Source organism: Jaculus jaculus, chromosome 12 (assembly GCF_020740685.1).
Source record: "Jaculus jaculus isolate mJacJac1 chromosome 12, mJacJac1.mat.Y.cur, whole genome shotgun sequence".
NCBI lineage: Eukaryota > Metazoa > Chordata > Mammalia > Rodentia > Dipodidae > Jaculus > Jaculus jaculus.
The window spans coordinates 107,308,314-107,440,372 of NC_059113.1; the positions used below are offsets into that span (position 1 = coordinate 107,308,314).

At 45.5% G+C, this 132,059-nt stretch overlaps 2 protein-coding genes and 1 long non-coding RNA gene across 6 annotated transcripts; 1 reads left to right on the top strand and 2 right to left on the bottom strand.

Annotated features, from left to right (window-relative positions):
• Nucleotides 1–10,125: 10,125 nt before the first annotated feature.
• On the bottom strand, nt 10,126–21,334 carry LOC123453530. The gene is made up of 4 exons (XR_006632877.1): nt 21,191–21,334; nt 20,901–21,096; nt 20,708–20,818; nt 10,126–10,375 (listed from the first exon to the last, which is right to left on the bottom strand). It is a non-coding gene; the product is annotated as an uncharacterized LOC123453530 (long non-coding RNA).
• A 1,102-nt stretch (nt 21,335–22,436) lies between these two features.
• Nucleotides 22,437–64,162, top strand: Gyg1 (glycogenin 1). 2 transcript variants are annotated; one of them, XM_045131837.1, is made up of 8 exons: nt 22,437–22,492; nt 25,381–25,516; nt 28,207–28,381; nt 28,622–28,784; nt 42,513–42,639; nt 60,322–60,541; nt 63,009–63,059; nt 63,398–64,162. In XM_045131837.1, the coding sequence occupies exons 1-8, from the start codon at nt 22,486–22,488 to the stop codon at nt 63,569–63,571; spliced, it is 1,053 nt and encodes a 350-aa protein (XP_044987772.1). In that variant the 5' UTR covers nt 22,437–22,485; the 3' UTR covers nt 63,572–64,162. The 2 variants fall into 2 exon arrangements, with proteins under 2 accessions (XP_044987772.1, XP_044987773.1); XM_045131838.1 differs by lacking the exon at nt 63,009–63,059.
• Nucleotides 64,163–67,881: 3,719 nt separating this feature from the next.
• On the bottom strand, nt 67,882–118,078 carry Hltf (helicase like transcription factor). Of its 3 annotated transcripts, none has more exons than XM_045130928.1 (25): nt 117,952–118,078; nt 115,962–116,169; nt 114,390–114,556; nt 111,752–111,885; nt 110,911–111,008; nt 109,362–109,436; nt 108,210–108,401; nt 104,774–104,869; nt 101,849–101,873; nt 99,622–99,709; nt 94,085–94,164; nt 93,909–93,998; nt 92,758–92,844; nt 90,932–91,029; nt 88,071–88,214; nt 84,836–84,974; nt 83,525–83,660; nt 81,303–81,482; nt 79,151–79,275; nt 78,128–78,306; nt 76,323–76,448; nt 75,594–75,706; nt 75,028–75,208; nt 73,433–73,513; nt 67,882–69,786 (listed from the first exon to the last, which is right to left on the bottom strand). In XM_045130928.1, the coding sequence occupies exons 1-25, from the start codon at nt 117,969–117,971 to the stop codon at nt 69,634–69,636; spliced, it is 3,015 nt and encodes a 1,004-aa protein (XP_044986863.1). In that variant the 5' UTR covers nt 117,972–118,078; the 3' UTR covers nt 67,882–69,633. The 3 variants fall into 3 exon arrangements, with proteins under 3 accessions (XP_044986863.1, XP_044986862.1, XP_044986861.1); XM_045130927.1 differs by having other exon boundaries at nt 93,954–93,998; nt 101,789–101,873; XM_045130926.1 differs by having other exon boundaries at nt 101,789–101,873.
• Nucleotides 118,079–132,059: the final 13,981 nt, after the last annotated feature.

Below are 132,059 nucleotides of genomic sequence, written 5' to 3' on the forward strand. Positions count from 1 at the left end.
ACAGGCTGTCACAAGTGAATCTCAGTGCTAGAACTGGGCCGGGGGCCCGTGAGGACCTCAACACTGCAGACTATGTCCAGTGAACTCGACCCTGTGACTGAAGACGCCGCACGCTGTGGTTGCAGGACGCTGCGGAAGCAAGCTGGGACTGAGTTGGATGCCTGCTGGTTAGCAGCCAGAGTGCTAGGAAGTGCTACGCAGGCTGCTGTGGGGGGCGGGGGGGCATCCGTCTTAACCAGCAGCGGGCTTTTGTTCACACGTGCTCAATTGTTGCATGTCTCCAGCGTTGGGAATGTCTCCAGCCTTTTGGCTGCCATCACCTCCTTTAAGACATTCAGCTTGATGTCACCCACTCCAAGTTCCTACTCTCTGGACACAGAATATAGATAATCACTACACCACTAAAGTTAGGTAATATGGCAATAAAAAATGTCGGACTATGTTCAGCACAAACGCAATTATTTTTTCTGAGTATTGTTTTTATCTAAGGCTGTTTTGAATCCACATATATTGAACACATGGATATGAAATGCTGCCTCTATCGTCAAAAGCCTTAAAACTGTGCTTGTGGGCTGGAGAGATGGCTCAGTAGTTAAAGGCACTTGTTCGCAAAGCCTGACAGCCCAGCTCTGATGGCCCAGTATCCACATGAAGCCGTACGCACAAAGTGGCGCGTGCATCTGGAGTTCATTTGCAGTGGCTGGAGGGCCTGGTGTGCCCATTCTCTTCTCTCTTTCGTTCTCTCTCCTTGCAAATAATAAAAATTTTGAAAAGGAAAATGAGGTGCATGTATATGATGGAATTTTATTCAGCTGTAAAGAAAAATGAAATATTGAATTCTTCAGGAAAATGATGGAACTGGAAAATATTATATGAAAAGAGGCAACTTTGGCCCAGAATGGCAAATTTTGCATGCTCTCTCTCAGATGTAGATCCTAATTTTTTTTGTTTGTTTGTTTTGGTTTTTTTGTTGTTTGTTTTTTCGAGGTAGGGTCTCACTCTAGCTCAGGTTGACCTGGAATTCACTTGGTAGTCTCAGGCTGGCCTTGAACTCATGGCAATCCTCCTACCTCTGTCCCAGTGCTGGGATTAAAGGTGTGCGCCACCACACCCAGCCACATCCTAATTTTTAATGCTTGTATGCCTGTAAATAAGGAGATGTGAAAGACGCTACAGGCTATGAAACTAATCTAGCAGACAGCTTCAGGTTGCTGAGATGAAACTTCCAGACCAGGCAGTTATGGAGGAAGGGATATTTATTGAAGTTTACAGATCCAGGGGAAGTTCCATAATGGCAGAAGAAGTTGGCTCCCTCTTAAAGGGCCAAGCTGAGAAAAAGCCAGAAGCCAAAATCCAAAGGCCACACTGCACAGTGCGCATCAGGATCCACAGTTCAGGAACTTCAGGTGCAACTCAGGCACTTTCCCTACTTTAGATGAGAATTGTTTCGGTTTTGCTTTGTTTTTTTTTATTTTTCCAAGGAAGGGCTTCACTCTAGCCCAGGCTGACCTGGAATTCACTATGTAATTTCAGGGTGGCCTATAACTCAGGGCAATCCTCCTACTTCTGCCTCCCGACTGCTGGGATTAAAGGTCTGTAGCACCACACCCGGTTTAGATTGGAATTTTAAATCCACCACGGCATCTTAGGGCTGGATCCTATGTACCGCCCGCCCAGTGACCCCTCTGCCGCCCAGGTGGCTGCAGACCCAAACTACAAACTAATAAAACACTGAATATATTGGGGGCATCTCTTCAGACCACCACAACTAAGTAGGATACCATGAGAGAGGAACAAGTTGAGAAAATGGGGAGCCAAAAGGACACATGAAAAGCAGAAAGGAGGTTATAGTGGAAGAGGCACAAGCAGAGATGAGGAGAAGAAGGGAAGAATGGAAATTTGTTTGAAATATGACATAATAAAACATGATTGTGTGGCCATAAACATTAATAAAAAGGAAAATAATAGAAATCAAAGAGGAGACAAATAACTCCTAAGTGAACAGAAGAATAGGGGTATTACAAACTAAACAAAACCCAGTAATGAATCTCCAAATCCTGCCATCCGGGATGGGCTCCCTATGGTCTTCTGTCCACAGAGCGCCTGCCGGCTTCACGGCAGTCAAACGTCGCGCGATGCAGCAAGACACTTGAAGCAGGTGAAAACACGGCCTTTAGAGAACTTCATAGCAGACCCAAGGAGCCAGTCTTTTCAGTTGTACTAAAATAATTATCAACACTGACCTTGATAATGACCCATTGAATTTTAGTGCTAAAAAGAGCCTCTTGGGACACGTAGTTCCTGATGAAAGGAAGCCAGAGGAATTCGGTGGTTTCCACAAAGTCACCCTGACCAAGCTGAGATTCCTGTCTCTCTCTGTACAAGCCACACTGCCATCATTTTTGTTAAGCTGTTGGACCAAATCCACATGACCCAAGCTGGAATTGTTCAGACAAAAAAGGAAAGAAACGGTGATGGACTTTTGTGTGGATTTCAACATCAAAACCAAAGTAGGAAAAGAAAATGAGCAAAAGTTCTAGAAGTCTTCATTTCATTGCACGGTTTGCAACGCTGGGGAAGAAAGTGGGGAGAGGCACCCACACATTAAGCTTTTCACATACATTCAGTGCCCGGGGTTCATTATCTGGTTTGTGCATTGAAAGGCAAGAAGCATTTTAATTTTGAGATGTTACAGTGATTAAGTGCTGCTTGATTTCAAAAAACTTGATGAAGAAACATCCAAAGTCATAATTTTATGGCTCCTGAAGACAAGAACGAGGGAAGCCCAGAGGAATGGCTGGCTAAGCTGATGCTGTACATGAAATGCTTTTAACTGCTCAAAACTGAAAGAAGGGCCTAGAGGGATAGCTTAGTGGTTAAGTGCTTGCCTGTGAAGCCTAAGAACCCTGGTTCAAGGCTCAGTTCCCCAGGACCCACGTTAGACAGATGCGCAAAGGGGCGCACACGTCTGGAGTTCGTTTGCAGTGGCTGGAGGCCCTGGTGCACCCATTCTCTCTCTTCTCTCCCTATCTGCTTCTCTTTCTGTCACTATCAAATAAATAAATAAAAATAAACAAAAAAATTTTTTTTTAATACTGAAAGGGGCTTGAGAGATGGCTTAGTGATTAAGGCACTTGGCTGCAAAGCCTGTGGACCCAGGTTCAATTCCCCAGTCCCCACGTAAACCAGATGCACATGGTGGCACATACACCTGGAGTTTATTTGCAGTAGCTAAGGGCCTTGGTGCTCCCATTCTGCCACTTCCTCTCTCTCTTTCTCTCTAATAAAAACAAAATTTAAAAACAACTGAAGGGGAGAAAAGAATGAAATTTATCTGATCAGGAGGAAACAGCAGACATTTAAGTCTCTTGTGTTTTTCAAAACACAAAAAGTAAAAGTGGTAGCTGGAGAAATAGCTCAGTGGTTAAGGTGTTTATCTACAAAGCCCAATGACCCTTGTTTGATCCCCTAGTGCCCATGTAAAACCAGATTCACAAAGTGGTGCATGCACCTGGAGCTTGTTTGCAGTGGTTGGAAGCCCTGGCATACCCAGTCTCTCTCTCTCTCTCTCTCTCTCTCTGTCTCTCTCTGCTTGCAAATAAATAGAATAAAAGTAAAGTAAAAATTATGCATATGTATATATGTGTGTGTATGTGTGTGTGTCTGTGTGTGTGCACACAAAATTCTCTTTTCTCTTTCTATAAAATCACTAATTGTTCCCAATTTTTTTTTTTTTTTTTTGAGGTAGGGTTTCACTCTAGCCCAGGCTGACCTGGAATTCACTTGGTAGACTCAGGGTGGCCTTGAACTCATGGCAATCCTCCTACCTCAGCCTCCCAAGTGCTGGGATTAAAGGCATGCACCACCATGCCTAGCTCCCTAATTACTTTTTTATCTTACTTTTGTAAAGGTGATAGAGAAAGAGACATTCTAGAATCTTACATAACCCAAGTTCTATTCTGTTGTTGAGGCCTGTGAGACCTTCTTTGGTTAAAAAAATTAAAAATATTTTTATTCATTTATGTGTAGGCAGAGAAAGTGTGAATGTGTATGGGTATGCCAGGGCCAATGCAAACAAACTGCAGGTGCATGAGCCACTTTGTGCATCTGGCTGTATGTGAGTACTATGGAATTGAACCCAGGACAGCAGGGTCTGCAAGCAAATACCTTTAACCTTTAAGCCATGCCCCCGCCCCTGGCTGCATACTTAATGGCCAGAGAGACATCTGAATCTTTCTTGAGCCAAAATGTACCAATTACATGCGCCAGAAATGGTTGGTTTGTTAAAAATTAATGTATAATTTATAACAGCCATAACTTATGACCATTTTGGTAAATGTATGTATCATTTGATGACTGAAAAAGAAGTCCTGGGCTGGAGAGATGGCTTCATGGTTAGGGTGCTTGCCTGCTAAGCCCAAGGCCCCAGTTTCAGCTCGCCAGCTTCCATGTAAGCCAGATGCATGTGGTGGCACAAGTGTTTGGAGTTCGTTTGGAGTAGCTAGGGGCCCTGTGGTGCCCATTCTTACTCTCTCTATCTCTAATAAATAATTTTTTTAAAAAAAAGAAGCCCTGGCTGGAGAGATGGCTTAGTGACTAAGGCATTTGCCTGCAAAGCCAAAGAATCCTGGTTCGACTCTCCAGGACCCACATAAGCCAGATGCACAAGGGGCGCATGTGTCTGGAGTCGGTTTGCAGTGGCTAGAAGCCCTGGTATACCCATTCTCTCCCCGTCCTCTCTTTCTCTCTCTCTCAAATAAATAAATATATATTTTTAAAAAATAAGTCCTATTTTTAAAATATTTTATTTAAGCTGGGCATGGTGGCACACACCTTTAATCCCAGCACTCGAGAGGAAGAGGTAGGAGAATCGCCATGAGTCTGAGGCCACCCTGAGACTACATAGTGGATTCCAGGTCAGCCTGGACTAGAGCAAGACCTACCTTGAAAAAGCAAGCCAAACCAAAACAAACAATATATATATATATATATATATATATATATATATATATATATATATATATATATATATATATTTATATATATATATAATTTTATTTATTTTGAGAGAAAAAGAGAGAATGGCCTCCAGCCACTGCAAACGAACTCCAGACGCGTGCGCCCCTTGTGCACCTGGCCGCGTGGGACCTGGGAGTCGAAGCAGGTTCTTCAGCTTCTTGAGCAAGCGCTTTAACTGTCAAGCCATCTCCCCAAGAAGTACCCTTTTTTTTTTTTTTTTTTTTTTTTTTTGGTTTTTCGAGGTAGGGCCTCTCTCTAGCCCAGGCTGACCTGGAATTCATTATGTAGTCTCAGGGCAGACTTGAACTCTTGGTGATCCTCCTCCCTCTGCCTCCTGAGTGCTGGGATTAAAGGCGTGCACCACCAGCTAGCCTTCAGAATTTTTTTTTTTTTGTCATTATTTTGTCCTTGGAAAGAAGATGCTTAAAGTCTAAGTTTAGTTCTGCTCAAATTAGTCTAAGAATTTTCCAAGGTAGTTTCTCAACACAAGTTCATTTCTTACCTCAGAATCCACTCTCCTCCATCACCTCAGAGTTGCAGTCAACATGTTATTTTCATACGCACAAGCTAAATTTTTTGGGTGTGTGTGTGTGTGTTTGATGGATGTGTGTGTGTGTTCATGTGTGTGAGCTCAAGCATGTACTTGCCACGGTGCATGTGCACAGGTCAGAGGACATCTTCTGGGGTCAGCCCTTGCCTTTAGAAGTAAGAGAATCACCATGAGTTCAAGGCTACCCTTAGACTAGAGTGAATTCCAGGTCAGCCTGAGCTAGAGTGAGACCCTTCCTCAAAAAAACCAAAAACAAACAAACAAACAAACAAAAAGCCTGTGGCAGGGGAGGTCATGAGCCTTAGGGGTATAAAGCCTGCTCTTATCTGGATAAATGCATATATTACTCGCACCAAACTGCCCTGGAAGCACTACACTTAATGTTCATGCTCATATATCAATGCTGCTCTCACTTCTGGTTAGAGAAGCTTCTTTTTTCAGATGGCGATGACCTCTGAGATGACCCAAAAGGCAACATAGCGCTGAGAAGAAGGGACGGAGGAGTGCCCAGCACTGAAACATCTCCATCACACCCTCCAAGGCTCAGGGTCCATTGTGGAAGAGGTGGCAGAAAGAATGTGGGAGCCAAAGGAAGGGGACCACTCCTGACATACAAGTGTCTCAACAGAAATTGGCCCTATATCTAAGACTTCGCAGTGCCTAGCAATACCTTCACAAGACCCTCATAATAGGAGAAAAAGACAATGACATCAAATTAAAAGAGAGAATAATGGAGAGAGGGAGGGGATATGATGGAGAGCAGAGCTGTGAAGGGGAAAGTGAGGGAGGGGAGGGAAATATGGTTTATTGTCTGTAAGTAGAGAAGTTGTCGATTAAAAATAAAAATTAAAAACAAAAGCAGTCTAGTTGTGCACTGATACATTTGCCAAACTAGTTGGCCCGTGACCTTGGAGGGGTCCCCCTGTCTCTCTGCAGCTATGCTGGGATTACAGGTGCCCCGCTACAGCTCAGGGAGAAGGCCCCCACTCCTGGGGACTGTATGGTTAACTCTGAATGGCCACAGTTGACTGAGAACGGCCCGGTAGGTTCTGAGAGTCCAGGATTCTGGGAGATCAGCCAGAAACATTGCGGTCAGCTAGCAGGAGTTCCGAATGATTCCTCCACAATAGCCTACTGGGAAGCTCGGCTTGTTCCCTAACTCGATGAAGCTCTCGGTTGCTGAGAAACGTTCGGCAGACAAGCAGCCTGGAACATTCCTTATCTTAGAGTCAGTCCCACCGTGCAGCGCTGCCCCAAATCCAGCACTCCCTCGGGTTTCCCTCTTTCCAGGGCTTCTACCCACGTTCCCACCTGGACCCCATTCTTTTTTTTTTTTTTTTTTTTTAATTTTTTTTTTTTTGGTTCATTTTTTATTTATTTATTTGAGAGCGACAGACATAGAGAGAAAGACACATAGAGGGAAAGAGAGAGAATGGGCGAGCCAGGCCTTCCAGCCACTGCAAACGAACTCCAGACGCGTGTGCCCCCTTGTGCATCTGGCTAACGTGGGACCTGGGGAACCGAGCCTCGAACCGGGGTCCTTAGGCTTCACAGGCAAGCGCTTAACCACTAAGCCATCTCTCCAGCCCTGGACCCCATTCTTGCTTAGCCTGCCCAGTTGTTCCTGTCTGTGCTCTAGTTCTGGTTCCCAGATAAGAGAGATGGCTGCACTCATGCACTCCTGCTCTCCTAGGAGCTTTTTGATTGTCTTGGCTCAGCTTGGAGTCAGCCATTCTCTGTGGTTCTCTAAGGAAGAATTCAGTTCAAGCCAGGCGTGGCGGTGCACGCCTTGAATCCCAGCCCTCAGGAGGCAGAGGTAGGAGGATCGCCATGAGTTTGAGGCCACCCTGAAACTACATAGTGAATTCCAGGTCAGCCTGAGCTAGAGTGAGACCCTAGCTAGAAAAAAAAAAAAAAAACTAATAATAAAATAAAATACCTCATGCCTACCATAAACAGTATCATTATAACCAGTCAGCTTTAAGAAACAAAACTCCAGGCTGTGCATGGTGCCGCACGCCTTTAATCCTAGCGTTTGGGAGGCAGAAGGAGGAGGCTCGCCGTGAGTTTGAGGGCAGCCTGACAATACAGAGTGAGTTCCAGGTCAGCCTGGGCCAGAGTGAGATGCTACCTGGGGGGGGGGGGGCGGGGGGGCAGGGGGAGAACCCAGTGCAGCAGCAGAGAGGAGTGCTCTCTCCCGCTTCATAACATCCAGCTTTACATGAGGACTGGGGACTCAAACTCAGGTAGTCATAAAGTGGCAAGTTCTTAATCCATTGGGCCATCTCTTCCGCTCCAAGTATAACTGTATTTTGTTTCCTTTTGTTTTTTGAGGTAGGGTCTCACTGTAGCCCAGGCTGACCTGGAATTCACTATGTAGTCTCAGGGTGACCTCGAACTCTCGGAGATTCTCCTATCTCTACCTCACAAGTGCTGGGATTAAAGGTGTGAGCGACCACACCTGGCTTCCAAGCATAATTTTTTAATGCCATTAGTGAAATATAATCCTTTGAACTATCTCTCTCTAACATTGTTGGATCTAACCAAAAGGTCGTGTGATCTTCATGAGAGAAGACTGTTCTTTGTTCCACCGCCTTCTCTTTGTCTTCCTTATTGTTTTTATTTCTTCTTTAAGGGCATTTTTAAATTTAATTTAATTTTATTTATTTGAGAGAGAGACAGAGAAAAGAAGCAGATAGAGAAAGGGAGAGAATGGGCACACCAGGGCCTCTAGCCACTACAGACTCCAGACGTATGTGCCACCTTGTGCATCTGGTTTATGTGGGTCCTGGGGAATTGAACCTGGGTCCTTTGGCTTTGCAGGCAAGCCCCTTAATTGCTGAGCCATCTCTCCAGTCTTTTGAGGGCATTTTTCTTTATACACCTCTGCTTCCCCTGTTTCCTCTCCTTCTCCCACTCTCTCCTTCTCCAGTTGATTTTTTAGTTAACAATGAAGAGCGACAGTTTCTGCTTTGTACATATCAGGTCAGTTGCCATTGGTGTTCTGTTCCTTGATGTAGCTGTAGTGGGGCATCCAGAGCATGGCCTGTGTATAGTAAGTACCCCCAAACGTCAACACTATCCACGCCTCTATGGACTCCTCGGGCTATCTGCTCATCACATGAGTGTGTGCAGGAGCCGAGTTTGCCCCACGCTTTCGTGACGCCACTTCCAAATTGGGGGCTGGGGTCGAAATTGAGTGTTTGCTGTAGGTGACACCGTTCTACTTCCAGAATTTGTCTTTCTTGAGCCATATTGGTGGTCTGTGTACATAAAGATGTGTCCTAAAGGCAAGAAGATGAAATAAAAGAGAAGGAAGGAGCTGGAGAGAGAATCTATTCCTTTGACTATGCCTGCTGAAGACAGAAAATAGCAGAATTGAAAGTGCAAAATCAGGATCACAAAGCTAATCAAGAAAGAATTGAGAGGGCTGGAGAAATAAATGGCTTAGTAGTTAAGGCACTTGCCTGCAAAGCCAAAGGACCCACATAAGCCAGATGCACAAAATGGCACATGCGTCTGGAGTTTGTTTGCAGTGGCTGTAGATCCTGGTGCGCCCTTTCTCTCTCTCTGTCTCTGACTCACTTACTTTCCCTCTCCCTCTTTCTCTCCAATAAATAAATAAAAATAAAAAGATATTTTTTAAAAAGAAAGAACTGAGAAAAAACATTTAAAGGAGACATAAATTGATGCACTTCAAAGACGTTTCTTTCTCTTTAAGTACAGTCCCGCCTTGCCTGGCATGGTTGCGCAGGTCATTAACCCCAGCACTGGGAAAGCGGAGGTTAGAAGATCACTGTGAGTTGTGGCCATCCTGAGCTACAGAGTGAGTTGCAGGTCAGCCTGGGCTAGAATGAGCTTCTACCTCAAAAAAAAAAAAAAAGAAAGAAAGAAAGAAAGAGAGGGAGAGAGGGAGGGAGAGAAGGAGGGAGGGAAGGAGGGAAGGAGAGAGGGAGAGAGGGAGGGAGAGAAGGAGGGAGGGAGGGAGGGAGAGAGGGAGGGAGGGAGGGAGGGAGGAAGGAAGGAAGGAAGGAAGGAAGGAAGGAAGGAAGGAAGGAAGGAAGGAAGGAAGGAAGGAAGAAAGGAAAGGAAGGAAGGAAGAGCGAGCCGGGCATGGTGGTACACGCCTTTAATCCCAGCACTCAGGAGGCAGAGGTAGGAGGATCGCCATGAATTCGAGGACACCCTGAGACTCCATAGTAAATTCCAGGTCAGCCTGGACTACATTGAATCCCTATTGGGGGGGAAGGAAGGAGGAAGGAAGGAAGGAAGGAAGGAAAGGTTCTGCCTCTAAGTGTTTTATTATAAAGTCTTACTCTTAAAATTAATATTTTGTTTTATTTATTTATTTATTGACAGAGAAAGAGGGGAAGAGAGAGAGAGAATGGGCATGCCATGCCACTGCAAATGAACTCCAGACATGTGCGCCCACTTGTGCATCTGGCTAACATGGGTCCTGGGGAATTGGACCTGGGTCCTTTGGCTTTGTAGGCAAACACCTTAACCTCTAAACCATCCCTCCAGCCCCAAATTAAAAAGTTACAACAAAAGCCTCAACAGAAGTGCCCAGCTGCTGCCATTCTGTTCTCGTCCTGTGCTTCGTCAAGCAGCCACATACCGTCTGGCGACCCGTCCAGAGGAGCAAACGAGGCCTTGCTGATCTCAAACAGCTGGTGGCAACGTGAGACACATACGGAACCGTCTTCTAAGGGTTCACAGAATCCAAACTCTTCCTGCCTTTCCATCCCCAGGAGGCAAGTATCAAGGGTTTTCATCTTGCCAGTGTGCAAAATGTCTTCAGGCTGCCTATAAAAAGAGCGGTGTGAATGATTTGGCCCAAATATCAAACATCCTTATCCTCCTTCCAGGCGCTGCCCTGAGCATTGGCCCCTCCGCTCTGAAGGCTGTGCAGAGACCGCTGCTCCAGCCGTTCCACGGCGGCCTGAATGTCACCCACCTTTCATATTCCTGGTCCCCCTTCTCCACTTCGCCGTCTTTCTCCCCATCAGCTCACCACCACCGCAAAGGTCAAGCTGCGCAGCTTCCATGGGCACAGATCAACCCCAAAATGGGTGGCACTACATCAGGACCAAAGGGAAGGTTTGCCAGTGTCTTAATACAAAATCCAAGTCCTCAAGAGTCCTTGACAGAGAACCGCACTGTCCCCTACAGAAGACAGTGCAGACAAGATGATCAGAAGAAAAGAACCGGTGGATACAGGAATTAGGGCTCCTGACCAGTGAGTGCGCCAGGGTGACACGGGAATTTTGAGGTGTCCTGAGAGCAGCAGGCCTTATCTCAGCCCTTGTGTGGGGCGTCTTGGTGCCAACGGTCACAGCCACATAGCGCGTGCAGAGAGTCAGGGGTCTTTCGGGGTACTTGCACTATGAAGGCAGCGACTGCATCCACAGAGTACAGGGCAAGGTTCACCAAGATTTCACTAGCTTTAGGATAGAACCTGAAATGCTTAGGAGGAGGAAAGAAAAGCGTACAGAGAGCTTCTGCCCAGGAGAAGGCAGGAGGGGATAAAACCCACCTAGAAACCCAGATTGGAGCCTTTTTTTTCTCTAAATTCTGGATGGGGGCTGAGCTACCCAACCACAGTGCCAGGTTCGGGTTTAATCCTTCCAGGAATCTGAATATTAGGGAATGGAAACTTCTTCCTAGGGAGGGGCTCCGGTTCTGTTTAAGGGAAAAGAGATCTCGGGAAGCCCTTCAGACAGCAAGAGGAGAGAGGAAGCTGGATCCTCCTCTGGTCTCCAGCAAAGTGGACCCTTGGCTCTTTGCTTCGGGCTGGGGGCTGTTACTCCTGCATGGCCACAGCATCATGCAGTAAGTTCCAGAAAGCCACCACTGGGTGCCTCCTGCTCACACAACGGCCAACACGGGCCAGACGGCGGAGGCCAGAAAGGCTCGGTGACAGAAGCCTCGGGGCTGAGGAAGAAGTGCGGAGGGCAGGCAGGCACCCACGCACACTGAGATGGACGCCACGAACGCAACCCTTCCCCAAGACCGTGATGCCCAAGCCCGGCGTGGTGGCGTGCACCTTGAACCCCAGCGCTCAGGAGGCAGAGGTAGGAGGGTCGCCGTGAGTTCGAGGCCAGCCTGAGACTACAGAGTGAGTTCCAGGTCAGCCTGAGCTTGAGTGAGACTCTACCTCAAAAAAAAAAAAAAAGACTGTGATGCTTGGGAATGTTTTCTATACTGACCTGGAAAATGATCCAGGGCTGGAGAGATGGCTTATCAGTTAAGACGCTTGCCTGCAAAGCCTGAGGACCCAGGTTCAATTCCCCAGGACCCACGTTAGCCAGATGCACAAGGGGGCGCACGCGTCTGGAGTTCATTTGCAGTGGCTGGAGGCCCTGGGGTGCCCATTCTCTCTGTTTACATGTCTGCCTCTTTCTCTCTGTCTCTCAAATAAATAAATAAAAATGAAATCATTTTTTAAATTTCTAATAAAATAAAATAAAACCCCATCTCTCCAGGTGTGGTAGTGCACACCTGTCATCTCAGCACCCAGAAAGCTGAGGTGGGAGGATCGCCGGGTGTTTGAGGCCAGCCTGGGCTAAAGAGTGAATTCCAGGTCAGCCTGGGCTAGAGTGAGACCCTGACTCAAGAAAAAGGGTAGGGGCAAACTGCCCTCTATGCACTTGCTTATGCCTACATATGAACACTGCTCTCACTTCTCATTAGAGAAGCTTCTCTTCTCAGACGGTGGTGACCACTGGGATGACCCAAAATTCCCGAAAGTGCTAAGAAGAGGCGGCGGAGTGTTCAGCCCTGAGACATGTCTGTCACACCCTCCACAGCGCCAGAGGCGGCTCACGTTGGTGCTGGCAGGTTAGGCACACAGACCCTTCACACCAGTGGCTGCCTCGGCCCACGTGAGCTGCTCCGCTCTCACAGCTTGGGCACATCCAGAGGGCCCCAGGCACTTCTTCTTCAATGGGGGAAAAGTGCCAGACAAGGCTACTGAGACTTTAAGTCAGGATTAACAGCATTTTACCAGATGGATTTATTTGTTTGTTTGTTTTTCAAGGTTGGGTCTCGCTCTAGCCCAGGCTGACCTGGAATTCACTCTGCAGTCTCAGCCTGGCCTTGAACGCATGGCAATCCAACTCCCTCTGTCTCCAGAGTGCTGGGATTAAAGGCGTGCACCACCATGCCCAGCCACCAGATGCACAAGGAGGCACATGCATCTGGAGTTCGTTTGCAGTGGCTGGAGGCCCTGGTGCACCCATTCTCTCTCTCCCTCTCTCTCTTAAATAAATAAATAAATAAATAAATAAATAAATAAATAAATAAATAAATAAATATATTTTAGCCAGGCGTGGTAATGCACGCCTTTAATCCCAGCACTCTGGAGGCAGAGGTAGGAGGATTGCTGTAAGTTTGAGGCCACCCTGAGACTACATAATGAATTTCAGGTCAGCCTGGGCCAGAGTGAGACCCTACCTCGAAAAACAACACAACAAGTATATATATATATATATATATATACTTGAATTTATATATATATATACTTGAATATATATATACTTGAATTTAGGGTTGGTGAAATGGCTTAGCAGTTAAGGTGCTTGCCTGTGAAGCCTAAGGACCCAGGTTCAATTCTCTAGGACCCACGTAAGCCAGATGCAAAAGGGGGCCCATGCATATGGAGTTTGTTTGCAGGGGCAAAGGCCTTGGCACATCCATTCTCTTTCTCTCTATGTGCCTCTCTTTCTCTCTCAAATAAATAAATTAATTAAATATTTTTAAAAACAGAACTTAGTTGATATTCATGGTAAACTGAATTATGAAAAGGGTACAAAGACACTTGAACGGGAACACAGTAGTCTTTTCTGTAAGTAGTGCTGGATCACCTAACATTCATTTGCAAGAGACAAGTCCCCCTCCACCCGCTTCAGGCAATATAAAAATAGCGCAGGATGATCAGATGGGCTATAGAACTCAACTTTCAGGCTATAACTTTAAAGCTTCCAGGGTGACACACGGGGGCAAATGTCTATGACCTGTGGTTAAAGTCTCTCAGCTATGACACCAAATATATCAGCAACACAGGAAGAACAGATTAAACTATGTCGAAATGTAAAACTTCTGTGCTTCAAACAACACCCTACAATATCCCTACTACCAACCTACAGTACAACAGAATAGATTTGCAAGTTATCTATCTGGTATAAATTTATTTTTTTCCTTTTAGAATCTAGAAGGAAGCCTCACAACTCAATAGCCAAAAAGACAATACAACCCAATGTTGGAGAGATGGCTCAGTGGATAAGGCACATGCCTGCAAAGCCTAAGTGCCCAGGTTTGATTCTCCAGCATCCACATAAAGCCAGACGCACAAGGTAGCTCTTGTGTCTGGAGTTTGTTTGCTGTGGCCAAAGGCTCGAGTGTGCTCATTCTCTCCCTCTCTTTCTCTATCTGCCTCTTTCTTGCTCAAAAAAAAAACTTAAATAAAAATAAGTGCAGGGCTTGAGTGGGTATTTCTCAAAGAAGAAATACACATGGCCAATAGACACATTAAAAGATGCACTATGTTATGTCATTAAGGAAATGCAAGTAAAAAACACAATGAGATATCACTTAGGACTCCTATAATCAAGCAGATAACCATATATCAGCTAAGAAACGAATAAATTAGGACCCTGATACCTTGTTGGTTGGAATGAAAAATAATGCAGCATTTTGGGCTGTGGCCTTGCAACTGTTGATGTGTTAAACATAGTGTCACCATCTGAGCACAGTTTTACTATTGTTCTGTCTTCAGGGGAAAGAGAAAAACTTATCCTCATAAAAGCTGGGTCAGAGCTGTTCATACCGACATCACACACACAGCCAAATTACGGAGACTACCCGGATGTCCGTCACCATGCTTGCTTGCGAAAACAAAATATACGGTCTCCATAATGGAATATTATTTGACAAATGAAAGGACTGTGCCAGGCATGGAATAACCTTGAAGACATTACGCCATGAGAAAGGAGCCTGTCCTAAAATACCACATATACATAAAGTTCAATAGACAAGTGTAGGAAAAGACTGGATAAGAAGTTGTTTAGGACTAAGGAGGGCAGAAGGAGTGACTGCTAACAGGCAGACACTGAAAATGTTAACTTAGGTTTGGGGAATAGAACCTAGTCTTGTGAGTACTTAGAAATGACTAACCTACACACTTAACTTAAATTTAGCATAAGCAACCAAATTCCACGGTAAGTGAATTACATCTCAGTAAGGAATTTTAAAGGCCGTGTAGGTAGGTAGGAAGTAGGCTATTCCAAGTTTGTAGAGTTGGAGACTCTAGCTGTCAAGTGAAGAATGGGCTACTCTGAGTCTCTGAGGATAGTATTTGCTGAATTAAACGTTTGATTGGAATTAGTGTTGTGATCACTGTTGACATTTCTGGACATAGAGAATAAAGGACAGGATATTAAATGTTTAACCAGTTAACTCCTGTGTCCGCACAGATACACATCTAGACTGTGGACAGCCCATGAGAACTGTATGACTCTCTGGCCAGTAGGTTGCTTCCTGTTTTGTAATACATTTCCAGGTCAGTTGCCCCACTAATAATTAGTTCAAGGGGCTGCAAGCCGATTTCAACATTAACTTAACCAAAACATAATTGAGAAGTTAAGTATCCTGCCAAAAATTACATAATGCATTCCAAAGCCAATTAAAAATGAACTCTAGACCAAACATGCCTAACATTTGCATTTAGCATAGTTTTAAATAGTTAAGTGATGTATACCCAGGCAGAATACAACCTGTCTTTCTTGCAGCATTCAGTCATTCTACTAGCCCACAAGAAAATTAACAAGCTGTATTCTCAAAAGCCAGATGTACCAAAAAAAAGCCAGCTGTACAAGAGCTGTACAATGCATCTAGAGTTCATTTGTACTGGCTGGTGGCCCTGGCATTCCCATTTCATTTTTTTTCTCTGTCTCTCTGCCTCTTTCTGTCTGTCGTTCTCAAATAAATAAATAACACACTTACTGTTTCCACAGCCTTACAACCCAAAATAGTCAATCACCTCACCCTTGAAGGTTGGCCCACAGCCAGCCACAGTCATTGGGGAGACCTGCCTTAAACTACTGAGTCAGAATGTCCTTTTATAGGATTTTTTAAAATTATTATTTATTGATTTGGTTTTTCAAGGTAGGGTCTGATCTCCAGGCAATTCATGTGCACACTGCAGTTTCAAAGGTCCTTGCTATCACATCCAATGTAGAGAAGCCTCAGGGAAACAAATGAAACAAAGTGTCACTTACTTGTAATTTCACTTGAGTACAATCTCAAGACTCCCCTATTTAACCCAAAGTGGCCATGTCTTCAGCAGTGGGGTAGGGACACTTCCACTCCTGAGCCCATAGCAGGCTAAGGGATTCTTCTCCAGAGATCTCCAATCAAGTAAAACTGGACTCTGGGTTTTGCCATAGGAAAAAATTGCAGGGTGAGCCAGTCTAGAGAAGAGTTACAGTTTATTAAAAGACATTTTAAAACTATCTGTAGCCTGGCGTGGTGGTGCACGCCTTCAATCCCAGCACTAGGGAGGCAGAGATAGGAGGATCACTGTGAGTTTGAGGCCACCCTGAAACTACATAGTGAGTTCCAGGTTAACCTGGGCTACAGCAAGACCTTACCCGGGAAAAAAACAAAACCAAAAACAAAAAATGTATTTATTTATTTGAGAGAGAGGAAAAAGAAAAACACAAAAGAGGAAGGGAGGAGGATGAGCATGCCAGAGCCTCTCCTCACTGCAAATAAACTCCAGTTGCACCCGCCAATCACTTTGTGCTTCTGGCTTGTGGCTATTACTAAGGCACTGAACCTGAACCACTGAGCCATCTCTCTAGGCCTTAAAAGACATTAAGCAGAGAGAGACAGAGAGAAGAGAAACAGGCTGAGACAGAAATAATGGGCATGCTAGGGTCTCTAGTCACTACCAACGAACTCCAGATGTATATGCCACTTTGTGTGTGTTTAAGACATGTTTAGGGCTGGAGAGATGGCTTAGCGATTAAGGTGCTTGCCTACAAAGCTTAGAGACTCAGGTTCGATTCTCCAGGACCCACATAAGCCAGATGCACACGGTGGCACATGCATGTGGAGTTCGTTTGCAGTGGCTGGGAGGCCTGGCGCACCCTTCCTCTCTCTCTCTCTCTCTCTCTCTCTCTCTCTCTCTCTCTCTGTCTTTCTCACTCTGCCTCTTTCTCTCTCTCAAATAAATAAAAATATTTTAAGCATTTTAAAAAATATTTTTAACATAGTTCTTAAGCACATGAGGTTAACAGAAAGAGAGGTGTGCAAGGAAAGAAAAAGACATGCCCAGGTGTGGGTAGAGATTTCTCAAGGGAGAATTGTCCCTGATTATCTTTACAATGGCTCTACATAAGATCCTGTGGCTCTCTAAGTTACATTGTTTCGCGAGTGTAATCTACAACAAGGTTTAAAGATTAAGTAAAGCTTAAAACTTAAGAAAAAAAAATTTTTTAACCCAGTGTGGTGGTGCAGCCTCGGGAGGGCCGGGACTGAGGGCGTACGCCCCCACACCCGGCTTGTGAGCTGTCTTTAGGAAAACGGTGTTGCTCGGCGGGCAATTTGGGCTTTATCGTGGGTGCTGAAGTTTCTTGACTGTGACCAGAAGAGACAGGCTAGATAGTAGGAACAAGGGCTTCTTCCTGCACGCTCTCTCAGTCTTCTCTTTCCATCCTGCGCAACGTTGCCACGACTGTGGACTGAAACCCCCAGAGAAGGAGGACAGGGAAGGGCGTGTTCCTAAGGGAAGCTTTTGCACGTCCAGCTGCGTCCCGTCCTGCCTCCCGTCACCCCTTAGCCCCAGGAAGCCCAGCCGGACACTAGATGAGGGCAGCAGGGGCTGAGTGTCACCCCGACTGGCCGATGCAGGGGCGGGTGGACGACGGTCTGCCTGACTTACTGCACAAGAGCAGTTCGCGCTGTGAAGCGCTTCCGGGAGAAGTTAGGAAGGATTCATGACAGGCTCATGAAGGGTAACATTTAAAATGCTGATTTGGGGCTGGAGAGATGGCTTAGCGGTTAAGCACTTGCCTGTGAAGCCTAAGGACCCCGGTTCGAGGCTCGGTTGCCCAGGACCCACGTTAGCCAGATGCACAAGGGGCGCACGCGTCTGGAGTTCATTTGCAGAGGCTGGAAGCCCTGGCGCGCCCATTCTCTCTCTCTCCCTCTATCTGTCTTTCTCTCTGTGTCTGTCGCTCTCAAATAAATAAATAAAAATTTTAAAAAAATAAATAAATAATAAAAATAAAATGCTGATTTGGGGGCTGGAGAGGTGCCTTAGCAGTTAAGCGCTTGCCCGTGAAGCCTAAGGACCCCGGTTCAAGGCTCAATTCTCCAGGACCCACCTTAGCCAGATGTACAAAGGGGCATATGCATCTAGAGTTCGTTTGTAGTGGCTGGTGGCCCTGGCATGCCCGTTTTTTTTTTCTCTCTCTCTCTCTGCCTCTTTCTGTCTGTCGCTCTCAAATAAATAAATAAAAATAAACAACAAAATTTTTAAAAAATAAAATAAAATGTTGATTTGGGCCAGGCGTGGTGGTGCATGCCTTTAATCCCAGCACTCCGGAGGCAGAGGAAGGAGGATCTCCATGAGTTCGAGGCCACCTTGAGACTATATAGTTAATTCGAGGTTGGCCTGGACCAGAGAGAGACTCTACCTCAAAAAAACCAAATAAACAAATAAGAAAATAAAATTAAAAATAAAAATAAAATGCTGATTTGGGGCTGGAGAGATGGCTCGGTGGTTAAAGGCACTTGCCTGTAAAGCCTGATGACCGAGGTTTGATTACCCAGTACCCATGTAAACCTGGTACACCAAGAGTCCATTTGTAGCAGCAGGAGGCCCTAGAATGCCCATGCTTCCTCTTTCTTTCTCTCCATCTCTCTCTCCAATAAAAATAAGTCATTTTTTTACATTTTAAAAATATATTTTTTTACTTGTTTGAGAGAGAGAGAGAGACATAAGGACAGAGTGACATTGTGCAAGCCAGGGCCCCCTCCACTACAAGTGACCTCCAGACACATGAGCTTCTTCCTTTGTCTGGCTTTTCGTGGGTACAACAGTGGCCTGTCTGCTATGGGGGAAACCAACCACTCTCTGATTGGGCTGGAGGCCCAACTCCACCGGAGGGAATACATGCCTGATACTGAAAACCTATGACAGAGGAGGTCATGAGCCCTTGTACTGTAACGCCTGCTGGTTAAATCCATATGTTATGCCCACCAAACTGCCCAGTAAGCACGTCTCTTAATGTTCACACCCATATGTTAATGCCACTTTCACTCTTGGTTAGAGAAGCTTCTCTTTTCAGATGGTGGCGACCACTCGGATGACTCAAAAGACACAGCAGTGCTGAGAAGAAGCGACAGAGGAGTGCTCACACTGAAACATCTCGATCACACCTTCCAAGGCTCGGGGTCCATTGAGGAAGAGGTGGTGGGAAGAATGTAAGAGCCAAAGGAAGGGTAGGACTTCTTGCAACGCAGTCTTCCAGACACAAAATGGCCTGACTGTCCATGACCTCACAGTGCCTGACACTACCTACACAAGACCATCATTATGGGAGGAAAAGATCATGACATCAAAATAAGAGACCGATTGAGAGGGGGAGCGGATATGACGGAGAGTGGACCTTCAAAGGGGAAAGCGGGGGAAGGGAATCATCATGGTTTATTGTCTATAACTATAGAAGGTGTCAATTTAAAAATTTTAAGAAAGGACGTAAGAGCAGGAGGTTGGGGAGGAGGGGCCGTGGGATGCCACCGTACTCACGAGCTCACGGCAGCTGTGGGTTTCGTGGCAGGTGGGGGAGGCGTCATAAACCTCCACGCTCCCGAAGCAGCTACTAGCAGCTGATAGTGGCAGAGGAAGGAAAGAAACGCTGGTCAGCGACGCGGCCTCTGGTAGATTGCTTGTGTGCCCGGCCGTAACCGCCCACCGGATCACGCAAGCAACCCTGCTAAACTCAGCGGAGAGAAGGGGGTTAGCGGGAAGAGGTGGATAAGATGGCAATGGAGGGCTGGAGAGATGGCGTAAGTGGCTAAGGCACTTGTCTGCGAAGCCTAAGGACCCAGACTCAATTCCTCAGGACCCACGTAAGTGAGTAGGCCAGATGTATAAGGTAGCCCATGTGTCTGGAGTCCATTTGCTGTGGCTGGAGGCCCTGACATGCCCATTCTCTCTCTCTCTTTCTCTCTCTCTCTCTCTGTGTGTCTCAAAATAAACAAATAAAATATATTTTTAAAACCAAAGTAATGGGCCAGGCATGGTGGCACACACCTTTAATCCCAGCACTTGGATGGCAGAGGTAGGAGGATCGCTGTGAGTTTGAGGCCACCCTGAGACTACATAGTGAATTCCAGGTCAGCCTGGGCTAGAGTGAGACCCTACCTTGAAACCAAAAACCAAAAAAAATCCCATGAAAGTAATGGAGGAAAGATAAGACTAAAATACATTTACACTTACATTACAAAACACATATATTTAAATACATGAACATGTTAAAAATAAAAATTAAACATTTCATATTGTCATGTCAGTTACCTAATCTGATGTTTACACATTGTATACATTTACTGAAATGCCACAATATCTCCTATTAGTGTATAAAATTGCTATATATTGCTGGGCATGGTGGCACACACCTTTAATCCCAAGTAGAGGTAGGAGGACTGCCATGAATTCAAGGCCACCCTGAGATTACATAGTGAATTTCAGGTCAGCCTGGGCTAGAGTGAGACCCTACTTCGGGGGAAAAAAAAAAAAAGAAAGAAAGAAAGAAAGGAAAAGAAATGCTATATATCCATTAAAATAAAAACAGTTTAAGAGATCTCACTCAAACAGGTCTCAATTTAGGCCCAGAAATACATAACTTCACAAGCATCTCCAAGTCATTCTGATGCAGGAAGCCAAGGTTCGCACATGAAGTCACAATGTTATAGAGGTGATCTTTGATTTATGATGAGAATGGGTTACATCCCTGTAAATCCACTGTGTAATTTGAAAATGTCATGCTATACCTAAACTATCAAACATCACAGCTTAGCATCATCAGTACCACTATTTATTTAATTACTCATTCTTCTATTGTTTACCTTCATGATCCTGTGGCTGACTGGGAAATGGGGTCACTGCTGCTGCCCAGCGTCATGAAAGACACTGCACGTCAAAATTCAAAGAACGGCTTCTAGTGATGCGTATCGCTTCTGTAGAACCACACGATTCAAAATGCAACACCTATTGTAATCTGGGGACTTAGCACAATTGTTTTGAGGACGGAAATATCACCTTTGCACACAAATCACCCATCCTTATCCATGTGTCTCACACTTTGAAGGGATGTTGACTTGCCAACAGCCGCACACATTATTCGCGAGCGCCGTAGGACCTGAGGCGGTCTTTCCTGCGGTGGGGAGCTGGGCTGGGTGGGAGGCAAGCAGAGCAGAGCAGGTGGGGCCACATTTGAGGACTATTTCTCAACTTCCTAGAAAAAAAATGACACGTTGTCCATTTAGAGACTTGTGAAACAGATTAACCAAAAATAACTATATTAGGTAACCAGAAGTACTATAATTTACTGCTTGTTATCCAGAGCTAGTATGCCAAAGGTGCCAAGGCCTGGGAAGCCTGATTCTGCCACTGTTAGAGCGCAAGTCCAACCTTCTCCACTGGCGTCCTAGTGCCACAGACGCGTGATTTCACCTTTCTGTGTGTTGGCTTCCTCATCTGCAAAAGGACAGATATATATGACAGTGCGTAATACCCGCCCCACAGACTAAGGACAGAATGAAATGTTTAATATCTAGTTGATACATTGTTAAGAATATAAATAGTTAGTGAATAATAATTATGTTTACTAATGTAAATATATGGTGTTTAATATGAATCTATAGCTATATTATGCAAAGATTGCTATATAAGCTTAAAATGCTTTAAAAATACCCATTCTGGAATTTCAAAGCGGAAAGTGTGGGGGGTGGGGAGGGAGGGAATTACCATGGGATTTTTTTAATAATCATGGAAAATGCTAATAAAAACATTAAAAAAAATACCCATTCTATTTAGTAAATTACTATATTTATTTTAGATTAAGTGCACAAAAAGACTGGGGATACCCTGAGGGATGGTTCTAGAGACTGACTTGAACTTCTGGGTTTAAAAGTGGGATTTGGGGCCTGGAGAGATGGCTTAGCGGTTAAGGCATTTGCCTGCAAAGCCAAAGGACCCCGGTTCCACTCTGTAGGACCCACGTAAACCAGATGCACAAGGTGGCGCACGCATCTGGAGTTCATTCGCAGAGGCTGGAGGCCCTGGTGTGTCCATTCTCTCTCTCTGCCTGTCTCTCTCTCTCTCTCTCAAATAAATAATTTTTTTAAGTGGAATTTCGGGGGAGAGGAGATGCTTCAGTAGTCAAAGGCACTTGTTTGCCAAGCTTGATGGCCTGGGTTCGATTCCCCAGTACCAGTGTAAAGCCAGCTGCAAAAAGGGGGTGCACGTCTGCTCTGCTACAGCAAGAGGCCCTGCTGCAGCCACATAGACACACTCACACACGAAAGTAAATAAATTAAAAAAAAAATAATAATAAAACAACAGGAATTGAATTGCCATTCACTTAAGCACTTCCAGGGCATTCCCACAACTAGAACGCACTGGGGTGTGACTGAGGTTCCTTAACCTGCCTTCATGCAGCGCCGCGGGCCCGTCTCCCGCCCGTCCGCTCGGCTGGGGGTCGGAGGCCGCGCCCCGCCCGCCGGGAGGATGCGGTGTGCGGGGGGGGGGGTCACGTGACGGCCGCTATAAGAGCGCGCGCGGGCGGCTCCCGCCTCCCCGCCGCCCCGGACCCCGCGCTCCGCCCGCGACCGCCCGGCGCACGATGACAGGTACGCGCGGCCGCCCCTCCGGGGACTCGAACCCGCGGCTCCTCCGGGCGGAGGGGACGCTGCGAGGGAACCGAGCCGCCTGCGGGTCTCCGCCGAGCCAGCCTCGCTCGGCCGCCCGGGAGCGGTTCCTGCTTCCGCGTCCTCCTCCCGGTGCCCGTGCCCGTGCCGGTCCTCCGCCTCTCCCGGGCTCCGCGAAGGGCGGGCGCGCTGGGGGCGGGGAGCCGCCGGGCTCCCGGGGCCGCCGCCGCGGGGCCTCCCTGCGCCCGGGACCCCGGGGAAGGCGCGGTCACCCGGCCTGCGGGGACAGCCGCGCTCCGGGGCTGCGGCCCTGGCCTCCGCTCCCAGCCTATTTTTAGGCCTCGGGGCCGGGTTGCAGGGAGCGCGGAGCGCGGCGAGCGTCCCCGCGGCGCCTCGGGCCCCACTTGCTGCGAGGTGTCCAGGCCGCCTTGGGGGGGGGGGGGTCGGGGCCCTGCCCAGGACCGGAGCGCCCCCGCGGTGACCGGCCCTCCCTGGCCTTGAGGCCAACCTTCTGCCCGAGGTCCTGGACACCGCGACGTCGCAGGTGTCCGGGCCGGGTGCAGCGCCCACCCGGCTGTCACTGACCGCTGTCCCTGTCCAGAGCCTGTGTGCCCACACCCGTGTCCTCGCCCCCTGTTCGTTTAACCCGAGGAATCACGTCCGCGCTTTCCTGCCGTTCTTCGAGACTTGTGCACAGTAAACTTTTCTCTATAATCGCCTGGAACCTGAGCGCTCTGGGGCTTCGAACATCATTCCATTCCGCCCAGATGGACGGCCTCTGCGCGCAGTGTGTTTGAACGACTGCGGCTCGCTCGTGACAGGCTGCGGATGGCAGAAGCCGGAGCGAGAGTCACTGTCCCGAGCTGTCCTGGGTTATGATTGACAGGCCAGGGGATACCTGTTTTTCTTCCACTTAGTGGCCTGTCCTGAAAGAGGACCCAGCATATATGTGAACATGGCCCCCAGGTCAGCTCCTGGGGAGGGGGGAGGGTGTACATGGTCCCCCCCGGACAACCTACAGCTTCCTCTCACCCCTAGATGAGATTTTTCACTACTTTCAGCCTCCACATTGGAAAAATGGGTAAAGGAGAATGAGAAAGCCCAAAGCAGAGGGTGACTTCATGACAAATGTCCTAATCCTCTGGTTGGGCAACACAGTAACCCCTGCCAGGGTTTGATCCTAGAGTGTCTTGTGCATGTGGATGATAAAAAATCCTCTTGGAGATGGCGTCCAGAATCATATGATGTGGAAAAGAAGGGAACCGTCTTAAGGGTGGAAGGAAATACCATTAACTGCTTTCTGTTCTCATGAGGGGCTTGGGGAGATTGGGGGGTAGGGGGACCTTGGTAAGGGGAACCGGGGCGCGTTGGGTGGGCAGTTGTTACTGTTTGCTCTTCCAAAGAGGCAGAGAAACCTGGCCGTGGTGCACACCCATAGCCGCAGTACTGGGAAGGTGGATGCAGTCGGATAGCTGGGTTAGCCTGGTCTACACAACCAGGCTCTCCCAAAACAGCGAGAGGTGGGCTGGAGACGTGGCTTAGCAAAGGTGCTTGCCTCCAAAGCCAAAGGGCCCAGGTTCAATTCCCCAGGACCCACATAAGCCAGATGCACAAGATGGCACATTAAAAAAAAAAAAAAAAAGCAACAGGTGGCCAGGCATGGTGGTGCACGCCTTTAATCCCTGTACTCGGGAGGCAGAGGTAGGAGGATCACCATGAGTTTGAGGCCACCCTGAGACTACATAGTGAATTCCAGGTCAGCCTGGGCCAGAGTGAGGCCTTACATCAAAAAAACAAAAACCAAAACAAAAAAGAAAGAAAGAAAAAGAAAAAACAAGAGGTGGCACATAGCTTATTGGGCGAGCGCTTGCCTAGCAAGTGGAAGGTCTCAGAAACATGTACATTTGATCCCTCAGAGCCACCAAAAACAAACAACAACAACAACAACAACAAAACCCCACAACTATAAAAGAGCAGTTTTGTTTAAACTGGTTTCTAAGCCCATTTAATAGCCATTGGTTGCTAGATCACATCAAAGAGGAAAGGCCTCTCTGGAGAGACGTTATTTCTTTTCATTTGTGCACGTGCCACTGCAAAGGGACACGTGCCCCCCCCCCCCGTGCGTCCATCTTACGAGGGCAGCTTGGGCCTTGAACCTGGTTGGGCCCGCAGGCTTTGCGGGTGTGTGCCTCTGAGCCCTGAGCCTGGGAAGGCGCTATCTGAGCAGAGCCGCAAAGTGGCTCTTCAAGGGTGGTGGGCAAGGAAGTGGTGGGAAGGAGTGAACATGACAAGCCGGGTCATCGGCTGTGAAGGAGTTCAGTGGAGAGGATGAGGGAGCCCGGGGCTGGGTGGGCCGGAGGACAACCGAAGGTAATGGGAAGAGATTATGATCAAAATACATTATACACATGGATGAAAATTGTCAGTTAAAAAAAAGTTTTTGTACAAATGCCTGAGTCATGGCGTGGACATGCAGCAGAATGGAGAATCTGCTTCACCTCCCAGGCTCTCAGTCGCGGAGGACAGCTGGATTTGTACTTGCATGAAACACACTGCTAGTGGCCCCATTGCCACTGCCAGCTCCCCGAAGCTCACGGCTGCGTGTTAAGCTATTGAGGGGTGCGAGGGTGTCTGGGGACTCTTAGCGTGGAGTGAGTTCTTGCAGCTCCATTGCTTTCGTCTAGGTGGTCAGCATTGCTGCTAAGCCATGGTTTGAGCCACTGTTGAGATGACTACTTGACTGTTCCCCTTAAAGGGGCTGTTGCTTTGCGAATAGAAGGGTTGATCTGAGTTTCGGAGAGGGGGTCCTGGGGAAAGGCCTTGTCCGTTTGAGGTAGTCGTGTTAAGTATGACTTTCTCTTTCTATTAAGATCAGGCCTTTGTGACGCTAACCACAAACGATGCCTATGCCAAGGGAGCCCTGGTCCTGGGCTCATCCTTGAAACAGCACAGGACCACGGGCAAGCTGGTCGTGCTCACCACCCCGCAGGTCTCAGACTCCATGAGGTGAGGACCTTGCTGCCTGCCTGCCTGCCTGCCTGCCTGTCTGTCTGTCCTTGGGGTTCTGACACCTTTTCTCCTATTCTCTGCATCTGTGTGCGCTGAGGGCACACCTTTCCTCAGGATGAAAGTTGCTAAGTGAAGGATTCCTGGCTTTAAAATTCTTCCTTTTTTTTTTTTTGTTGTTGTTTTTGTTTCTGTTTTTTTTTGTGGGGGGGGGATTCCAAATAGGCACCCTAAAGCGACTAGAGAAAGAGGACTGTCCCTTTAGGTCTTCGTTGGCCACCTGAATGCTCCAGTCCCCACGACCCCTGCCTCAGTGCCCCTCTGGTAGACCCGGGTCACTTGTAATCCTTTCCAAAACTGCAGCAGGGATTACCTTGTTCCCTCTTTCAAACCAGGGAAACCTTCAGGTGACTTTTAGCGAAAAAGCAGTTTTCTCCACTGCCACCTGTCATTGATCACCTAAATATCTTTGCTGTTGACAGGGTGCCCTAGAATCTTTGTGGCATGCCTTTCCGCACTAAAGCGTTAGCTAGAAGCAGCACCCGGAGGGGGTCTGGCTCATTTTGATGTATTGGAAGTAAATTTTGGTAGCTGAATGAACTATCTAGTTACCAATTTAAAAACTCTCTGGGTACCCCAGTGGCTTTATGCTGTGTTTATCCCCACAGTTTTCTAGCCTTCCTAGAAATTGAAGACACATTTTTAAAAATGTAAGCATAAGCAAGGGCAGCTGAGAAGGAGGCCATATAGATATACGCATATAGCATACAATGTGCATTATCTCTATCTGCCACATTAATGGTCTTGCTCCTAAATGACTTTTGTAAGAAGATGCCAAAAAAGCTTTCTCCTACTATGAGTGAGGATGTGTGCAAGAAGTCTACTGACTCACTACAGCCTCGCATGCCCCTAACCATTCTTATCACGAAGGTCAAGATTTCCATGACCTAGAATGCATTTTTTATTTTAATTTTTATTTTTTTATTGGGCTGGAGAGATGGCTTAACGGTTAAGCGCTTGCCTGTGAAGGCTAAGGACCCCTGTTCGAGGCTCGATTCCCCAGGACCCACGTTAGTTAGCCAGATGCACAAGGGGGCACATGCATCTGGAGTTCGTTTGCAATGGCTGGAAGCCCTGGTGCACCCATTCTCCCTCTCTCTTTCTTTCTTTCTCTGTCACTCTCAAATAAGTAAAAATAAACAAAATAAAAATTTAAATTTTTTTTATTTGCAAGCAGAGAGAGATACAAAGAAGAGAGACAGAGAGAGAATGGACACGCCAGGGCCTCCAGCCACTGCAGACAAACTCCAGATGCACATGCCCCTTGTGCATATGGCTTATGTGGGTCCTGGGGAATGGAACCTGGATCCTTTGGCTTCGCAGGCAGATGCCTTAACCACGAAGCCACCTCTCCAGCCCTAGAATGCATTTTTGTACAGCTTTGGAGACAGAATACACCACTAGTTTTCTTGTCCATCTGATGGTATTTCAAGAATACGTTTTATCAAACACTCATCCTCATGCTAAGTGTGATGTCTACCATGTAGACCTACCTCAGGAGCTTCCTAAAATGAAAATAAAGGGCTGGAGAGGTGGCTTAGTGGTTAAGGCATTTGCCTGTGAAGTCAAAGGACCCAGGTTTGATTCCCCAGAACCCACATAAGCCAGATGCACAAAGGGGGCACATGCACATGGAGTTAGTTTATTGTGGCTGAAGGCTCTGGTGTACCCATTCTCTCTCTCTTCTTCTCTTTCTCTCTCCCTCTTTCTATCTCTCAAATAAATAAAATGAAATGAAAATTGAGTTAATTCTGGGCATAGAAAACTACAGTACCTCACAGAGAAAACTGAGTATCTCAAGTGTCTCATTCTGCCCAAATAAGTGATAACTGGCTATACTGGAATCCAAAACAATCACGGCCTAATAGCCAAGCCCTTCTATTTCTTTTGGGACACAAAACTTCAAGAGTTCTCAGTTGGTTGCTTTAACAAAAAAAAAAAAAAAAAAAAAGTGATTTATTTGCAAGCTTCATTATACATATTACATGGATACCACTCAGCATTATTTGTTAAAAGTAGGCCATAGTCAGCAAGAATCAATTCTAATAAAAATGTCCTTGTCAAATACCTAGGGTAGTGTACTGTCTTACCAAAAGTTCACCTTTCAAGAAGCTATTTTCACAACTTCCCAGATAGTTCATTGTACAATAAGAAAGTAGAAAACTTCTATAATAATAACACTTAAGAGAAATCCTTCATCCTCTCTATACATAGTTGTACTGCTTTGTTGATATCAACTACACATGCACACGAACACAGTTTGAAGTAACTTAGGACAGATTTTTATGTATTTATTTATTGTTTGTTTGGGAAAAAGAAAGACAGAGAAAGAGGAGAGAGAGAGAAAGAAAGAAAGAATGGGTGTGTCAGGGCCTCCTGCTGCTGCAAACAAACTCCAGACATATGCAGCACTTTGTGCATCTGGCTTTATGTGGGTACTGGGGAATTGAACATGGGTTTTAATTAACCAATGAGCTGTCTCTCCAGCCCAAATTAGGGCAGATTTAAGAGGATGTACTAAGCCAGCAGTTGCTTGTGGAGATTAAGGGATAGAGCAATAAGGCAACAGTCTTAAACTAGATTTTATGCAAAAGATCCCAAGTGATGTATTCTGGAATTCATTTTGACAGAAAAGTTTTAGAGACAGTCTTTGATGAAGTCCTCACAGTAGATGTCCTGGACAGTGGCGACTCTGCTCATCTGACTTTAATGAAGAGGCCCGAGTTGGGTGTCACGCTGACGAAACTCCACTGCTGGTCGCTGACACAGTACTCCAAGTGTGTGTTCATGGACGCAGATACCCTGGTGAGTGTGGCTTTAAGAGCTGAAGAGATGTACATATAATGGAGACCGATCAGGCGTTGGAAGCGTGCCGTCAAGACTTGACAGTAACATTCAGATAAAGTCAGGAGAAATGTCACGTGATGAAGGAGAGCAGACCCAGGCTGCCTTATAGCTGTCATCATCTTTCATGTGGGATAACCTAAAAAGGGCATGCCCCGCAGCCACACGTGTTTGTAATGCCTTTTCTCCCTTTCCAATCAGGCCCTCACAAATATCGATGATCTTTTCGAGAGAGAAGAGCTATCAGCAGCCCCAGACCCGGGGTGGCCTGACTGCTTCAACTCCGGAGTCTTTGTCTTCCAGCCTTCCATGGAAACTTATAGCCAGCTCTTGCAGCTTGCCTCTGAGCAAGGAAGTTTTGATGGTACGTATCTGTTTTCCTCCTATCAGATCCTGCTAGGAAACTCTAGATGCTGTGTATCTCAAAGGTGTAAATGCCATGATTTCTTGCACCTGCCTGGAAGTTACATGAGCTGTAACAAGCATTTCAAGCTGTACACTTTGGGCAAATACTCTTCTGATCTCTTGCTTCCCTATGGACATATCAGAGTCACCAAAATGAAGATGGACAGATTGTTTTCTTTTGAGACAAGGTGTCCAATAGCCCAGGCTGGCCTCAAACTTGCTGTGTAACTTAGGGTGACCTTGAACTTCTAGTCCTTCCCTCTCCACCTCCTTAAATGTTAATATAGGCATGTACCACAACACCCAGTTTTATGCAGAGCTGGGAATTGAACCTAGGGTTTCGTGCATGTTCATGTTAGGCAAACACTCTGCCAACTGAGTTATTTCCCTCATCCCACATAGACAGTTGTATAAGCTCACCCGTAAACCACCTAAATGGCTTTCCTGAATCAGAAATTAGAGTGTGCTACATGGACAGTGATCTAAAAGCTTGAGAAAAGACTGACAACGCAATAAAGCATATCTTGAGGACTGGAAGTTTAGCTCGGTGGTCGCCTGCTTGCTTAGCACAAGCAATACCATAGGTTTGATTCCCCAGCCCTACAAACCAAACCAAACAACTTCTGTCTTCAAACCTGAATAAACGTTAGCTCTGCAGGGTTTAACAGCCATTACTAACAGGGATTAAGTGTTATGATCGTGGGAGCTTGAAGAATAAGCTTGATAATTTGGCAGTCATTCTTTTCTGCATCATGTAAAACAAGAACTGCATGTGAACAATCGACGTCTGAACTCTCATTTCCTACAAGGTTGTGTCAGGGCAAAATGGCATTGATATGGAAGACTAAGCATTGGCATAGTTGTTGAACATCTTTTGTAACATAAAAGTCTGTTTGCTGGAACTGACTGTGATATAGGGCCACCGATCCTGCGGAGATTTTTGTTGTGGTGGTGGTGGTATTTGGGATTGAACCCAGAGTCTCGAGCATACTAGGAAAGTGCTCTGCCACAGGAGAATTTTGATCAACTGCACAGGTAGGCTTGCTTCTGTATCAGGCCAATCTCTAAAGTAAGAGCCAGTTTTAAGGCAATAACACAAGACAAATAAATAATATGCAAAAGCACTCCTTTCTTTTTTAGTTGTTGAAAGTGGTTCTTTTGAAACAAGGAAGTACTCTATACAGACTTGAGGGATCAGCTGTAGGAAACCCTCATGATTACTCTCCAACCTTGACATTGTGTCAGAGGTAAAAGTGGGGAACATGAGAAAGGGTCATAACCTGGGTGGCACCCAAGGCTGCTTCCTCTTCTCTCCCAGAATGTATCTGAGACTCCAGGCGTGGTGGCACACACCTTCAGTCCCAGCACTTGGGTGGCAGAGGTAGGAGAATTGCTGTGAGTTCGAGGCCACCCTGAGACTCCATAGTGAGTTCTAGCCTGTGCTAGAGTGAAACCCTACCTCGAAAAAAAAAAAAGTGTTCCTGAGATGCTTTCAGAATGAGTAGAACCAGCTTTTCTCAATTAAAATGTAGCCTTGGGTGTTGACATTGGATTCATTTCTTTGAACCAGTTATAAAAGTAAACTAGTTTTATAGTTATAAAACTAAAAAAAAAAAAACAATCTCAAAACTTTTTAAGTGAAAAGAATGAAAATCTGGAGGTTTGTTAGCTTGCTGAAAAATTTTGAAAGTTACAACATTTCAGGTTATACATAAAAGTGAGATTGGATTTTTATTCTTGCTGTTCTTGGAAAGTGACTTCTGTCTAGTCATCTGGGTGAGCATTTGGGGATTTGTGGCTGTTTGAATCTTATTGAAAAGAATAAGGCAAGTTAGGTTTTGATCGTGGTTCTCTATTTGTTTAATTTGTTTTCTAAGTTAGTACTTTTCAACCAGGAACAATTCTCTCCCCACCCATCCTGAGTAACATTTGGAACCATCTGGAGACCTGTTGGTTTGATTGTTTTTGTGTGACAGGATCTTGGTATGTTGCCCAACTAGCTGGGTCCATTCCTGATCCCTCTTCTGCTGCAGACTTCAGGTTCACAGATTACAGGCATGCGACACGTAGCAGCGGTTTCCTTGTTGCTGGGACAGAACGCCTGGCCCAGAACAGTTTATAGAAGGAAACGGTTTATCTTGGCGTCCAGCCTCAAGGAGAAGTTTCGTCATGGCATTGCAGAGCAGAGGCTGGACGTCACAACTCATCACAACAGATGGGAGAAGGTAGCAATAAGAGAGCAAGCTAGGGCTAGGGAGATGGCTCCGTGGCTAAAGGCACTTGCTTGCAAGGCCTAACAGCCCGGGTTTAACTTGCCAGTATCCATGTAAAGCTAGATGCACAAAGTGGAGCATGTGTCTGGAGCTCATTTGCACTGACAAGAGGCCCCGGTGTACCTGTACTCTCTCCCTCTCTCTCCTCATAAATAAATAAATTCTTCTTAAAAAGAGTAAGCTCAAGCCAGGCGTGGTGGCGCATGCCTTTAATCCCAGCACTCGGGAGGCAGAAGTAGGAGGATCGCATGAGTTCAAGGCCACCCTGAGACTACATCATTAATTCCGGGTCAGCCTGGACCAGAGTGAGACCCTACCTTGAAAAACCAAAAAAAATAAAAAATAAAAAAGAGTGAGCTAGCTCTGGCAAGGTGGGTTTAGGCTATAACAGCTCAAGGCCCACCCCTGGTGACACAGGTCTCCCAACAAGACTCCACCTCCCAAACTGCCACCACCTTGGTTGGAGTCTGAGGCTACAGGAGACCTTTCACATCCGAACCACCACAGCCGGTTTTATTGGTCTTAGTGGGGGGCGGGGGAGCCAGCACTTCTGGATCTGGAGAGTAGAACATCCTCTGGCTCTGGACAGCCCCCACAGTAATCGTCCAGCCCGGGTTGTCAGCAAGGCTAAGATTAAGGACCCTCGTTCTGCCAAGGCATTCCGCCCTTTACGACACGGCAGGAGCGCCTGGACCGTTCTGAATGGCAGCGTCTGTCAAGGAACCCATTGAGACTGAAGCCACCTTAAGGAAGTAATGGGGGCCGCGGCTGGGGAGATGGCTCAGCAGTTAAAAGTGCTTGCTTGCAAAGCCTGACGACCCAGGTTCAATTCCCCAGTACCCACATAAAGCCAGATGCACCTAGTGACACATACCTCAGGAGTTTATTTACAGTGGCAAGAGGCTGTGGTGTGCCCATTCTCTCTCTCTCTGTCTCTCATCTATGTATCTAGCTATCTCTTCTTGCAAATAATATTTTTTTGGGGGGGGGGGTTTCAAGGTAGGGACTCACTCTAACCTAGGCTGACCTGGAATTCACTTTGTATTCTCAAGGTGGCCTCGAACTCACAGTGATCCTCCTACCTCTGCCTCCCGAGTGGCAAATAATATTTTTTAAAGGAAGTAATGTGATGAATGTCCCCTGTAGTCAACAGATGAGATTGTCACTATTAACCTGGTTTTAGAGTCTAATATTTTTCCTTTTATGTAAGGAATGAAAAGTATGTTAAGACTCAAGTTCAGAACGTGCATGACTCATTTCTCCTGCTTGTACTGGAAACGGTTACCTCGGCCTGGAGAAGAGGAGGAGAGCATTTTGAAAAGTCCACGGTTGGTCTTAACGTTCGCTTCAGAGCAAACTTTCTCTGCCTCCTCTCCTCTAATGTGAGCCGAGTGCAGTCTTTTTCAAAATGCGCTGTAACTGTTGTCAAGTTCGGTGAGTCATGTTCTAAAATAGATTGTAAGGCCCTGTCAGTTGACTGAAACCTACATGATTTTAGTCATGTAGAGAACCTGGCTTCTAATGTGGGAAGAATACTCCATGTCGTTGGGAGGTAAGGGTTGGCTCACCAGCAGTCATAGGCCACGGTAAATTATTCAGAATGCAACTTGAAAGTAGGAAACGCCGTAGCTACAGAAACCAGCCTGAACGAAGCTTGAGAATGTTGAGGCTCTCGTGGAGTTGATGTGGGGTCGATGGGTTTGTGGTGAGGAAAATGGACAGAGCTCAACTAGAAAGCAAACCAGCTTTCTTGGCCAGCACCTAACGCTAGCTGCCGGGACTCCGTGTGTGGCGCGGGCACGTTCCATCATTCGGCGCCGGTTCCAGACCCCGCCTTCCCCTGGCTGTCTCCTCTCCCCGCTGGTCCTGGGAAAGGACCCGGTACCCTGTTAACAGAAGTGCCTGACGGGAGCGGTCGAGCAGTCAGCTTTGCAGGAGAGAGCTGACAGTGAGATCTCAACGTGCCTCAGTTCAACAAAAGAATAAACCAGCGACTCAGTGAGGGGTCTTTCCAGCTGAAGTGTGTGTGGCCGAGTCTCACTTGGCGAGGACAGCTCGCTCTGTATCTCGGGAGCCTGCCCCTCTCTGGAAGGGTGGGCGCTGTCTACTTGGAGCAGCGCCTGTGTGGGCACCTGGGACTGACCCTTGATGTCAACAAAACATTTACTTACGAGCGTCTTTGTCTACGGGCAGTCACCTTGCTTAACCCCAAGATTTTTAATTTTTTATATTATTTATTTATTTATTTGAGAGATGGAATGAGGCAGAGAGAGAGAGTGAGAGAGAGAGAAAGAGAGAATGGGTGTGCCAGGGTCTCTAGACACCACAAAGGAACTCCAGACCCATGCACCATCTTGTGGATCTCACTTATGTGGGCACTGGGGAATTGAACCTGGGTCCTTAGGTTTCGCAGGCAAGTGCCTTAACCACTAAGCCATCTCTGCAGCCCATTCTAATTTTTTTATTCAAGTTTTTAATATAATAAAAATTTTGTATTTATAAAAATGTTTCTATATTTAAAAGTTATATTAAGAATTATGTAGCATACAGCTAGCTCTATTTAGGTGTCAAGCCATAGGCTGGGACAAACATTTTCAGGCAATTTCTTTGCCATTGTATGCACTTCCTGATATACACAGGCTGCACATTTGGCTAGCTCAGATTTATTTAGCAGGGCCTTACGTATCGGCATATTTAGACTGTTGTCACAGAAGACCTGTTTCTCAGATAACCGTACCTGTCTGAATTATCTTGAAATTCCTGCTTAATCTCTTGCTAACGCTTGAAAGATGGGGCCCCTGTCCCGGACAAGCCTCACAGGCCTGCTGATGGGCGGCCGAGCTCTGGCAGCTCTCTTACGAGCCAGCTAACGAGGAGGAATGCGGCCTCATTCCTCTAATCATCGCCCTCCGAAGCACGTCCCCCAACCCTGCCTCCGGCCAACAGAAGGACCCTAATATGGTAAACCCTGCTTGACTTCTCTTTTCTACCCAAGTATCTGGAGTATCCGAACTTAGAACTAGCGGCTATATCTCTCACCCATGGCTGGCATCTCATTGTCCCATGGGGAGGCGTCTCGAGGCCAAGTTGCTATGCTGTTGCATTGTATTTGAGTCTTTCTTCCTCACTGGAGTTACATGCCCTGAAAAGTTGCGTGTAATTGTTGTGAAATAGACGCTTGGATTTTATAGGATACCTACATTTTATAGGACAAATACCCCAGTGTTCTATAGGAATGAGATAAGGCTCAGGACATTCCAGAGGGAGAAAAGATAGGTACTAATCACCAGTGTTATCCCTTTCACGTACAGCAGTGAAATTAAACTGATGCCCTTGACACTTGTCTTGAATTTTATTTCCTTGCACGTGTGAGGGAGTTAGAGTTAGGTACAACTGGGAATTGAACCCAGACCAGGTTAGCAGGCTTTGCAAGCAAGCCCCTTTAACTGCTGAGACATCTCCCCAGCACTCTGACTTCTAATTTGAAGAAATCATTTCTTTTCCCCTGTGATTCTAAAATATGATTTGAAGATGGTAACAGTTTTCAACTGTTGTCTATTAAGTTCTGTCTATATGTATTACTTCTAAAAATCTAAGGCAGGCCAGGCGTGGTGGCGTGCACATCTTTAATCCCAGCACTCGGGAGGCAGAGGTAGGAGGATTGCCGTGAGTTCAAGGCCATCCTGAGACTATGTAGTGAATTTCAGGTCAGCCTGGGCTAGAGTGAGACCCTACCTCAAAAAATTAAATAAATAAATAGATAAAAATCTAAGGCAGGAATTCAAATTGCCTAGTCCAGGGTCCCCTCCTTTCCCTCTCAATCCCAGAGCTTTCCTTAATGTCTGTAACTGAGCTACCATACATTGTTCTGATGGCTGGAATTTTTGTCTGCAGTTGCATTTGCAGATAAATGCAGAATAAATTGGTGGTGGAATATTAGGTTTGGCTTTACTTGAAGCAGAATCCAAAAGTCCACAGTGGGGTCAGTTATACTAAGCTCTCAAGACTCTCTCTCTGCTGTTTTGGAATCTTTCATAAATTTAGTGCCAGTGTTTATTAAAGTGTAAGACTGACCCTAGACTCACCTTCTGTAATCTTTGTAGTTAATCGGGTGTCATGCTAGACCTGCCCAGCAGAGGAATTAAGGACAGATTTTTCAAGATAGTACTTGTCTTTTGCAAACCTCACGAGCGCAGACATTTCTGTTCATTTCCTGACATGATGGGCTCTGCCCGGACAGTTCCTTTCCTGTGGTCAGCTTTCTCTTACCCAAGCAGTGTGCAACTTCTTTTTTTTAACTTTAAATTTTGCTGCATGTATTTGTGCTCACACTTGTGTATGTGTGTATATGGGTGTGCCAGGCTCTTGCCACTGCAGACACATGTGCCACTTTGCATCTGGCTTCACATGGGTGCTGCAGAACCAATCCAAGGTCAGCAGACTTTGCAAGCTAATGCCTTTAACCACTGAGCCATTTCCCCAGCCCTTTTAAAAATATCATCTTCATTATTATTAACAATATATTTTGGGCTAGGCATGGTGGCGCATGCCTTTAATCCCAGCACTTGAGAGGCAGAGGTAGGAGGATTTCCATGAGTTCGAGGCTACTCCGACACTCCATAGTGAATTCCAAGTCAGCCCGAGCTGCAGTGAAACCCTACCTCGAAAATATATATATATAGTATGGCTACATCATGTGTTGGTACCCCTTTTTCCTCGTCCCTGTCCAAAACGCCTGGCCACTTTGTCATTTTAAATCAGCGGCAGTCAACAGTCTATGTTTTAGGGGGTTTCACAGTATTCTTCGATGCTTTTGTTCTTGCCTTCATTTCTGTGGTTGATCCAGAATCATTTTAAGTTCTAATCTGGGCATTGTTAAGTTGCAGGGTCAGGAATAAACATACAGACTTTTATACCTGCTACTGTAAAGTTTGCAATCTTTTTTTTTTTTAAAATATTTTTTATTTGTTTGAGAGTGACAGACACAGAGAGAAAGATAGATAGAGGGAGAGAGAGAGAATGGGCACGCCAGGGCTTCCAGCCTCTGCAAACGAACTCCAGACGCGTGTGCCCCCTTGTGCATCTGGCTAACGTGGGACCTGGGGAACTGAGCCTCGAACCGGGGTCCTTAGGCTTCACAGGCAAGCGCTTAACCGCTAAGCCATCTCTCCAGCCCAAGTTTGCAATCTTTGAGACTTTGTAGATATTTAATGAGTAATTATGCACTTGCATGATCATAGTTCTGACAAGTTCCGAGTGCTGAGTCTGTGGGCCAGGAGGACCTGCCTAAAACTGCAAATGTGAAATTTTCTCCAATAGTCAGTGTTTCTGGGAATGTATGTAATAGTATGACTTGGTTATTATGAATCTTTCTTAAAAGGGGAAAAAAAGTGTGCCGGGCATGGTGGCACATGTCTTTAATCCCAGCACTTGGGAGGCAGAGGTAGGAGGATCACCATGAGTCCAAGGCCATCCTGAGACTACAGTTACATTACATACTTAATTCCAGATCAGCCTGGGCCAGAGTGAAACCCTACCTCAAAAAACTCATAAAAAAAAAAGTGATCACATGGACCATTAAATCAGTCCTTGATTAAACATGGTGACATGCAGGGCTGTGGGGCAAGCCTGGGTTTCCATAAGCCACTTTGGGTTGATCTGTTAACGCTTCCTAAATCTCTGACCTCGAGAGGTAAGCCTCAGATCTCTTCAAGAGTATCCTTAAGCTGGATGTTCGTTCATCAGCTGTAACCTGGAAGTCCTTGGCATGTTCCCTGTAAGACAGCCATGATAGCCTCTTCCTGATATAACACAGAAAGTCAGTTTAAAATTTTTTAATGCATCTTTTTCTGATTTATTTGTATTTATTTATTTATTTGAGACAGAGAGAGGGAAGGAGAGAGAAAGAGAGTGTGTGAGAGAGAGGGAATGGGGGCACCAGGCCTCCAGCCACTGCAGACAGACTCCAGACGTGTGCGCCACCTTGTGCATTTGGCTTGTGTGGGACCTGGAGAATCGATCCTGGATCCTTAGGCTTCCCAGGCAAGCGCCTTAACCACTAAGCCATCTCTCCAGCCCAGTACTTATTTATTTATTTATATATTTATTTATTTGAGGGGGACAGATACGGCGGGCGCACCAGGGCTCTACCTGCTGCAAACGAACTCCAGACGCACGCGCTACCTGTGCATCTGGCTTTCGTGGGTCCTGGGGAATCAAACCTGGGTCCTTTGGCTTTGCAGGCAAGCACCTTAACCACTGAGCCATCTCTACAGCCCAGAAAGTCAGAGTTTGTTTTTTGTTTTTGTTTTGTTTTGTTTTGAGGTAGGTTCTCACTCCACCTCAGGCTGACCTGAAATTCACTATGTAGTCTCAGGATGGCCTCGAACTCATAGCTGTCCACCTACCTCTGCCTTCTGAGCATGAGAATTAGAGGCATGCGCCACCACATCTGGCTTCAGAAAGTCAGTTTTAAGGAGACTCTTGTGTTCAGTTCAGCACTTCTATAGCTTGATAATAATTCACTGTTATAAAGTAAAAATTATCCTTTACTTGCTTAATATTTGCTGCTCTGCCCTCTCACTGGATTGAGACCATTTGAGAGCTGGAACCATTCATTAATCTTCATGTAGATCATGCTTATACAAAACATAAGACTTTAGACATTTTCTGTGGAAATGACATTTTTGGGAGTTGTATCCACTAATATAATAAAATTGAAAAGGAGTCACTGTCCAACCTTTTGACATTGTGGCATAACATTGTCATCTACAAGGTTCATGTTAGAGAACTGGGCATTTGAATTACAAAAAAAAAAAAAAAAGCTGTGTTGTCAGTGAGTTTATGGTTTCGTCCCGGCCACCTTCACAGCTGTCCTCACGTGCACGCGGGCCACGGGCTGGACACAATGTGTGCCGGGGCTTCTCGATTTTCATAAGTAAACAAATCGCCCGGGACTGAAAACGGATTCGGATTCCGTAGGTCTGGGGCGGGCCTCAACGTGCTGGGTTTCTACCGAGACCCTGGAGCGAGGCCTGTGCTGCTGGAACCGGAGCCCCTCTTTGGGTAACACTAGGGTAGGGAGCATTTCTGCGACAGGGATAGTAAGCTCCATGCTTACACTAGAATGGATTTATGTCCTCTGCTGCCCACAGCAGATATGAGCTCTGGCTGAGGGAGCCCCATTCTTCTCGGGCCACTGCACGTGAGAGGCCCCCAGACATAGGACATAGCACACTTGCACACGTATGCAGAACACTAACACGTGCAACGCGCCACATTACATACATGCACACAAGCAAAAAAAATCTTAATAGACCCAGTTTCTCATTCTGTGTCCATAGTCATCAGGCTCACGACTGCGCCCAAAACCACCTAGGCAATGCCATTCTGCACTGAGGCTGCCGTCAGCACTTGGGCAGCCCGGTAAAAGGGTGATGCAGCGTGGGGTCATTGCTTCAGTTTGGGAAACGAGAGCCACATGCCCCTTGTTGCCTGTCCTGCCTCAGGGATTACGGCTACTGGCGAGGGCTGCTAATCACACTTGTCAGTTTTAAGCTGATTGAGGATAAACTTGCCGTATCCAGCCAGATTACATAAAGCAGCCTCCCAAAGTGTGCCTAGAAAGTACTGTACCAAACCCTAGATTTCTGCAAGCAAGCACCCTTAACGGCTCTGCCATCTCCCTAGCCCCAAATCCTAGATTTTTTAAAATATTTTTTTGTTTATTCTTATTTATTTGAGAGCAACAGTCAGAGAGAGAAACAGGCAAAGAGAAAAAGAGAATGGATGCATCAGAGCCTCCAGCCACTGCAAACCAACTCCAGACATGCGCGTCCCCTTGTGCATCTGGCTAACGTGGGTCCTGGGAACCGAGCCTCAAACCGGGGTCCTTAGGCTTCACAGGCAAGCGCTTAACCGCTATGCCATCTGTCCAGCCCAAATCCTAGATTTCTGTAGTGGTTGTTTGGCAGTCTTCATAACATCTTTGTATGTTTTGTAACACAGGTGTGCCTGAGTGTGCACTCTGTTGTGAATGGCCGTCTCAGCCAGAGACTGCTGAAAAGAAGGGATTGCTGACACTACCCATGGCGCTGTCTGACCTTGAGATGCTTAACTGTTTGTTTAAGGATAAAAAGGCTAAGATCTCCAGACTACTGAATTTTAAACAGTTGGCACCTAGCTGGGTGGGATGGCACATCTGCAATCCTAGCGCTTCAGAGGTGGGAAGAGGAGGATCATAATTTCAGGATCACTCTCAGCTATGTAGTGAGTTTAAGACTATATGAGACTATCTCAAACAAAACAATTCCCTAAGAAGCCACAGAATGCCAGATAGTACTGAATTCTACCTTAAATCCACAGTTTGCGGCTTAAAGGTTGTATCTGATGAGAGCAATAGCCATGGGAGTTTCATGCTCTGCGCTGCCCACCACAGAGACAAGATTCTTACTGCTGGCCACTCCAGGTGTGCCACTGATTGACCAGGACTACTCTGCCGTCGTTTCTCCTTACTGTTTGCTGGTCAACCAGTGCTTCTCAGCCTGGCTGGGACACGCGGCTGATGGGCTAGTGATATGTCCAGGAAAAAAAGCCTTTTGTGGCCAGAGGCCACCAGCAGAGGACCCGCAGCTGATTCTTGTTGCTCAAGTGCACACGTCAGACTTGACATGAGCTCTGCTGGTCAGGTCTCCACAGAACCGTGTCTTCATTATGTTATACGTGTTGCCTTCATTGCCTAATTTTTAAAAGATCTTACATAAAAAATTTAAAAAACTAAGAAGTGGAAGGGCTGAGGATGTGGCATAGTGGTAGAATGCTTGCCTGGTGACAAGGTCCTGGGTTCAATTCACACCCAAAAACAGTCATAGGAAAAGATGTATAGCATAATGCCCAATTCTACAATGCTCACATAAGAGAAAGTGCAGAGATTGCCTGGGGACTCAAACCATACAGAGTAAAAAGAAGTCACAGTGACTGACAAAAGTCACAGTAATTAAAGCAAGATTAAATTTGGGGTGTACTTACATAGAACACAGAACAGAATTGGTAGGTTCTTAAATTGAATAGTGGATATCTAGAATTTGCTTTTTAAGTTTATTTAATTTATTTGACAGAGAGAGAGACCGAGAATGGGCACACCAGGGCCTTCAGCTGCTGCTAATGAACCCCAGACTCATGTGCTACTTTGTGTGTCTGGCTTTTGTGGGTCCTGGGGAATCAAACCTGGGTCCTTTGGCTTTGCAGGCAAGCATTTTAACCGCTAAGCCATCTCTCCAGCTTATGTATAGGTTTGGTTTTTTGTTTTTTTTTTTAAATATTTTTACTGTGCTGGAGAGATGGCTTAGCGGTTAAGGTACTTGCCTGCAAAGCCTAAGGACCCAGGTTCAATTCCCCAGAACCCACATAAAGCCAGATGCCCATGGTGGTGCAATGCATCTGGAGTTCGTCTGTCGTGGCTGGAAGACCTGGCACACACGCTGTCTCTCTTTCTCTGCCTCCCTCAAGTAAATAAATAAAAAGAAAAATACCAAAAGAAAGTGTGGGATTGTCCCTGACCGCCAACCTTCACCCCATCCATACCCTACACACATCCTGAGCTGCTGCCCTGCTGCCCTGGGAGCTCGGCTCTGCGCGCGCGTTCTCCAGTCTCACGGGAAGCCCGCGGGCCCGGAGGAGGAATGTGTGGGAAAGGCGTAGTGATCTCTTTGTCTACTTGCCTGGTTACGATTTAATCAGACAGATGCTTAGCTCTTTAGGTTTTTTTTTTTTTTCCCTCTTTTCCTGTTTTCATTGTTGTTTGCTGTTTTTTTGTGTGTGTGTTTTTTTTTTGTTTTTTTTTTTTTTGATGTAAGGTCTCACTGTAGCCTGGGCTCACCTGCAATTCACTCTGTAGTCTTAGGCTGGCCTCAGACTCAGAGTGATCCTCCTACCTCTGCCTCCTGAGTGTTGGGAATAAAGGCGTGCACCACCCCTGGCTGGTGTGTGTGTGTGTGTGTGTGTGTGTGTGTGTGTGTGTGTACTATTTTGAATAGTGTCTCAGTTGCTACCAGTCAGTTTCTCATTGCTGGTACCAAACATGAGACTACCAGCAGCTTGAGGAAGGACAGGGCATATTTTCAGCATGGGGTTTCAAGGTGGAAGCCTGTCGTGGCTGGAGAACCATGGCAGAAGCAACCAGTATTACCACGCAGGGAAGAAGTTGAATGAGCCCAGTAACACGCTTCCTCCAACAAGGCCTGACCTCCTAACGCTCCTATCAAACCGCACCACCAACTGGGGGTTAAACACGCAAGTCTGTGGGGGCATTTCATTCCCCCCACCATGCAGCCTGTACCCAGGTGGGCCCCAAGCACAGCAGTGCTGGCCCAGCCCCCCAAGTGCCGAGATTATGGGCGAGAGCCTGGCTTACAGATGAATGGCTCTCTCCTCACTCTCCAAGGCAGTCTTGAAGTCCAGGAACCCCAGAGGCTGAGCAGCCACTTGGCCTTGCGGTTGTGGGTGAATTTGATACAGTGATGGCAGACCTCTGCCTGTCCAGATGCCAGGTCAGCAGCAGGGGAGCCCACCCCAGGGGAAATCGGGCCTGCTGGGCCCTCTGTTGTTGAGCAAAAAGTTGGGGGTAGGGATGATAATTCCATTATTCCAGTTTGCCAGCTTGTAGCTTTTTTTAAAAATAAAAAAGTGTGTGTTTTGTATTTACTTGCACATGTGTGTATTGGTGTGCCAGGGTCTGTGGCTGCTGCAAACAAACTCCAGATGCATGTGTCACTTTTCTTATAAGTATTTTATTTTTATTTACTTATTTAAAAGGGAGAGAGAACAGGCACACCAGGGCCTCCAGCCACTGCAAACGAACTCCATACGCATGCACCCCCTTGTGCATCTGGCTAATGTGGGTCCTGGGGAATCGAGCCTTGAAACGGGGTCCTTAGGCTTCCCAGGCAAGCGCTTAACCGCTGAGCCATCTCTCTAGCCCTTTGTCCCTTTTTATATCTAGCTTTATGTGTATGTGCTGAGGAATTGAACCCCCAGCAGCAGGCCTTAAGAGCAAGTGCCTTTAACCACTGCCCTGTCTGCCCAGGACAGGATACGCCCGTTTGTTTGGTCAGCCCTGCTTCCACATGCTCAGCCCGGGAGCTTCCCTGAGGGGCCTGTGTGTGCACATCGCCCTGGTCACCCCGTCTGCAATGACCACAGTGGTGTTTGACTTCCTGGGGCCGGAGTCACCTGCCCCTCCCAGACCTTTGTGAAGGTGACCATGAGCCTCCTTCACCTGCTCACTGTTCCTGGCCCAGTGTGTCAGCTAGTAGCTGCTCAGTGAATTCTTGTTGAATAAATAAATTAAACCAGCTGTTTGATCGCTGCCTTGGTAGTGTGTTAATCATAATTCCTGCTGTTTGTTTTTCTTGCAGGTGGGGACCAGGGCTTACTGAACACATATTTTAGCAACTGGGCAACAACAGATATCAGAAAACACCTGCCATTTATTTATAACCTAAGCAGCATCTCCATATACTCCTACCTCCCCGCATTTCAGGTGTAAGTCAAATGGGTATGGGGGGGCAAGGGGAGGGCTTTGGGTCGGGGGGGGGGGGCTCCATTGTCTCTCTGGGGGAAATAACAGTTGGCTGCTTGGAGGAAAGATTTCTCTTGTAAGAACCTTACGCACTTGCTGGGGGGCAAGGCTGTATACCTAGATAAAGCTCCAGAGGCACTTAACGGCCTTCTGGAACAAGGCCGCCCTCTGTTTTGGGTTGGAACACATAACACCAGGTCCACAGACAGGTGGAAACCACCTTCTACCTCGTCCAGGCTATTGGACTTTTGATGTTTTCCACCTGCACAGGAGGCATGTTGTCATCCCCCCCCCCCTCCGCGGCTTCCGTGGGGGCTCAGTGAGGCAGCCGTGTGGGCAGTGGTCAGGAAGGAAGGCTTGGCAGCGGGATGAACTCAGTCTGCATCCAGGGGTGACCACTTGCTAGTAGATGGCCTTGGGCTCGGTACTAAGCAGACTTCCTGTGTCTTCATGAGATTCTGGTGAGCATCAAGGGAAGTAAACAGGCAAAGAGGTCCAAACAAGGGTCTGGCCTACACTTAGCACTGAGTGGAAGATTGCTTGATCTTTTGGTTGAGGGCCAATGTCATGTTGAAGAGTCCCCGAAGCCCCCAAGCACAGGATACATCCTCAATATGTCATTGCTCTGCTCCCTGACCCCATGCCTCAGTTTCCCCATCTGTAGGTTGAAGAGAACAGTATGCACACTAGAGGGATGATATGAGTTCATAGCCACAGTGTCCTCATTGGACACTGGTCATCGTCTCTGTCACGGGGATGACGTGAGTTAGTACACATGCTGTCGCCTGCAGACACTGGTCATTGCCTGTGTCGCAGGGATGACGTAACTTAATGTACATGACGTCCTCTGTGGACGCTGGTCATCGTCTCTGTCACGGGGATGTGAGTTAGCACACGTGACGTCCTCAGTGGACGCTGGCCATCTCTTGTGTTGTCTTGGCAGCGCCCTTATCTAGCCGTCACTGGTGCGTGTGGTTCTGGTTCACTAACCAATGAACTTCTTGCACTTTCATCTCACCATGAGGGCTTGGGACTTGCTTTTTTTCTCTTTTCTTCCTTTTTTGAGGGGCATGCGTATCCTTATTGACAACCTCAATACATATAGACAACATACCATGTTCATAAGCCCCTCCCACCACCCTCATTTAGCTCCCCTTTTTCATCCCCCCTTCACTGAATCCCTTCTTTCCCACTAACCCGTCTTCTGTTTTGATGTCATCATTTCCCTTCTTATTACATAGCGTATCTAGTAAGTAGTGTCAGCCAGTGAGGTCATTAATGCCATGGCTACTTTGTGTCTGGAAGACAACATTGTAAGCAGCCCTGTCCTTCCTTTGGCCCCTCCGTTCTTTCCACTATCTCTTCCACATTGGGAAATGCTCTTAAGCCACTGTAGTTTGTGTGGAACTGACACGATGTCTGACTCTTGAATGGAAACCTAGCTGTCAGGTTGGTCCTGGACGCAGCCCTAAGCAGAGAGGCCCATTTCTGCAGTGGGAGGCTCACCTCTCCCCTCGATGTCTGGCACGGGAAGTCCCGAGTGAGCGGGAAGTCCCGAGTGAGCGGGGACAGGGGACCTCTACCCTTCATGTGTCCTTCCCCAGATCCCTCTCTTTTCATCTGTACCACAGTGATGATTGTGTCTGGCGTTCTGTAGCAGAAACATCTCCTTATCTGAGCTCTTCGGGGCAGACTGGGAAAGACTATGTGTTCTTTCCTCCGGGTCCCGCAGCATGTCTCTGACATAGTTTCGGTCATTGCCGCTCTCTATGGGGAAGGAGGCAGACTCTTACACAGGCCGACTGCACTCTCCCATCCAAGACTAACCAGGCCAGGTCAGAGAGGTGTGGCCGTACACACCAACTGTTCTGAGTCAAGCAAACAAAGCAGGATTTCCCATCAAGAGAAGGAGTGCTTTTTTTTTTTTTAACAATTCTTTTCTTTTTAATTTTATTTTTATTTATTTATTTCACAACGACATACAGAGGGAGAAAGAGGCAGAGAGAGACAGAGAGAGAATGGGCATGCCAGGACCTCCAGCCACTGCAAACGAACTCCAGACGCATGCGCCCCCTTGTGCATCTGGCTAACGTGGGACCTGGGGAACCAAGCCTCAAACCGGGGTCCTTAGGCTTCACAGGCAAGTGCTTAACCGCTAAGCCGTCTCTCCAGCTCTGGAGTGCTCTTTGTAACCTGGTGGTCCTGGGGCTCGTCAAACACAAAGCTGTTTCGGGTAAGATTGTGGCCGTGGTGTCAGTCAATACTCACAGCCTGTGACTCGCCCTGCCGGCTTGAACAGTGTTCCTACGTGATAGCTGGACCCTCTAGTGCTAAGTTGTCTGAAATAGGCCATGGGCTCTAATGTAACTGACTAAATGCAGCTCAGCAAGCCAAAACCAGGCAATCACGAAGACATTTGAATGGCATGGCCGCTGCTCTCAGTGTCTTGGGGACGAGTGGACTGGAGAGGCGTGAATCAGACACCCGTCCCCGGGCCTCGGTTCCCCAACATGAACCTGCTGTGTACTGGACAGCTGTTTCCTGTGGCTTCATTGAATCTGATTTCCACCTTATTTGTTAAGAAGTAAGCACATCGGGGCTGGAGAGATGGCTTAGCGGTTAAGGCATTTGCCTGCGAAGCCAAAGGTCCGAGGTTCAGTTTCCCAGGACCCATGTAAGCCAGATGTGCAAGGAGGCACTTGCATCTGGAATTCGTTTGTAGTGGCTGGATGCCCTGGAGTGCCCATTTTCTCTCTCCCTCCCTCCCTCTCTCTCTCTCTCTCTCTCTCTCTCTCTCTCTCTCTCTCTCTCTCTCAAACAAATAAATAAAATATATTTTAAAAAATTAAGTAAGCACATTGTGCCCTTCAGAAACAGCTTGGTTTGCTCAAACAGGCCTGGATAGAGTTTGGGCTGGCACAGAAGAGGGAAGGGGTAAAGCAGCTTAGTTCTGGAGGAGAAAGGAAAGGACCATGCTGCCAGAGCCTGGGTGTCTGGTCTCTCAAGGGCCCGGTCCTTTATCTCCTTGAAGTTCCACAGAGTTGGAGCTCTGCGTGGTCAGCATAGTCCCCTTCCCGGCTCAATGGATGCATGCTGATTTGGTAACGCTCTCTGGTGTGTTTCCATTACTGTGGACAAGCCCATGACACGTGGGGGAAACAGAGTGACTGCATCCATTGGTCACCTGTCAGCTGGCCTGTGAACTGTGTGACCACTTAGTGCTGCTTCTGGCCAGCTCGCCCTTGGTGTCAGCTCTTCGCTTCTGTGACAGGGCTTCTCAAAGCCAAGGCCTGTCTCATCCCATCGCTGTTTGTTTAGGAATGTGGAAACCAGATCAGAGCTCATTTTCGTTTTCCCTTTCCTCTGTCAGAAAATGTTTGTTTAAATATTTTTATTCATTGATTGGAGAGAAAGACAGAGGTGGGAAGAGAGAGAGGCTCACCAGGGCCTCCTGCCACTTCAAATGAACTCCACATATATGTGCCACTTTGTGCATCTGGCTTTACGTGGGTACTGGGGAATGGAACCCAGGTTGTTAAGCTTTGCAAGCAAGCACCTTAACCATCAAGCCATCTTTCCAGCCCCAAAATGTTTGTTTTATGTTCACAGACTAATATAGACTATTTTTTTTCATGTCACCTTGCATTTGGGAAAAGGATGAAGAAAAGATATAGGTAGTTATATTTATTTTTTTTAATTTATTTATTTATTTGCAAGCAGAGACAGACAGACAAACAATGAATGGGTGCTCCAGCGCCTCCTGCCACTACAAATGAAGTCCAGACTCATGCACCACTTTGTGCATCTGGCCTTACATGAGTACCGGGGAATCAAACCCAAGCTGCCAGGCTTTACAAGCAAGCACCTTTAGCCACTGAGCAATCTCTTCAGCTCTTATTTATGGGTTTGTTTTTTAATTTTCTTCAAGGTAGAGTCTCACTCTGGTCCAGGCTAACCTGGAATTCACTAAGTAGTATCAGGGTGGCCTCAAACTCACAGCCATCCTCCTACCTCTGCCTCCCAAGTGCTGGGATTAAAGGTGTATGCCACCAAGCCCAGCTTTTATTTATGTTTTGTAAATATATTTTTTATTTATTTGAGAGAGAGAAAGAGGGGCAGAGAGAGAGAGAATGGGCACACCAGTTCTTCCAGCCACTGCAAACAAACTCCAGATGCATGCAGCCCCCACCATCTGGCATACGTGGGTCCTGGAGAATCAAACCAGGATCCTTCGGCTTGCTAAGCCATCTTTCCAGCCCCCTTATTTATGTTTTTAAGTAACATTGACAAAATGTTTTTAAGACTAAAGTGGCCTGCCACTCCTCTGTGGGCCACCATAGCCACTTCTCAGAGGGCCCTGTCACTGTGAAGCCCAGCGCTGGATTCGGAAGAGCTTGATGGTCTCTGGGAGCTGAGCAGCTCTGCAGTATGGGCGTCAAGGTCACCAAGAGTGGCGCAGGTGGAACGAGTGTCTGCGGGATGATTTCAAGCGACTTGGGCTTTATTAGTTGTTGACAATTTGTCTCTGAACTCCACGCATATCCTGAAGTGGCCGAAGAAGTATTTAAATAGTTCTGAACCCTGATCTTTAGGAACCTTAAAATGCTGACCCTTTTCCCAAGTACGCTGTTATATGTTCCACATGGGAATCTTAACAGCCTGACTGTGAGTCATGAGCTATAGCTGATGCCTTTCTCTATATGCCATTTGGACTAGTCAAATGTACTTTTTTTTTTTTATGGTTTTTCAAGGTAGAGTCTCAACTCTAGTCCAGGCTGACCTGGAATTCACTATGGAATCTCAGGATGGCCTTGAACTCACAACGATCCTCCTACCTCTGCCTCCCGAGTGCTGGGATTAAAGGCGTGCGACACCACGCCCGGTGTCAAATGCACTTTCTAAAAGATGAGTTTTTTTTAGAAGGTCCTCTTTAATAATACAGAATAATTTGAGGACTAAAATTTTCAGTTTAGTCATTTTAAACTTAATTTGTTGTGTGCGCATTGGGAAACAAGTTATAAATGTGTTCTTGATGAAATAATGTTATTTTATTCATTATGCCTAGCATAATTTTAGGATATAGTTGGCTTTTTAATGAATATTACAGCTTTTAAAAATGTCTTCTCAGGCTGGAGAGATGGCTTAGCAGTTAAGGCACTTGTCTGTGAAACTTAAGGACCTAGGTTCTATTCTCCAGTACCCACGTAAGCTAGATGCAAAAGGACAAAGTGGTGCATGCTTCTGGAGTCCGTGTGCAGCAACGGGAGCCCTGGAGGGCCAGTTCTTTCTCTCTCTTTATCTGCTTCATTCTCTCTCTCAGCATCTCTCACTCTCAAATATAAAAGTAAATTTTTAAAAATGTTTTCTCCAACGGGAGGGCCTATTTTATTCATATAGCATAAAATTTTGTCTATGAAATTCTAGGAAAAAATATCATTCATCTTTGTAAAGTCCTGGACTTAATGCCATTTTAGATATATGTTTTATCCAATAATTGCTCAACAGATCCCCTCAGGCCTCATAGAACATACTTAAAACAAAGATCTGATTCTCTAGTATTGGTTCAAACTACCACAAAAATCATTTGGTCAAACTGATCAACTCTAAATTTACAAATAATTTCCATGTAAATATTTTTATTTTATTCTAAGTTTAAATATGACCTGAGACATAGCCTAATGAAAAACAAGAATTTTTTTCTACTTATATTACTTTAAACTTTTCTGAGGATATTCATATATATTTCCTTTCAAGAATTTGAGTAAGACTTTCCCAAACATTTTTTTTTTTAATTTTTGTTTATTAGAGAAAGAGAGAGAGAATGGGTATGCCAGGGCCTCTAGCCACTGCAAACGAACTCCAGATGCACACGCCACCTTGTGCTTCTGGCTTATGTGGGTCCTGGCAAGTCGAACCTGGGTTCTTTGGTTTTACAGAGAAGTTCCTTAACCGCTAAGTGATCTCTCCAGCCCTCCTGAACATTTTAAATCAGTATTCTTCTGAAAGAAATTGACCTGTAGTGTCTGCCTTTCTCTTATTTCTTATTTAGTTATTGTCTTTGCTCCCTCGTATGGCCCGGATTCACGCCTGTCCCGTGGCTGTATTCTCTGTTTAAATTTTACATTCCTCCTCCTTTCTCTGTACCTCCAAACTGTTCAGGTCGTGTCCCCCAGCGCTGTGCTGGCTGTTTACGCCCCGGCAACGGGAAGCACGTGCACTGAGCCCCCCGGGCAGCTCCGCCAGGCCTTTGGCGGCAGCCCCGGTGCGGCGGTTCCTGGCCACACGGCAGCTCCGTCGCGGGTTGCGCGTTGAGGAGGAGCGTGTGCGCCTTGGCTGCCCAGACACCTTGCTTCTCTTTTCTGGATCTCAGTTATACCTGCCGGACCCCAGGTGCCCGCTTCTCAGTGTGACGTACCGTGGGAGTGCTTATCTGTCAGGTGCCCTGTCCCAGACCTCACTGTCACCTGCCCGCCTGCCTCACCCAGTCCTCGTCGCCAAGGACACACTGGCATTCACATCGGGCCCGGCTCAGCTTTGCCTGTTAGGTTTGTTTGGGTTTTTAAGTTTTAAAAATCCGTGGTGCTGGAGATTGAAGCCCTGGATCTTGAGTGTGCTAGACAGGCTTTCCACGACCGAGCCACATTCTTAGGCCCCCATTCCCGCCCAAGAGGCTGCTCTGGCAATGGGCAAAAAAAGAATGCAGAGAGCAAGGGAGATCTTATGGGCGGAAAATGTCATTTCCCCACGTCCAGGCTGAAGAGATGGCTTAGTGTTTAAGGTATTTGTCTGCAAAGCCACAGGACCTCTGTTCACATCACCAGAACCCAAGGAAGTGAAATGCACAAGGTGGCACGTGCGTCTGGAGTTCTGTTGCAGTGGCCCATTCTCTCTCTCTCTCTCTCTTTCTCTCTCTCTCTTTCTCTGTATCTCTAATAAATAAAATTAAACTGTTAAAAAATAAAAATGCCATTTCCATTGGAGAAGCAGCTCATGGAAGGGGGTGAATGAGATTAAATAGAAGAAAAGCCTTCCTCAGAGGCCTCAAACCTTTCTTTCTTCTGCATACTCGATTTGTCCCATAGGTATATTTCATTTGTACTAAGTAGAGTTTTTCTATCAGCTGTAAGTGTTTAAAAATCAGGGGTTGGGCAGGGCATAGTGGCGCACACCTTTAATCTCAGCACACAGGAGGCAGAGGTAGGAGGATTGCTGTAAATTCGAGATGCCACCCTGAGACAACATAGTGAATTCCAGGTCAGCCTCGGCTAGAGTAAGGCCCTACATAAAAAAGAGAGGAAAAAAAAATCTAGAAAAATACCAATTATTTTGGCAGCTCGTGTCAAATAGCTCGGGTTTGTAACCTGAGCAAGTAGAATGCTAACCTCCCCCTTCCTGAGAAATCAAGTAGAATTCTAGACCTCCCCCTTCCTGAGAAATCAAGTCGAATGGTAGGCCTCCCCCTTCCTGAGAAGTCAAGCAAACGTCAAGCGGGTCCCTGGTGGTCCTGTGGCTAATGGCTGGAAAGTAGGTGTGTCCAAGGATGGGACAGGGATGTACCAGTGACCCATCGTCCCCTATTTCACTGGTCCTCAGGGTCAACCGTATCCTTTGGGCACTGGAGTTTGTGATGTTTCTTTTTTATTTATTTATTTGAATGAGAGTATGGCATGCCAGGGCCTCTTGCCACTGCAAGCAAACTCCAGATCACGTTACACCTGTGCATCTGGATTTATGTAGGTACTGGGAAATTGAACCCAGTCTGGGAGGCTGTGTAAGCAAGTGACTTTAACCACTGAACCATCTCCCCAGCCCTGATTTGTGTATGTGTATGTTTTGTTTTGTTTTTGAGACTGAGTCTCACACTCTTACCTAGGCTAGCCCTATACTCACTCATGTAGCTATCTGGCTTCTAGCTTGGGACAATCGTCCTATCCTGGCCTCCTAAATGCCGGGATCACAGGCCTGAGCTATACCACACCTCACTGGAGTTTGTGACTCCAGATTTAGATTGTGTGGGGGTGAGATAAGGGGAGGTTTGGTGAGAGAGCTTATTGGCTGTGGGGGAAGGGCTGTTATCCAGGTGTGAGCATGTGTGTGTCTGGAAGGGCGCCGAGGGAGCAATGATGAGGCAGAGAGCCATCGAAGTGGGCAAGGGGATGCTCAGCGCCGTTGCCACATTTCCAGAGCCGCACCTTCTCTTAGCACCTAATGGGACATTGCACATTAAAAAAAAAAAGCTTAGTGAGAACTTAAATCGTTCAGGTGGACTCTGGGATTGGTTCCTCTTCCAGTCTAGATGGTTCTGCAGCCCCGTCCGTACGTTAGCAGCTATGTTTCTCCACAACTAAGCCAGCCGTGAAAACCCTATCTGATCTTTTCGTAACGCCAGGTCACGGGGATCATCCCAGCAGCTAGCATAAGCAGTATTACTGCTGGCTCGGTTCATACTATGTCTTGTGATCTGGACGACTCTGGAGATTCTCTAGAGATAAAATTAGAACACTTATTTTAAGAAATGTATGCAAGCTGAGACAACTCCACCTTACTGGGTCACAATGAATGGCTCTTGGTAACTGAGGGACAATTGTGATACCCAGACTTTTACAAACAATTCCTGGCTGGTGACCTTGGTGAATAAATGTGGGGATGTGCTAATGAATTCTCCTGTCATCCTCATTCTGGGCTCAGGTTCAAGCCAGTTGCGCCTTCTGCTCTGAGAGCAACTTTCAGCCCAGTGATTTAAATTCTGACTGAACCTATTGCCATTGCCGGGAAATATGCAGTGGCAGGAAGTTCTCTTGGAAGGGCGTGCATCCAAATTTGCATTTAGTGTAAGCTTTTCATTCGCGTGTTTGCAGTGCGAAGTCAAGAACCCAGGGCTTCGCCCCGAAAAGACTCTTTTATTTTAAAGTTGTTTTATTTATTTGAGAAAGAGGCAGATAGAATAGACACACCAGGGCCTCCAGCTGCTGCGAATGGACTCCAGGTGCATGTGCCGCCTTGTGCATCTGGCTTACATGGGTTCCAGGGAATCGAACGCGGGTCCTTAGGTTTCACAGGCAAGCACCTCAGTCACTAAGCCATTTCTTCAGCCCAAGTGGAGACTTTATGCAGGAAGTGGGGAACCAGAGAAAGATGGGCAGGGTCCGGATAATCATCTTCACCAAATGTACTAGTGATGGTGAAGGAAGCCATCCTAGAGATCTGCCCCCACCCCCGTGCATGTGTGCGTCTGTGTGTCTGTGTGTCTGTCTGTCTTGGGGGTGGAGGCACACAGTCTCATCCTGGCAAGACATATCATGCCAGAACATTGCATACAGGATGGGCAGGTCTTCCACTTTCTTACCCACTCACCCCTCTTGGCTCAACTTTCCTGCCTGGAGCTGCAGCATGATTTGTCTCTGATTAACCGGTTATACACTAAGCCTCATTCTGTACATTGACATTTATTTCCACTAGCCTGTACGCAAATGGCATGCTGTCATAACACGCAGTACTATCTAAAATAAAACATGAATCTCATGTCTGTTCCTTCCTAACCTGCTCTCCTGACAGCTACGTGTCAGCTATCTAAGAGAACAGCTGAAATCCGCATGCCAGGCACTGGGTAGCATTTGCACAGTTTACCTCATTTAATTGTTGAAACAACTGTGGATAAACCAAGGCACAGGGGCTGGAGAGTTGGCTCAGTGGTAAAGATGCTTGCTTGCAAAGCCTGCCAGCCCGGGTTCAATTCCCCAGCGCCCATGTAAAGCCAGACGCACAAAGTGAAGGAACTTGCGGAGGGCGGGCTCTTGGGCAGAAGCCTGGGCCTCGCCTAGGCACTCTGGCCCCAGAGCCAAGGCTCTTGGCAGGAGTAGCTGCTATTGTAAGACACTCTCAATTAAAATGACACATGTCTGAGAGTGAGAGATGCTTGGATGAACTCCCTGCCTGCCTATGGAGTATCTGTAAGTACCTCAAGTCGAGTCACAGATTCAGCAGTAGAACACAGCCAATAGGAAAGGTGAAGCAAGCACCTTAGCCCTGTAATCTGAAGAAAGACTGTTGTTCTCATAAGGAAGCAGTTTACATGGAGGGGGACAAGAAGTGGTTGGTGTCTGATCCACAGGCCCACAGTTGGGGCATGCGGGGTTCATCGCAGGCCTCCCAGAAGCATGACGGGCAGACCTCCCCTCCTGCACGGACATCCACCCCCCACCTCATCTCTGCTGTGGACCCCATGTCCACGCACCAGGTCCCCTCCAGCTCTGAAGGGGCCTCAGTGGCTCCTGGGATTCTTGCTGGCCATGCCAACAGGAATGCCATCGGGAGACACTGCACAGGCTGCCTTTCACTGTGGCTCAGACGGTGGGCTCCATGTTCTTGAGACTCTTTTGAACGCTAAGTCACTATTTGTCACGTGTTGTAGTGAAGAAAAGGATCCTCATCCTCTGAAATTCCTTTGTTTCTGATTCAACACCAAAAAGCAAGACTGAGTCCACTAGGCAGCTCTTTTATAGACAAGGCTGTTTTTATTTTATTTTTATTATTTTTGTTTTGTTGTGTTTTTCAAGGTAGGGTTTCACTCTAGCCCAGGCTGAGCTGGAATTCACTATGTTGTCTCAGGTTGGCCTCCAACTCAGAGATCCTCCTACCTCTGCCTCCCAAGTGCTGGGATTAAAGGCGTACATTACCAAGCCTGGCCAGTTTTTTAAATTTATTTCTTTATTAGTTATGTACATACTCAGTGTGTAAACAGCACATGTTGGTACCATCCTTACCCTCATCCCTGTCCTCCCCCTCCGAAGGGACCCTCCTCATTGGGGATACCAGTTGTCCCCATTGGATTGTGGGTCATGCACTGTGGGAGTAGCCATCAGTTATGGGGAAGAAGCAATTTTGACAGGGCAGTTTTAACTTTGAGAAAGTCCATAGTGGGCTGCAGAGATGGTTCAGCAGTTAAGGCGCTTGCCTTCAAAGCCTAATGACCTGGATTGAGTTCCCCAGTACCCATGTAAAGCCAGATCCACAAAGTAGCACATGTGACTGGAGTTCATTTGCAGTGGCTAGAGGTCCTAGCATGCCTAGTTTGTGTCTGTCTGTCTCTCTCTCTTTCCTTGCAAATAAATAACTAAAACATTTTTTAAAAAGAAATTCTGGGGCTGGAGAGATGGCTTAGCAGTTAAGCGCTTGCCTGTGAAGCCTAAGAACCCTGGTTCAAGGCTCGGTTCCCCAGGACCCACGTTAGCCAGATGCACAAGGGGGCGCACGCGTCTGGAGTTCGTTTGCAGTGGCTGGAGGCCCTGGCACGCCCAATCTCTCTCTCCCCCCCCCCCATCTTTCTCTCTCTGTCTGTCGCTCTCAAATAAATAAACAAAAAACAATTTAAAAAAAAAAAGAAATTTGGGACTAGAGAGATGGCTTAGAGGTTAAGGCACTTGCCTGCAAAGCCAAAGGATCCAGCTTTGATTCCTCAAGATCCATATAAGCCAGATGCACAAGGTGGTGTGTGCATCTGGAGTTCATTTGAGGTGACTAGAGGCCTGGTACACCCATTCTCTCTCTCTCTTATCTACCATCTATCTGTCTCTATCTGCCTGTCTCTCTCAAATAAATAAAAATAAAATACAAAAAAATTTTAAAAAGAAATTCTATGGTAAGCTAGCTTGAGGTAGACACTGAGCAATGGATCATTAGGTCCTTAGTCAAGATCGGGGACGCAAAGGTGACAGGGTTGTGGGCAGTAGCGTGGCACAGTGACCCCAAACGTCGGCATCAAAACAAACCAGGATTTGCATAGCTTTCCTAAAAAGCTAATCGGGAGCAGGTTATTTGGGGACAGGCCAGAGCAGCCGTGAAGAGTCGGGACCATGAGATGGGAGAGAAGCAGGAAAGGTAAGAAAGAATCCAGCGCACACGGACAGCAGCCGCGCGCTTCCCAGTCCAGACTGCGGTCAGGTGTTTCTTCCCGTAAGGAACAAGGATGTTTCAGGTTTTTATTTCTTTATTTATTTTTGGTTTTTTGAAGTAAGGTCTCATTGTAGCCCAGGCTGACCTGGAATTCACTGTATAGTCTCAGGGTGGCCTTGAACTCACGGCGACCCTCCTACCTCTGCCTCCCAAGTGCTGGGATTAAAGGCGTGTGCCACCACGCCCAGCTGTCTTAGGTTTTTAGAGTGGTTGCCACATACTGATCTATGCCACGAGTCTATACTGAAATGGAAATGAGGAGGGAGCAGGAGAAAGAAATCATGTGTCAGAGAGAAGGGCCTTTTGGGGAAGAGCAAGCTGGGGCTGTCACTGGACACAGGAGGTCTGGACCATCCAAGAGCCCCTGGAGAAGGTTGCAGGAGGGCAGAGGGAGTGGGAAAATAAGGCAGTTCCTAAAAGGGTAGATAAGAACGTGGGATGGAAGTGAGGACAGGCTTGACAATTTTGTGTGAAACGATTACCAGACAGAGTGCCAGGAAATCTTACAGGGCTATCCTTGGCTTGGGGTAAAGGGCCTGGGCCCCACACTGGCCGGGAAAGCTTAGGAGTTCCTCTGACTTTATATCAATGTATCACCCATGTATCATGTAGCAGAACAGCGCAAGGGGCCTGCAGGGTTTCTTCTGGTTTCATAATGACCCACTGTGTACGAAATAGAAGATCAGCCGTGGAGATGGCTCCGTGTCAAAGGCGCTTGCTGCCAGTGTGTGACAGCCCAGGTGCAATTCCGCAGGACCCATGTAAAGCCAGGTGTGCATAGTGGCTCATGCGTCAGAAGAGGCCCTCTCATGCCCATATTCTTTCTCTCAAACAAATAAAATATTTTTTAAAAAGATGAGTAAAAGGTCTAAAATACTTTAAATTAAAAAATTTGTAGGGGCTGGGGAATGACTCAGTGGATAAAGGAGCTTGCTTGCAAAGTCTGATGTCCTGGGTTCAATTCCCCACCCACAGAAAACTGGGCAGGCATTCACTTGTTTGCAGTGGCAAGGGACCCTAGCAGATCCCTACACACAAATAAATTTCAAAAAAAAATTTAAATAGGGCTGAAAGGATGGTTTCATGGTTAAAGTGCTTGCATGCAAAGCTAAAGGACCCAGGTTTAATTCCCCAGGTCCCACATAAGCCAGATGCACAAGGTGACGCATGTGTCTGGAGTTCATTTGCAGCAGTCAGGGGTCCTGGTGCGCCCATTCTCTTCCTCTCCCTCCACCCCCGCCTTTATCTCTCTCAAAGACAAGAGTAAAAAGAAAATTTTTTTTTTTAAGCCTACTCTGAAAATCGCACCTGCATTGCTTTGGAATTCCCATATCCCTTAATGCCAGCTTGGGGATTCCAGTAACCCTTAATGTCAGCCTGGCCCTATTTTGACACATTGATTATTTATTTTTATGTGTGTGACTTCTCCTTTAGGATGGATAAAAGCTTCTTGGGGATACACATTGAACATAGTCCCTAAGATGCAACAGTTGCTGTTTATTTAGTTGGTAGCTGTGTGTATAAATGCAGGCATTCTGTTTCTCCTTTCCGGGATAGGATGAGAGACAGTGAGGCAATGAATGTGTGGGCAGCGGACATTCAGTGCCAAAGAAATGTAACGTGGAGTACCTAGTCCTTAAGAACTTTAAAGCTGCGGAGATGACTTAGCAGTTAAAGACGCTTGCTTGCAAATTCTGCTGGCCTGGGTTCAAGTCACCCCCTCCCAGGTAAAGCTGGCTACAAAGTGGTCATGCACCTTTGAACCCAAGTGCCTGCGGCAGTGGGAGGTGGAGCCGGGGAGTCGCGAGCTCCTGGGCAGCTCGGCTGACATTCCTTTGCAGCCTGGCAGCTCATTTTCAGTGGCAAGAGACTCTGCTTCAAAGGAGGTGGAGCAGACACCCGGAGGCTGTCCTCTGACCTCCACGCAAGCATTTCAACCTGCCTACCCGCACACCCACAGACATCTGCACAAATAAATACATCTTTAAAAAAAAAAAAGAAGCCAGGCACGGTGGCACACGCCTTTAATCCCAGCACTCAGGAGGCAGAGTTAGGAGGATCGGCGTGAGTTCAGGGCCATCCTGAGACTACAGAGTGAATTCTAGGTCAGCCTGGGTTAGAGCGAGATCCTACCTTGAACCTCCCCCTACACCCCCAAAAAAGAAAAGAACTTTACTCTGGCTTTATTTTCTTCCAGATTTTTGGAGTGGCAGCATTGTAGGATGGTAAGGCGTTAGAGAGAAGCAAAACTGTGACAAATCCCATTAACTAGCTTAAAAGCTTAAGTCTCTCTTAGCTTCAGCTAACATAGTAATTAAGCCTACTTTGTACAAATACTATTATTCCCAACCATGTCCTTCCCCATTTTGGACCACAAACAGTGAACTCTCAGATAATAGTTAATTTATGGGTCTTGGACACTAAAAAAAAAAATTTTTAAATTAAATTGGGAGATACAGAAAATGATCCATGAATAGTGTGCATTAATTTGATTCTCATACTCAAATTTTCACAGAAGAATCCACTAAAATCTAACGCGTGAGCTCAGCACCCAGACATTTACCCGTTCGCCTCCATGTCTTCACTCTGGCTGTGACTGGCGATGTGGCTGTGCACAGGGCTCAACCATTGCGCTGCCCACCAGTCCGTGCATTGTCACCGGCTACCTGGATCCACACGCCTTTCACCCCAGCCCTCAGAGGCAGAGGTAGGAGGAGCGCTGTGAGTTCAAGGCCACCCTGAGACTACGTAGTGAATTCCAGGTCAGCCTGGGCTAGAGTGAGGCCCTACCTCAAAAAGAGGAAAAAAAAGAAAATCAAGGAAAATACTAATTATTTTGGTAGCTTGTGTCAAATAGTTGAGGTTTGCAGGTTAAGCAAACAGAATGCTAGGCCACCTCCCACCAAAAATTTATCCATTAATATGTATAATTACAATCATCTTATGTAACAGTTAAGTACATTTAGTTTTTAAAGAAATGGAACATACCAGTACCCTAGAAACACCTTTAAAAATATTTTATTTTAGTGCCAGGCGTGGTGACACATGCCTTTAATCCCATCACTCGGAGGCAGAGGTAGGAGGATCGCTGTGACTTCAAGGCCACCCTGAGACTCCATAGTGAATTCCAGGTCAGTCTGGACTAGAGGCTCTACCTCAAAATAAATAAATAATAATAAATAAATAATTATTTTATATTTATTTGTTAGAGAGATTTATTTTGTTTATTTATGAGAGTAACTGAGAATGGGCACACTAGGGCTCCTAGACACTACAAATGAAATCAAGAGACATGTGCCACTGTGTGCATGTGGCTTATGTGGGTTCTGGGGTATCACACCTGTGTCCTTGTGCTTCACAGGCAAGTGCCTTAACCACAAAGCCATCTCTTCAGCCCCGAAACCCCTTTTTCTCCTTCCTCACTGCAGCTTCTCTCCTTCACATGAAATGTACAGATTAAAATTCTCTGATCTTTAAACATATGGCTTACTTATACCCTCTCAAATTTCGATTAACCCTTTCCCCACCCTTCCTTTACTGCATCTCTTCCCCTATCCTCACTTAGGCCTTTATAGCCCCTTTCTAGCTCACTGACCTCTGCTACTGATTTTTACTCCACGTCACATACAGGTCTAAATATGTCTAGCTAGGATCCGCATATGAGAGAGAACATGCGATGCTTGGCTCTCCGGGCCTGGGTTACCTCACTAAGTATAATCCTTTTAAGGTCCATCTATTTCTCTGAAAATTTCATAATTTTATTTTTCTTTACAGCTGAATAGAACCCCATTGTAGAAATGTAGCACATCTTCATTATCCACTTATTAGCTGAGGGACATCTAGGCTGATTCCGTTTCCTAGCTATTGTGAATACAGTGGCAAAAATATGGATGTGCAAGTATCTCTAAGGTAGTGCAATGAGTCATTAAGATATACGCCTAGGAGTGGTATAGCTGGGTCATATGGCAAATCTATTTTTAGCTATCTCAAGAGCCTCCACATTGATTTCCACAATGGCTGTACAGATTGCATTCCCACCAACAGTGTAGAAGGATTCCCCTGTTTCCACATCCTCATCAGCATTTATTGTTGTTTTATTTTTTAAAAAAATTATTTGTTTATTTGAGAGAAAGAGGCAGACAAAGAGAGAGAAAGACAATGGGCATACCAGGGTCTCCAACCATTGCAGACAAACTTCAGATGCATGTGCCCCTTGCGCATCTGGCTTACATGGGTCCTAGAGAATCGAACCAGGATCTTTTGGCTTTACAGGCAAACACCTTAACCATTAAGCCATATCTCCAGCCCATCATTTGTTTTCTTGATGGTAGCCATTCTGACAGGAGTGAGATGGAATCTCAAAGTTTTAATTTGCATTTCCCTGATGGCTAGGGATGTAGAACATTTTTCAGATGTTTATATGCCATCTGTATTTCTTCTTTTGAGAATTCTCTATTTAGCTCCATAGCCCATTGGGTTGTTTGATTTCTTATTTGGTTTTTGAGTTCTTTGTATATTCTGGATATTAATCCTCTGTCAGATGTATAGCTGGCAAATATTTTCTCCCATTCTGTAGGTGGCCTCTTTGCTGTATTCACAGTGTCCTTTGCTGTACAAAAGCTTTGTAATTTCATGAGGTTCCAGTGGTTGATTAGTGGTTTTATTTCCTGGGCAACTGGGATTATGTCCCAAAAAGTCATTGCCTATGCCAAGATGTTAAAGGGTTCCCCTACTTTTTCTTCTAGCAGTTTCAGAGTTTTGAGTCTTTGATCCATTTGGACTTAATTCTTGTGCATGGAGAGAGAGAAGGATCTATTTTCATCCTTCTACAGATACATACCCAGTTGTCCCAGCACCATTTTTTGAAGAGGCTATCTTCTCTATAATGAGTATTTTGGCATTTTTGTTGAAGATCAGGTGGTTGTAGCTGCCCGGACTTCCATCTGGGTCCTCTGTTCTGTTCCACTGGTCTACATGTCTGCTTTGTGCCAGTACCACACTGCTTTTGTTAGTGTGTCTCTGTCGTACAGGTTAAAATCAGGCAGGGGGTTCCACCGGCCGTATTTTATGGTCCTTCCGCTTCCTTACCTCCCTGGGCTGCTCTGGCGAGGCTCCTGTGCCACCACCTGACCCAGAAGTCTCCTTACGATGTCCCTGGTTGCCCGTGTGCAAGTGTCTTCCGGTACATGCCTAAGAGCCAAGCTTCTGGCTGGTGCACAAAGGCGATTTCAGCTTCATTAAGTGGTAACACTTCAGCCAGGTGATTCAACCTCTCCTGTCCACAGCGAATCTCGGCTGCCTTTGTTGTACTGAACCATGAGTGCCTTTGCTTTCTTTGTTTGTTTTTGCTTTGGTTTTTCGACATAGGGTCTCGCTGTAGCCCAGGCTGACCTGGAATTCACTATGTACGCAGTCTCAAGCTGGCCTTGAATTTACAGTGATCCTCTGACCCTCTCCACCTCTGAAGGCTAGGATTAAAGGTGTGTGCCACCATGCCTGGTTTGCCTTTACATTTTTTTTTAGCGTACTCACACACAGTGGTATAATTTTCAAAGTCTTGTTACTAAATTTTCTTTCAGAATTTTACTGCAGGGCGGGAAGTGCGCGATGAAGGGGCCACTGGAGTGCTGAGCGCTGCGTGATCGCCCTCAGGACCACTGACCCTTTTCCACCTGTGTTCGTTCACTTGGCAGGTTTGGTGCAAATGCCAAAGTTGTGCATTTCCTGGGACAAATCAAGCCATGGAATTACACTTACGATCCCCACACAAAAAGTGTCAAAAGTGAATCCCACGATCCCTCCATGATGCATCCAGAGTTCCTGAACCTGTGGTGGGACACCTTCAGCACCCAGATTTTACCACTGTTTCAACATCATGGTCTCGTCAAAGATACCCACTCATATATAAATGTGGTAGGTCCTGAGCTTTTTCCTTTAATGCAACGCAGTGCTGCACTTTAGTAAACAGTGGCAACAACGTTTATGGTACTTCTAAAAAAAGGTAGAATTTTGTGGGGAAAAAGTAATGGCCATCTAATAGCTGAGAATTATTACCACCACAGAATAACAAATATTGTGTAGCAAATCTCATTAGATGATAACAAGGGTTTTATGAGTTTTGCTTTTTTAAAATTTTTATTTATTTATTTGAGAGAGAGAGGAGGAGAAAGAAAGAGGCAGATAGAGAATGGCACCCAGGGCCTCCAGCCACTACACACAAACTCCAGATGCGTGCACCCCTTGTGCATCTGGCTTTCATGGGTCTGGGGGAGTTGAACCTGGGTCCTTCAGCTTTGCAAACAAGCACCTTAGTGGCTAAGCCATTTCTCCAGCCCGTGAGTTTTTCTTTATATCCATACATTGTAACTGTAAAATTCTTAGCCCACTGGCCGTATAAGGTTGCCAATTCCTAGTGGAGTAAGTTCATAAAAGCTAAGAATGGGGGGGCAATGCTTCTGGGCACGTACAGGGCCCCGTGTTCAGAAACTTCAAATGTCTAAATATATCTGTTTTTAAGTTTGCCATGAAAAATGCATTTTTAGTGAAAAAAAATCACAATAATACAAACATGCAAGAAATACGTTAGGACTTTTTTTCTATTTTCGCACTCCTATGCTCACATAAGAACTTGAAATCCCTTTGTAGGGGCAGTTGATATGTTAACTTGTAAAGTACCATCATCTTTTCTCTGAGATTAAAACCTCTCTTCTGAGAATAAATTGGAAAAGATTATGGAAGTTGTCAATAAAATTTAAAGTTAAAGTTAAAAAAATAATAAATTGGAAGAGGATAAGGAATGTCATATTGAGATATAAAATTTGCATATTAAGATATTTTTCAAAAGCCGGGCGTGGCGGCGCAACGCCTTTAATCTCAGCACCTGGGAGGCAGAGGTAGGAGTAAAACCAAAAAAAAAAGAATTAAGTAGGAAGTTATAAGCAGGGGATCAGTTGATCAGTTAACCTTCGTGAGATCATTTTGGATTTTTTTTGTGGGGGAGGTTCCGAGGTAGGGTCTCACTCAGGCTCAGGATGACCTGGAATTTATAGTCTCAGGGTGGCCTCCAACTCTTAGTGATCCTCCTACCTCTGCCTCCTAAATGCAGGGATTAAAGGCATGCGCTACCATGCCAGATGGATTTTGTTTTGAGATCAGATGTCATCATGTAGCCCAGGCTGACCTCACATTCATAATTCCCCTGCCTCTGCCTCCTCAGTGCTGGGATGACATGCATGTGCCACTGCACCCATCTGGGAGATTCTAAGAGATCCTTCTGTGTGGTCCAGCCACTTACGTGCATTTGTACCAAAATCCAGGAATGAGAAAGTGAGGAATAGCCAACAGGTCTTCCTCGGCGCCCCGCGTGGCGCGCGGGGTGAATCATGGGGCGCAGTGGCTCGCGCGGAGCGCACCTGGGCTGCGCCGGCTGCCAGCTCACCACGTGCAGCTGCTCTGCGCCTCTCACAAATAAGTTATGGAGGCTTGGGAAGCCACGTACTACTTACGCAACAAGGTCCAACAGCAGAACTGGGACTTACGTCCAGTGCATTTGGCTTGACCTCAGGGGACTTTCTCCCAGGGAGGTTTCCTGTCAGTCAAGTGTCCACGTTGCGAAGTAGAGACATACAGAAGAGCTCCTTTCTCTCATTCCTGTTGCAAACAAAGACAAAGGCAGGACCAATCCCACATCGGACTTGTTTATGTTCCCTCAGACGGAACAGCAACGTGTACCTCAACTCCTTAGGACCCCAGTTTATTTACATACACACGGATGCAGGTATAGGCTACCAGTAGACCTTTCATCCAAACTCTTTGAAGTTGCAATGTATTTAAATACATAGTTAATACAGTCAGCTGCAGGCATGTGAAAATCCGCCCATACTCCCTGTTGAAAGCAATGCCTGTGCTCATTCCTGCTGCGTTCTTCCTCTGCTGACGCCCTGCTCGCTCATCTTAGGCTGTGAAGGGCAGTGCTGGCCTTTTGTGGCACACTTGAGGTTGACTGCCTAGCCATGTCATGAGAATCAGATTTGGCACAGGGCGGGTTTCCTGCCTACGCCATTCTTGGTGTGACAGCCGGGCTGAGGATTGTGAAGCAAGGGAATGGGAAGGAGGGAAACTGAAGCGGTGTTCCGAGCAGCAGTTAACCAAAGCTGCCAGAATGGGTGCCACTTAGCAACCCAGCACTTAGGAACAGCTTAGCAGCCTCACACCACCGCGCTCTGTGGCTCTCCAGGTAGGTCCTTTCAGAACCACAGCACCCGAGGAACAACTCTGTTTAAGTTCTCAGCCTTTCCAAGCCCACGCGGATTGAGAATTTGTCAGGAGACTTGTGTTCCCTTGTCCATCCATCTTACACTTTCTAATGAACTGTTTGCAGCTTTCAGACTTGGTCTATACACTGGCTTTCTCTTGTGGCTTCTGTAGAAAGGTATGCAGAACTTAAACATTAACCCCAATTTGTTCTCCCAATGTTTTCACTGAGTCAAAACAGTCTTCATTTTGTTAGGACAAAAAAAATATATGTATGTATATATATATATATATATATATATATATATATATATATATATATATATATATATATGTATCTATATCTATATATCACATGACCCTTGTATCGATGTCTTTTTTGTTTGTTGTGTGTGACGCCTTTCTGTTTTTGCATGATAATTCATCCTGGCTTTCGCCCATTCAATTTACTACACCCTTGATACTGGCCAGGCTTTCCGCTTAGTGTGTCTGACGGCGGCGGTGCTCTCTCTCTAGGAACAGGTCTCGGGAGCCATGTCACACCTGTTGCTCGGGGAGGTCCCAGCCCCACCGCAGCCTTGTGTGTCCTCAGAAGAACGGAAGGAGCGCTGGGAACAGGGGCAGGCTGACTACATGGGAGCAGATTCCTTCGACAACATAAAAAGGAAACTTGACACGTACCTCCAATAGCAGCACTGTGGATGCAGACACGTGTTTCTGACACTCAGTACACCCAGAGCTGGTTGAAAAATGCCTATATCAAGGTTGTTAGAAGCTTTCACTCATCAGATGAGTTTTGTGTGTTTGTGTGTGTGTGTGTGTTTTTTCCCCAGGACAATAAGAATTGAGCAAAGTCGTGGAGTGGTCATTCTGTTATATGGACAATGTTGTGCTTTAAGTCTGCTGATTGCCAACATATGTGGGAAGGAGGGAACCCAATGTCAATCTCCAAAGACAACTCTATCGACTCAAAGTGTTCCAGAGCCAGGCTGTAAGCCCTTCTCCCTTCAGAATGGGACATGACGTCATCCTTTACTGCCTTGTACCCTTCTCTGAACCTGCATTTTAGAATTGCCCACAGGCTATCAGAGTGGACATGCTGTTACCACCACCGTGGACTGAGTCGACAGCAAACACCTCATGGGGTTTTATTTCTCCAGGGTTCTGTGCTCCAGAAGGCAGCATGCTGAATTGCTTTTGTTCGGTTCTATTTGGAAGATACAGTGTGTTTTCTGATGGCTTACCTGCACCCTGTATTAAAACAATAAAGACAATGCCATACCTTGGGTGTTTTATGAAGTATTCCCCTACCTCAGCCTTGGAGAAAAAAAAAAAAAAACTTTTCATAATTTGTCAAATTTCAAAAAAGTATAAAGCTTAAATAAATCATTTTTTAAAGTATAAAGCCTGGCATAGGCATATGCTTGGAAAATTGTTATCAAAGAGACTTACATCTAATGTTCTCAGGGATTGGGAGAGATCTGGCCAACGGAACAACGTGACATCACATTTCCCGAGACTATCATACACTCCATGTCCCCACTGGGTATCCAGACAGATGCCGAGACCTTAAGATTATCAGTTACACTGTCAAGACTATGAACACAGTCACCTTTCAGTCCCACCAAAATCGGTACTGGGTCCAATACCTCTAGGGTTTTTGTCCAAAATGGTATAAATGTTAAACAGATATTAATTTATTAAATGAACAGTTGAATGGCATATTCATTCAGCCACCTTAAAGGGCAGTGAATCTTGGCTGCAAGCAATGACGAGCTAGGAAAGAGTGGCACCTAAGCTGGTTTTCTAAAATAAGCGGTTGGAGGTGGTTAAGAGGGCCGGGTGCCACCTGAGGCACGAAGACCTGAGTTCTGACCACAGCACCCTTGTGTGGAGCGGGGTGTGGTGGTGCTGGGGAGGCGGGCACAGGAGGGGTTGCTAGGTACTTCACCCAGCTTCATGAGTGAGCTCTCGGCTCCGGAGGACTGTCTCAAAATGCAACATGCATGCCTGCGCACACAGATTTATCAGAAAGAATTTTACGTAAGAAAACAGTAGAATGAGAGGAAAATGATTTAATTCATTTCATTTGCTTTCTTTATCTTACAAGGAAACTTGGATTCAAAAGTATTTAACTGCACAATTAAATCTTTCTAGCAGTTCAGAATACCAACGGTGGGCTGGAGAAATGGCTTAGCAGTTATAACGCTTGCCTGCAAAGCCAAATGACCAAAGTTTGATTCCCCAGGACCCACGTAAGATGCCCAAGGTGGCACATGTGTCTGGAATTCGTTTGCAGTGGCTGGAGACCCTGGCATGCCCATTCACCCTGCCTTTTTCTTTCTCTTTCAAATAGATAAAAATATAATTTTTTTTAAAATGGGTACTATTAGTGAAAAGACAGAAGCTATAATGATAAGGCAGACACTGATGGTGGCGGTGAACACACCCGTATCTTGTCCCCTTGTAAACGAACTATAATCGCTGTGGCCTGCAGACAGCCCTCCATGCTTGCTCAAGGCTCTGTGACTCATTCACACAGGGACTGGTCATCCTAGTTCCCCATTACACCTGTATTTCTGTTAAGTTTTTGACAAACAGGAATTTGTCAGAAACTTGTTTTTATTATGAGCCAAAGCTCAAATCTGTTCTATTTTTTTAAACATTTTTATTTTTTGAGAGGGAGGGAGGGGGAGAGAGAATGGGCGCACCAGGGCCTTCAGCCACTGCAAACGAACTCCAGACACATATGACACCTTGTACATCTGGCTTATGTGGGTCCTTTGGCTTCACAAGCAAGTGTCTTAACTGCTAAGCCATCTTCTCTAGCCCTCATCTTTATTTTTATGAACCTCACCTGAACGCTAATGTAGACAACTTCAGGAAGAACCCTAAATAAAATGAGGGGCTGGAGGGATAGCTTAGCAGTTAAAGCCTTTGCCTGCAAAGCCAAAGGGCCTCAGTGTAATTACCCAGGACCCACGTAAGCCAGATGCACAAGGTGATGCATGTGTCTGGAGTTCGTCTGCAGTGGCTGGAGGCCCTGGCGCACCCATGTTGTCTGTCAAATAAATAATTTTTTTTTTATTAAGAAAAAAACCACACTATGCCCTTGCTGTCCCCAAGCACCAAGCTCGTGCTACTGCTGAGGAATTTTATTGGTTCTCACTGGAACACATGGTATTAGTTTTGATTACTCCCAATCCTAAAGCTGTCATTTTAAAAGCTAAATCTGCAATAATTTAGTACATATATGTGGTGGTTTGATTCAGGTGTCTCCCATAAACTTAGTTGTTCTGAATGCTATGTTCCCAGGTGATGGAGATTTTGGAATTAATGCCTCCTGGAGGTGGTATACTGTTGGGGGAGGGCTTATGGGTGTTATAGACAGTTTCCCCATGCCAGTTTTGGCACATTCTCCTGTTGCTATGGTCCACCTTATGTTGGCCAGGGGGTAATGACCACCCTCTGCTCATGCCATCACTTTCCCCTGCCATCATGGAGCTTCCCCTCGAGCCTGTAAGCCAAAATAAACCTCTTTCCCAGAAGCTGCTCTTAGTTGGGTGATTTCTACCAGCAATGCAAACCTGGCTGCAACAATACATTTATCACAAGCCTTTCCCCCCCCCCTTACAGATGAAGTTAATTGGAGTTTATGTTTTAGAAACTTTAAAAAAAGTTGGTCTAAACTGAGTGTGATGGCACACACCTTTAATTCCAGCACTCGGGAGGCAGAGGTAGGAGGATCGTAGGGAGTTCAAGAGCATCCTGAGAATACAGAGTGAATTCTGGGTCAGCCTGGACTAGCATGAAACACTACCTCAAAGAACCAAAAAAGGGCTGGAAAGATGGCTTAGCGGTTAAGTGCTTGCCTGTGAAGTCTATGGACCCAGGTTCGAGGCTCAATTCCCCAGGACCCATGTTAGCCAGATGCACAAGGGGGCGTACGCGTCTGGAGCTCGTTTGCAGTGGCTGGAAGTCCTGGCGTGCCCATTCTCTTTCTATCTGCCTCTTTCTTTGTCTGTCGCTCTCAAATAAATAAAAATGATTAAAAATTTTTAAAGAAAAGTTGGGCTGGAGAGATGGTTCAGTGGCTAAGGCGCCTGCCTGCATAGCCTAAGGATCCGGGTTCAATTTCCGCAGTTCCCACATAGTATAGCCAGATGCACAATGGGGGAGGAGGGGTCACGTCTCTGGAGTTCATTTGCGGTGGCTAGAGTCACTGGCGCACCCATTCTGTCCATCTGCCTCTTCCTCACATATAAATGAATGCCAGACACTTTTGCCACTTTTGGTGCCTGGCTTTATGTGGGTGGCTGGGGAACTGAACCTGGGCCAGCAGGCTTTGCCAGAGAGCACGTTTAACCACTAAGCCATCTTCCTGGCCCCAGAATAAGGTGTTTCAAGTTGGGTGTGAGGGCACACACATTTAATCCCAGCACTTGGGAGGCAGAGGTAGGAGGATCACTGTGAGTTCAAGGCCACCCTGACACTAATTCCAGGTCAGCCTGAACTAAAAGTGAGACCTTGGGCTGCAGAGATGGCTTAATGGTCAAGGCATTTGCCTGTAAAGCCAAAGGACCCAGGTTCCATTCCCCAGGACCTACATAAGCCAGATACACAAGGTGGTACATGTGTCTGGAGTTCGTCTGCAGCAGCTGGATGCCCTGGTGTGCCCATTCTCTCCTTCTCTCTGTCTATTTCTCTCTCCCAAATAAATAAAAACACTTAAAAAAAATTAAAAGTGAGACCCTACCTCAAAACAAGATAAAAGATATTTTAGACAAACTTTAAATATATACTAATTTCTAAACAAGAATTTCAACCAGTTAAGTGGTATGAAACTTGAAAATGAGTAAATTAATTTGTTACAGTACTTTTATGTACTTCTAGTAAACAATCATGTAACAAGTATCTTTTTAATAGTGAGATCTGATAAAATAGTTCTTTCCATTACAGAGAAAGTAATCATTAGATTATGACATCAAAAAAAGATAATGTATTTTTGAGATTTTTATTTATTTTAAATTTAAAACAAAATTCAGCTTGAACTATAAAACTCAGCCTCTTCCACAACTGGGAATATTCTGCTTTCAGTATATTTCAATAAAACAACAGCATGACATAATGTGAAGTTTTCAGTCCAGGGGCTTGTATATCAGTTTTTTAAATACCATCTAACATGCCTACAAGAACAAAAAGGTGTTTCTGTGCCTGTTATAAATGTGTAAATGTGTTTGAAAACATGGCTCTGTTGCTGTCAGGCAAGAAGCAAGTTGCGCTTTTACAGTGAGTCTGGAGGCTCTCTACCTTCCCAGGAGACAAGAATGTTGAGCATCTTTTGTTTTGCTAAAAAACTGTTTATATGTAATCTCACTGGAGCATGGGTACCCATGGGAGCCTCAAACAGTATTTCATGAGGCTGAGAAACTTGATTTGTGTTATGTGATGGAGGAATCTATAAGGCAAAGAATTTCAATGATTATACCTTCATCCCTGCAGAAGGTTTTGGTCTTGCCGCAAGCTCTTCCCTGCCACACCTGTCACCTGAGAGCTAGGACTGGGGAAGTCAGGAGGTGGGGGTGGGGCTGGGGCTAACTGGGGAGCTACGTGCCATGCCCCTTATATGGCTGACCTGTAGCAAAACACTCTGCTCTAACTCAACTCTGTGAAATGAAGAACTGTTATGATGATCTTTTCTTTGGACTAAAAAGTCACTCAGGAAATAAAAAATTACCTGCTTGGTAGACTGCTAAATTTCTAGCTTGTTTTAAGTATGATTCAGCCATTTAGAATTCTGTGGCCACTCATGCATCTTTTTATTAACAAAGTTTTTAAAAATATTAAGGATGAGTAAGTGAAATTTCAAAATGAAATTCTGGTTCTCAATATACAAAGGAAATTTTTATATTCAGGATTAGATGCCTCTGAGAGTTGAAAGAATTTTTGAGGCCATCCAGCCCCATTTTCATCCAGATGCCACACCTCTCACGGATAGTAAGTAGTAGTCTTCTGAATTATAAAATTTATAGTTAGTTCCAGAAAAGATACATAAAAAGTATCTATTTATAGAAACATCTAAATTCCAGAATTAAGTATTCAAGTCAATGTAGAACTGGCTCCCTCACTCCAGCAGACTGTGTTCCTATCATCACATGTAATGAATGCAGTAGAAGTCAGCTCCAGGGGGAGAAACAATGCTGTGACGCAGGCCCACATTTTTCTCATGCAAACCAACTGCCAGTCACATCTAAATTATATCCCAATGAAGCCGCAAATAACTAAAGTAACTGGCTAACCTGAACTTCGGTCTTTTGTTTAAGGTTTGGTTTAGGAATGCTCATATGATTTTTGAAAGCCCAGTAAAAATCAACCTATTGTCTACGTCATATATGTATTAATAATTTAAAAGGACCACAAATACACACAAATCAGAGGCTTTGGGGAGTAGTGAAATATGTGTAACACAGAAAATAAATCTTTATTGGTCAAAAGTATAAAAGCTCTGACCTTATTGGAAACATGAAAAAGCTGAGCACTTGGAAGATACATGAACACACTCAGCGTATGCCCTGGCATGTATGGGAATGAGCGGCTGTGTGGCATTGCAGGCACAGGCTGGCACGCGGGCCAGCGTGCCGGCAGTCCTTCGCTAACCCGGAACGCGCCCCTGTATGAGGACTCATCTGAGACCGTACCCAAAATCTCTCCTTCTCATCTCCAGAACTCACGCGTGACAAAAGTGCCACCCGCTATAAATCAATTAGTGTTCTGATTTCATTGATTTTTGCTTGCTTCATGTCGTTAGCATTTGCGTTCGCAGTTCCAAAAGCTCCAGCTGCCAGTTCTCTCTTTGTGTTCTGTATTTTCAACATATTTTCTTCAACAGAGTCCTTCACAATGAACTTTTAAAAGAAAAAGAAAAAAGAAAATTGGTTAGGTAACAAAATTGAAAGCTCCACTAATAAAATTCAAGCAACTGTTTTTGAGAAGCACGAAGGAGACAACATGGGTTTGTCCAGGGTTCAAATTCCTAGAGACAAAGCAGGCTGGCGGCTGGCAGGCAGGGCGGGACGCAGCGGGCATTTCTACCGCTCCGCGGGTCTCTGTCGGCACAACAGCAAGGTCTGCAGATGGGAGGTGGGGAGGCTTGCAGACCGGGCAAGGTGTATAATGTGAGCGACAATGGCTAAATCGTACATCTTGTGGTATACATCTGACTTCCTCTTCAGGGCACATGTGTGAGGAAAGCCGACGCTATAATATAAAGTTCCACCCTATTGATCTCTGAAGTTGAGAGGACACATTAGTAAGGACATGAGTGTCCAGAGACAAGGCATGGGACAGCACATCTAAGCCGTGCATCAAGGAAGAAAAAGCGAGTCTTACATTTTGCTCTCCTTAATTCTACTACAATTACCCATGTCACCCAGTCATGGTCTACCAGAATCCCAGGGGATAAACTGGAGAAGGCTGAACAAAAGCTATCAGAAGAGGTGGGTGACGTCCAAATATTTCACACTCAAATAGCAAAGTAATTAAGTCCAGTGCACCCCAGAAGGACTGGCTCAGTTGGAGAAGCCCCCGGTGTGGGCGAGGGACGCAGCAGAACACAGAGCACAGGAGGACTCCCAAGCCTGCACTAGGCTTTGGATGACACTGTGGTAGGAGGAGGGACCCGGCCCTCTCCCCAGGCAGGTCCAAGTGACCATCTCAAAAGACCCTGCTCCAGGAGAACTCTGCTAGATGGGAGAGAGACTGAATCAGAGCTGCCCAGGGAGCTGGACACCTGCAGGTAACTTTCACACAGGCTCCAAGTAGAGGGGATTCCCTGGGAAGGATCCCCCAGACTTCACAACTCCAGAAGGACTGCCTACAGCTGACTATACCTGTGGAGTACCACCCAGACAACCAGCATCTGTCACAGTCTCTCACAGGCAGACTCCGAGACAAGAACGCACGAGTGAGACTAACACCCAGTACCGGAGACCCCGGAACACACAGAGGTGAGACAAGCGTCTGTGAGCCCGGGAGGAATGCCAAGACTCGCCAGCAGCCAGACAAGACAGTATTAACACGAGGCAGTCCAACGCCCCCGACTGTCCCCTTCGTGGTGGTCTTCCTGGAACGCCCTTGACTGACTGGTCTCCTTTGTCGTTCCATCTCTTCCAGCTCCTTCCTTTCTCATTTTCCTCTCCAAAGAACACTGAGCAGCCGCTCAAGGGCTGGAGACTCATCTTACCTGTCTTCAGTCTACTTCAGCCACAACTACTTCACCCTACCCAACTTCTGCTGAAGTTCCTCTCCTACTTTCCACCACTAAAGTTGGTCAGCACTCTTACACAAAAATGGGCGGATTACTGCACCCAGCACTCACACCACAGTTACGGGTGGATTACTGCACACAGAGCTCACACAACGGTAACGGGTGGATTAGAGCACACAGAGCTCACACCACAGTTACGGGTGGATTACTGCACACAGAGCTCACACCACAGTTACAGGTGGATTGCTGCACACAGCGTTCACACCACAGTAATGGGTGGATTACTGCACACAGAGTTCACAACACAGTAACGGGTGGATTACTGCACACAGCACTCACACCACGGTAATGGGTGGATTAGAGCACACAGCACTCACACCAGGCTAACAGGTGGATTAGAGCACACAGCACTCACACCACGCTAACGGGTGAATTAGAGCACACAGCACTCACACCACAGTAACAGGTGGATTACTGAACACAGCACTCACACCACAGTAATGGGTGGATTACTGCACACAGAACTCACACCATAGTTATGGGTGGATTACAGCACACAGCGCTCACACCACAGTAATGGGTGGATTACTGCACACAGCGCTCACACCATAGTTATGGGTGGATTACAGCACACAGCGCTCACACCACACTAACAGGTGGATTACTGCACACAGAGCTCACACCACAGTTACGGGTGGATTACAGCACACAGCGCTCACACCACAGTAACGGGTGGATTACTGCACACAGCACTCACTGCTGCCTAACTTTCTAAAGTGATTGGCATTTAAGCTGTGGTGTTTTTATTTGATTATAACTACATTTTCACAGGAGGTCTAACTCTGGTAAACAGCACTCTCTCAGGGAAGTGGAAAGGTGGGCCCTGAACACAGCGCTAGCAGAAGAAAATGACCATTCCAGCTATGACAGCTCGTCCTCGTTGAGCACAAGTGCCTCCACTGAAAGAATAAAGATGACTTTAAACAAATCAGAGTGAGGGCTGGGAAGTGGCTTAGCGGTTAAGGCGTTTGCCTATGAAGCCTAAGGAGCATGGTTCAATTCCCCCAGACCCACGTAAGCCAGATACAAAAGGGGGTGCACACACTGGGAGTTCGTTTGCAGTGGCTAGAGCCCCTGGCATGCCCATTCTCCTTCTATCTGCCTCTTTTTTTTTTTTTTTTTCCAAGGTAGGGTCTCACTCTGGCTCAGGCTGACCTGGAATTCACTCTGTATTCTCAGGGTGGCCTCGAACCCACAGTGATCCTCCTGACTCCCGAGTGCTGGGATTAAAGGCATGCGCCACCACACCCGGCTCTGCCTCTTTTTCATTTATTTGAAAGAGAGAGAGAAAAGAAGAGTCAAAAGACAGTAAGAAATTTAACCAGCTACCTAGCCCCGGATGTGCAAGTCCCAATGCAAAACCAGAAGAAACATGAAAAACAACACATCTCTTACAAAAATTAACAATCACACAGTAATGATCCCCAGTAACAGTGAATTATATGAAAATCCACGTAGAGAAGTTTAAGAATAATTGTAAATGTGTCCACAGAAATCGGAAGAGAAACTCCCGGAGAAGAACTCCAAGGGACCACATGCCGAGACACCGAGTGAAGGAAGACACGGGTTCAAGACGCGACGCCCACGACCTGCATGGGGCTGCGATGGCTCTGCAGCAGCATTTAAGGCCAAGAACACTGACACTCCCAGCATCTCTCTCTGCTCAGGATGGCTCAAGCTATCTGGGGTCTTTTGTGCTTCCGCATGAATTCAAAGGAGAGAGAGAAATACTGGAAACGAAAACTGCAGCAGGTCCAACAAAAAAGCTCCACCGAGAGCCTCCGCAGCCTGACCTCGAGGAGGGCGAGGCGGCAGGGCTGCAAGTTCAGTCCCGGGTAAAGCTGAGTAGAGAATGTGATTAAAAACCAGAAGCGCATCACAAACAGAACTTGGAATAAAGCTTTAGCCAACTTGAAACAGTGAAGACTGCACTAGACGAAGCTGTGCTCGAGGGCTGGAACAGTCAACACTGTCAAGTGGCCACCACACCAAAGGCCATCTACAGACCAGTGCAAGTCAGGTCAGTGTTCCAATGCCATTATCCCCAGAACTGAAAACATCCTGAGTCGTACGGATATACACAGCCATTCACGTACACATGACATGAAAACAGAAGTGAAACTGTCCAGGGTAACAGTGGGACGAGCAGGATGGGCGAGACGCGGGGCAGGCGGTTACGAGGGGCTGTGTTCACACAAATGGGCATCAGGAGCACGGCGACTCACTTTGGTGATGACCACTTCTTGTTTCTGGCCCAGTCGATGGCACCTGTCGAAGCACTGGTCCTCAGCAGCCGGGTTCCAGGCCTAAGAAGAACACGAGGCGCTTCGTTACCGCCCTGCTGGGAGAGCGCCCCGCACTCAGTACTTCTTCCATCTTCTGACTCGATGCAAATGGCGACATGACAAAGGTACTGGGGAAAACCCATTTCCCCAATCACCGTGCCAACAGGCGGGCAGCCTACGTTTTCATTCCCTTCTAAGATGGGCTATGTACTTCCTCTGAACTGTTTGGAACCGTGTTTCAGATTTCAGAGTTTTTCAGGATTTGGAACATTCCCATTGACTTTGTTGGTTCAGCATGCCTAAAACTCCAAAAATCCAACCCGAAACACTGTGAAGGGTGTGTTGGTAATCAGACAGCTCCGGGCTGTAGAGCACTTTGAATGAGGGATGTGGAGCCCTACTGAACAGGCCTGACACATGGGTGAGCCCTCACCTGCTGGTTCACCTGAAAGTGGATCTTCTTTAACAGAGAAAAGGAAATGGACAAATCTTCTCTGATGACTTTTCTAAATTATTTCTCTATTTATTTGAGAGAGACAGAGATAGAGCGGGAGGGAGGAAGAGAGAGAGAGAGAGAGAGAGACAGAGACAGAGAATGGATGCACCAGGGCCTCCAACCACTGCAAACAAAATCCAGATGTATGTGCTATCTTGTGTGTCTAGCTCACATGGGTGCTAGGGAATCAAACAGTGGTCCTTTAGCTTTGCAGGTTAAGTGTCTTATCGGCTAAGCCATCTCTCCAGCCCTCTGGTGACTTTTTTAACAACAACAAAGATCTAATGTTTGCCTCATATGAAAAAAAAATTCTCAGGCTGGAGAGATGGCTTAGTGGTTAAGGCATCTGCCTGCAAAACCAAAGAATCCCGGTTTGATTCTCCAGGACCCACGTAAGCCAGATAAAGAGGGCACATGCACCTGGAATTTGTTTGCAGTGGCTGGAGGCCCTGGCACACCCATTCTCTCTCCCTCAAATAAATAAAATATATTTAAAAAAAAAGAAAAGTAAAAAGTATTCTTCCCTTTTACTGGTCTTTGGTTCTTTCTGTGTGGTGGTGGTTTGATTCAGGTGTCCCCCATAAACTTAGGTGTTCTGAATGCCAGGTTCCCAGCTGATAGAGATTTGGGAATTAACGCCTCCTGGAGGCAGTGTGTTGTTGGGGTGGGCTGATGGATATTAGAGCCAGTTTCCCCTTGCCAGTATTTGGCACACTCTCCTATTCGTGTTGTCCACCTTATGTGGGCCAGGGGGTGATGTCCACCCTCTGCTCATGCCATCATTTTCCCCTGCCATCGTGGAGCTTCCCTCTCATGCCTATAAGCCAAAATAAACCTCTTTTTTTCCCCACAAGCTACTCTTGGTCAGGTGATTTCTACCAGCAATGCGAACCAGACTGCAACACTATGTGTTCCTCCATTCATGAAAAAATTCATGAATTTTATCAACCAATTAATTACAATTACAAAGGCATTTATCAAATATCTTTTGGTTCTGTTTCCTGAAAGAATACAATTCTGCAGTCTGCAAGCTACTTACTGGGTCCATCAGAAACACCCGAGAAGCTGCGCAGAGGTTCAAGCCGACGCCCCCTGCCTTCAAGGAGAGCAGCATGACGCTGGGGGAGCCCTCGCCAGCGCTCTGAAAGCACCGCACAGACTCCGCTCTCTTCTTCTGGGCCATGGAGCCATCCAAACGAGTGAACGCGAATCCAGAGGCTCTGTTGGGGAAGAGCGACAACACTTACTGTGCCAGGAAATAAATTCTCCCATCCACCCGCTAATGCTCACCTAAACCTAAGGCCTTGCACACACTCAGCACACTCCTTGCAAGCTGCCCAACTGGTCCTCATTCATTCTCACTCGTTAAAACGAATGTTACCGAGCACCTATAATGACCAGGACTGTAGTCAACTACTGCCTGCTGTATTCAGAACTTAATCTTAAAAGTTCTCTGCCACCGGGAAGTACCCCATTGTTATTCTGAGTATCACTTTTGACAAATGCAAACGCAGCTGCTAAAACCTGAAAGAAAACCTTTTGCCATCAAACCAACACACACATATAATATCACTTCACCTGAAGTAAAAGCCACACTGAACTTACTTAAGTGGTATTTCTATTAAAGACAGGAATGTTGTAAACTGGGAAACAACTAAACTTTTTATGTTGGGATTCTTTGCTCGTAAGTCAATCAGAGCACACATTAGAGCATTTATCTGAAAAAAACAATTACAATACCAATTAGATTCCATTTTAATTAGTACTATAAAGTACCAAAACTTAAATTGTTATCGGCACATACTAATTGTAAATGTTAAAAAGTTCAATGTGTTATTTCCACATAGGCATAAAATGCAACATGCACTGAGGAAATCCCTGATGTTTAAAACTGAAACTATTGCAACAGGGCTGGAGAGACGGCTTAGCAAGTAAGGTGCTGCCTGCGAAGCTAAAGAGCCGGGTACCATTCCCCAGGACACATGTAAGCCAGATGTACAAGGTGGTACATCCATCTGGAGTTCGTTTGCAAAGGCTGGAGGACCTGGCATGCTTATTCTCTGTCTCTCACTCTCAAACAAATAAAAATTAAGAAGTAAAAGTTTTAAGTATTGCAATAATATTCAACTAAAAGGCAAATCAGTGACTACTTTAAAATAAAGAATGAGAGAACACCATAACAATCTGAACCTCTTTCTTTTTCAACTTAAATTCACCACTAAAAAAAAAAAAACAGAACTCAGCAGCACCAGAATATCCACACAGTAGGATTTGCAATCTTTCCTTATACAATCACAAAACAAAACTACAAGATTTGCAAGCGTGCAATTTTACCTTTGAACTGGATGTCCATTCTGTGTTGGACTTTGTCTCACTGTCACATGACAACTCTTCTAGGGGACACTCTAGTAGATTATCTGCATGTATCTTATTTCTGCATAAAGGGCACTTGGCATGTGGCTACACAAGGAAGAACAGAAGGAGCCACACATCAGAAGAACAGGACTATATCAATTGGTCCAATTTTTTAAAATTTATAGTCAATTCTAAACCTCTCATGGCGAACAGTGTTCAGGCTGTTTGTTGTTCCCTCCGTTTAGTAAGCATGTGCCAGTGTTAAGTGGCGCGTGTAAAGGAAGGAGAACAGTGTGGTGTTCATCAACACTAAGTACTGGAAACAATATTTCATTATTGCCACTACATTTAAAAAAGATAAACTGGGTGTGGTGCCATGCGCCTTTAGTCCCAGCACTCAGGAGGCACAGGTAGAAGGATAGCTACGAGTTCAAGGCCAAACTAAGAATACATAGTGAATTCCAGGTCAGCCTGAGCTAGAGGGAGACCCTACCTTGAAAAACAAAAAGACAATTTTGTGAATGTAACTATAACATAGTAAAACTCAAATGAAAAAGCATCCTTATTATTGGTTACAAAGCAAACTGTTTCTAATAGGTTATAGAGCTGTCTCTATTGGAGCACTGCAAGTTCATTCAAAGCAATGACCGTTTCATCAGTTTTAATAAAATGGTACTTTTATCTTTACTAGCCACCCAATACCACTGGAATAAAAAAAGATTCTGAGGGGCTGGAGAGATGGTTTAGCGGTTAAGGCACTTGCCTGCAAAGCCTAAGAACCCAGGTTCAATTCTCCAGGTCCCATGTAAGCCAGATGCATTCGTTTGCAGTGGCTGGAAGCTCTGGGGCACCCCATCTCCCCCCCACCCCCGCTCTCTGTACTTAATTAATCTTAAAAGGATCTGAGAGTGAACGCATATGAGCAGTGAGCACTAAGGAGCGCTGCTCCAGAGGAGGGAAAGCCAGTGCCTGGGAGGGGTGAGGCGAGCAGGGCAAGGCTGCCACCCCGAGCTCCTTCCTGCTTGCCCAGCTGCACACCATCACGTGGGCTCCCGCACGAACACCGGAGACCAAGGTGAAATACCTGGAGACATCTGCACTAGCTGCATAAATACTCAACTTCAAACACCTCACTGCCAGAGAGCTGGAGACCAAGGTGAAATACCTGGAGACATCTGCACTAGCTGCATAAATACTCAACTTCAAACACCTCACTGCCAGAGAGCTGGGGTCTCCTCATTCTCCAACACGGCAAGTCGGGCAGATGCCAGCCACGCCTCTGGAGTGTGGCTCAGCCAGACACAGGGAACAAAGCACACACCACCAGATTTGGAAGACTTACTTTTTTTTTAGTTTTGGGGTATTTTTTTAAAGCATGTAATATATTGTAACACATGTTAACTTTAGAGATATATTGAATTAAATTAAAATATTAAAATTAACTTCATTTTTTTTACCTTTTAAAAATATGGCTACTAAAAGTTAAATTTTCTTATGTCTACCTTTTTTTATTGGACACAATTTAAAATTCGAATTAAAATTGCTGACTTTAAAATAGCACCTACCATGAAGGAAAAAGAAGAAGAAGAAAAAGAAATACTGTCTATCAAAAGCAATACCCTTTTCTGTTGCAAGTGATCAAATGATGAGACCCAGAACCCTGCCTGCCACAGGGCTGAAGATCTTAACCACACAGGGACAAGGCTGCCCTGCTACGGGGTTCCTTTACCCTGAAGAAAGCGGCGTCACCCCACTGAGGCGGGCTGCGCAGAGCAAGCACAGACCTGCTCACTCTGGATGACGTGGCCAATGCAAGGCTTGCAGAAGACATGCGCGCAGTGCGTGATCACGGGCACCGTGAGGGAGTCCAGGCAGATGGCGCACTCTTCATCCGAGCCTGAGCTCAGGATGAGCTTCATCTTCCGGACTAACTTGTTCTTCAGCTCTTCAGGGGTGTCGCTGCCTGGGGACAGAGAAGAGTGAAACTGTATGACGACGGGAAGTCAATCCATCTGTACAGAAAGGGTCTGCTTGCCAGCACAGGCAGTTTTTCTTTCTTCCTTTCTTTCTTTTCTGACATACACAGGAGGCATGGTTACATCTGGAATTTTAAGAATATTATTTCACAAAATGAAATAATACCAACTTATACAGTAATAATAATGATAACTGCCATGGGCACACCCACCCCCATGAGTTCAGAACTCAGAAATCAAGGGCTGGAGAGAGATGGCTTAGTGGTTGAGGTGCTTGCCTATGAAGCCTAAGGGTCCATGTTCTACTCTCCAGATCCCACCTAAGCCAGACGCACAAGGTGACACAGGTGTGCAAGGTCGCACGCGTACAAGATGGCACACACGTCTGGAGTTCTAAAACAGTGGCTGGAGGCCCTGGCATGCCAATTCTCTCTCTCTTCGATTAAAAAAAAATCAAGAATATCCAATTTGAACTTTTCATCAAAGGGCATCTTACTTCCATGGGGAATCCTGTAAAGACCTCTTAGCTCTATTCCATTCATTAAAACTGAAAATTCTTTACTAAGCTGGGCATGGTGGCGCATACTTTTAATCCCTTTAATCTTTAATCGGGAGGCAGAGGTAGGAGGAGCACCTGAGTTTGAGACCACCCTGAGACTACATAGTAAATTCCAGGTCAACCCGGCCTAGAACAAGATGATACCTCACAACTAATAATAATAATTCTTTACTAAAATCAATGCTCATTTGGCATAACAAAATAACAGACCAAGTTTCTCCCTCTGACTTAAAGGTCTATGCAAATATGACGTGAACTAGCCATCTCCTTACCGGAGGAGCCACTGGAAGACACTCCGTTTGTGAGAAGCTGAGTGTGACAACAGATCTGCCGCAGCCTAAGCAAGAGCCCCAAAACATCCGCGTAGTGCGCAAGGACAGTCCCTTCCGTAAAGTACCTGGAAAGAAGTGCCAAACACATGAACACCTAATCTCCTCTGAGCAGTTTCCCAGCAGTCACTTCAAAACTAGAAAAAGCCAGCACTGAGGAGGCAGGGGTAGGAGGATCACCCTACCTCAGGAAAAAAAAAAAAAACTAAAATAAAAACAGAAAAGCTAGCTCTACCTAGAGTGAGATTGAGAACTGTGTGATGAGAAATGGGAGCCAACCATACAGCAAAAGTCAGACAAGAAAATGCTGGGAGATGGCAGCACACTTCCTATGCCTGCCAGGATACAAGTCCTCACGACAGGTACTACTGTACGCTAAGGGAAGGTCAGCGTCACTCATGCGCAAGACCAGAAACAAAGTAATGCTTGGCGACCTGAGCTTCTCTCGATGAGTTTATGCTGGGGGGCCGGGGGGAGATGTGGAAGGAGGAAACCTGGAGGCACCGCATGTTCACAACACTGGGCACTGTAAGCAGCTGTGCTGCTTCTAGACCTCACAGAAATGCCACCAAGAAAACTTACAATTCGCCTGTAACCCAGAATTGTTTTTTTAAATGGTTATTTCCTGGTAGCCCAGGACATATTTGAAACCTTCATATAAACTCTGCTATTTTTCATGAGCTCAGGTATCTGCTACCCTAAGGGGCTAGGGTTCTGAACAAGCACGACCACGTCCAGCTGCTTGTGTGGGTCCTAGGAATCAAAGTCAAGGTTCCCTCAGCCCTAACAGCTGCGCAGGAAGGCTCTTACCACTCAGTCGTTCTCTAGCCTAAGTGCAGAGCTTTCAGTTAAGGCTTGTGAATTCAAAACCTTATCATAGTCAGGCATGGTAGCGCACTCAGGAGGCAGAGGTAGGAGGATCGCTGTGGATTCGAGGCCACCCTGAGACTACACAGTGAATTCCAGGTCAGCCTGGGCCAGACCGAGACCCTACTTCAAAAAACCAAAAAAAAAAAAAACCTGATCACGCAGAGGTAACTTACACATCAGAAAGGCTGTTTCTTCCTGCCTCGGGCTTCCTCAGCTATGATAGCTGCATTTAAAAGCCCAATGTGCAAAACACTCACCACAGGATACGGGCTTTGTTAAATGCTACAGGTTATTATTACATTGGGGACTAGGCAGCAGCTGTAGCCACGTCAGCCTTGCTGAGTGGAAGTCCATGCTGTGGAACCCAGGCATAACCTGCATCCCATGGCCACTTTGTTCATGGGTCCACTGGCAGTGACAGGGATGGCTGAGGAGAGGCTGACTGCTACACACAGAACGGGTCACTGTATCCACTTGGTTATCAAAGTCACCCTCTGCCAGGCCACCTTCTATATATGTATGTGTAATATATATAAAAGGTTAACTTGTCTGAACTGCCAGAGGATCCTTCCTCAAGGGGACCTGGTCATCCCTTCACTTGAAAGGCCTGAGTCCATACATAGCCTGTCTCAAGTCTGGAAATGCATGAAGACGCTGCGGTCCTGTTGCCATGGTTCACAGCAGTGCTTCATTCACTTATTCTGGATATTTTCTGTATATACAGATCAAGCAAGAATTTAGTAGGCTTTCTATCAACTTCATTGTTTTCAGGCCTGAGGAATTATGTACCTGGTTCAATCACTTCAACTATTTTCTTTAAAAAAATAAAGTATGGGCTGGAGAGATGGCTTAGCGGTTAAGCACTTGCCTGTGAAGCCTAAGGACCCCGGTTCGAGGCTCGGTTCCCCAGGTCCCACATTAGCCAGATGCACAAGGGGGCACACGCGTCTGGAGTTCGTTTGCAGAGGCTGGAGGCCCTGGCGCGCCCATTCTCTCTCTCTCTCCCTCTATCTGTCTTTCTCTCTGTGTCTGTCGCTCTCAAAAAAATAATAATAAAAATAAAAAAAGAGCTATTTAAAATAAATAAATAAATAAAGTATAAGCCACTGAAGAAAATTATCTTTCAATATACTTGAGACTTTATAAGTAAAGTCTAAACATACAGTACAGTTAATGGGAAGTGAGGAATAAAACACGTGTATTAGCATGGCATCTTCCCCCATACCTTCCAATGGCAGCTTTGCCTTCCCTTTTCACAGACTGGTAGAGCTTTCTCTCTTCCTCGGAGAGCGTAACATGCTGAATGAACACTTTACGCTCCGGTAACTCCAACACAGGCTTTCCTCTAACTTTGCTTGTCTTTGTTCTTCTGAGTGTGATAGTTTTAATGAGGCACTGTAGACGCCTAGTGAAAAACAAAACAATTGTGTCCCTTTTTATTTCTACATAAGTAGATTAAAGAGAAACTAAAAATGATTTTGTTTTATAACTTATTAAAGGTTTGAAAATGCTTTAGAGTTTTAGCCAATCTGATAATAACAGAAACATTCTACAAACAGAAAATTATTACAAAATATACACTGAAATTTCTCAACCCAAAACCTATATATCGTATCCTTACTTTTCTTATTCTTCCATTTTTCCTTTCATTAACCCTCTTATTTCAACTGTTTTATCAACTACATCACCCAATACACAATACCTGAATTCTTACTAACATCTATTACATGAAAAGCACTTAATTAAATGCTGCTAAGAGTACAAATGAGTAGAGCCTATTCCTACAACAGGGATAACCCTGTGTTCTTCATTAGTTAAAACTCCTTTCTTCTATAATATGAAACTTAAAGTATTAATACAAAAATAAAGTGAACTTTTATAAGATACCCGAAAAGTAAGAAACATGAAAATTCAAATGGAGAAAACATGCCTTTCCATTTCTTCCTCATTACCAAAAAATGAGGCTTAACAGTTATTAAGAAAAGCCTTTAATAGTGATGTACACAATTTTTAACATAGTCTGAAGAATCAAACGGTCAGTTTTGCCAACTAGCTTAATGACTTAAATTTGAAATCTTTTTCACTATCACTCAATAGGAGGCACATCTTACTTTGTTCAGCAAATACACACAACAGAAATAAATACTTCAAAATATAATACTATGTAATTAATGTACTATTTCACATATACTACTGTATACTACATAGATGCATATGTATGTACATTGTACTCTGGTATTTTCTGATCACCTCTATTGTTATCTTTGTCAATGCTAACTAACACCTTTATAATGATTTCATAATCCACTAATGGGTTCAAATCCTCAGGTTAAAATTCACTGCTCTAGGACTGGAGAGATGGCTTACTGGTTAAGGCAGTTGCCTACAAAGCCAAAGGACCTAGGTTTGATTTCCCAGGATTTCCCATCTAAGCCAGATACACAAGGTGGCACGTGTGTCTGGAATTTATTTGCAGAAGCTAATGTCCCTGGTGCACCCATTCTTTCTTTCTGCCTCTCTCAAATAAATAAATTGAATCAACTAGTTATACAAAAAAAATATGTCTGTAAAACAAATCGCTGGTCCAGTAAACACCATGTGAACCACAGGAGCCAAGCACATGGGAACTCTCATTTACGTCCTTGATCTCAACTTTTGTCTGCGCCCAACAAACTGGCTACAGGAAAGTTCACATCATCAAACATGTTGTTGGGGCTTGGGGAGGGGCTCAGTGGAGGGTGTTCCCCACACGGGTGAGAGCTTGGGCTCAGGTCGCCAGGACCCACTGAGAACCAGATATGGAGGTGAGCTTCTGTAATCCCAGTGTACTTACGGTGAGAAGGGAGGCTAACACACCGGAGTCCCCCAGAAGCTCACAGGCAAGCTAGCCTGGGGAAAATGTATCGGTGAGCAAGAAGTGCTGTCTCAAACAAGACAGAAGGAGAAGCAAAAGCTACAGCTGTCCTCGGGTCTCACATGACCACGGCCTGTGCATGCCTGCACTCACAACCAGACACACACCTGCCTGCAACAGCCAAGCTCTTGTTGGGGACACTGTTCCTCACCCTACATCAGTCGCCACTCTAAGTAGCTATATAAATTATGAGAATGTAATGCAAATGGGGTCATCAAAGAATGTGACTTTCCTGTCACTGCTGTACCAATTAATGGTGGCTTTAAGGGTGTCAGGCACACAGACCACAAAGCTCGGCCTTTCATTTCAGTTTTGCTAAAATAGGGAAAAGGTAAACAGAAATATTTCATTCCCCCAAATAAAATTCAGTAGGCTATAATATAGTCAAAGGCACTGCTTTTTGGAGAGTAAAGAGTTAATGAAAAACAACAATGGAATTAGCAATTGGTTTCATTAACTGCATGCATGCATGCATGCATACACACATACATACATGCACACATACATAACTCAGCTGTCATAAAATTACTTACTTAAGTCCTGCCTCGTCTCCCATTGCGACAGGACGCTGTATGGTCCTGTGCCACCATTCTCTATCCAGAAATGGTTTAAGTTTTAGAAAGGACAGAAGAGACCACAGGTCCTTTAAAGAATTTTGGATAGGAGTACCTGAAAATAATAGGAAAATGTTGTAGCCTTTTTAAATTTATTCATCTGATGGTGCTGAGGAACCACACAATGGGCAAGGCCTCTCCCAGTGAGGCACACAGCCAAGCCCCTGTCAGAGCTCTTTAATTATAGCACCTAGCAAGAGGGACCCACCTGGCACAATGCAACTGAGCTCCCTGTTAAGCTCTGTTTCACTGTAGTTTTTAGCTCTAATACACCATGCAAAGAAAATGACCACAAACCCAGGAAATTCAACTCTTATCAAGTACTTGTTTTATTTTAAATAAACTGCACAAGGAAGAAAGAAAAAGCAACTTCTTAGTTCACCTTCTCTTTCCTATTTCCCCCCGCCCAAGGTAAGGTCTCACTCTGAACCAAGCTGACCTGGAATTCACTATGTAGCCTCAAGGTGGCCTCAAACTCACGGCAATCCTCCTACCTCTGCGTCCCAAGTGCTGGGATTAAAGGCACGTGCAAGCACACCCACTCTCTTTCCTAGTTTTCAATGAAGGTATTGTTAACTACCAAACAGGATCTGGGGTGAACAATAGAAAAATGGACATTCTAGGGCTGAAGAGATGGCTTAGCGATAAGATGCTTGTCTGCAAACCAAAGGATCCTGGTTCAATTCTCCAGGACCCATGTAAGCCAGATGCACAAGGGGGCGCAGGCATCTGGAGTTTGTTTGCAGTGGCTGCAGGCCCTGGCGCATTTATTCTCCCTCCCTCTCTCTCTGCCTCTTTCTCTTTCTCAAATAAATAAATAAATAATTTTTTAAAGGGCCTGTCTGTTGGCCTTGCCTCAAAAAAAAGTAAAGATAATACACAAGTCTCTTTTCCTGTGAGAAAAATCTATTAAAGAACACAGAAAGACAAACTGCTAAAGAAAACAGATGTGCTCATCCTCATCTAAACATAGTGTAAAGTACTGAAAATCACACGGTTCTCCATAAACTGGCATGCTTACCAACTTAAAACTAATAAATTAAGCCAGGCATGGTAGCATACACCTTTAACCCCAACACTTGGAAGGCAGAGGTAGGAGGACTGCAGGAAATTCAAGGCCAACCTGAGACTACAGAGTGAATCCAGGTCAGCCTGAGCTAAAAAAGAAAAGAAAAAGAAAAGAAAGTTGGAGCCCCTCTTGCACACGCACACGGTGTGGTGTTCAATTACCTGTCAAGACCCATCTTCGTTCTGCCTCCAAGTCCAGGGCAGCTTTGGTCTGCTGGGCATTTGGATTTCGTATGGCGTGTCCTTCGTCCAGGATCACTCTCAGCCACTTCATGCTGTGCAGTGGGCTGTTTCCTTCAGTCTGAAATAGGTGTTTGATATGAATTTAAAAACACTTACGATGTGCCTGCCTCTCCATCAAGGACTGCACATCCACCTGAACACTCAAAAGCTTAGAGTATTATCTCATTTTACGGAGAACAGAACTGCACAACAACATGCTATACTGCCCAAAGTACCACTAGCAAACAGATAATTTGCATATCAAATTAAGAAGCCAGGCTAGGGCTAGAGATGGAGCTTGACTGCAAAGCCTAAGAACTCATATTCGTATCTCCAGGACCCGCACAGCCAGGTGACAGGGAGGCAAGCATGCAATGTCACGTATGCGCCACAAGAGGGTTCACGTGCCCGAAGTTCTTTCACAGCAGGCGGAAGATCCTGGTGCAGCCCTCTCTCTGTGTATGTATCTCTCTCTGCCTCTTTCTCTCTCTCTTGCATCTAAATAAAAACAAAAGCCGTACTGGAGAGATGACTTGGCGGTTAAGACGCTTGCCTGGAAAGCTTAAGGACCCATGTCCAATTCTTCAGGTCCCATGTAAGCCAGACACACAAAGTGACACAAGTGTGAGGTCGCACATGTGTACAGGACGGTGCACACATCTGGAATTTGACTGCAATGGCTGCAGGCCCTGGCACACCAATTCCCTCTCTCTCTGGCATAAACAAAAAAAGGCGCCACATACGGTGGCACATGCCTTTAATCCCAGCACTCAGAAGGCAGAGGTAAAAGGATCGCAGTGTGTTTAAGACCAACCCGAGACTATAAGTCTGCCTGAGCTAGCGCAAGACCTTACTTCAAAAAACCAAAAACCAAAACCAAACAAAAACAGGGCTCGCAAGGAAAGGAAAGGGGAAGGGGAAGGGGAAGGGGAAGGGGAAGAGGAAAGGGAAAGGGAAAGGAAAAAAGGAAAAGGAAAGGAAAAGGAAAAGGAAAAGGAAAAGGAAAAGGAAAAGGAAAAGGAAAGGAAAAGAAAAGAAAAGAAAAGAAAAGAAAAGAAAAGAAAAGAAAAGAAAAGAAAAGAAAAGAAAAGAAAAGAAAAGAAAAGAAAAGGGCTGGAGAGATGGCTTAGTGGTTAGTAGCTTGCCTGTGAAGCCTAAGACCCCCGGTTCGAGGCTTTATTCCCCAAGACCCACGTTAGCCAGATGGACAAGGGGGCGCACGCATCTGGAGTTCATCTGCAGTGGCTGGAGGCCCAGGCGCGCCCATTCTCTCTCTGCCTCAACCTCTTTCTCTCTCTGTCTGTCACTCCCAAATAAATACATAAATGAACAAAAAAAAAAATTTAAAAAAAGAAACAAAGAAATAAGAAGCCTAGATCACTACTCAGTCTCTCATCATACAATGAGCTAGTCTACCTTAGATTAAAACACAATGGTGCAAAATCATCTCTTTCAACGTAACAACTTCTTTTTTATACAAATGATATTCTTATCAGAGCCCTGAAACTGACTACACAATATTTTCAAAACATTTCTTTTAATGAAATTTTTGTTCTGTTTTGTTTTGTTTTTGTTTTTCGAAGTAGGGTCTCACTCTAGCCCAGGCTGAACTGAAATTCACTATGTAGTCTCAGGGTGGCCTCGAACTCATGGCGATCCTCCTACCTCTGTATCCCAACTGCTGGGATAAAAGGCATGCACCACCACACCAGGCTTCAATGTTTTGTTTTGTTTTTTCCCAAGGTAGGGTCACACTCTAGCTCAGACTGACCTAAAATTCACTATGTAGTCTCAAGGTAGCCTCGAACTCATGGCAACCCTCCTACCTCTGCCTCCCAAGTGCTGGGATTAAAGGCATGCACCACCATGCCCAGTTCCAATAAATTTTTTTTGTTTATCTGTTAGAGACAGAGAGGGATAGACAGTGAGAATGGGCACGCCAGGGCCTTTAGCCATTGCAAACGAACTCTAGACGCATGTGCCACCATGTGCATCTGGCTTACGTGGGACCTGGAGAGTCTAGCCAGGGTCCTTAGGCTTTGCAGACATGCGCCTTAATGGCTAAGCCATCTATCCAGCCCTCTAATGAAGTTTTTAATTAAACACACTGGCAAGTAACAGACTCAAAGAGTTAAGACGTTCATAAATTATAGCAATAGAAAAAAGCTTATTCTCAAACTGGAATATTAACCTTACCATTACAGAAGTAAACAATTTTTTGATTAAATTTTTTTGTTTATTTTTATTTATTTATTTGAGAGTGGCAGAGAGAGAAATAGGCGGGGGGGGGGGGAGGGAGGGAGGGAGAGAATGGGCACACCAGGGCCTCCAGCCACTGCAAACGAACTCCAGATCATGCATCCCCTTGTGCATCTGGCTAACATGGGTCCTGGGGAGTCGAGCCTTGAACCGAGGTCTTAGGCTTCACAGGCAAGCACTTAACCGCTAAACCATCTCTCCAGCCCTAAACAATTTTCTAGAACATGAATTTACAAATTGTGACAAACATTCTTCACCATCTAAAGATTCTTAACTTTAAAAGTTCCAGATGGAAAACATCTCCAAATTAGTATGCCAAAAAAGTATAAATCTGAGCTGGGTGTGGTGGAGCACACCTTTAATCCCAGCACTCAGTAAGGCAGAGGTAAGAGGACTGCCGAGTTCAAGGCTACCCTGAGACTACAGAGTGAATTCCAGGTCAGCTTTTGAGCTAGAGTGAGACTCCACCTCAAAAAAACAAAAAATAAAAATAAATGTATAAATTCCAGTTTTGCAAAGTGTTTTATAAAAAGTCCTATTCAGAAACCAGAAGCATAGCTATTAAACTCAACCATTACAAAGGTGTAGGTGTTGGGCTGTGGAGACATTGCTCAGCTGGGTAAGAGTTTTCTTGGTAAGCCTGAAGCCTGAGGTAGATCCCAGACCCTACACAGAAGCATGGGCCCCAGGACTGGGGAGGCAGACAGGAGAACCCCATAAACCAGCAGTCCACTAGGACAGCCTAAGTGGAGAGCACCATGCTAATGGGAGAGCTGAGAGGGACGGTATTCCTGAGATGACACCCAAAGCTGTCCTCTGCCTCCACAGGCACATGCTCATATGTGTACACACATGCATGCCACCCAACGCATACACATACACACATAAATAAACTTCTAGGTACCAATATACTTACTCCATAGTCATGTGTTAAAATATTGTACGTAGTTAAAACAATATCCTGCTTTGAAAGCAAGGCTGGGTCTCTAATACGATCAGGACCATAGTAAACATACAAGTTCAAGTGCACCTCTGACTTGATATGTTGTCCAAACTGGTCCTGAAAGAAAATTTGAAGTATCTGTAATAATGAGCAGATGAGTACCAGGTGTAAGACATGTGCGTATATATGTATAAAGTTATGCTACCAAGACTGTCACACTGACTCTGATAAAACTTCCTAAAACCAGTTTTCCTACAACCTCAACAAAGTAAACATAATAACAAAAGCTACGTGAATGCTTGTACTATCGGTACAGCTGACAAACACACGTAACAACATAAAATGAATACAGTTAAAAGATACTTCAGAATGCCGAGCGTGGTGGCGCACGCCTTTAATCCCAGCACTCAGGAGGCAGAAGTAGGAGGATTGCCGTAAGTTTGAGGCCACCCTGAGACTCCATAGTGAATTCCAGGTCAGCCTGGACTAGAGTGAGACCTTACCTCAAACCCCCCCCCCCAAAAAAACCAAAACCTTCAGAGCCAGGTGTGGTGGCACACGCCTTTAATCTCAGTACTCCAGAAGCAGAGGAAGGAGGATCACTAAGAGTTCGAGGCCACCATGAGACTACATTGTGAATTCCAGGTCAGCCTGAGCTAGAGTGAGATCCTACCTCAGAAAACAAACAAAAAAAAAATCAGGAAAAAAATATTTCAGGGCTGGAGAGATGGCTTAGCAGTTAAGGCACTTGCCTGCAAAGTTAAAGGACCCAGGTCCAATTCCCCAGGACCCACATAAGCCAGATGTACAAGAGGGCACATATATCTGGAGTTCGTTTTCAGTGGTTGGAGGCCACATAAAATGCCAGACATTGTGGTGGCCTTCTGAGATATCAGCAACTGACCCTGACAGCAAGATAGGAAGTGGGAGACACGAACATGCACGCACATGAACACACATAGAGAATTTAAAATATTTTTAGGGCTGGAGAAATGGCTCAACGGTTAAGGTACTTGCCTGCAAAGCCTAAGAACCAGAGTTTGATTCCCCAGTACCCACATAAAGCCAGATGCACAAGGTGGTGCAGGCATTTGGAGTTCTTTTACAGTGGGTAGAGGCCCTGGCATACAAATTATTTCTCTCTGCCTCTTTCTCCCACTAAAATTAAATACTTTTCTTAAAAAAGTCAGGTGTGGTGGCACATGTCTCTAATACCAGTACTTTGGATGCAGAGGTAAGAAGATTACCTTGAGTCTGAGGCTAGCCTGAGTGCCAGATCAGCCTGGACTACAGTGAGACCCTACATCAAAAAACCACGCTGGAAAGATGGCTTAGCAGTTAAGGCATTTACCTACAAAACCAAAGGATCCTGGTTCAATTCTCCATTCTCTCCCTCTCTTTTTTTTTTTCTCTCTCTGCCTCTTTTTCTGTATCAAATAAATAAATATTTTTTTAAGTTACTCTTTTTTTTTTTAATTTATTTATTTGAGAGTGACAGACAGAGAGAGAAAGACAGATAGAGGGAGAGAGAGAGAACGGGCGTGCCAGGGCTTCCAGCCACTGCAAACGAACTCCAGATGTGTGCGCCCCCTTGTGCATCTGGCTAACGTGGGACCTGGGGAACCGAGCCTCGAACCGGGGTCCTTAGGCTTCACAGGCAAGTGTTTAACCGCTAAGCCATCTCTCCAGCCCAATAAAATATATTTTAAAAAAGAAAAAAAAAAACAGAGCTAGAGAGTGCTTAGCAGTTAAAGCAATTGCTGGCAAAGCCAAAGGACTCAGGTTCAATTCCCCACTACCCAGGTAAAGCCAGATGCACAAGAGGACACGTGTCTTGAGTTCATGTGCAATGGCGAGGAGGCCCTGGCATGCCCATTCTCTTCTCTCTCTCCCTTTGCCTCTGTTTCTCTGTCTCTCAAATAAATAAAATATTTAAAAAGCAATAAAATAAAATAAAAAAGGAGGAACAAAAGTAGTAGAGATAGGGCTGGAGACATGGCTTAGCAGTTAGGGTGCTTGCCTGCAAAGCAAAAGGACCCAGGTTCGATTCCCTAGAACCCACATAAGACAGATGCACAAGGTGGCAAATGCTTTAGGAGTCCGTTTGCAGTAGCTAGAAGCCCTGCCAAGTCTATTCTCTATATCTGTTCTCTATATCTGCCTTTATCTCTCTCTTTCAAAATAAATAAATACTTGAGAAGAAAAAAGTTCATTAAGGAAAAAAAAAGTAGTAGAGGTAGAAATACAAATCAAATTCTACATTAGCAATTAATGTTTCTTCATTATAAACCATCAATGAAAAATTACAAATAATCCCAGCCCACATAACAGATACAAAATAATGACCATGTATATTTCTAACAGGATACTTTTTTTAATCAAACATTTTTATTTATTTATTTTAAAGAGAGAGAGAAAGAGAAAGAAAGACACTGACAAAGAATGGACACACCAGGGCCTCTAGTCATTGCAAATGAACTCCATAGGCAAGTACCACCTTGTACATCTGACTTACATGGGTCCTAAGGAATCAAATCTGGGTCCTTAAGCTTTGCAGGAAGGACCTTAACCACTAAGCCATCTCTCCAGCCCCAGAATATTTTCTTAAATAGAATTTATATCATAGTTTTAAATAAAGGGCTTTAAAGACTTACAATCCAGTCAGATGTGGTGGCACACACTTTTAATCCCAGCACTAGGGAGGCAGAGATAAGAGGATCACCATGAGTTCAAGGCCACCCTGAGACTCCATAGTGAATTCCAGGTCAGCCTGGGCTAGAGTGAGACCCTACCTCAAAAGAACAAAACAACAACAACAAAAAAAAAAGACTTACAATCCAGTTGCTTAACACAGAAAGCGGACAGATAATCAGTGTTGTTCGTGGCCTCTCTTCAACATCAGGTTTCTTTGGCCCCTCCACCATAGATGCTCCTAAAGGAACAAGTCACTGACATATTTTAAGTGATTTTTTTCCACTGAAATATACATGTCAATAAGGTGTGGCTGCATGAAGAAAAATTAACCACTCAGGGGAAGCCAAGAGAACTGCTGCAAGCATTTTGCCTTTGTCACTTTAAAACCAAAACTCAGTGGTTACCAGGAAGAACCACAGAACTGTGGCTGGAGGGACACAAGGAAGAAATCAATCTACCACTATTCAGTCGTTAATATGAACATGTTACCATCATCAATGACTCCCCTAATCATCTCTATCTCCTGCTTACTCATAATGTGAACCGTCTACCAAGGTTGGTCTCTGACCAATAGGCCGTGGCTGAAATTATTTAGAGAGCTTGCCTTCTAAGCGACAAGACTACATCAGACACACACACAGTGCTGTCAGATGCAGAAGTGACTGGAGGTTGGAGGACAACCTGGGTGTCGATCCTCGCCTTCCACCCAGTGAGGCAAGATTTCTTATTAGCCACTGCGCCTGCCAAGCTGGCTGGCCTGCAAGCTTCCAGGGGTTCTCCTGGAATTGCTTCCCATCCTGACATGAGCACTGGGATGACGGATGCAAGCTGTGTGCAGCTGTGTGGGCACTGGATCTGAACTCAACACTTCATGCTTATGTGGCAAAAAAAAAAAAAAAAAAAACACTAAAGCTCCTGAGCTGCAACACTATCTTGATGTAATTCCCTTCGGGGCCTTTTCCTGTTGTACTTTTTTTTTTAATTTTTATTTATTTGCAAGGAGAGAAGTAGAGAGAATAGGCATGCCAAGGTTTCTTGCCACTACATAGGAACTCCACATGCATGTGACGGTTTGTGTGCCTGGCTTTACATGGGTACTGGCTGGGAAGTTGAACCCAGGCCAGCTGGCTTTACAAACAGGTACCTTTAATCACAAAGCCGTCTCCCCAGCCCAGTATTTGTTCCATAAAGGCATGTACACTAAACACACACAAAAACTTTTTTAAAAATATAGCTTTGGCCAGGCATGGTGGGGCAAACCTTTAATCCCAGCACTCAATGTAAAACCCATGGAAAAATACCAGGAGCCAAAAACAGCCCCAGATGCAGACAGCCTTGTGACCCCCAGATGCAGACAGCCTTGTGACCCCCAGATGCAGACAGGCATGACCACAAACTCCGCCTAATGTACTATAGATAACCCTGTCAGGATGCTTCCAAGAAGAGAAAAAAAAAAAGAGGATCCCCACCGACTCCAAGTCTATTAATAAGTAACCAGTAACCAGTGCTGGGACTGAAATCATGCTTCTGCTTCTGTAAACCTGCTTCTGCTCTCCCTAACTCTATAAAAAGAGACCCTTCCCCTTGCCCGGCGCACTCAGCCTCTCGAAGGACTGGAGTGCCCGCAGGCGCCTGTGTAAACAATAAAGCTGCCTCTTGCCTTTGCATCCAGTGGCTCGGTCTTGGTTCTTGGGCGCGGGTCTCCCACCACGGAAGATTCCCCCTCCCCCGGGAATCTTACATCAAGAGGCAGAGGTAGGAAGATTGCTGTGAGTTCAAGGCACCCTGACACCACATAGTGAATTCCAGGTCAGCCTGAGCTAGATAGAGACCCTACCTCGAAAAACCAAACTAAATAAATAAATATAGCTTTGTATTTTTTCAATATTTGCTGAACTTCTTATAATATAATAACTTACAATTTTTTCACTGAACTATAGAAATAGCTGTTAAGTGATTTACTGACCCTTTTTCAACGTTTTCTTTCCAACTGCGGGAGCGGGGGAAGCCAGTGCGCGAGCGAATCCAGCATCTTCTTTAACCCGAGAAGTTCCTGCCGAAGACGACCGTGGGCTCAGTAAGGTGTCTTCAAGTTCTTCCCGTGCTCTAACTCTCTACGTTTAGGGTGTATTACTAAAAGTGTTTGGTACGCAAGGCCGCCGCTTCTAACATCGAGCATTTTCCTAAGGTTCAGAGCAATGACGGAAGCTACTACAGCTCCACGGTTGCTTCTCTTAAAGCAGCATTAAAACTGAACAGACCCACGCAGAGACTCCACTCTCAGGGGGTGACATTTTTTCACATGAACAGGTATGTATGATCCCTAATGACAAGGCTGCCAAATTTTCAGATCAGTTCAGTAGTGATCAACTACTTTCCAAAGGCAAAACAATTCTAAATAACTAAAAAATATGATTTCAATTAAAAGTAAAATAAAGTAAGTTTCAAGGATGAAGGAAATAATGAAACACAGTCACTACTTTTACATCTGCATAATATGAAGATTGCTAGGGTGGCACTCCAAAACAAACTTTGTTAATTACTGCATGTGTCTGTGCGCATATGTACATAAAAATGTTGCTTTAAGCTGGGCATGGTGGCACACACCTTTGATCCCAGCACATGGGAGGCAGAGGTAGGAGAATGCCCATGAGTTCGAGGCCACCCTGAGACTACATCGTGAATTCCAGGTCAGCCTGAGCTAGTGAGACCCCACATTGAAATTTCAAGAAAAAAAAACAAAACCCTAAAATAAATATATAAAATGTTACTTATTTACACCAGGTGTGGTGGCCCACACCTTTAATCCCAGCACTGGGGTGGCAGGGGTACGAGGATCATTGTGAGTTCAAGTTCAAGGGCAGCCTTGAAGAGAGTGAGACCCTACCTCGAAAACACAGCAACAACAACAAAGGTTACTTTACAAGTGGTAGAAAATGACTGTTTTAAGTTGGTTTAAATACCCTCTGACTTTAGTTGAAACTATACATGCACTTAGCACATATGGTAAGGTCATGAAGACTTCAAATGCAGCAACGAGTTCATGAACAGCCAAATTTAACAGCTACTAGTAAAAGCTTTCCATTCCAGGCAGGCCACTGGGCTCCACTGAGTTACCTTTCTCCGCAGGTCCAAGAGCTCGAAGGTGTGGCGCACACCTACCCTTTGCCCTACTTGCCGTTTCCGGCTGTGCATTCTTCATCTTGCCTAAAAGCAAAACAAAACTAAACGTCACATGGACACAGCAGGAGACTGCAGCATAGGAGGCAGCTGTCACGCCCATTAGGTGCTACCTTTCTTTTTCTGAGGCAATTCGCTGGCTTCAACTTCTTCTGAATCCCTGCTTTCAAGGTACTGGACAGCAACTTTTTGTCTGAAATTAAATAAACATAAATTTTTTATCCACTCAAAAGAAACAAGCCAGGCGTGGTGGCGCACACCTTTAATCCCAGCGCTCGGGAGGCAGAGGTAGGAGGATCTCTTGTGAGTTCGAGGCCACCCTGAGACTACGTAGTTAAATCCAGGTCAGCCTGAGACAGAGTGAGACCCTACCTCGAAAAAACAAAACAAAACAAAAAAAGAAACAGAACATAGCAACATGTATAATAAATGCAATACAAATGCGTTTGTCTTGCTCCCGTTTATTTTTTTTAATTCCCAAAGTATAGACTTTATTTCATAAGTAAAATTCACATCTAATAAAAGCATTTCAATTTTGTGACCAAACAGATGCACTCACAAAATGTAGTGCTACTAAGAAGTTTAATTCTTAGTAGTTCAACAAAAACATGTATATAAAATTAGATCAAGAGCTGGCTTAGCAGTCAAGGCACTTGCCTACAAAGGCAAAGGATCCAGGTTCAATTCCCAGGACCCACAGAAGCTAGATGCACAAGGTAGTACATGTGTCTGAAATTTGTTGGAGGGCTGGAAGACCTGGCATGCCCATTCTCTCTATCTGTATCTTTCTCCCTCTCCCAAATAAATTAATAAGGTTAAAATTAGAACAAAAAAGAACTGTTAGCCAGGCATGGTGGCACACACCTTTAATCCCAACACTTGAGAGGCAGAGGTAGCAGGACTGTGTCAATCCAAGACCAACATGGATTACAAAGTGAGTTCCAGGTCAGCCTGAGCTAGACTGAGACCCTCCCTCAGACAAGCAAACACAAAAAACTGTTGACGAGGAAGAGGGCAAATGATACCCTAAAACTGACTGCTACAGTCTCTGGGGGATGAGCAGGGATACTGTGACAGCAGCTGTCCCGTGAGGTGGGGAATGACGGAGTTGCTACGAGCAAAGGAAGGAAGGAAGGAAAATACTTAATAAGCAGATGTGAAGCTTACTGAGTGCCGAGCCCTGAGTGAGGAGTGCTTGGTTCCCAAAGTGGAGAGAGCAACCGCACAGGCGTGGAACCGCAGCCCCTGACGAGCAGACACAGGGCAGAGCAGGGGGCGAGGGTGGGGTGAGTGAAGAAGGGAGGGGTGGGCACTGGAACCAACACAGCCAGAGTCTACAGCAGAGGGAGGCTGGGAGTCCAAAGGAAAATCAACACACAGGTCAGACACAAGGAGCCCAACCCCGACGCATCACTGCAGACAGACGGGAAGCTCGAGCAGACACCAGACAGGGACACAGCCTCCTGGCACTCTACTGGAGCCGAAGAAGACAACATCTCCAAGGCCCATGCAGACTTGGCAGCTAAGCATCTGCAGAGGCACACACAGCTCTCTCTTCACCACCCACTATCCTCTGCACCAGCCATTCTTCTCCACACCACCCACTTTGAGAACCCAGGCAAGAATCAGGGTCCACTCTGAGTCCTGGCATGGAAAATTCCTCTAAACTCAATGGTAAAAATTTAGACTCAACTCCTGTGTTCCACGTGGTGGTGATGTGGTCTGAGCAAATTGAGAGAGAGAACCACTAGCTCCCCCAAAAGTCGGACAGGCAGTGGCAGTGCTTGAAAGTGGCAGTAAGGTGCACATCACTGCTAGACTTGTCAACACGCTTGCCAGTACCAAGACTGGATGCCATCTCTCCTTACAATGCCCTCTGGAGAACAAAGACACAAAGATGAACTGAGCAGCAAAGCCGGTAATGAACATGCTGAGAAAGCAATCGGGAAAACAATTCTTCTCACAACAAAATAAAATAGTCTAGTAAACCTAACTTTCCATGTACCTTTACATGAAAGTTTTAAAACACAAAAGCAGCAAATTGAAGAAGATATCAGAAAATGCAAATTTCCCTGATACCTATGGGCCAGCAGAATGAATATATGAAACTGTATAATCTTGTTTGTTTTTGACACAGAGCTTCTTGTAAGCACCTACAAGCCATGAGTTCGAGGCTACCCTGAGACTACCTAGTGGTTTCCAGGTCAGCCTGGGCCAGAGTGAAAACCCTACCTCAAATTAAAAAAAAAAGAGCAGGGAGATCCCCATCTCATCTCAGTCAGAACAGCTATCGTTAAGAAAACAAGCTGGACGTGGTGGCACACGCCTTTAATCCCAACACTCAGGAGGCAGAGGTAGGAGGACTGAGGATTGCCGTCGGTTCAAAGCCACCCTGAGACTCCATAGTGAATTCCAGGTCAGCCTGGGCTACAGTGAGACCCTACCTCAAAAAAACAAAACAAAACAAAAAAGAATGGAAGTAGAGATTATTATGGTAAAAATAAGCCAGATTGGGCTGAAGAGATGGTTTAGTGGTTAAGTCATTTGTCTACGAAGCCAAAGGACCCAGGTTCAATTACCCAGGACCCACATAAGCCAGATGCACAAGGTGGTGCATGAGTTTGTTCACACTGGTTGAAGGTCCTGGCACGCCCATTCTCTCTTTCTCTCTACTTATGTCTCTCTCTCTCAAATAAAATAAATAAATAACTTTAAAAGTCTAAAATATAATAAGCCAGATTCAGGAAAAGTAATATCATGTTTTCTCTCATTTATGGATCCTACATTATATATAAATAAAATAACTAAAATATATAAAATATTTAAGACATGAAAACCTGAGGGAGAGTAGAAACTAGTGGGAGGGACAAAAAGAAAAGCGATAGGCAGGGAATGAAAGTGTGAATATTTTGAAAGGAATTATCTTTATGAAACCTAACGGTAAGTATAAGGAACATAAATTAATAAAAATGTTAGAATTGGCCAGGTGTGGTGGCGCACGCCTTTAATCCCAGCACTCGGGAGGCAGAGGTAGGAGGATCGCCATGAGTTTGAAGCCACCCTGAGACTCCATAGTAAATTCCAGGTCAGCCTTGGCTAGAGTGAGACCCTACCTCGAAAAACCAAAACAATAAATAAATGTTAGAATTGGCTAGAGGCCCTGGTGTGCCCATTCTCTCTCTCTTTCTGTCAAATAAATAAATAAATAATTTTTTTTAATCTCAAAAAGAAAAAAAAAAATTCCAGGGACTTGGAAGATGGTTCAGTGGTTAAAGACACTTGCTTGCAAAGCCTGATGGGCAGGGCTCAATTCTCAAACCACCCACAAAAAAAAGTTAGAATTTATATAAGGGAGTATATGAAAAAAGAAGAATGGGCTCTTATCAAAGAAAATATTTGTATATAGCCAGGTGTGATGGCGCACGCCTTTAATCCCAGCACTCAGGAGGCAGAAGTAGTAGGATTGCCATGAGTTCAAAGCCACCCTGAGACAACATAGTGAATTTCAGATCAGCCTGGACTAGAGTGAGACCCTACCTGGAAAAACCAAAAAAAAAAAAAATTGTATGTAATAAAATATACAGCTAAAGGCAAAATATAGATATTTCTTAAACTTCATGTAGAAACAATGTAACAATGACTAACAACAATAATGGATTCAAGTTAGATCACCAAGATTTAAATTCTTATTTTGTGACAAATTTGCTATGACTTTAGGTAAATCTATGTCTGTTTCCTCACTTGGAAAATGAAGTCGAGACATAACTCACTGCCTGGCATAAAGCATCACTCCACTCAAAAGCCCTGTCACTGCACACAGCGGAGGGTGAGCACAGCTGCATGACTGCAAAGCGCCTGGGGACGGCCGCTGTCACTTATTTTCCCTGTGTCTTCATTGGTATTATATCCCCATATCTTTTTCTGTGTAAACGTTTTTTAAGCTGGGCGTGGTGGCATGCCTTTAATATTTTATTTTTATTTATTTGACAGAGAAAGAGAGAGAGAATGGCTGCACCAGGGCTTCTAGCCACTGCAAACGAACTCCAGACATGTGCGCCCCCTTGTGCATCTGGCTAACATGGGTCCCAGGGAATCGAACCTGGGTCCTTTGGCTTTGCAGGCAAACAAACACCTTAACTGCTAAGCCATCCCTCCAGCCTTCACACCCTTTTATTAAGAGTGGTGTGTCTGTCGTACAGGTTGAAGGTTACTTCAGTTTGGAGGGCTGAGATTTCCAGGTGCTGATTTTGAGCTCTGCTCAAGGGTGTGAAACTGCCCAACAGCCGCCCAGGCCAGGGAGACAAGTGTCGGTGGAGTCACTGGCAGAGACGAGTGAGCACAGAGCCACTGAGGCAGACGCGTGGCAAAGCACACAGATAACCACAGCCCAGCGTTCAGACCTGCCTCAGAGGGTAAAGGAATTGGGTGAAGTTAACAGGCTCAAGAAAAAAAATCAAAGGAAACGGTGCCTTTTATTCAAATTCTCCCCAGATCCTAGTCTATGTAAATAATTACAATACTCTACCAACTCCACCACGTCTTCCCTGCATACTGGTGAAGCAACAGAGAACTGAAGGAACTTCCATCAGGCTCTTCCCACACATGCTCTTTCAATTTAATTTTTTACTTATTTATTTATTTTGTTTTTTGAGGTAGGGTCTCACTCTAGTCCACACTGACTTGGAACTCACCATGGAGTCTCAGGGTGGCCTCAAACTCACAGGGATCCCCCTACCTCTGCCTTCCGAGTGCTGGGATTAAAGGTGTGCACCACCACGCGCGGCTGCTCTTTCATTTTTAATTCCCTCAAACACTTACAGTCTCAGCAAGCAAAACCCAGGTGAAATAAATCAGAGGAAAGTGGTAGAAAGATGAGTATTTAAAAGTAATAAGAGGGCTAGAGAGATGGCTTAGCAGTTATGGTGGATGCCTGCAAAGCCAAAGGATCCCCATTCGGTTCTCCATGACCCATGTAAGCAAGATGCACAAGTGGGCGCAGCATCTGGAGTTCACTTGCAGTGGCTGGAGGCCCTGGTGTGCCCATTCTCTCCCTCTCTCTCTGCCTTTCTTTCTCTCTCAAACAAACAAAGTAAAAATAAATAAATAAACTTTATTTTTAAAAAATAATAGGAGTGGGAAGGTCTAATGGCCCCGGTTGAGTTGCCCAGTTCCCACATAAAGACGAATGCACAAAGAATGCATGAGTCTGAAGCTTATTTGCAGGGCTGGAGGCCCTGGTGTGCCCATTCTGTCCCTGTCGCCACTCTTCTCTGCTTGCACATAAACAAATAAACTTAAAAAATTATTTTTTTGAGAAAGTGTCAGAAAGACAGAGACAATGTGCCACCTTGTACACCTGGCTTATGTGGGTACTGGGGAATAGACCCTGGGTCCTTAGGCTTTGAAGGCAACTACCTTAAACCCTGAGCCATCTCTCCAGCTCTGAAAAAATAATCTACTTCCTTTTACAGATCAATTACTTTTCTTCATTTTTATAAGAAACACTACACCTAAGTCATGATTTAACAACATGAAATATATTTGGAAGTAACTTGTAATTGAGATATAACAGTCGTATCTCTCACACATTTATGAAAAAACAGAGTGCTTAAATAAATTTATTTCATGTAATTACAGCACACAAGCTTACCTTTTGGGGCAAAAAGTAGTCAATTCTGATAGGGGATATGTCTCCTTGTTATCTGAATTGCCAGGGTCTTTACTATAACTAGATTCCTCTGTTTCAAAGAAAAACACAAATAGTTATTAAAACTGTCTTAAACTATCAACATTTCCTCTTAAAATCCTCGTTTTCCAAGTACTGACCTACAGCATTCTTAACAAGCCCACACTGTGCAGGTCTCTGCTCCTCAGCGAAGCAGCCTGCTACTCGGTCTGCACTCCTCCTAAGCGAGTGCGTCCCCGTAGTCTCCCGTCAGCAGCCAGCCAGCCCCCCTGAGCCTGACAGAATGTGCTTCTATACCAAGGCAGCCCAGAGCTGCCGCAGAAAATAAAACAGATCAACAATGAAAACCACAAAGCAGTGTTACAAATTTATATTCTTTTTTTCAAAAGTATGTTTTATTTATTTGTTTTGAGAGGGAGGGAGGGAAGGAGAGAATGGGCATGCCAGGGCCTCCAGCCACTGCAAACGAACTCCAGATGCATGCGCCCCTTTGTGTATCTGGCTACGTGGGTCCTGGAGAATCGAACGGGGAACCTTTGGCTTTACAGGCAAATGCCTTAACCACTAAGCCATCTCTCCAGCCCCACACATTTATATTCTTAAAACTTAGCTGTCACCTTCTGAAACTCAGCAACTCTGGCCTTATCACTGTTGAACTCCCCCAGCCATCCTCTGCAACGACCCACAACTCAGTGGTCACTCAGCCTGATTCAAAGTCTTATGCCTGAGGGTCTAGATCCACGTCACTCTACAAGAAAACCCTGATGCCATCACCCACAGATGCTCTTTCACCTAAGTTCCCTCCACCTTAAGAACAGTAGCTCAGCTAGTTACCCACTGGTCTCATTTCCTCTCAGACATTATTCTTGCAACTATCGCCAAAGTCTCCTGTGACCTAAAATTTAAAAAACCCTATCTTCGATTCTATTCTTGAGGTGTCTTTCTACTTCTCACTAGAACCCCAAACCTACCTAGACAGTTACTTCCTTCAGTTCTTCACCTACCAGCCTGACCCTAACGTATTCTGTCTATAAGAAATTACTTTTACCAAAAAAAAAAAAAAGAAAAGAAAAAAAGCTGGGCATGGTGGCACATGCCTTTAATCCCAGCACTTGGGAGGCAGAGGTAGAAGGATCGGCGTGAATTCAAGGCCACCCTGAGGCTCCATAGTGAATTCCAGGTCAGCCTGGGCTACAGTGAGACCCTACCTCGAAAAATTAAAAAAAAAAAAAAAAAGGAAAGAAATTACTTTTGGAGCTGGAGAGATGGTTTAGTGACTACCACGCTTGCCTGCAAAGCCAAAGGACCCAGGTTGGATTCCCCAGGACCCACGTAAGACAGATGCACAAGTTGACACATGTATCTAGAGTTTGTTCACAGTGGCTTGAGGCCTTGGTATGCCCATTCTCTCTCTGTTTATCTGCCCCTCCCTCATTTTTTTTTGTTTTTTTTTTTTTGTTTGTTTGTTTGTTTTACAAGGTAGGGTCACACTCTGGCCCAGGCTGACCTGAATTTCACTATGTAGTCTCGGGGTGGCCTTTAACTCGCAGTGATCCTTCAAACTATGCCTCCTAAGTGCTAGAATTAAAGGCATGCACCACCATGCCCAGCTTCAAATATTTTTTAAAAAAGAAATTAAAGCTGAGCATGGTGACACACTCCTTTAATCCCAGCACTTGGGAGGCAGAGGCAGGGGGATCGCTGTAAGTTCAAGGCCACCCTGAGACGACATAGTGAATTCCAGGTAAGCCCGGGCTAAAGACTACCTCAAAAAAAAAAAAAAAAAAAAAAAGAATAAATAAATTTTATGAAAGTTATGTTTCCTAATCCACATATCTATTTGTTTCAGAATGTGGCTCTCATTTACCTTTCCAGTATTATTTATTGTTGTCCATGCACAGTATACTGTAAACACAATGATGTTCCAGAGCAAAACACTTGTAATTTCTTTCATGAAAATTTTCCCTTCACCCTGGCCTTTCTGACTGGTGTAGGATCATCTAATTTAGTCATCTTGACAAAACCTTTCCTGGCAACCCGCACTGTGAAATTCTTATAAAAAGATCTTAAGGATTTCTGTATTACAAAGCCCAAACTGAACGATGTTAGGTCAGAAGAACACCAGTCATACCTCGGCTTAGCCTGTCTGCCTTCTCACAGGCACCTTCTCCTCCAGGCTTCACAGACTCACCTTTAACATGTCGCCCCTTGCTCCCCTAAGTAAAAAGACAGCTTCTTTAATGGAACCAGCAGAATACTCAAAGGAATGTAAGACGGATCTTACTTTACATTCTTTACATAATGGAGATTATTTATACTGCCACCCGACTTTAAAACCAAGGTGAGGAAGGTGGTGAGAAAGTGAACAATATATAAATTGATTTTAAATTTTTTCACTCACGTTGGGCATGGTGGTGTACACTTTTAATTCCAGCACTTGTAAGGCAGAAGTAGGAGGAGTGCCATGAGTTCAAGGCCACTTTGAGACTATGTAGTGAATTCCAGGGCAGCTTAGGCTAGAACATTTGAAACTTTACCTCAGGGGGGGAAAAAATCACTCATTTGCCAGATAAAAATTAGCTGGTCTTCACTGGGATGACCCAAAAGGAACCATAGTGCTAAGAGGACGTGACATGGGAGTGCTCAGCACTGAAACATCTCTTTCACACCTTCCAAGGCTCAGGGTCCATAGCAGAAGAGATGGTGGAAAGAATGTAAGAGCCAAAGGAAGGGTAGGACTGCTTATAATGCAACTGACCAGACAAACTGGCCTTGATATCCATGACCTCACAGTGCCTAGCACTATCTTCATATCCACGACCTCGCAGTGCCTAGTACTACCTTCAAAAGACCCTCATAACAGGAGGAAAAGATGATGACATCAAAATAAAACAGAGACTAATGGAGAAAGGGAGGGGATATGATGGAGTGTAAATCTGTAAAGGGCAAAGTGGGGGAGGGGAGGGAATTTTCATGGTTTATTTTCTGTTAAGTAAAGTTGTTGTCAATAAAAAAGAAAAAAATTATTTTGAAAAAAAATTAACTGGTCTTTAACTTTCAAAAGGAATACAAAAAGAAAATGTCAAAAATAAATATTACTAGGAGAAAACACATAAAATAGGATTTACTTAAAAATTAAGAACTTCTAAGCTGGAGAGATGGCTTGGTGGTTAAGGCCTGCAAAGCCAAGGAACCTAGATTCGATTCCCCAGGACCCACGTAAGCCAGATGTACATGGTGGTACATGCATATGGAGTTCATCTGCAGCAGCTGAAGGACCTGGTGTACCTATCCTCTCTCTATTTGCCTCTTTCTCTCTAAAAAAAAAAAATAATAATAATAATGTTTTTTTAAAAAAATAATTAAGGCCGGGTGTGGTGGTACACGCCTTTAATCCCAGCACTCGGGAGGCAGAGGTAGGAGGATCGCCATGAGTTTGAGGCCATCATGAGACTACAAAGTGAATTCCGGGTCAGCCTGAGCTAGAGAGAGACCCTACCTTGAAAAACCAAAATAAATAAATAATAATAATAAAGAATTAAGATTTTTCAAAATAGGATTCTCTGTGCAGCACGTAATAACCCTTTCATTCACCTTCCATAGCCACCTCCACTGGGACTCCTGGGCTGACAGACACAAGACACACTAGTACAGGTTCCCAGGACTACCCAAGAGCCTCCCTTACACCACCAAACATCCTCCCGCCAGCCGGACTTCCTACCCCAGGTCAAAAATGCATCTATGGGCTGGAGAGATGGCTTAGCAGTTAAGGCGCACATCTACGAAGCCTAAGGACCCAGGTTCAATTCTCCAGGTAACACATAAGCCAGGTGCACATAGTGGCGCATGCGTCTGGAGTTCGTTTGCAGTGGCTGGAGGCCCTGGTACGCCCATTCTCCCCCCCCCCCAACGTCTCTAATAAATAAATTGATTTAAAAATGCATCTACGATACACAAGTCCAAAAAAACCAAAAAACATAGCACTGGATATGGTAGGGCATGCTCATCCTCTTAGCACATACATGGGAGACTAACTCAACAAAAACGTGAATTCAAGACTAATTCAGGCTGCACAGCAAGACTCTGTATCAAAGAGAAGAAAACTACAAAAAAAATCTTAGCACTTTATACACTCTCATTAGCATTTTACTTAAAATGTGGTTGGAGCTGGATGGGAGGAGCTTAGTAGAACACTTGCCTATCATGCACAAAGTCCTGGGTTCAATGCTTAGTGCTGCAAAGACCAGCAGCAAAACAGTGGCTGAAAAGATCCATCCCCTAGTATCAACCTAAGCAAATTTAAAAAAATAATATTGCTGGGCATAGCGATGCATACCTTTAATCCCAGCACTCAGGAGGCAGAGGTAGGAGGATTGGCCATAAATTCAAAGGCACCCTGAGACTACATAGTGAATTCTAGGTTAGCCTAGGCTAGAGTGAGACCCTACTTTGAAACCCCCACAAAAAAACAAAAAATAATGTAATAGATTGTTAACGGGAAAGCTTAATGAATCTTTAAAGCATGTGGCCAGGTGAGGTGGTACACGCCTTTAATGCCAGCACTCAGGAGGCAGAAGTACAAGGATCACTGTGAGTTTGAAGTAACCCTGAGATTACATAGTGAATTCCAGGTCAGCCCGGGCTAGAACAAGACCCTATCTCAAAAAAAGGGGGAGAGGGGCTGGGAATTGGCTTAGTTAAGACATTTACCTGTGAAGCCTAAGAACCCCAATTTGATTCCCCAAGACCCACAAAAGCCAGATGCACAAGGGGACACATGCATCTGGAGTTCGTTTACGATGGCTAGAGGCCCCAGCATGTCCATTCTCTTTCTCTCTGCCTCTTCCCCTCACTCTTTCAAATAAATTTTTAAAAAAAGAAAAATTTGCTATAATAATGTCTTGCCTGTAAATGACATTTTCAATTTCCATTTCGATTAATGTAGCAAGCTAGCTTAACCTCAAATCTTTCTACTTTCCAACACCTCAAATACTCTACCGATCTTGGGCAAGAGAGAAATCCTCAGTGGTCAGAGACTGTTTTTAATTCGAAGCTGAAATCAGCCTTGTGGAATTCCCACATGCTTCTACGACTGGAAAGGGCTCCGCTCCCCTACCTTCCTCAGCAGACTCTTCTTCATTCTTCCGGCGAGAAGAGGACGGCCATCAAGGGAGTTGGTAAGAATTACTGCAATGGCGGTCAGGGTCTTACCCTTTAAAATATTTTTAAAAAAAAAGTCAGCTTCTGAAAGCAACTGTCTAGAAAAGGTGTCAAAGCTGATATAAAAACCATCAAATTACTTAATAGGTTGATATTGTATATATGTAAGTACAATGATTGTGATGGGGAGGTAATATGATGGAGAATGGAATTTCAAAGCGGAAAGCGTGGGGGGGGTGGGGAGGGAGGGAATTACCATGGGATTTTTTTAATAATCATGGAAAATGCTAATAAAAACATTAAAAAAAAACATCAAATACCTAACACCTAATGTGATCATTAAATAATGTTAATGCAAAGCATTCCCTTTAGCTTGGATGTGTGTCAGTGAACGACCAAATGTCTCATAGAAAGGTCATTTATTAACCGGCTGCTCTTCCAAGAGTCTACAACAAACTCTCGATTTGATCACGAAACTCTACAACATTTGTCATGTAGTTCAGAACCAATGTAAAATGATTAATAATCCCAGCAAGCAAATGGAGACAGAATCATTCTCAGTAGACCTCACAGGAACATAGAAAGAAGACTGACCCTTTCAGGAGAGTGAGATCAGTCACTTTTACAGAACTCACTTGTTGCCCCTGCGCTGACACTACAGAAAGCGGTGTGGTCTGCAGCCCAGGCGCTGGCCGGTGAGGCGCGGAGGCCTGCTCCGCTCTCCAGGCCCCGCGGCAGGCAGATGCACAAGGTCACCCGTGCGCACAGGGGCACTCGCAGCTGCGGTCTGAGTGCAGCGGCTGGAGGCCGGAGCGCCAATTCTCATTCATTCTCTCTCTCATTAAAAAAAAAAAAAAGGCTGGCAAGTTGGCTTAGCAGTTAAGACAAATGCCTGCAAAGCCAAAGAACCCCGGTTCAATTCCCCAGCGACCACGTAAGCTAGATGTACAAGGGGGTGCACGCATCTGGAATTCATCTGCAGTGGTTGGAGGCCTTGGCATGCCCATTCTTTCTCTCTCTGCCTCTTTCTCAAATAAATAAATAAAAATAATTGACACTACCTACACAAGACCATCATACTAGGAAGAAAAGATCATGACAACAAACTAAGAGAGACTGATTGAGAGGTGGAGGGGCTATGATGGAGAGTGGAGTTTCAAAAAGGGAAAGTTGGGGGAGGGAGGGAATTACCATGGGATATTGTTTACAATTATGGAAGTTGTCAATCAATTTTTAAAAAAGTTAAAAAGCAATAAACACACAGGTGCCATAGCACAACTTTTCACTGCTAGAAAAAGAAAAGGCCAGCTATCTTAAGAATGTTCTGGGGCTGGAGACATTGTTCAGTGGATAAAGTACTGGCCATGCAAGCATGAGGTCTCAGCTCCAATCCCATCAACGCCAGGTGAGCGTGACGTGACGGCCCACCTGCAGCCCCAGCCCTCGGGAGGCAGACGGGGATCTTGAGGGCAAGCTGCTAGCTGCACTAGCTGAATGGGTGAGCTCGGGGTTCAAGTGAGCCTCCGCAGTGAACACAGTGAAAAATGATCCGGAACCTGAGCAGATGGAGTTCGCTCGAAGAGGCCTGGCTGCTGTCACGTCAGTGCCCATCTTGGCCTTGTTCACTTATCACACGCCCCAGGAAGCAGCTGAGTATGAGCTGGGGTCCACAGGAGGTAGCTTCATTTTCCCAGCATACCTCCTTTTGTTCTTGGTGTCTAGAAGCTGCTCCCAAAAACAACAGCATTGTCTTTGTCCTGACCCTGTCCCGTCCCCGTGACCACTGTCAAGGTCATGCTCTTGACCATGACACAACTGTCTGGTGTCACGGCTGTCATCTGACATCTCATGGGCAGTGTCTGCTCATGGCCTCTGACAGATGCTTCATGACTCCAAGAGAACTTCTCACACCTGCACTGCTGCTAAGCTTTTTGGCAGAGCTGGTAACATCAATGTTAGGTCACGCAGAGAACCACGGCATGGAGCTCGTCACTAGGAAGACAGGCTGCAGGAAGAGACAACCCCCCTGCACGTTTGGTGGCAAATCCTCTGTATCACCTACTTGTCGCACTGCTTGTGATGAAAACTTGAGGAAGGAAAGGCTTACTTCAGCTGCCGGCTGCACCTTTGAGGACCCAGTCCACCACGGGGCAGGAGCGTGGAGCAGGGGTGACTGTACCGAGGCAGGAGGAAGAGTGAGCAATGGTCACTGCCAGTTCCTGAGTCTCTGCTCCCAGGTAGGTAAGGACGTTACTCACCCAAAGTTCCAAATTCTTCCCACAGACCAGTTCCAAAGGTCTAACCACCATGTGTTCAGGTTGATTTATCATAGCAACAGCCCTTCTCAGAACCAACTTGCTGTTACTTTCCTCGTTGCTGAGACAAATACTTAACAAAAGCAACTTAAGGGAATGGTGTTCTGGCTCACAGTCCGAGGCAGCTTTACATCACGGCAGCAGGAACATGCAGCAGCGGGCCACGTCACTTCTGCAGTCGAAAAGCCGAGGGCTGAGCGCTGCTCGGCTAGCTCCTCCTTCCTGTGCAGTCCAAGACCACAGCCCACAGGACGTCGCTGTCTGTACTCAGGGTGGGTCTTCCTACCATAATCGACCTAATCTAGAAAGTCCCTAACTGACATGGACAGAGATTGTTTCCATGGTAACTCTAACTCCTGTCAAGCTGACAATGAGTTTAACCATCAGACCTGGCAACCAGGTCACATCACGGTGCACAGGCTGGTCAGTCCTTGCAGCCAGCTCCTCCTTTGATTCCACATCAAACGTCTGAGGAGGGTGCCTCTGTGGCCAAGCCTGGCCGCGGCCCAGCAAACAGGAGCTAAGGACGCAAGCAAAGCTGTGTGGCAGCGTGGGCAGTAGCAGGCTGCTCAGTGCCAATGCTCTCTTGTAGCCGCTGTGACTGCCAACACGAAAGCCCTCTCTTGAAGCACAGTGAGCTCCACTCTCCCAGACGGAGGTCCCGTGCTCTCTCCTGACTGTCGTTCCCGGCAGTGCTTGGGGTCGAGCGCAGGGCCCCGTCCGTGCCAGGCAAGCTTCACCACTGAGCTACAATCCTACCTTTTGACCTTGTAATACAAATCCTATGAGAGGCAGGTTGCCTTGAACTTCAAATAACAAGGAAAATTCAGAATGCACATTTATTCCACCACATCTAATTCTGTTACCTAGTTATCTTAATCATTCCCTGTCATTATGTGTCTTAGCTGGAGACTCCATGGAAGAGCCTACTTGCAAGGTAAGTGAAAACAAGAACACAGTTCTGCATTGAAAGTAAAATTTGGTTGTAAACTGGCATCTATCTTTCAACTTCAAAATTTCTTCCTGTAAAACTTTAATTTCAAAATAAGATTTTACTAACGTAAGGGGGAAAATTACCAAACCCATGTCATCAGCCAAAATTCCTCCATGAACATTTTCTGGCCGATCCTTCTCAGAAAAATTGGTCAGTGTGTTATAGTACAAGTCATTCCGCTGCTCCCAGAATGGAGGAAGGTCTTTACTGTTTTCCCGTGAAATCATCCAAGCTAGAGCTTGTTTCTGATGTGGAAGCAATGGTGTTTCAATGCCCTACAAAGAAACAGTCACAAGGACAAACACAGTCAGTCCTTTCTCTTTTCACAGTTGATCTTAGGAAACATACAGATTATAAAGACAAAAATTCCAAACTTTGCAAGGTATGGTGGCACATATCTTTGATCCTAGCACTCAGGCCTTTAGAGAGTTAGGAGGATCACTATGAGTTCAATGCCACCCTGAGACTACATAGTGAATTACAAGTCAGTCCCTTCCTTGAAAAATCAGAAGAAAGTAGACAGAATTGGAGATTATATAAAGTCAAAGAAGCCAAACCCAAAAAGAAAGCTGGCCAGGCATGGTGGCACACACTTTTAATGTGCTGGGGAGGCAGAGGTCAAGGCCACCTGAGTACTGTAAGGTCAAGGCCAGCCTGAGATTACAGAGTGAATTACAAGTCAGCCTGAGCTAGAGCGAGACTGTACTTTGAGAAAAAAGAAAGGAAGGAAGGGAGGGAGGGAGAGAGGGAGGGAGGAGGAAAGGAAGGAGGGAAGGAAGAAAGAAGCCAGCCAGCTGACCTTATTGCATGTTTTCTCTCCTATGTAGTACTTAGGTTATATGTGTGCATCTACAGATACATACATACATGAACAAATGACATGAAAATAGAAGGACGACTATTTGGGAAAACAAAAGGCAGGAAAGGAAAACTGGGTATTAAATATGGTCAAAGTACACTATATACTTTAACAAAAAAAAAGTCACTACAGCCGGGCGTGGTGGCGCACGCCTTTAATCCCAGCACTCGGGAGGCAAGGGTAGGAGGATCGCCGTCGGTTCAAGGCCACCCTGAGACTCCATAGTGAATTCCAGGTCAGCCTGGGCTGGAGTGAGACCCTACCTCAAAAAACCAAAAGAAAAACAAAACAAAACAAAAAAAAAGTCACTACAAAATCTATCATTTTGTAGAACAAACATATATTAAGAAAAAATTTTAAAATATTGGCTCAGTACCTCAGCTGGCTCCATCTCATGAGTTTTATCATCTTCTTTTAAGTCTTCAAACAGTTTGTCAAATTCTGTTTTAAGCTACAGTGAACAACAATAAGAAACATCATTAACAAACTAATTAGACTGGAAACTGTACCTAATTCAAAGAGTTCATGCCATTTCATTAAACAAGTAAAATATTTAAGGGCACATAAGTTCTTGAAAGTACTAAAACTATTTGCTGAACAAAGAACACATTGATTTTTCTACAAATGAGCAACTAAACTGTTTTGTTGTTGCTGTTGTTTGGTTTTTTGAGGTCGGGTCTCACTCTAGCCCAGGCTGACCTGGAATTCACTATGTAGTAGTCTCAGGCTGGCCTTGAACTCATGGCAATTCTCCTATTGAACTGTTTTTGGATGAATACAGAAAAGAGCTACCTATCACATCCTCTTTCACCATGAACTCAGGTGAGTTCATGGTGGAAGAGGGGGCAAAAAGAATCTAAGGGTCACAAGAAAGCTTACACTGCAATCTTCTACACACAAAATGGTCTTGATATTCATGATCTCACAGTGATATTCATGATCTCATATTCATGATCTCACAGTGCCTGATACTACCTACACAAGACCTTCATAATACGAGGAAAATATGACATCAAAACAGGAGACTAACTGGAAAGGAGATTCAATGAAGGGTGGATTGGAGAGGGAGGTAATAAAGGTAGGAATTATCATGGTTTATTGTCTATACTTAAGGAAGCTGTCAATAAAAAGTTTAAAAACTTAAATTAAAAAAAAAAGAGCCAGGCATGGTGGCATGCACCCTTAATCCCAGCACAAGAGAGGCAGAGGTAGGAGGATCACCATGAGTTCAAGGCCACCCTGCGACTACAAAGGGAATTCCAGGTCAGCCTGGGTGAAAGGGAGAATCCTACCTCGAAAAAGCCAAAGAGGTTTGGAGAGACAGCTTAGCAATTAAGCGCTTGCCTGTGAAGCCTAAGGACCCCAGTTTGAGGCTCAATTTCCCAGGACCTTGTGCCAGATGCACAAGGTGGCGCATACATCTGGAGTTCGTTTGCAATGGCTGGATGCCCTGGCATGCCTATTCTCTACCTATCTGCCCCTTTCTCTCTCTCTGTCACTCTCAAATAAATAAATAAAAATAAAATTTAAAAAAAAATCTTTAAAAAAAATCATTTTATGTAAGAGACCAAACCCAGTTTCTATTAATTACCAAAGGATACCTGTATCTCTATCACTTTGTTTGCCCATGATTATATTCCTTCTATTTGCACACAACAGGTTCCATTATAACTTAACAATATATCTAGAGATCACTTAACTAGGAAACATAGTTATCCTGCTCTTTTACAAAGCACCAACATTTCATTGAAATTTTAGATTATAACACACAATAAATGCACACCTGAAGCAGGCCCCTGTGGGAACACTTGCTATCCCGGTACTTTGGAGGTGTGGGCAAGAGGAGCAGTTTAAGGACATCCTGAGCCACACGGCCCGTCTGAGGCAAGCCTGGGGGGATGCGGCCTGTCCGGCTGCGGGCTTACCTGCTCAGCTGTCAGCTGCACTGCGGGCTGAGCCACTGCACTACAGCTGGGCCCAGCTCTTCCAGAGCCCCAGGCATTCTCCAAATTGAATACTAAAGCTGTAATTTACCAATAAAATGAACAAAACGACCAAATTAAATGAGAGCAAAGCTGAAATAGTAAACAGCATCAAAACCCCCCCACACTGGGGCAGCTCAGGATAGCACACTTGCCAACTGCAAAAAGAATTTTACAAACGTGCCCTACCACCGAGCTAAATCCTAAAACCTAAAAAAAAGAAAAGCCAGGTGTGGCGCACGCCTCTAATCCCAGCACTCAGGAGGCAGAGGTAGAAGGATCAACATTGAGTTTGAGGCCACCCTGGGCTACAGTAAGACCCTACCTCCAAAAAACAATAAAAAAAAAAAAAAAAAAAAAAGACTAGACAGATGGCTTAGCGGCTAAGGCGTTTGCCTGCAAAGCCAAAGGACTTCGGTGGATTCCCCAGGACCCAAATAAGCCAGACGCACAAGGTGGTGCATGTGTCTGGAGTTTGTATGCAGTGGCTGGAGGCCCTGGCGTGCCCACTATCTCTCTCTCTCTCTCTCTGTATATCCCAACCCCCCTCAAATAAATAATATAAATAAATAAGCTGAGCGTGATGGTATATGCCTTTAATCCCAGCACTTGGGAGGCAAAGGGAGGAAGAGGCCCTGAGTTCAAGGCCAGCCTGAACTCAGCGTATTCATATGGAGTTTGCCTGCAGTGACTAGAGGCCCTGGCATATCCATTCTCATTCTCTCAAATAAACAACATAAAAAAATACTTAAAAAAACAAACAAACAGAAAACATCAAACTTACTTTTTGGTGCAGGAGCCAATTTAAATCCATGTTTCTTCAACTGATCTAAAACTGCTTTTCTATTTTCTTCCTTCCCCCAAAAGCTCATGTGGAGAGGCATGGTGAAAGCATTGTTCGCCCCGAAAGGAACCACCCTGTTAACAGTCAGGAAGAAGAAATGAGGAATTTAAAGCTATTTTTACAGCAATTATGAAGCGATGAAGTATTTAAAGTATGCATATGCCACTGAGACACGGAAATGGAAGAGACCAGCTGGGCACACATGAAAGGGACAAGAAATAAATCCAACAATCAGGAGGAAAAGCTGGCTGTTAAGAAACAAACTGCAGACTGGAGAGATGGCTCAGCAGTTAAGGGCCCTGCCTGCGAAAGGACCCAGGTTCAATTCCCCACTACCCACATAAGCCAGATGCACAGGTGGCACATGTGCTGGAAATGAAATCTAGAAATTTTTGGTTTCTGACACTTTTTCCCCTCAATGTAAAATTTCTAACTTTTTTTTTTTTTTTTTTTGAGGTAGGGTCTTACTCTACAGGCTGACCTGGAATTCACTATGGAGTCTCAGGGTGGCCTCAAACTCACGGTGATCCTCCTACCTCTGCCTCCCGAGTGCTGGGATTAAAGGCATGCGCCACCATGCCCAGCTTAAATTTTGTAACTTTTGATTTCTAGATTTCATTTCCAGCAGGGAAAGAAAATAAATCTAACACAGCACACAGGGTAATTTTTTCTGAGTAAATGTGAATATGTGGGAGTCAGAATGCAACTATAACTAGGATTGGAGCTAACAAGATATTAATAGAGCGAGATAGGAATATGTTAATTATTCTTTTCCGGATTATACCGGAACTAGCTGATTGGAAGTCAACTGTACTAAATTGATACTAGAAGAATAAGACCCTCATCAGTAGATAGAAACACATAGGAAGAGCCAGACTCCCTCGATGAATTACTAATCTCTTATCAGCCACCCCTACATTGGCACAACTCTAGTTGAATGAATTTGAGGAGGACTCTCAGTAGATACAGCCACCTTAACCCGATTCTTCGCCTTCCACTTTATCCTTCCATTCATCGCTGCAGCCCTAGCTGTAGTTCACCTCTTATTAATTCCTTCATGAAACTGCCTCTAGCAATCCGTATACTGCCAGCACTCAGGAGGCTGAGGCAGGAAGACTGGTGGTTCAAGGTCAGCCTGTATTATAAAGACCTTAGTACAAACAACCAAAAACAAGTGCGGTTCCAAGTATGGTGGTACAGGCCTGTAATTCTAGCACTCAGGAGGCTGATGCAGGAGGGGCACAGTGAACTTAAGGCCAGGCTGGGCCACAATATTAAGGGAAATAGAAACAGTATACAGGCAAAGTGAAACTCACACCTCCAGACCAGAGGCTGCCAGTTTACAGCTTCTGCCTTCAACAGACATTTCTAAATCCCACAACCTGTGCACCCAAAAGGTTTGCCAACATGGAGTGTACTAGCTAACATTTGAACCAGAGTCGATTTTTCTCCATGGTAGTAACAGGAAAATGAGAGGACAACTATTTGATGGCTGGGGAGGGGAGAGAGGAACGAAAATTGAGAGCTGGGCTGCAGAGATGGCTTAGCAGTTAAGGCGCTTGCCTGCAAAGCCTAAGGATCCATGCTCTCCAGGCCCCACGTTAAGCCAGATGCACAATGTGACGCAAGTGCGCAGGCTGCACAGGACAGCACACAAGTCAAGAGGCAAGGGCTGGCGGCCCTGGCACGCCCATTCTCTCTCGTACACACTCTCTCACTTTCTCTCTGATAAAAAAGCAATAGTAACTTTTTTTTTTATTTGAGAGTGACACAGATAGAGAAAGGCAGAGAGAGAGAGGGAGAGACAGAGAGGGAGAGAGAGAGAGAGAGAGAATGGATGCACCAGGGCCTCCAGCCACTGCAAACGTACTCCAGATGCGTGCGCCCTCTTGTGGGTCCTGAGGAATTGAGCCTTGAGCCAGGGTCCTTAGGCTTCACAGGCAAGCGCTTAACCGCTAAGCCATCTCTCCAGCCCAATAGTAACTTTAAAAAAAAAAAAAAGGGGGCTGGAGAGATGGCTTAGCGGTTAAGCGCTTGCCTGTGAAGCCTAAGGACCCCGGTTCGAGGCTCGGTTCCCCAGGTCCCACGTTAGCCAGATGCACAAGGGGGCGCACGCGTCTGGAGTTCATTTGCAGAGGCTGGAAACCCTGGCGCTCCCATTCTCTCTTTCTCCCTCTATCTGTCTTTCTCTCTGTGTCTGTCGCTCTCAAATAAATAAAAAATATTTAAAAAAAAAAAAAAAAGAAAAGAAAACTGAGAGCTGGGGAGGCTGAGACTGGAGAATCCCCAGAAACTCATGGTCCAGCAGCCTGGCATACGCCAGTGACCAACAGAGACACTGCCTCAGACAAGGTAGGAGGGGAGTACCACCACCCGAAGTTGTCCTCTGACCTCCACATACATGCCATGTCATGCATGTGCCCACACTGACACACACAAACACACATGCACACAAGAGATAAGAAAAAAAATGAACTCATGACTAATAGTATAGTAATGAAAGACACCTCCAGAAGCCCTAACAGATTCAAAGACGATTATGATCACAGTATTAACACTGAACTCTAAAATGCATTACCCTTCTATTTGTGCCAATTTGTGGTCCATGACATGAGCCAAGGCAGCTGCAAGATCTCTCTTCAAATGGCCAACCTGATCTCCATTCACATTATTGACTCTAATGGCATTCTTGTCATAGGGATTATCAGGCTGTCTTTGCAATGCAACCATTTCATTATTATTTACCTAACAAAAATAAGAAACAGAGATAAATATAAATAGTAATGGCATGACCTCGTTAGACTGCATCTGGGATTTCCATTCAATTTTTAATGCTACTGCTAAACACAACATTAAGGAAAGAATATTTGCTTGAGCTCAAATTAGAAATAATGAAAAATATTCTACTTTTCTAATTTATATTTATAGGGAAGTTGACTAATCTTTCTGTTTTGTTTTCTTTTTTTTTTTTTCTTCGAAGTAGGGTATCACACTAGCCCAGGCTGATCCGGAACTCACTTTATAGTCCCCCAGGCTGGCCACAAACTCACAGCAATCCTCCCACCTCTGCATCCCGACTGGTGGGATTAAAGCTGTGTGCCACCACACCCAGCTTGACCAATCTTAAGTACCTAAAACTTACATTCGACTCTAACCTTACAGATCTCTACTTCCTAAAAATTTCAACATTAACTTCTGAAAATTAGGCAATCACTATTCACCGCTGCCTAGGTGCCGAACATCACCGTAGGCACACTGCTGTCGGGCAGTGCCATTATCCCTACGCTATGTAGGGAGAGACTCAAGCGCAGGAAAGTGAAGGCCACAAAACCAGCAGCAAAGCTAGGGTCTGAACCCAAGCATGCCACTTCCTGATCCTGGATTCTCCATAATGTCCAACACACACGGAAACACGCATATACATGCACAGCACACACACACATGCAAAAAAGACAACTAAGCCGGGCGTGGTGGCGCACATCTTTAATCCCAGCACTGGGGAGGCAGAGGTAGGACGACACCCTGAGTTCGAGGCCACCCTGAGACTCCAACAGTGAATTCCAGGTCAGCCTGGGCTAAAGTGAGACCCTACCTCGAAAAACCAAAAAAAAAAAAAAAAAAAAAAAAAACTTTATCTAATAAAAGTTGTTTTTAGCAATGAGGCGTGGTGGCGCACACCTTCAATCCTAGCACTTGGGAGGCAAAGGCAGTACTTATATTTTTAGTTTAAAAACAATTTTGTTTTGTTTGAGGTAGGGTCTTGCCCTAGCCCAGGCTGCCCTGGAATTCATTATGTAGTCTCAGGGTTGCCTTGAACTCATAGCAATCCTATCTCTGCCTCCCAAGTGCTGGGATTAAAGGCATGTGCCACCTCACCCAGCTTGTGGGTAAAACTTTTAACTTTCTTGGCTTTATCTCCTCAGCTTAGGAAAAGTATAATGAGAGTCCTATGTCTCAGAGCTAGTGTAAGGATGAAATGACAGTGCACACTGTAAGCCTAATGCAAACATAAAACCATCCTAGAGTATCTGACCTGCCTACAGGTATTTCAAAGTAAAACATTACCTGCATGTACCACCTCAACAGTCTTGCTTTCTAGGTTAAAACCACAAACACTGGGATTTTCTTTGGTATCTACTTTTTTACTTACTACTCCTGTGTAATAGCGCAGTCCAACCACCTGACCCCTCAAAGTTCCAAACAAAACTGAGTCAGGCTCTTCATCACTGGTCAGGAAGTCATCTGGTGGAAGGACATCTTGGAATTCAAAACGGGGGAAGAAAGTTGGATAGGAGAGGCGTGGAAAGTTTCCATTAGCTCCACATTGGACAGACTGCAAATACTTCCAAACAGGATCCCTATTAAAACAATCAAAAAAATAAAAATAAAAATAAAAAAGCACAGGGCTGGAGAGTTGGCTTAGCCATTAAGGCTCTTGCCACGAAGCCTAAGAATACTTGTTCAAATCTCCAGGTCCCATATAGCCAGACACAAAAGTGACACAAGTGTGCAATGTTGCATATGCACACAACAGGATGCATGTGTCTGCAGTTTGCTCACAGCAGCTGAAAGGCCCTGACGTGCCTGTTTTCTCTCTCTCTCTCTCCCCACCACCCTCTCAAAAATACAATAAGGCTGGAGAGATGGATTAGCTGCCTGGGAAGCCTAAGGACCCAGGTTCGATTCCCCAGTAGTACCCACTTAACCAGATGCACAAGGTGGGGCATGCACCTGGAGTTTGTCTGCAGTGGCTTGAGGCCCTGGTGCACCTATTTTCTCTCTATCTGCCTTTCTCTCTCGCACACACTCTTAAATAATAAATTTTTTCAAAAGCAGAGACTCAAGTGCTTAGCCAAATATATCTGAAAGATAACTGTATTGATAGAGCAATAGTTTCTTCACACTTGAAATCTTACAGTAAACTGATTAACAATTACTCCTGCTTATACAGGAACTGAGTAAGTGGTGAAGCTATGGGAAGATAACTCAGGGGTTAAAAGCACTTGCTTGCAAAGCCTATAGCCTCACAGTTCCATTTCCAAAACGTCCATGAAAGCCAGTCACAAAAAGTGACTTAGAGCATCTGGAGGCAAAAGGCCCACCGGTACACACACACAGAAATCAGTGAAAGAACTGAGTCAGCAGGGGAAGACTTCTAGGAACCAGGAATCTCTACCAGACCTCTGCTGGCTGAAGGGCTCACAAACCTGTTTCCTGGTGAAAACCACCTCTTTACATGAAAATGTATGTGACGGATTAAAATGTGGTATTTACAATTAAACTGAGGTGCAAAAACAAAAGTTATCAAATACAAAGTTGCCTTTATGTTTTCAGGGAGGACATCAGAGCATGCACTATAATTCCCTCGTAACAGAATACACTTTAAAACTATGACATCGTAGGGCTGGAGAGATGACCTAGCGGTTTGGGCGTTCGCCTGTGAAACCTAAGGACCCAGGTTCAATTCCCCAGAACCCAAGTATGCCAGCCAGATACACAATGGGGTGCATGCGTCTGTTGTGGGCTTACAGTGGCTGGAGACCGTGGTGAGCTCATTCTCTCTCTCTCATAAGTAAAAACTATGACATCTGTCAACTAATTAGTTAATTTTTTAATTTTATTTGCAAGCAGAGAGAGAGAGGGAGAGGGGGAGACAGACAGAAAATGTGCAAACTCCAGATACTTGGGCCCACTTATGCATCCGGCTTACGTGGGTACTGGGGAATCGAACCCGAGTCCTCTGGCTTCTCAGACAAGTGCCTTAACCGTTAAGCCATCTCTCCAGCCCTAATCAATTAAAAATAAATAAATAAAACTAGGACCCTCCCTTACCAGCCCCACCACCTGTGGGCCAAGGGCAGCCCTGGAAGCGTCACAGCGGGAAGGAGCAGGAGCCCGCTGGGGACGGGGCAGGTGCAGGGAGCGCGCACGCTCTCCGGGGAACAGACGCCCCGGGCGGCGCCGGGCGCTTTCCCGCCGCCCGGGCACAGCGGACACGCAGGCTGCCGGCCCGGCTGTCCGACCCCAGCTCGGGCCCGCCCGCCGGCTGACGGCTCCCCAGGGCCGGGGCGGCCTGCCGCGGGGCTCGGCCCGCCGGTCCTCCCGGGCCCGCGACCCCGCGCCGCCCCCGCCTCCGTCACCTCTTGAACATCCAGGACATGGCGCCGAGGGGGCCGAGGGATGCCCAGGGCGCTCCCGAGCCGCTCGACGCCGAGGACCGGCAGCGAAAGCGGGCCACACGCCGCGCCTCCGCCGGCGTCAACACCGACGCCCGCCGGCCCGCCGCGGCCCCCGAGAGACCCGCGGCCGCTCCGTGACCGATGCTCCGAGCGTCCAATCAGGACGCGGAGGCTGCGGATCTTGGCCAATCAGAGCACGGCACGCGCGAGAGCTCCGCCCCGTGCTTCGGGCGCAGGGAGGGGCGGTTCCATCCGGGCTCTTCCCCGGCCTGGCGGTCGCGCGGGAAAGCCACGAGGCCGCCCTCGGGAGGGCAGGTGTCGTCCGGCTGATGCCGCCTTGCCTGGGGACCAGAAGTGCGTCCCTGAAGCTGGCCTCACCCGTCCTTCCTCGTCTCCCCTCCGGTCGGCGGAGGAGTGCAGAGCCCTGAGGACCTGCGCGGCCCGCTGTCATTTTAGGTCTCCTGGGCGCCGGGGAGCCGCGGAGCTCAGAGCGCCCTGGTGCACGTGTACAGACCTGCCCACCCACCCTGGTTCGTGGTGGTTCGGTACTTGTATGTCCACTTGGGGAGGGTCTCATTCTACCCAGGCTGACCTTGAACTCACTCAGGCTCAAGCTGACCTGGAACCCATGGCCATCCCCTTTCCTCAGCCTTCCCAGGGGCTGGGATTAAAAGCCTGAAGCACAGGGCCGGGCATGGTGGTACCCGCCTTTAATCACAGCACAGGTAGGATGGCTGTGAGTTCAAAGCCACCCTCTACAAGTCTGACTACATAGTGAATTCCAGGTCAGCCTGCGCTAGAGTTAGACCCTACCTCAAAACACCAAAAACAGAAAAGTCTGAAGCCCAAGCCTAGGAAGTTTTTCATTGCTAAGTGTGAAACGAAGTGTTAGGGGCTCAGGAAATTCCTTGAACCCCAAACCCTTGGTTCATGTTTGCTTTTAACAAAAGAATTGGATAAAATAAGATTGAGGAGGAGCCCTGCATGGTGGCGCATGCTTTTAATCCCAGCACTAGCACTTGAGAGGCAGAGGTAGGAAGATCACCATGAATTCAAGGCCACCCTGAGACTACATAGTGAATTCCAGGTCAGCCTGCGCTAGAGTTAGACCCTACCTCAAAACACCAAAAACAGAAAAGTCTGAAGCCCAAGCCTAGGAAGTTTTTCATTGCTAAGTGTGAAACGAAGTGTTAGGGGCTCAGGAAATTCCTTGAACCCCAAACCCTTGGTTCATGTTTGCTTTTAACAAAAGAATCGGATAAAATAAGATTTAGGAGGAGCCCTGCATGGTGGCGCATGCTTTTAATCCCAGCACTTGAGAGGCAGAGGTAGGAAGATCACCATGAATTCAAGGCCACCCTGAGACTACATAGTGAATTCTAGCCTGAACTAGAGTGAGACCCTACCTTGAAAAACAAAAAAAGCAAGAGAGAGAAAAAAAAAGAAAACATCTGAGAAGAATAATTATTAAATTACTATATTCGTTCATGGAAGTACAGAGCCAAGGAAAGGAAAATGAATACCCCCATGTGGTCCGCAAGCCACATGGTGGGCCTGGAAGAAACATGAAAAGGGAGTTAGAGAAAACAAAGTGCCAAAGGCTCCTGCCATGTGGGGGAATGGGGTGGGGGTGGGGGTGGAGGAGGGTTACAGAACCCATGTGGGAGTAGGCTTCAAGGGGCTTCCCCCCCTCATCTCAGCCCAGCCCGGCAGTGATGAGGGGAGACTCACCAGAACCTGGAGGTTCAGGAGTGATGATCAAGCAGCCAAGAGAGAGGCTTGTCTCTTCGCCCACATCTGTTACTATAAACTTCCAGCTCACTTGAGCCAGAGAGACAGCTGACTGGTCTGGGCTAGAGGCCTGCTCAGGAAGAGGCCAGCCATGACATCAAGTTCTGGGATGTAAGTTTGACCAACCACAATGTCAGGATTAGATCTGAATTCTAGAAAAAGAGACCTCCCTCCCAGGAAGGGGCTCAGATATGGAAAAATAGGTCTAAGGAACTAGGAAAGAGATAAGAAGTCAGATGATCCTTTTATCTCTAGCAAGTGCAGATCTTCTAGCCTTTTTATTTTCAGGGGCCTGGTCACCTGGACTGCTTAACAAAGCTACCTGACTCCCTCTCAAGTGTGGTGGGAAAAAAATGTGCACTCTCCCATGGTCAGGCAGTTGTGGGTCCTTTCTTGACATTAACAAAGACTTGGAAGCTCTATAGATGAAAACAGACTTACAAATAAAGTGAGAGCAGAAGTAACAAACTTTATTTTTTTATTGCAAGCGAAAAAAGCTCCCATCCGAGATACTCAACAGTGGACACTGCAAGCCTTAAATTTGGCCAGCCCGGCCAAATGAGCCAACAGGTGCAATAGTGGCATGTCTGTTGTGAGGGAAACCAACTGCCCTCTAACTGGGCTGGAGGCCCGCTCCATGGGAGGGAATACATCCCTGAAAACCTAAAACAGGGGTAGTCATGAGCCCTAGGGGTTTAACATCTGCTAGTGTCTGGCTAAATGTGTATACTGTGTTCAGCAAACTGCCCAATAAGCACTTCTCTTAATGTTCATACCCATATATTAATGTTACTCTCACTTTTGGTTAGAGAAACTTCTCTTTTAGATTGTCAGTGACTTTGGGATGACTCAAAAGGCACCATAGTGCTGAGAAGAAGTGACAGAGGAGTGCTCAGCACTGAAACATCTCTATCACACCTTCCAAGGCTCAGGGTCCACTGCAGAAGAGGTGGCAGAAAGAATGTATGAACCAAAGGAAGTACCAGCTCCTTACTCCTTTTGCCCTCCTCCAGACACAAAATGGCTTGGATATCCATGACCTCATAGTGCCTGACACTACCTACACAAGACCGTCATAATAGGAAGAAAGGGAAAGGATGATGACATCAAAATAAAAGAGGGGCTGATTGTCAGAAGGGAGGAGTATGATGGAGAGTGGAGTTGCAAAAAGGAAAGTAGGGAGAGAGAGGGAATTACCATGGGTTATAGTCTACAATTGTGGAAATTGTCAATAAAAAAATAAAAGCTGAGCCGGGCGTGGTGGCGCACGCCTTTAATCCCAGCACTTGGGAGGCAGAGGTAGGAGGATCACCATGAGTTTGAGGTTACCCTGAGACTACATAGTGAGTTTCCAGGTCAATCTGAGCTAGAATGAGACCTTACCTAAAAAAAAAAAAAAAAAAAAGCTCCAATCCAGATGGAAGGGTCCCTAGAGCTGGATGACGACCACCTGAGTGGGCTGGGAGACTGGGTTTTATAGGGTTTGGTCTCCCTCCTCTCCTTCCTGCCATAATAATGAAGGGTCAGGGTTCAGGTCACCCCATTAGTCCTCCACCCCAAGATGTCTAAAACTGCTGGCCTAGCCGGGTATAGTGGTGGACGCCTTTAATCCCAGCACTGTGGAGGCAGAGGCAGGAGGATCGCCATGAGTTTGAGGCCACCCTGAGACTACATAGTGAATTCCAGGTCAGCCTGAGCTAGAATGAGACCCAACCTTGAAAAAAACAAAAAATAAATAAATAAATAACTGCTGGCCTTAAGCATTATTTTTTGTCTTCCTTTCCTAACTTCTGCTTTCCTGGTTTTCAGCCCCTGTGGTTAGTTATAAATAGACTTTGCATTTGGATTACCAGCATCCCCGTTAGCCTGTGTCAGCCGCTCGCCAGACCCAGTTCCCTACCCAGGTGTGTTTCCCTGAACTCCCCTCATGAGAGGCCAGCAGTAGCCTAGAGCGACTTGCTGCATTTTGGAAGACCAAAGAGGCTTCTGTCCTTGAAGCACCCTTTAAAAAAAAATATATATATATATATATATATATATATATATATATATATATATATATATGTATATATATATATATATATATATATGCGTATATATATATGTATGTATATATATATATATATATATATATATATATACAAAATTTATTTATTTGATACAGAGAAAGAGGCAGAGAGAGGGAAAGAATGGGCCCACCAGGGTCTTCAGCCACTGCAAACAAACTCCAGATGCATGGGACCCCTTGTGCATCTGCCTTACATGGGTCATGGAGAGTCGAACCAGGGTCCTGTGGCAAACACCTTAACCACTGAGCCGTCTCTGCAGCCCCCGTGAAACACCCTTTAGCTGCTGCAGCTGCACCCAGAGTAGGAAACTGCCCAGCGTACTGAGCGCTGCGTAAGGTGAGGGGCGCGTGTCAGAATTGCTGCCTATGTGTCCACGTGGTAAACATGGACGTCTGCCTTCATGCAGCAGTCCAGCTGGTGCTTCCATCATCAGAGGGAGTCACTCAAATAGCTTTTAAGAGGCACATAGTCATTATCTTAAACTACTGTTACCCGCGAACTGGACAGGTTAAGAGAATTTAGGAGGCTGGAGAGATGGCTCAGTGTTTAGGGCACTTGCCTACAAAAACTAACGAACAGGGTTCAATTCCCCAGGACCCACATAAAGCCAAATACACACAATGGTGCATGCATCTAGAGTTCCTTTCAGTGGCTGGAGTCCCTGTTGCACCCATACCTTCCCTCTCTCTCTCTCTCTCTCCATGCAAATAAGTAGACTGTAAGCTCCTGACGTGCAAAGACTTTGTTAAAAAAGAAAATGAGAATTTTGGAGTGACAGTTCTGGGAATCCCCCTGGAACCCAGGGCCTCCAGCAAACTATGCAGGCACTCTGCCTGCCGCTGAGCGAATCCCCAGCCACCAATGGTGATATTTGAAGCAATACATTACTTCATCAAACAGAAAGATGCTGATTAAGATGATGGCAATATTTCAGATAGCTTCAATCTGAGGCAAATGACACATCATATTTCAATTTTTGTTATACTAGGTTCTAAACATGGTCTTGGAAAATATGTCAGAAAATGCCCAGATGGACAAATGGTTGATTTTGTTCGGGCCATTGGAATCTAGGGTCTGGCCATCATCCTATGAGAGCACTCACTCAACCACCTAGCTACTTCCCTAGGCCTCTCTTTACTTTTGTTTATTGTTTTTTGTTTTGTCTTTCAAGGTAGGGTCTCGCTCTGGATCAAGCTTACTTGGATTTCACTCTGTAGTCTCAGGGTGGCCTAAAACTCACGGTGATCTTCCTACCTCTGCCTCCCGAGTGCTGGGATTAAAGGGGCGCACCACCACACCTAACTCCCCACTGAGCTTTTTGTGCAGGAAAATGATAATTTGAATAGGCTTTAAAAAATTCATTCTGCCTGGATATGATAGTGCATGCCTTTAATCCCAGCACTCAGGAGGCAGAGGTAGGAGAATCACTGTGAGTTTGAGGCCAGTCTAAGATTACAGAGTGAGTTCCAGATCAGTCTGGTCTAGAGTGAGACCCTACCTTGAAAAACAGCAAGATGGCAAACATAAAGTCATGTGCCACCAGGCCTGGCATATTTTTCATACATGCTAAGATAAAAGTCATGTAAAAGATTTAAATGCTAGATAGCTATATGTTCTCAGACTATAACATAAAGTTTTATCTAAAAATAAAGGAAGGATGTTTTGAAGGTACACATCAACACAGAATCTGTCTATAAAAGGACACATCTTTCTTGGTCAACAACAGATCCTCTTCTTCCCCAATAAACTTCATACCTCTATTAATGGGACTGGAAACCTATCTTCTGAATCTATTTCCTGTTCGTTGGGAGGGTGCTATATCTTTCTAACTAGAGGAGCAAAACGTTTTTTGGGGGGTGGGGATTTCGAGGTAGGGTCTCTAGTCCAGGCTGATCTGGCATTCACTCTGTAGTCTCAGAGTGGCCTAGAATTTAAGGAGATCTTCCTACCTTTGCCTCTCAAGTGCTGGGATTAAAGGCGTGTACCACCATACTTGGCTCAAAAAAACTCTTTGAAAGCAAGAAGGCTGTTAGGCTCTCCAGGGGCAATTTAACACTAGCTGGGGGGTGTATGCATATACAATTGTTTTGTCAAAACATTTCAAATTACATTTACTTATTTATTTGTTTATTTATTTATTTTGAGATAGGGTCTTGCTCGAGCCAGGCTGACCTGGAATTCACTATGTAGTCTCTGGGTGGCCTCGAACTTCCTGCTATCCTCCTATGTCTGCCTCCCAAGTGCTGGGATTAAAGGCTCAACCAAGTCACATTTAAATATGACATAAGTCAAAAACAAAAGTCAATAAACTTGGGATATAGTGGTGCATGTCTTTAATTTCAGCACTTGGAAGGCAGATGTAGTAAAAAAAAAATCAGTAAACTTAATATTTGTAATTTATATAGTCCCCAAAAATATAAATTTAAGGCCCCAGGAAATCTTGGGCAAAACAAAGCCAAACAAACATTCCAGCAAAAACATGATGACACGCACACCTTTGATCCCAGTAGAGGTAGGAGGATCACTGTGAGTTTGAAGCCACCCTGAGACTACATAGTGCATCCAGCCTGGGCTAGAGAAACACCCTACCTTGAAAAGGCAAATTTAAAAAAAAAAAAAAACTCTGTCTCCTAAGCGCTGGAATTAAAGGTGTACGTCGGGCTGGAGAGATGGTTTAGCCGTTAAGCGCTTGCCTGTGAAGCCTAAGGACCCCGGTTCGAGGCTCGGTTCCCCAGGTCCCACGTTAGCCAGATGCACAAGGGGGCGCACGCGTCTGGAGTTCGTTTGCAGAGGCTGGAAGCCCTGGCGCGCCCATTCTCTCTCTCCCTCTATCTGTCTTTCTCTCTGTCTCTGTCGCTCTCAAATAAATAAATAAAATATTAAAAAAAAAAAAAGGTGTGCGCCACCACGCCTGGCAGAAAGTTTTTGGTTAAAACATAAGACAGCCTACACAGATTTAAGTTATATAAACAAACCACACAAGGATGATAGTAGGGCAAAAGGATCCATTCAGGGTTTGAGCTTCTTGTTGTTTGACTTTTGTTTCATTTTTTTTAGTGTGAGTCCTGGTCTCTGTTCACTGGCATCAGCATTTGGAGGCTCACTTGAGGCTACCCTCTGGAAAATATACCACAACTTCCTCCTCTTACAGAAATCTCTAGAAGCTTTGCTACACTTTCTGTCGCTCCTCCCTTTCTGGACCTTGGTTCATTGCAAGGGCACTCCAAATGGTTCCCCAAGCCCTATTAAGAGACTTACTCAGAAAAATTCTCCTATCTGCAGTCCTGAAAACTCTCTCCAAGGAGCGTGATTGTTTGTGTAAAAAAAGAACACTGACCAGTGAACCTGCACACCACCATACTTTCTTCCACATTCTTTTTTGTTCACATTCTCTCTTTTGCAAACAAAGAGTGATAGAGAGATAGAGGTAGAGATAGAGAACAGGGGAGGGACGCCCATTGTGGGCACGCCAGGGCCTCTAGCCACTGCCAACGAACTCCAGAGGCATGCGTCATTTTGTGCAACTGGCTTTACGTGGGTCCTGGGGAATCAAACTCTGGTCGTTAGGCTTTGCAGGTAAGTGCCTGAACCATTGAGCCATCTCTCCAGCACCCACATAATCTTGTCATTGGTACAAACTTGGAAGTTCTGGTATTGAACTCAGAGTTTGGAATACTCAGATGCCATGTGCTCGTTTTTCCAACAGCCTTAACATTCTTTTTCTGCAATCAAAGCAAGTGAACATTCTTTTGTGAAAGTTTGGTTATGAGTTAGCTATTCAAAGGTAATAAGGGGTGATGGAGTGGGAGGAAGCCTGCCTAGCGTGGAGAACTGACTTTGATCCCTGACAAGGTGTATACTGGGCGTGGTGGTGTAAGCCGTAACCCTGGCACTGGGGGATGTGGAGGCAGGGATTAGAAAGTCAAGTTTAATGCTTCTCCAGACACAAAAGGGCCTGGATATCCATGACCTCACAGTGCCTGACACTACCTACACAAGACCATCATAAGAGGAGGAAAAGATCATGACATCAAAATAAAAGAGAGACTGATTGAGATGGGGAGGGGATGTGATGGACGATGGAGTTTCAAAGGGAAAAGTGGGAGGGGGAGGGTATTACCATGGGGTATTTTTTTGTAATCATGGAAAATGTTAATAAAAATTGAGAAAAAAGGTCAGGTGTGGTGGCGCACGCCTTTAATCCCAGCATTTAGGAGGCAAAGGTAGGAGGATTGCCATGAGTTCGAGGCCACCCTGAGACTCCATAGTGAATTCCAGGTCAGCCTGGGCTAGAGTCAGACCCTACCTCGAAAACAAACAAAAAAAAATTGAGAAAGAAAAAGAAATTCAAGTTTATCCTCAACCACATTGGAAGATTGAGGCCAGCCTGAGATACATAAGACTCTGTTTCAAAAAAAAAAAAAAATAGCTGGGTCTGGTGGCGCATACCTTTAATCACAGCACTTGGAAGGTAGAGGTAGAAGGATCACTGTGAGTTCAAGGCCAGCCTGAGACTACAGAGTGAATTCCACGTCAGCGTGGGCTAGAGTGAAACCCCACCTCAAAAAAAAAAAAAAATCAATAATGCTGGGAGTGGTGGCGCATGCCTTAATCCCAGCACTTGGGAGGCAGAGGTAGGAGGATCGCCGTGAGTTCGAGGCCACCCTGATACTACATAGTGAATTCCAGGTCAGCCTGAAACCCTATCTTGAAAAACAAACAAACAAAAAAATCAATAATAATACTAACTAAGGATTGCTTTGTTATTAATTTTGGTAAGTGAGAGAAGTCTGTTCTAGGAACCTAGGCCTCTGAGAGGGGCCTGGGGTGACAGCCCTATAAAGACCTTCCTGCAACTGTTCTGACATCAGAGCCTGGGATCCATGACACGTGCTGAGTCGTCTTTTCATTATGTTTATCTCCCTGTTCTGTCTAAACCTGATGCTTCGTGTCACCCAAGAACTTTTCTGTTGTTTCTCCCCTCTTGCACTCTGGACACCCAGTTCTTGAATTATGACGATTTTGTTTTGTTTCATTTCATTTTGGTTTGAGGCCGGGTCTCATTCTAGCCCAGGCTGACCTGAAACTCACTCGGTAGTAAGGTGGTTTCAAAGTCACAGCAATCCTCCTACCTCCGACACCATGCCTGGTTAGATTCTGAGGCTCTTTCTCCTAACCACTGTTGTTTATAAGAGAGATGGCAGCTGGGAGGTAAAAGCTCACAATAGATAGCTCAGGCATGTTTGTGAGCCATGTGCTGGGAGGCTGTTAGAGGGGAAGCCCCTTGAAGAGGGGGCTTCTGCAGAGATGATTAGCCCCACCTTGTTGGGCACAGTTATGGGCCCCAGGCCACAACGGGGTTGCAGCAGGCCTACACCCCAATAATCTCACTTTGCGTCTGGCAGGAGTGGGGCTGCTCTGTCCCTTCGCCTGGGGCACCTGGATGTCCGGATAAGACTAGGTTTCTGTTTCCCCATGGTGGCCATGTGCCCTTTTACCATTCACCCAGAAGGTCACTATTTGTTAATGAGGTATCAGCCAGCAGCCCTCACACAGCCAATCCCCCTGTGACCTGTACCTCCTACCTTTTCCCGCCACTACACGAACGCGTATAAACCCATTCCCCCAACAAATAAACGAGCTGTCCTCTGACACAGTGGCCCGGGTGTTTCTTCCTGTCACACTCACGGCCACTCAAGACCCTGCCCTGTGAAGGAAGGCAGGTTTGGGTGAAGAGAGTGGTCGCTCACATCTTTTTCCTTTAGTGATAGTAATCCTGAGCCAAGAAAACTAGACTATTCGTTTGGGCTCTCATCTGACCAGGGGAGGTCAGTATCATCTAACACTATTTGTCTGAAAAGCAATGTAGTCCGTTTAAAACTGGAGAATATAGTTTCCTTAAACTTATTTATTAGCATACATAGAAGTGGCTTTGATTATGCTATTTTCAAACAACTTTTGTTTCTCTGCCCCCATCCAGCTTCCCCCTTGTGCCTACTTCTCCTGCCCTTGCCCAACTTGTCCAGAACTGGAAAACAGAGCTAAAACAGCACGCATTTTCTCACCAGGTGGCACACCTTTCATTGTAATGAGACCAGGTGTCAGAGAGGTACGTATGCAGCTGGTATGCTTCAGGTTTTTGCCTTCACTCAGATTTTTGAAAATTTATTTATTTTTGAGAAAGAGGGAGAAAGAGAGGAGAGAAAGAGAAAGTGAGAGAGAGAAAGGATGGGCGTGCCAGGCCCTCAACCCTGCAAACGAACTCCAGACATGTACGGCACCTTGCGCATCTCTTTTACATGGGTCCTGGAGAACTGAACCTGGGTCCTTTGGCTTTTGCAGGTAAGTGCCTTAACCACTAAACCATCTCTCTCCAGCCCCCCCTTTATTTTTTGGTTTTTCGAGGTACAGTCTAGCTCTAGCCCATGCTAGCCTGGAAGTCACAATGTAGTCTCAGGGTGGCCTCAAACTCACAGCTATCATCTTACCTCTGCCTCCTGAGTGGGGGCATTAAAGGTGTGCCCCACCATGCCAGGCCCATACTCAGAATTTTTCTGTCTCACTTACTTTCTCACTGAAAGCACTTGTTGTCGTTACCTTCATGTTGCTGGGACAACACACCTGACCCAAAGCAGCCAAGGGGAGGAAAGGGTTCGTTATGGTTGATAATGTTGAGGGGAAGTGTCATGATGGCAGGAAAAGGATGACAGGGCAGAAGATGGCCTTCACTTCTTGCCATACCAGCTGGCATAAAGCAGCAAGAGAACAAGTCAAGCTCTGGCAAAGGGGAAACTGGCTATAACACCCCAAAACCCACCCCCAACAACACACCTCCTCCAGCAGAGGTTCCATCTCCCAAATTGTTACAAGCTGGGGACCAAGCATTCAAAACACATGAGACAATGGGGGGCAAGTGATTCAAACCACCACAATTTAAGGGGAGAAAAGTGTTTATTCTCCAGCCGGGTATGGTATGCATGCCTTTAATCCCAGCACTGGGGAGGCAGAGGTAGGAGGATTGCCCTGAGTTTGAGGCCACCCTGAGATTATATAGTGAATTCCAGGTCAGCCTAGGCTAGAACAAGACCCTACCTCAAAAAAAAAAAAAAAAAAAAAAAAGATAAGGCTGGAGAAATGGCTGAGTGGTCAAGGTGCTTGCCTGCAAAACCTAATGATCTGGGTTTGGTTCCCTAGTACCCATGAAAAGCCAGATGCACAATGTGGTACATTCATCTGGAGTACATTTGCAGTGTCTGGAGTCCCTGGTACACCCATTCTCTCCCTGTCTGTCTGTCTCTCTCTCTCTCTCTCTCTCTCTCTCCTCTGCTTGCAAATAAATAAATAGATGATAGACAGATAGATAGAAAGGAAGGAAGAAAGGGAACGAGGGTAGTAGGGAAGGAGGAAGGAAGGAAAGACTGGGTGTTAGCTCAGTGGTAGAGTGTACGCTTAGTCTGTACCAGGCCCTGAATTTGATCCCCGACACTGCAAAAAACTCATGCATGTGTACATACACACACACATGCATGTCTGTATGCATATGTATGTACATAAACACACATAATATATTGGTACTCATTACTTGGCCCAGAATGTGGTCTTTCTTGACAGAAATTGTGTGCAGTTGAAAAGAATATATGTTCTACTCTTGTTGGATATAGTATCTATTACTATAAATTATATTAATTTGGGTGATTGAAATTTCTTTTTTTCCTTCAAAGTCTTTAAATTATTAACAACTTCCATGATTATAAAAAATATCCCATGGTAATACTCTCTCTCCCCCCACTTTCCACCTTTGAAACTCCACTCTCCATCATATCCCCTCCCCCCCTCAATCAGTCTTTCTTATTTTGATGTCATGATCTTCTTCTCCTATTATAATGGTCTTGTGTAGGTAGTGTCAGGCACTGTGAGGTCATGGCTATCCAGGCCATTTTGTGTCTGGGGTGGGGGAGCATGTTGTAAGGAATCCTACCCTTCCTTTGGCTCTTACATTCTTTCTGCCACCTCTTTTGCAATAGACCCTGAGCCTTGGAAGGTGTGATAGAGATATATTGCAGTACTGAGCACTGTGGTCACTTCTTTCCAGCCCAATGATGCCTTCTGAGTCATCCCAAGGTCACTGCCATCTGGAAAGAGAAGATTCTCCACCAAAAGTGAGAGTAGGATTAATATAAAGGTATGAATATTAGGAGAAGTGCTTACTGGGCAGTTGGATAAGCATAGTATATACATTTAGCCAGACAGCAGCAGACGTTACATCCCTAGGGTTCATGACTACCACTGTTTTAAGTTTTCAGTACCAGGGATGTATTCCCTCCCATGGAGCAGGCCTCCAGTCCAATTAGAGGGCAGTTGGTTTCCACCATGACAGACATGCCACTATTGTACCTGTTGGCTCATTTGGCCTGGCTTGCAAAATATAAGGCTTGCAATGTCCACTGTTGAGTATCTTCACTGGTGATTTCTCTTTCTCCCATTGAACTGCATGCAGAATGGTTTCTTCCAGCTTTCTGTCAGCTGGTCTACATGGAGGAGGTTATCAGCTCAGTTCCAGCAGGATTTCTTAGTGGCTTTGCAGCCCAACTATGTGGAGTCTTCAGTAATAGGGTCTTACCATCTATTCCTGGTGGGAAACCAAGGGCCTGGACAATGGCCTATAATGTTTTGGGGGCATTGGGGACCTCTTTGGCCAATAACTCACTGGAAGTCATCCCATCTCTGGCCCTGAAAATGTTCTAGCAACAATCTACAGCTCCTTAGTGTTCCATTGTCCAAAAAAGTAGGTTTCCATATGATTTATTTATATATTCTTAGATTTTGATTAGCCCTCCCTCTACCTTTCCTTTACTCAATTTCTTCCCCTGACTTCACTTGGGCCTTTTCACCCCCATTAATCTATTCTTCTACTTACATATATACAATACCATCCTATTAACTATCCCCCTCCTTATCTTGAGTGATAACCATTGAAATATTTAAAAAAATTAAAGAAATATATATTTTAGTTATGAGAGAAAAAGAGAGAGAGATTGAGAAAGAGAGAGAATGGGTGTGCCCAGGCCTCCAGCCACTGCAAATGAACTCCAGATGTGTGTGCCACCTTGTGCACCTGGCTTATGTGGGTCCTTGAGAATCGAACTGGGATTCTTTGGTTTTGTAGGCAAATGCCTTAACCACTACGCTGTCTCTTCAACCCCCTAAATTTTTATTTATTTATTTGCAGGCAGAGGGGGGGGGGAGAGAGGGAGAGAAAGATATTGAGTTTTGAAATCCTTACTTTGTATACCAACTGACCGCTTCCTGAGTCAGCATGAGTTAGGACTTTTTAATTTTTGTAATTAACAAAATACCTTATTTATTTGAAGGAGAGAAAGAAGCAGATAGAGAGAGAGAGAGAGAGAGAGAGAGAGAATGGGTGCACTATGACTTCTAGCCATTGTAAATGAACTCCAGACACATGTGCCACCTTGAGCATTTGGCTTATGAGGACCCTGGGGAATCGAACCTGGGTCCTTTGGCTTTGCAGGCAAGTGCCTTGTTGGCTAAACCGTCTCTCCAGCCCTGTAATTTGTTTCTTTTCTTTTCTTTTCTTCCTTTCTTTTTCTTTTTTTTTTTTTTTTTTAAGAGCGAGAGATAATATAAATTGGCTGGCCAGGGACTGCAGCCACTGCAGTACACAACTCCAGAGCTGTGTGCGCCACTTTGTGAGCATGTGAGACCTTGCGGGCTTGTGTCACCACGTGGGTTGGGTCAGGGCTCCCCCCACCCACATTGTTTGGTTTTTGGATGTAGGGTCTCACTCTAGCCCGGTCTGCCCTGGAATTCATTCACTCAGTAGTCTCAGGGTGGTCTCGAACTGCTGGGATGAGAGGCACGCAGCAGCACGTGCTCCCTACCTTACTCTTGGTTCCTATCTCTAACTTCAAGAGCATATCTAGTAGCTGGGGGAGAGTAGGCTATTACTTAGAACCGTGTTCGTCATCGGGAGGGCGTAGGAAACGAAGGCAGGTTAGTCTACAGTCCAGTGGCACCTAAAGGGCTCATAGGGATGACTGAACTGGAAATGGAAGGAAATTTTTGCTCTTTTTCAGTTCTGACCTTGTATACCAAAATAAGAGTTCTATCTATCAATCTTCCTTCCTTCCTTCCTTCCTTCCTTCCTTCCTTCCTTCCTTCCTTCCTTCCTCCCTCCCTCCCTCCCTC

Coding starts and splice junctions, on each gene's coding strand:
- Gyg1 (XM_045131837.1), top strand. Junction 28,785..42,512: donor TGAGCAAGGAAGTTTTGATG/GTACGTATCTGT, acceptor TTTTTCTTGCAG/GTGGGGACCAGGGCTTACTG. Junction 42,640..60,321: donor TACCTCCCCGCATTTCAGGT/GTAAGTCAAATG, acceptor TTCACTTGGCAG/GTTTGGTGCAAATGCCAAAG.
- Hltf (XM_045130926.1), bottom strand. CDS start 117,971: ATGTCCTGGATGTTCAAGAG. Junction 114,557..115,961: donor TGCGCTATTACACAGGAGTA/GTAAGTAAAAAA, acceptor TATTTTTGTTAG/GTAAATAATAATGAAATGGT. Junction 75,209..75,593: donor TTAATAGAAATACCACTTAA/GTAAGTTCAGTG, acceptor CTTCCCCAACAG/AGCCTCTGGATTCGCGTTCA.